The following is a 129,347-nucleotide window of genomic DNA, read 5'->3' on the forward strand; positions in this document are numbered from 1 at the left end:
GACGTTTTACAAGCCTTGTATTATTGTGTCAATGACGCCAGCTCCGTTCTGAGATTCACAGACATGATTTCCCTATGCTTCTCCCTCATGGAATGCACCACTCTGTACTACTCTGGTACTGTCAGGTGTAGAACCACTCTGTCCTAATACCAAAATGAGCTGTCATCCCCTAACTACAAATATCAAGCGTTCCCAATGCTCTTTGAGGAAAGCGTAACTTCCCCATAGTACTTGCACAGCAAGTACCAAATACATAGCTTTTACGATGATACAATGAAGGGATATCTGATACAATCATTTATGTTACCATGTAGCCGCTGACTGGAACAGGCCCAATAGCCTGGAGGAGAGGGGATTCCTGCAGAGTGTAGAGCTTGTATTAGACTCAATATAACATTTTATTATGCCTCTGTTGTTACTGACTTCCTGTTTCCTGTGAAGTTATAGCTCCTCTGTCTGTGGCCTTATGCTCAAAGCATTTCATTAATAATGATTAAAGCACAATTTATTGACAAGTAAAAAACATATTATACTAATTATTAAGGAAAAGTCATTTTTTATATTCAATCGGTGATCTAATCATAGTAGACACTATTTATTTCATTATCCTAGGCAAATCATTTGAGACACAATTTGTCCTGAAAGTGATTACATGGAATCTAGCAAATATATAAAAACATGAACTTATTTATATTTAGTTCAGTTATCCCCATACAAAAATATATTACATTGTCATAGTAATCCTTTACATACTTTGAAAAGTAACCCAGAGTATAGAATCACTATTTATATACATACTCTTGCATTTTCTGTTAATCTAAACATTATGATTTGGACAACATATTCAGCTGTTGAGAGAACTCCTCATCTTAGTTGTCAAATGCGGTTCTTGTGCGATTTGATCTAGGCTCATTCTGTCATACAAAAACACATACATTCACAAACACATCCACCGTGGTCAATATTTGCCAAACCAGTTGCACTGTCTGAGGAATCATTCCATAGCCTTCTCCATATAGCTGCATTAAATACAGCAAACACATTGGTGTCTTCTAAACAAAACCCAGTGTCTGTTGGTGTTGTTTCTGAAGTGGGGGCACAGAGAGACATTCCAACCCCTCATAGATGTACAGAGCCCCCCTGGCCAGAGGGCTCAGTTCAGTATTTTTTAGGCTGTTCTTCTGCCCAGTCCTCCTGCCCAGAACGTCCATTCTTCCCTTCCTTTCCCTTCCTCCTCTTGGGCCCCTGGAGTGTGGAGCCCTGGCCCTGGGCCTGCCTCACCTCCAGCTCTGACTTCCCATTCCCAGAGTCATTGTTCTGCCTGGAGTAGCGTTTACACTTGCAGGAGGTAACCACAGTGATCTTATAGGTCCTGGAGCTTCCGTCCTGACACTGCAGGCTGATGCGCTGGGTCCGTGTCCGGTCGATGACGCAGCGCCACTCCTGGGCCTCCCGCCGGCTCCAGAACTTCCCGGTGTACCCGGGACCTGAGCCGATCCAGTTGGGCAGCAGGTGGGAGGGAAGACACTCCCCAGCACAAACCAGCTCCTTGATCGGGTTCAGGCTGGTGCACTGACCATCTGAGATGTACTTGGTGGAACGCAGCTCTCTGCAGCCCACCTGGCTCTGTGCCTGACCCTGCTCTGTGATGGAGAGGGGAGGAGAGAGTGTTACATTCTGTCAGATACATATTGCATGGCATTATCTACATGACATTGCAAATACTTGCATTTGATTTAGTTTGGAGTTTGCACTTTTGGATTATTCCATTTGCTGCTCATAAAGATTCGTTTTGACAGGAACTGCGGCATGATCAGGGTCATCTGAATGACTGCATGAGTTGACAAGAGGTCCAACACAATTCCAAATTCTGGAACTTCCTCCCATTCAAACACAAGTCTATGATTTATATTTCATTTTCATTTATTCCCATTCATGTCTATGGAAAAGGTGCCTACATAAGGAATTAAATAATTCCAACTGTCAGGATCGGTGCGTACAATGAATCTATATGAATCGTCGAATCAATACATTTGATATGCGCATAAAAATGCAATTCACCTTTCCGCGCAGCGCTGGTCAAACGCCTTCCTCCGTTGCGTGCTCGATTCATTGATACATTACTACTCGGTGTATCCTGGACCGTACTGATCAACTGAGGGTTTAACTTTTCCGTTGCGCTGTTCTTGGCAGCTTGACAGTTACTTATAATAAGGCAGAAGAGCGCGAGCTGGAACACGCACGTGGTAAGAAGCATCCCTGCAACTCTCCGCAGGCAGATAGGCAGACAGGTAGGTAGGTAGGTAGGTAGGTAGAGAGTGATGGAATGTATGTGCCGCGGTCTAACGGAGGAATTGTGTCGTTATGAAGTTACTTGTCGTTCAGTCGCTTATATACCCGCCGCTTGTTTTGGCACGACACAGCGCGCATGTAGTGCGTACATTTTATGAATCAACTAGGCGTTTTCACGCATAGCTACGCCCACTGAAGCAAAGGGTAATGCGTTTTGTTTTGTGTACTCCTCCAATGTAGAGCCTAGTCAACACAGACAAGTAATATATATTTCTGTCAATATAGTTTGATGAATGTTGCTTTCCCTTATGGATAGGACACTGTCACTGGATAAAACTCGATCGAGACCTTTATAACGGCTTGTAATAGATAGTTCATTTTGGTTTGTTGACCAGTTAACGGTGTAAATAATTGATTCATGATTGCATTAATGTAAATTATAAGTAGACAATAAAAGAGTTTGCCAAAAAGGTTGTGGGTGCCACATGCCAGAGGCATATCCTTTGATAGTCTATTTCATAATGATTTGTAAGTTCAAGTTCATATTTTATTCAATTTCTGAACGGGTTGATTTGGTTTAGCAAGGGAGGTCAGCTGGAGACCCTGCAGTCAGACCAGGTGAGTACTTAGCTCTGGTCCAGGGCGATAGTGAGTGTTCCTAGAATGAACTCGCTAATGCCCTGGACCAGAGCTAGTGAACACTGTCGATCTCATGTTGTGTTCTCGGATCCAGTGACGTCTCCATCTCTGCAGGACAGGTGCTTCAGGTGAGCTCACCAACACGATGTATGATGCATTACCCAAATTAGAGAACAATAGAAAGGTTCCGATCTCCTCCTTCATCCCTCCATGTATCCCTTCATCCTGCCGACTCTGTGCCCCTAAGAACCAGGGTTCTCTTTCACTCCTTTCCCAGGGATCCTTGACAAAGAATTCCCCCAATGTCTCCTCAGCTATGTTCCCTCCGTTGATAGCAGTGAAAATAAATCCACTGTAAAACTCTCCAGGCTCATTCCATATTGTTAAGCAGGTAGTTTTTCTTTGGGGGGTTCGATGGAGAAACGGGGGATGTGGTGGATGGGGAAACATGATGATTGGTTGGATGGGGAAACAGGAGGATTGGGGTGGATGGGGAAACAGGATGATTGGAGTGGATGGGGAAACAGGCTATTGGGGTGGATGGGGATACAGGAAGATTGGGGTGGATGGGGAAACAGGGGGATGGAGAAACAGGGGGGATGGGGTGGATGGAGAAACAGGGGGATGGAGAAACAGGGGGATGGGGTGGATGGAGAAACAGGGGGGATGGGGTGGATGGGGAAACAGCGGGGATCAAATCAAATTTTATTTGTCACATGCACTGAATACAGTGGGGGAAAAAAGTATTTGATCCCCTGCTGATTTTGTACGTTTGCCCACTTGCAAAGAAATGATCAGTCTATAATTTTAATGGTAGGTTTATTTGAACAGTGAGAGACAGAATAACAACTAAAAAAATCCAGAAAAACGCATGTCAAAAATGTTATAAAATGATTTGCATTTTAATGAGGGAAATAAGTATTTGACCCCTCTGCAAAACAATGACTTAGTACTTGGTGGCAAAACCCTTCTTGGCAATCACAGAGGTCAGACGTTTCTTGTAGTTGGCCACCAGGTTTGCACACATCTCAGGAGGGATTTTGTCCCACTCCTCTTTGCAGATCTTCTCCAAGTCATTAAGGTTTCGAGGCTGACGTTTGGCAACTCGAACCTTCAGCTCCCTCCACAGATTTTCTATGGGATTAAGGTCTGGAGACTGGCTAGGCCACTCCAGGACCTTAATGTGCTTCTTCTTGAGCCACTCCTTTGTTGCCTTGGCCGTGTGTTTTGGGTCATTGTCATGCTGGAATACCCATCCACGACCCATTTTCAATGCCCTGGCTGAGGGAAGGAGGTTCTCACCCAAGATTTGACGGTACATGGCCCCGTCCATCGTCCCTTTGATGCGGTGAAGTTGTCCTGTCCCCTTAGCAGAAAAACACCCCCAAAGCATAATGTTTCCACCTCCATGTTTGACGGTGGAGATGGTGTTCTTGGGGTCATAGGCAGCATTCCTCCTCCTCCAAACACGGCGAGTTGAGTTGATGTCAAAGAGCTCCATTTTGGTCTCATCTGACCACAACACTTTCACCAGTTGTCCTCTGAGTCATTCAGATGTTCATTGGCAAACTTCAGATGGGCATGTATATGTATTCTTAAGCAGGGGGACCTTGCGGGCGCTGCAGGATTTCAGTCCTTCACAGCGTAGTGTGTTACCAATTGTTTTCTTGGTGACTATGGTCCCAGCTGCCTTGAGATCATTGACAAGATCCTCCCGTGTAGTTCTGGGCTGATTCCTCACCGTTCTCATGATCATTGCAACTCCACGAGGTGAGATCTTGCATGGAGCCCCAGGCTGAGGGATATTGACAGTTCTTTTGTGTTTCTTCCATTTGCAAATAATCGCACCAAATGTTGTCACCTTCTCACCAAGCTGCTTGGCGATGGTCTTGTAGCCCATTCCAGCCTTGTGTAGGTCTACAATCTTGTCCCTGACATCCTTGGAGAGCTCTTTTGTCTTGGCCATGGTGGAGAGTTTGGAATCTGATTGATTGATTGCTTCTGTGGACAGGTGTCTTTTTTAAAGGTAACAAGCTGCGGTTAGGAGCACTCCCTTTAAGAGTGTGCTCCTAATCTCAGCTCGTTATCTGTATAAAAGGCACCTGGGAGCCATAAATCTTTCTGATTGAGAGGGGGTCAAATACTTATTTCCCTCATTAAAATGCAAATCAATTTATAACATTTCTGACATGCGTTTTTCTAGATATTTTTGTTGTTATTCTGTCTCTCACTGTTCAAATAAACCTACCATTAAAATTATAGACTGATCCTTTCTTTGTCAGTGGGCAAACGTACAAAATCAGCAGGGGATCAAATACTTTTTTCCCCCACTGTACATCAAGTGTAGACCTTACCGTGAATTGCTTACTTACAAGTTGTTGTCCTGGCACCACACTGCCAGGTCTCTGACCTCCTCCCTATAGGCTGTCTCTTTATTGTTGGTGATCAGGCCTACCACTGTTGTGTTGTCAGCAAACTTAATGATGATGTTGGAGTTGTGTTTGGCCATGCAGTCGTGGGTGAACAGGGAATACAGGAGGGGACTAAGTACACACCCTTGAGGGGACCCATGGTGTTGAGGACCAGCGTGGCAGACGTGTTGTTGCCTACCCTTACCACCTGGGGGCGGCCCGTCAGGAAGTCCAGGATCCAGTTGCAGAGGGAGGTGTCCCAGGATCCTTAGCTTAGTGATGAGCTTTGTGGGCACTATGGTGTTGAACACTGAGGTGTTCCTTTTGTACAGGTGGGAAAGGGCAGTGTGATGTGCAATTGAGATTGCGTCATCTGTGGATCTGTTGGGGCGGTATGCGAATTGGAGTGGGTCTAGGGTATCTGGGAGGATGTTTAGGATGGGCAAACAGCGGGGATGGGGTGGATGGAGAAACAGGGGAGATGGGGTGGATGGAGAAACAGGGGAGATGGGGTGGATGGAGAAACAGGGGAGATGGGGTGGATGGAGAAACAGGAGAGATGGGGTGGATGGGGAAACAGGGGAGATGGGGTGGATGGAGAAACAGGGGAGATGGGGTGGATGGGGAAACAGGAGAGATGGGGTGGATGGGGAAACAGGAGGGTGGGGTGGATGGAGAAACAGGGATGGGGTGGATGGGGAAACAGCGGAGATGGGGTGGATGGGGAAACAGGAGAGATGGGGTGGATGGAGAAACAGGGGAGATGGGGTGGATGGAGAAACAGGAGAGATGGGGTGGATGGGGAAACAGGAGAGATGGGGTGGATGGGGAAACAGGGGAGATGGGGTGGATGGAGAAACAGGGATGGGGTGGATGGGGAAACAGGAGAGATGGGGTGGATGGGGAAACAGGGGAGATGGGGTGGATGGAGAAACAGGGATGGGGTGGATGGGGAAACAGGGGAGATGGGGTGGATGGGGAAACACGGGAGATGGGGTGGATGGAGAAACAGGGATGGGGTGGATGGGGAAACAGGGGAGATGGGGTGGATGGGGAAACAGGGGAGATGGGGTGGATGGAGAAACAGGGATGGGGTGGATGGGGAAACAGGAGAGATGGGGTGGATGGGGAAACAGGAGAGATGGGGTGGATGGGGAAACAGAGGGATGGGGTGGATGGGGAAACAGAGGGATGGGGTGGATGGGGAAACAGAGAGATGGGGTGGATGGGGAGACAGAGGGATGGGGTGGATGGGGAAACAGAGGGATGGGGTGGATGGAGAAACAGGGGAGATGGGGTGGATGGAGAAACAGGAGAGATGGGGTGGATGGAGAAACAGGAGAGATGGGGTGGATGGGGAAACAGAGGGATGGGGTGGATGGGGAAACAGAGGGATGGGGTGGATGGAGAAACAGGAGAGATGGGGTGGATGGGGAAACAGGAGAGATGGGGTGGATGGGGAAACAGGGGAGATGGGGTGGATGGGGAAACAGAGGGATGGGGTGGATGGGGAAACAGAGAGATGGGGTGGATGGGGAAACAGAGGGATGGGGAAACAGTGGGATGGGGTGGATGGGGAAACAGGAGAGATGGGGTGGATGGAGAAACAGGGGAGATGGGGTGGATGGAGAAACAGGAGAGATGGGGTGGATGAAGAAACAGGAGAGATGGGGTGGATGGAGAAACAGGAGAGATGGGGTGGATGGGGAAACAGGGGAGATGGGGTGGATGGGGAAACAGAGGGATGGGGTGGATGGGGAAACAGAGGGATGGGGTGGATGGGGAAACAGTAGGATGGGGAAACAGGGGAGATGGGGTGGATGTGGAAACAGGAGAGATGGGGTGGATGGAGAAACAGGGGAGATGGGGTGGATGGGGAAACAGGAGAGATGGGGTGGATGGGGAAACAGGAGAGATGGGGTGGATGGAGAAACAGGAGAGATGGGGTGGATGGGAAAACAGGGGAGATGGGGTGGATGGAGAAACAGGGATGGGGTGGATGGGGAAACAGTAGGATGGGGTGGATGTGGAAACAGGGGAGATGGGGGGGATGTGGAAACAGAGGGATGGGGTGGATGGGGAAACAGGAGAGATGGGGTGGATGGGGAAACAGGAGAGATGGGGTGGATGTGGAAACAGAGAGATGGGGGGATGTGGAAACAGGAGAGATGGGGTGGATGTGGAAACAGGAGAGATGGGGTGGATGTGGAAACAGGAGAGATGGGGGGATGTGGAAACAGGAGAGATGGGGTGGATGTGGAAACAGGAGTGATGGGGTGGATGTGGAAACAGAGGGATGGGGTGGATGGGGAAACAGAGGGATGGGGTGGATGGGGAAACAGAGGGATGGGGTGGATGGGGAAACAGTGGGATGGGGTGGATGGGGAAACAGAGGGATGGGGTGGATGTGGAAACAGAGGGATGGGGGGATGTGGAAACAGTGTTATTACATTTACATTTTTACATTTTAGTCATTTAGCAGACGCTCTTATCCAGAGCGACTTACAGTAGTGAATGCATACATTTCATTTCATACATTTTTTTTCTGTGCTGGCCCCCCGTGGGAATCGAACCCACAACCCTGGCGGTGCAAACACCATGCTCTACCAACTGAGCTACAGGGAAGACCATAGGTCTTATTACATAGGTGGTGTTAAAGACAAAGTCTGGAAAATGTGCATAGCAACCAAGAGGAGGTCGCCAACGAAAAATGGAAACAATGGAGTAATTGGGAGATGTAGCCGTATTTGTTTATCAAGGACTTTTGTCTTTATGACTGGCTGATACATGAATAACAATTCAAGGTCACTGTCTGCACTGTGAGAATGTGTCATTAGAATGAGCTCTGTTTCATGCTCACTCTCTGTAGAGAAAAAGTCTGACTGCATATTGTATAGAACCATCGCTGTAGCAAAAAGACCATCACGCTTCAGTACCCTTTGAACACTGCCAACAGAGTGCAGTAGCTCTATTACCAGTCATCATCAATGCATGGATGGTATTAAAGGGGAAAGCTGCCATCTAGTGTCCAAAGAAATATGGGCATATCCCCATAGCAACAATGGACAATGAAGGAGAATTATTAAGGCACTCTTTATTGACGTCATTGAAAATGTAAAACTGTCAACCAACACAAAAGCCAATTAGCTGTAAAGGGTTTTCCAGCATTAAAAAGTCAGATCATTATTGGATCATCATTCTACTCTGTGACATGGAATGGTATTGATACATCACTGGCAAGACATCCGTGTCAAAGGGAACATAAAAATAATGATAATATAATGTTCAAATTATAACAGGAATACACAACTTAACAATAAAGCATAAAGAAGCCCTTAATATTGTGTTTTCTACCCATGGCCATACCGAAATAATAATAATATGACATGTATTGTTCAATAAGGTGGTCCCATTGCAACATGAGAGTGGATTTTTTAAATTACTACAGTGAGGGATGAAATTGTTATTTCAAGACATTAATTAAAGAATATTCAAGGCTTACATTTTAAATAAGAGAAGGAATTTTCTCAAACGACATACAAACAAGAAAAGAACACCACAGCTAATCCAAATACAAGTCAATGGCTGCATTTACACAGGCAGCCCAATTGTGATCATTTGCCCAATTATTGGCCAAAGATCTGATCTGACTCATTAAAAGACCAGTTATTGGCAAAATATCAGAATTGGTCTGCCTGTATAAATGCAGCCAATAGGCTGTACATCATATGCACACCCTGTATACTTCAGCCTCCCCTAGCCAAATAGACCTCATTGTGTCCATAGTAACAATCCTTCCTTAGGCTCCAGTCCAGCTGCCTGTTGGGTAAAGCATTCATCCTCACTAGCCACTTTCCCTCTAATCTGGACATCATGGCCAATCAGTAGTACTGCTGATTTGTTTTAATCCTTCTCCTTTAACCAGGGACTGATTCAGACCTCAGACATCAGGTGAATGGAATCAATTCAGTTTAATATTCAATAAAACTTTATTATTAATATCACTGAACTCTGGCCAATAAGTAACATTCATCAATGAATCAATTAACTACCCAGTAGAAAAGAACACCAGCAGTCCCTCTCATTCCTGGTGGCAGGATGGTGGTCCCTCTGAGGATGTGGAGGGGCAGTGCAACTGGTCTGGTGCTGAGGGACCGGGACAACCTGATGACGCCATGCGCTCCTCTGCCTTCAAACACAGCTCTGCCAGGAAGCTGGCTGTCTCCTTCACCATGTCATTCTCCTCATCTGGACCCAGGATAAAGAGGAGAGGGGTAAAGCATGTCTGGAGCACTATAGTACACTGTAGTATAGCTGCAGTAGGTATATTGTATGTGTTTTCAACAGATAGGAGTGTGTAGTTTACCATTGAGCTCCCTCAGCCTCGGGGCATCCTTCTCCTGCAGTCCTTTACAGATCTTCTTATGGGTGAACCAGTGGAGTCGCTGACACATCAGGCCACAGTACGTCACCTGTAGTAGTAATTGGAAGCATTTATTAATCATTTTATAGGCATTCCTAATGGTGTATTCATGGACGTTATCATTAAGTGTAACCAAAGTAATAAAGAGGGAAACGATTGAGAGAAACCCTGTGCTTGTGTATCGGAGGTCGGAGGTGGTTTTCGTACCATTTTGCAGAGGGAGCATCTCTTCTCTGCCCCCCTCTCTCCACACGTAGCACAGAACTCTGCGTCTATGAAGGCCATCTTACCCGTGAGAGCCTGGGTTAGCACCGAGAATGCTGTCGGGTCGTTACCCTGGAGACAAGAGAAGCAGTGGAACATTGAACAGGAAACATTCCCATACAGAAAGGAACATCAATTGTCAATATAATCAGAATTCATTGAGCATGATCATGAACTCCTTAAAAAGGTCCAATGCAGCTATTTTTATCTCAATACCAAATCATTTCTGGGTAACAATTAAGTACCTTACTGTGATTGTTTTCAATTAAAATGATAAAAAATAAACAAAAATAGTTTCTCAAGCAATAATTTTGCTAGGATTGTTTAGGAGTGGTCTGAGTGAGGGACCTAATTGGGGGCGGCAGGTAGCTTAGTGGTTAGAGCTGACAAGGTAAAAATCTGTTGTTCTTCCCCTGAACAAAGCAGTTAATCCACTGTTCCTAGGCCGTCACTTTAAATAAGAATTTGTTCTTAACTGACTTGCCTAGTTAAACAAAGGTTAAATAAAAAAATAAAATAAAAATTGCAGGAGCCTAATGGAAGGGATTGGAAAGTATTCAGACCTCTTGACATTTCCCCAAAAGATTTACATTACAGCCTTATTCTTATCCTCAGCAATCTACACACAATACCCCATAATGACAAAGTGAAAACTGGTTTTTAGACATTTTGCAAATGTATATATTCTTTAAAACAGAAATACCATATATGCATACGTATTCAGACCCTTTGCTATGAGACACGAAATTGAGCTCAGGTGCATCCTGTTTCCATTGATCATCCTTGAGATGTTTCTACAACTGGATTGGAGTCCCCCTGTGGTAAATTCAATTGATTGGACATAATTTGGAAAGGCACACACCTGTCTATATAAGGTCCCACAGTTGACAGTGCATGTCAGAGCAAAAACCAAGCCATGAGGTCGAAGGAAATGTCCGTAGAGCTCCGAGGCAGGATTGTGTCGAGGCATAGATCTGGGGAAGGGTACCAAAACATTTCTGCAACATTGAAGGTCCCCAAGAACACATTGGCTTCCATCATTCTTAAATGAAAGAAGTTTGGAACCACCAAGACTCTTCCTAGAGCTGGCCGCCATGCCAAACTGAGCAATCGGGGGAGAGTTCCTCTGTGGAGACGGGAGAACATTCCAGAAGGACAACCAACTTTGCGGCACTCCACCAATCAGGCATTTATGGTAGAGTGGCCAGACGGCAGCCACTCCTTAGTAAAAGTCACATGACAGCCCGCTTGGAGTTTGCCTAAAGGCACCTAAAGACTCTCAGACCATGAGAAACAAGATTCTCTGGTCTGATGAAACCAAGATTGAACTCCTTGGTCTGAATGCCAAGTGTCACGTCTGGAGGAAACCTGGCACCATCCCTACGGTGAAGCATGGTGGTGGCAGAATCATGCTGGGGGATGTTTTTCAGCTCAGGGACTGGGAGACTAGTCAGGATCGAGGCAAAGATGAATGGAGCAAAGTACAGAGAGATCCTTGATGAAAACCTGCTCCAGAGCTCCCAGGACCTCAGACTGTGACAAAGGTTGACCTTCCAACAGGACAACAATCCTAAGCACACAGCCAAGACAACGCAGGAGTGGCTTCGGGACACGTCTCTCACGTCTCTCTTTTGAGTGGCACAGCCAGAACCCGGACTTACAGGTGTGCCCAGCTTGTAGCATCATACCCAAGAAGACTCGAGGCTGTAATAGCTGCCAAAGGTGCTTCAACAAAATACTGAGTAAAGGGTCTGAATACTTATGTAAATGTAATATTGCAGTTTATCATTTTTAATAAATTAGAAAAAAAGTGTGTGTGGATTGATGAGGGGAAAAAAATATTTGATCAATTTTAGAATAAGGCTGTAACCTAACAAAATGTGGAAAAAGTCAAGGGGTCTGAATACTTTCTGAAGGCACTGTATATAACGTTCAAACTAGCTGTTATTGGCAGAGGTTTGAAACTTTATTTGTTGTTGGTCTATTGAAGTAACTGTCCAGTGTTTCCAGATTTCTATGAAATATGACCTATAATTAATTTCAATATAGTGAAATAGTTTTCCTTACAAAAAATTATAATTAAGTATGTTAAAAATCAGCTTTTCTGTGTTGGAATGGTGTGGGCGTACCCGAACTACAGAATGGTGTGGCCGTATACCGGTCATTAAAAATATTCATGAAACACATAACAATTACAAGAAAATAACAGAAAAATGTATTGGATAGTTACAGGTTAGAATGCCAGCAATGCAATCAATCACTCACATCAACCACTGTCAAGAGAAACAAGATGATGCACTGGGAGTCTACACGAGTAGACCACTGATTGGCAAGCTCATTGATATATTCTCAATCAATTTTGAAACGGTCTGTTTGAGACACAAGTTTGAGGTGCAGTTTTTTAAGTGTTTTTTTTTATCCTATTCATGCTTTGGACACAAATACGAGTACAGGATTAGTCAACAACATTATTTGGGTATGAGTGAACAGAATCTGAACTTTTAAAAGTGAGATTTTCACTGGACAATTACTTTACCTTAGCGTTTTAATGTAAGCTTGCGGGATCAGGTGGCTTTGCAAGGCTAACTTTAATTTATGTCACCTGGTGATGGGTGCCAGAACTCCACCCATGCAAAACGTGCTGAAATTTCAGGCGGTCTTTTCAAACAGCTCTTACACTAAAAGGGTATTATCATAATTTTCAAGAATTCACAGTATTATTCCAACCTCATAGTGTGGAAATGTACAGTATATAAAACACCGGAAAATCACGTTTTGGACTGCACTGCCCCTTTAATATGTAAATGTGACGTTTAATAAATGTTGCGCAATCCAATCAATCTTCAATTGGTTAATTTCCAGAGAGGACTAATTAAGTGAGTCCGTAATTGAGTCCATAGGAGGAGCCTTACATTGGATAAGACCGAAGTCAAAGGAAAGTTTGAATCAATGAATGACGGGAAGCTCACTCACAATCTCCACTGGTGCAATGCTCCTGACCAGCTGCTGTAGCAGTGCGGCTTCACAGTAGGGAAACTTCCTGATGCAGTCTCTAATAAACTTCTCCTGGTACTGAGGAAAACCATCTCCATCCCTCCCCTTCAACAGGCTGAGAGAAGAGACATACAAATTAAAACAATTTAAAGACAATGACACATTTTAATTGTCTAGGGAACTGTCTATACAGTTTACATACAATATTCATGCAATATACAGCACTAAAAATAAACTATGAAACACATAACAATTAGTCCCCAATGGTTAGCCTGGGAATTTTGTGCAATAACAGAAAAATATATTGGATAGTTACAGGTTAGAATGCCAGCAATGCAATCAATCAATCACATCAACCACTGTCAACAGGAACAAGATGATGCACTGGGAGTGACACACACACACAACACACACCTCTTGATGAGCACATCTAGCTTGTCATCACGGTCCAGAAGGAAGGCCATGCATTTCTGCAGCACATAGCTAATGTAGTGCATCTTCATGGCCAGGACTTCATTCATATCCTGCTGCTTCACACACTGCTCACACAGCAGGTCCATGACATGGTAACACTTCTCTAATGCTCCCACGTCCACCAGCAGAGGGTTCTCCCTGACCAGCATCACCAGCTAAGAAAGGGGGGAGGTGTGGAGGAAAGTGTTAGAGAGAATATTAGAAAGAGAGAGACGGAGAAAGAGTTAGAAAGACACAGTGGCAGAAACCATAGATTAAGTACTGACTGGTCACTTTGCAATGCTACTGTATAAACACACGCTCCTATGACTTCATAACTGTCTCGGAAAAACACTTGGAAATAACTAAGTTGCAATCTCATCTAACCGACATATGACAGCCACAAGGTGTGTGCAGTTGGTTAGACAGCCAAAACAGTTCGGACTTTTCTTGTACATTGGTGCACAGCCCCGACCGTAACATGACTTTAAGTAAGCATTTCGTTGGACGGTGTATACCATGTATATCCTGTACATACGACTAAGAAAACTTCAAACTTTAACCATGACTTTAGTCAACAGGCTAATATAGCAGAGGTCTGAGAGTGTTACAGTGGCACCTCTCTCTGTGTCCTGCGTTCACGTCCAGACAGATAGATATATTTAGACAGATCTAAAGTGGGCAGCGGCACCACGGGCGTGTGACTGCAGCCTGCAGCGGGTGAGGGTTGATCATGCAGAGAATGGAATTCAAAAGGACACTAGGCTATCCAAGCCATAGTGGAATTACAAAATAATAGGGGGACTTGGGGGGAAGGTGGTGGCAGCTGGGTAGCCCATAACAAATCAGCCTTCCATCCTACCCTCCAACAAAATGCTAATATCAAGTGTGCCCCCATCCGCACTTTCATAATTGCCAAAGATATCAATGTGCACTAAATAGGTGATATTGTGCCATTTCAGGGAAGCAGCCTTAGACTACTGGAGAAACTGAGTAAACCAAAGCCTATTGGGTTCCAGGAAGCTATAATGGCCATCTAAAGTGTCTTAACAACACGATCAAGCCACTCCACTTCCCCAGAGTCAGATGATCTAATATATACATACCATTTGTATGTCTCTGGGGCAGTTTGAAGGAAGTTGAAGGTAGTTTCTACTAGCTGCTCCTGTAGACTTTAAGTCATTGCGCTAGTTAGCGATGGCTTCAGAAACTATCTTCAACTTCCTTCCAACTGCCCACAGAGACATACAAATGTTATCCATGAGTTCATATGACTCTGGTCTCTTTAATGCATTTTATTCTCTATTTTACATAAACACTTGCACTAAAAGCAATCTCGTAGAGTGTGCAGTGCACAGAGGTTTAAGGAGAGGGTCGTTTTTGAAAATTTAGATAGGAACCATTTAGAATTCAATGTAGAATATAATATCTCCACCTTGACAGGGTTGAGGTTGGAGGTCATGATGATCTTGTGAAGCGGTCCAGCCAGTTTGGGAGGCAGTTTTGCTTCTCGCTCCAGCCCCTGAGGCCTAGTGTAGTACTCCAGTCGCGCTCGAGAGAAGAAGTTGTTGATCACTGTCACACAGTCATGCTGGCCTGAGAGGTGGGACAATCATCATCATCAAAATTATCATCACCATCATCATCATCATCATCTTAATTTTCATAATCATCATAATAAACCCAAAAGTTTGGGACAAGGGGACTGATATCAGGGCTGTGGTTAATTTGGTTTTCAATTCAGCTTATTCAGAAAAAGTCACAAAAAAGCTGTGTATTTGCAGGAAAAGACCTGTGTGAAAGAAGTTTAAGGCGATCACTTCTTTACCCACGAAAGCAGCCATCTGAGCAGCCGTGCGACCTACTGAATTGACCAGGTCTGTCTCTGCACCCGCATCCAGCATCATGGAGGTTATGTCTGTCTTTCCTGGGATAGGGCAAGTTATGGCAAAGTGTAATTGTTTATTAAATTCTTATATAGTGCTTATGAATTAGTTATTTATGGATTATGAATGTGTTATGAAGTCCTTTTGTAGGTACCCTTCAAATAAAATATTACCAATATCAAAATATTGGCTAAATTACAGTATATGCCATATGAAAAAGGATGCCTGCCCTGGACTAACCTGAGAGTCCAGCAAACATGAGGGCTGTGTATCCATAATCATGTTCATTACAGTTGACATCTGCCCCGTGCTGTAGCAGCAGACTGCACATGTCTGCCTGGCCCTTGTATGCTGCGTGCATTAGGGGGGTCATTCCATACTGAGGAGAGACAGAAAGGATCATACTATCATTTAGGGTACTGATTCTACTGGTATTCACCTGGTAGCCTACTTGTAACAGCTTCTTTGAATGAATACTAAAGAAACAAACAAGTAAATCATTGGTTATGCCTGTTTAATTACCATAGTAAATACCTGGTACTTTTTGCACTGTAAAATAAAGTGCTATGGAAGTAAGGCAGGAAGAGACAGTTACTGTTACATGTTTATCCACACAATACTCAAACGTGACAATCATGTCAGAGCTATACTGTATTGAGTTGATAGGCCAGGCTGAGACTGAGTGCGCATATACTGTCAAGCTCTGCTGCTCCATCTGATTTTGACAGACTGGACACTCTTGTGCCACCTTTTCTTTTTTTTTTTACATCCTGCTCCCACACACACCCACACACATACACACATACATACACATACACACATATACACACCGACGTGGTCTGAAGTAGTCTGTGGGTTACATCTAGTGGCTGGAGTACTACGTCCTGCACTCAAGAGTCTCAGCCATATGTCTACATAACAATGGAAAACATATGCTGCAGGCCTTCACCCACAGAATGTTATATATATATATGTCTCCATGGCTACACCATCCCAATAACATCACTATTTACTTTGTGTCACTAACGCCCTATAGGTTTGTCAGACTATGTCAAAACTATTAGCGGTCATGCGTTGAGGATTTTTGTGAAATAGACTTTTAAGTGACATTTACGTGTTTTACTGTTCTAAACATCTCAGGGATATTGTGGCTAGTGTATGAATTGCTGTAAGCTAACTTGTACACAGATATATTGTGGAAGAGAATGACAAATCTCATCTTAGCATTGACTAATGACACAAACAACACAGGTAACTTTGCCAGAGTTTTCAACAACAAGACTCCCAAGCCCCCATCCATACAGTACCTCATCCAGACAGTTGACTCTGACGTCCTTGGACCCCAGCAGCCGTGCAACCTCCTGCACATCGCCTGGTTCACACAGAATAGAGACTTTAGATATAAAATGAAACATGCAATACCTCTTATTAACAATATATCATACAGTATCTATAAATGATCTGTGCAATCTCACTTTATCTCCCCATAGGTATACTCTACAATGAGGTTTTTGCAAGACACTGTGAATGTGAAAAACAGGTGCACTCCAGCAGTTTGGTATAAAATGATTTAATTTGTCATAATGTGTGTTGGTGATGTATGGGAAGTATTGGAATTTTTACTATAACATTATTACATCAAAAATGTAGCCTACTGATAATACATTAATGCCTGTGGAGAATTTGTTTGATCATATTTTCAGATTCAGAGTGTTTAATAGTCACATGTACAGGGTTGCAGGTGTGATTGCAGGGTACAGTAAAAGTCTTAGGCTTCGAGCTCCAACATGCAGGACTAAGTGAGAAAAAACAAATGAAAATAGCACTATATACATAAAGACAACTGTGCCAGTGATGACTAAATAAATGTCCATTGGGGTGGAGGCAGAATGTTGAGGGAGTGAAGTGGAATGACTATAACGGGAGCATGACCATTGAGTGAAATAAAAACAATAACATTTTTTTTTTTTAAGTAACATAAAAAGTAATACAACAAGTAATATTTGTGTGACAACGGAAGACAGTACTGTAACAAAATGCATTGAAAAAAGGAAAATAACAGAAAAGTGTTTACAAAGTCAGCCAAAAAAATAAATAAGAAACTTACCTGCAGCAATAACCTGTAATATTTCTCGCTCAGCTGCTGAAAGATCTCCTTTCTTGGGAGCAGCCATTCTCTCTGTTGTTAAAATTGTATTTATATTTTCTCAATTCACAAGTGTTGACGAACAATATCTTGCTGTGGATGTGTGTTTATCCCAAAATCGTTACACCATTTGGCAGGCACAGGCGTGACGACAGTAAAAGGTGATGGACTTTACCAAATGTATAATATGTAATTGAAGGGAAGTTAAACCATCATTGGACTACACCACTATGTAAAGAAAAGAGGTGACAGATTGTCCACTCACTAACTTAAAATGCATAAATGTGTTCTTATTCCTCTTTACAATTTTAATAGCTTGTAATAAATGTATTTGGAGGAGAAATATGCCATATGTTAATGTTATAGTTTGGTATATTTAATTCTGTCTGGATTCCCCCTATACTGACGTCTTTGGTTTAATCCGGCTGTATTTCAAGTGTCTGGCCACTCTAAGGCGTTTTGATAAGTGACTGTTCTTGCTTGTCGTCGTTCATCTCAACTTGTTGTAGAGTCATCCACTGCAAGGTAAGTCCCTCAAATATTTCACATTATGAAATGTAATGTTTAGGCCTAAATGTTCAACTTTATGAGTTTGGCTAGGTTTGGTGACAAGTTTAGCCCCAGTTCTCTTAAAATGTTTGTTTGGCGTAAGACATTATTTACATAAGTACATTTTTGACAAATATATATTAACATTGGCTAAAGTAACGACGTGGATAGCTGTGATTGCCATTGCCAAGCTGGTTCTGCCCACCGTGCGGTGAGTTACAGGTGCGCCGTCCTCGCATCGGTTGGCCGGTTTTGGAGATGCCAACCGCCATGGGCTACTGTACGGTGTAGCCGCTAACTATGTATCATTTAAACAAGCTTCATAAACATTATTTGAGACATGATAGTGCCCACAGTCCTCCAAAGACATAATAGCCTACTGGAGAACGAGACTGGCATATTTGGGTATATTTGGAATTCGATAGTCTAATAACACGCAGCTCTCTCTGCACGTGCACAGATTATCAATGATCCAAGAATAACGATCGAGGTGACCGCTCAGCACCCTCCCAGCACCCTCTGCCGCTGAACTCTCTGGAGGGCATTAAAGAGGCTATAGGAGAGGATCTTCATTTCAGCCAGTTTGCTACAGCAGGAAAATAATCCTGCAGCAACGGGAAATGGGAATTATTATGTGGATTATGATTAATGAACATTTATGTAGTTGATACATGTTTCTTAAAGGAAAATCAAGTCTTAAACTATATATATAACGTTAGTATTTCGAGTCACTAAAATATCACCCATAATATTTTTGGGGATAGAAATGCGATTTTGTTTTGTTGCAAAATAAAACAAATTATTATGGCTAAATACAAGGAAATTTGAAAAGACAGTTCATGAGCTCGCCTTGACTAAGGCTTCTCAAAAAGCTTTATGTCAAGAAACTTAAATGCAGTGTTGCAGTAAAATCATCTAAAGCAAATTTGGTGATAGACAAAGAAAATGAGGCATTAATGATTTCAACATTTTTTATATTTATACATCTCTTGTGATGCGGTTCTGAGCAGCACTGATGGATGTGTTGACATGACAACTGCATCATAGTTTTGAGCGACCTTTCCCGCCTTTTGTTCCATGCTGCCTGAAGACCTAGCTAGCCTGTAACTTGTTAATACCAGATACAGATAAAAGTGGAGATATAAGTACAGTATCTTTGTCATAGATGAATAGTGTAAACTTTCTATTATAATTGCTGACAACCTACAGTCAAATTATGGCACCAGTAGAGTAGCAATGTATTTAAATAAATCACACCCCTCTGGAAACACGCATTCTCCGTTATTGGTTACAAGGCTGTACATATTTAAATTAGGTAAGAGAATATCATGTTTCTATTGGTGTATTAAAATGAGAGTTAGGGTGACATCACCCCATCTCCTTAATAATTCCACCTCCTGAATACAAGTGTTTGACATGGGGTAGGGGACCAGTAACTTTATGATTAAACTTTATCAATGTAGAAGCAATAGTAATTTTTCATACTTTGGTCATCACACTTTCCTCTGGTTTCATCCAAATATCATAAAATCATGTTTTCCATGAAATGTGGACTGTTCATGGCCTTTAAATTTCAATGTGGAAATTCTACATTTTACACAAGTTTTACATTTCCTGCGTTGCAGGAAAGTTTTCCTGCAACAAGGTGATCAAATTAAGATCCTACATCTGTATTGTTGTCCACTATCATGAGCTGATGGCCAGATAGGACGCGGGCACTCATTCATGGAAGTGAAGTCTCTTTCGCTCACACAAAAAGAGGTGCGTTCTTTTATACTGTAGTCTTGAAACGTAAAACTAGTCGCATTTTGTTGTCACCCTCTCGTACAAGCACACCCTTTCTGTAATTCTTATCAGACAGACTGAGCTCCACCGAGGCTGTTGAGTCTCCTCGTCACCATTCTCTGGCCACTGTTGCCTGCTTCCAGGAATTGTATTTATTTTGGGCATTGAATGTCAGTTGGATAGACCTACAAAGCCTGTGTTTGTGCGTCCGTGCCTGTTGGTGACAGGCAGCCTGCTGGGTGTGTGTTGGTGGCGGGGGAAGGGGTCTGTGTAACATGGCACTGGTATGTGACAATGCACATGGCTTGACATGTGAAATCATAAGGGGAGTTGTTGTTGAGAATACTGGTTGTGACTGACCATATAAAGCTGTGGTTATGAAACTGGTCAGATGTTACAAGTGCAGCCTTCCACATCAAATTGGTTCTGTCATGGAGTCTATGGAGTACAGAGGAAGAGTCTCTTGTGACCGACCATTACGCTGAGATTTGGCTCTAGGTGCCTAAATGAACAGAGGAGTAATATTGTGAAAAGGGGGTTGATTTTTGTCTATTTTCTTGTGATCAGACAGTGTAATAGGCCTTTTCACAGGCAACCTGTTTGTGAAAAGGAACATTATTCAGATTGATTGTCTCATCACAGAAATGTCAGATTTTCTTCTCCTTTTCACAATTTTACCTCGGAGGTGACACGTAACTCCATCTCCTCCTTAGCAGAGGTCTGTGTGGAGGTTAACATCAGGTGAGTCCTGTTGACAACATCTTCTACACTGATAATTGCTGTGGGATCACTACCACCATCCCCCAGGGCCTTAGCCCAGCTCACTGTGCTCTCCCCGGGGGCAAAAAGACTAAAACTGTGGGCATTGTCAGGTGTTCTTTAGAGGTCTTAGAGGTACAGAGTACACAGTGTGCACAGAGCTATAGGGAGACAAGAGGCTCACTCTAACCTAACTAACCCTAACCACCAAATATGATTGCACCTGCAGCTAAAATAATGCTTTATAGATTATAATAAGCATGTATGAGCCTTTACAATGTCTTAACACTTAAACTGCCAGGCCTTCCTTCCGCCGTTATTACGCCAATGAGAAGCCATTTTGACTGCAACATTCTAACAATCTAAACATTTCATATGCTGTCAAAAAAATGGTACGTGTTTGGAAACCTCATAATTGTCTCTTTCTGATGATACAATATAGAAATCCTATTGGTTAGAGCGTTGGGCCAGTAGCCGAACGGTTGCTGGCCCGAGCTGACACGGTGAAAATCTGCCGTTCTGCCCCTGAACAAGGCAGTTAACCCACACTTCCCCGGTAGGCTGTCATTGTAAATAAGACTTTGTTCTTAACTGACTTGCCTAGTTGAATAACAAAATAAAAAAAGTGACTTTGTAAAAGGATTTGGAAAAGTCACTTTTGCACTCCAGGGGAAAAAAGCCCTCTTAAACGGCTTAATACACAAATTATGTTTGTCATATCAAAATTTTAACAACATACATGTGTTAAATAGATGTAAAAAAAAAAGTCAAGGACGGAGGGTGGCATGAATTGTCAAATGTGACCGACCGCCTTGATTTCGGTGTTATGTAGCAAAATTTGAAATTGTGTTTTTTACATTGGATAAAAGTAGAGTCTCAGGGCTACAAAATCATACATCATACACTGCATTTGAGGAACAATGGGAAAGTAATTCTGCTTTGAAAATTGGTCAACTTGTAACCTCACTTTTGAGAAAATGGCCTTTGTATGTGTTGGTGCCTACTGGAGATCCTTTGTCTACACCATCATCATTCACACCCTCTTAAGCTTCAGCCCCACCCATCATTTTAACCTCTATGGGCTAGGTGGGACGTGACCGTCCCACTCTATTCAACAGCCAGTGGAAGAGCGTGGCGCGAAATACAAAACATCAAAAATGCAATAATTTCCATTTTTCAAACATAGGACTATTTTACACCATTTTAAAGATAAGACTCTCGTTAACCTGTTATGGCTAGGGGGCAGTATTTTCACGGCCGGATAAAAAACGTACCCGATTTAATCTGATTATTACTCCTGCCCAGAAACTAGAATATGCATATAATTATTAACTTTGGATAGAAAACACTCCAAAGTTTCTAAAACTGTTTGAATGGTGTCTGTGAGTATAACAGAACTCATTTGGCAGGCCAAAACCTGAGAAGATTCCTTACAGGAAGTGCCCTGTCTGACCATTTCTTGCCCTTCTTGATTATCTCTATCCAATACAGGGCATCTCTGCTGTTACGTGACACTTCCTACGGCTCCCATGGGCTCTCAGAAGGCGGCAAAAAGCTGAATCGTGGCTTTGCAGGCTCTGGCTGGAAAAAAAGTAGCGCATTTGGATAGTGGCCGGTCACAGTACTATGAAACTCAGGCTCGTGCACGAGGGGATCCCATGCTTTTATTTTCTCTCTTTGTACGTATACACGTTTCCCGGTCGGAATATTATCGCTTTTTTACGCGAAAAATGGCATAAAACTTGATTTTAAACAGCGGTTGACATGCTTCGAAGTACGGTAATGGAATATTTAGAATTTGTTTGTCACGAAATGCGTCGTGCTCGTGACCCTTATTTACACTTCGGATAGTGTCTTGAACGCACGAACAAAACGCCGCTATTTAGATATAACAATGGATTATTTTGAACCAAACCAACATTTGTTATTGAAGTAGCAGTCCTGGGAGTGCATTCTGACGAAGAACACCAAAGGTAATCAAACTTTTCTAATAGTAAATCGGAGTTTGGTCAGGGCTAAACTTGGTGGGTGTCTAAATAGCTAGCCGTGATGGCTGGGCTATCTACTCAGAATATTGCAAAATGTGCTTTCACCGAAAAGCTATTTTAAAATCGGACACCTCGATTGCACAAAGGAGTTCTGTATCTATAATTCTTAAAATAATTGTTTTTTTGTGAATGTTTATCGTGAGTAATTTAGTAAATTCACCGGAGGTTTGCGGGGGGTATGCTAGTTCTGAACGTCACATGCTAATGTAAAAAGCTGGTTTTTGATATAAATATGAACTTGATTGAACAAAACATGCATGTATTGTATAACATAATGTCCTAAGATTTTCGAGTATATCAACCCAGACAGGAAGACCACGTCAGTGACTCAACCCACTCAAGTGACGCACCCCTCCCATGGACAGCATGGAAGAACACCAGTAAGCCAGTGACTCAGCCCCTGTAATAGGGTTAGAGGCAGAGAATCCCAGTGGAGAGAGGGGAACCGGCAAGGCAGAGACAGCAAGGGCGGTTCGTTGCTCCAGCCTTTCCGTTCACCTTCACACTCCTGGGCCAGACTATACTTAATCATAGGACCTACTGAAGAGAAGTCTTCAGTAAAGACTTAAAGGTTGAGACTGAGTCTGCGTCTCTCACATGGGTAGGCAGACCATTCCATAAAAATTGATCTCTGTAGGAGAAAGCCCTACCTCTAGCCGTTTGCTTAGAAATTCTAGGGACAATTAGGAGGCCTGCGTCTTGTGACCGTAGCGTACGTGTAGGTATGTACGGCAGGACCAAATCGGAAAGATGGGTAGGAGCAAGCCCATGTAATGCTTTGTAGGTTAGCAGTCCCTTTGTCCCCAGGCAGTCCACTCATTGACTGAGCTCCTTTTTTCTGCCCGGTTACAGGAGACGGATGAGAACTTTCTGAAGGCTTTTGACAGCCAATTTGAAGCCTTAGGAAGTGCAACGTGACCCCACAGACACTGTAGTTTCGATAGGGATTAGAAAGAACTACAATTCTCAGATCTCCCACTTCCTGGTTGAATTTTTCGCAGGTTTTTGCCTGCCATATGAGTTCTGTTATACTCAGACACCATTCAAACAGTTTTAAAAACGTCTGTGTTTTCTATCCAAATCTACTAATAATATGCATATTCTAGTTTCTGGGCCAGAGTAGTAACCAGTTTAATTTGGGTACGTTTTTCATCCGGCCGTGAAAATACTGCCCCCTATAGCGAGAGGTTAATTTAAAATGCATTTCAGGTGACTACCTCATGAAGCTGGTTGCCAAGTGAGGTAGAATGCCAAGTGTGCAAAGCTGTCATCAAGGCAAAGGATTTCTACTTTGAAGAATCTTAAATATAAAATATATTTTGATTTGTTTAACTTTTTTTGGTTACTTCATGATTGCATGTAGTAACCATGTTATTTCATAGTTTTTGTCTTCACTATTATTCTACAATGTAGAAAATAGTAAAAATAAAAACCTTTGAATGCGGTGTGTCCAAACTTTTGACTGGTGTATAGTACAGGGTTGACAGACAGGACAAGTCTCAGGCAGTCAGAGCATTAAGTGAATTCTTTCTCTACCTCCCTGGCACTGCTAAGAGGGACTCACAGCTGGTAAGCATAGAGTTTTCAACTGACATCGAAAGATTTGCTGAAGGTTTGAGATTTACTGAAGCGTAACTATTTCAATTGTTTGCTAACTATTAGTAAACTGTCACAGTACATTTTGGGCACATTAACACAGGTATAAATAATTTTACCATAGAAAATGTATTTATTAAGATCTAGCCTAGAAATTATGTTGCAGACCTTTAAATATGGTATGTTGACAGAAACCAAGACGTTCTGTCATTAAACGGAATGGTTGTTGACCATGTTGTATATGGTCTACTCATTTCCGATTTCTGTATTTGTTTTCCTCAGGACTTTTATGAATACCGGTAAGCAACAGAAGCCAGTGCTAACAGGCCAGCGGTTCAAGACCAGGAAAAGGGGTGAGTTGTGTTACATCTGTCTACGTGCGATGTCAATGCCTAATGTTCACCACGTACAATATGTTGGCAAGACAACAGACAGTGTTAAGTTGCAATACCAGATAATTGAACCTGTTTCTTAAATCAACTGACTCTTTGAGACTGTGTAAAATGTCTTGATTATCTTTTGAAGTCTCACCGACAACCAAATTGTCAATGCACACTTGTAGCTCATATTTCTCCTATTAAGATCTGCTTCTTGGTAAGGGACCAGCAAAGGGACAGCAGTGTTCTCCTCTACGTTCCTCCTCTTCTCCTGTCTTCTGTCCTCTTCTCTCTCCTCTCCACACATAAACACAGACTATAAACACTCTTCACTTCTAGGGTTCTGTTTCATCTCTCTGTTGTGGCTTGACATTCCCTCTTACACAACACCTACTGCAATCCAGCCTGGCCCCAGACTGGCTCCCAGTCATTAAGATGTTGAAGTTTCTAGAATGTCACAGCATCGTTGTGTGACCATGTCACACCTAGTCTCAGCGTGAGTGGAGCATGTCACTGTCATTGACAGCAGTGACAGGGCAGAGCTGAACTAGCCTGGTCCCAGATCTGTCTGTGGTGTCTTGGCAACTTCCAGACATGACATCACAAACAGATCTAGGACCAGGCTATAGCTGAACTTCCTCCCAGTACAGTGGGTGTTGTTATGAACATTACTCACAGAACAGAAGGACATGTACTGTTGTAGGAACATTTCGTTCATACTCCATGAGGCCCCTTGTTGATTCTCTTGATCCGTGTGTTGATAGCCAGAGAGCTTTTAATGAAGAGGACATCGTTTGGACGATGTGTTCTTTGTGAAAAACAGAGGCTTAAATCAGGGAGGCTAACCCTCCCCCAGGCCAAGTAGCAGCTCGTGTCCCATCAGGGCAGTGTCCCTTGTCTTCATCACACCTTGACTGGGGAACTGAAGACCTGTCTGTGACGCTTCCAAATGTACCACTGTAGCTATACAATATGTATTGACTTTTAGCCCGAGAGATCATTAACTAGCATGCATACGGCAGCGTTTCCCAACTGGCGGCCCGCGGGCCATTTTATTTGGACCCCAAGCTTTCTGAGCAAAAATAAATGAAGCAAGCATTTATTTTTTCTTTTTATTGTTGGACATAAGACTGTAACAACATCAGCAAATCCGCTCCAAGTTATTTACATTTTGGAAATTTGTTCCAAAGTATTCCCACGCATAATAGAGAGATCGTATTCAAATGTAAACAAGGTTTGACATGATGTAGTCAAATATTATATCTGTTTGGGCTTCTTGCGGTCAATTTTCAATCTACAAATGATTTGTAATTATGTTCTGTCCCCCGACCATCAGCTATAAAAATAAATAAAAAATTAAATCAGCCCGCGGCTGAAATCTAGTTGAGGGTCCCTGACATACGGTATATATTATGCATGGTTTACCAGACCTTATTTTCTGATGTTATCTGTGTACCTACAGTACAACACTGTCCTCCTCTGCCTTGTCCCTCCCCACCCAGATGAAAAGGAGAAGTTTGAGCCCACAGTTTTCAGAGACACAATCGTTCTGGGCCTCAATGAAGCAGGAGGAGACCTCGATGCTGTAGCTAAGTTCCTGGACGTTACCGGTTCCCGACTCGACTACCGTCGCTATGCCGACACCCTCTTCGACATCCTCATCGCAGGGAGCATGCTCGGTGAGTGGAGGAGTGTAGTGAATTTAGCAGGCAGTGCAACCGGGACTCAAACCCAGGTCCAAGGACTGTCAGTCCATCTTCTTAGCCATTAAGAGGTCTGCACCGCTTGATGTCGCTAGGTGTTATATTAAGGTAGCTACAGGTATGGTTATCTGCACGGTGTCAGCTCAGTGGTGGAACATCGTGGTCCTTTTGTATCAGTACTGTGCACGGTGTTACTGTCTCCCAGCGTCCTTCCATGAACCAGCTGATCGCAGTAACCAGGCTGTCCATTCAGGCAAGGACAAACTTACAAACAGATCACAGCTGGCTTTGTCAGATTATCAGGGTCATTTCCCATTATCAAAGACATCCGGGAGAGACTGTTCTTCAGTAGACTGCAGAAGGCAGGCACCTGCATGAATCCTACTGGGTACCATATCGCTGGATTAGAAAGGAGAACGTTTGTTAGAACATAAGGCAGGAAAGGAGAAATTGTACACTCACTGTACTAGGCTTTAGAAACGTAATTCATGTCCAAATACACACTCTCTTTCTTGCACGCACACATTCACACACGCTCATTCACTTCCTGACATGTTTAATCTGTGTAGAATTAGTTGCTGTCTGTCTCTGTCCAGCTCATACACACGTGCACACACACGCATGCAAACACACGCAGGACTCTCTGCCAGGCCTGTGTCAGTCTCTGCATGTCAATCCCCATTAGCGATAACCGGTTTACCCTGGTCCTATAGTCCTATAATAAGACCCTGGCAGGGGAGAGGCCGAGCAGCACAGAGGGAGACCAGGGATACAGATGTAGGATCTTAATTTGACTTATTTTGTAACAGCTAAATAATCCTGCAGCAACAGGATTTGACCGTTTTTTGCTTGATCGGTAATGTTGCTTGATCGGTTGTAAGGTTATTAGCTGGCCAAAAGAAGCTACAAGAAAAGTGGAACACTGTTAATATGACCATGTGTTAGTGTGAGTTTTCAATGAATGAATCATAAAGCTCATCTGCATTTCCTGCGACGTAGAAAAATTTTCAGCAACAAAGGAGTGAGCAGATTAAGATCCTACAGCTGTACCTGGTAATCCACCAAAATAAACCATCCTCTCAGGGAACCAGATTAGCCTTTAGTTTAGCATGGAGGCTCAGCTCCTGGTTCACACTTCACACACATGCACTCATGAAGGCAACGCATGCAGGAAGTTCAGACGCACACAAAACAGTTTATAGTTTGATTGTATTGTTAATCCACAACAGTCCTTAAAAATGGATTCAAAGTCAACAACGATTGTTAAAGCATTAGATACATGTTGCAGTTTGGACTCTAAGCCCTCAGATACTGTATCCTCAAACAAGAACGGATTAAAACACTGGACCAGGCTGCATCAAGACCCATCCATTTTACAACTAGATGACAGACATGTTATACATACATGTTGTTTTAGTCAGATTTATCAGACGGTCTTATCCAGAGCGATTTACAATCAGTGTATTCAACTAAACTAGGTAAAAACCACCTTACACAATCATTACAAGTAAAAGCTAGCTGTTAAGACCAGAGATGGGAAAGGCCCATGTAAACATGATTTAACCTTTAACCCTGGTGACTTGTCTGTCTCAGCTCCCGGTGGTACGCGTATTGATGAGGGGGACAAGGCAAAGGTGACAGAACATTGTGTGTTTACCACCGAGGAGAACCATGCCAACCTCCGCCGCTATGCTCAGGTTGGTACAGACACACAGACGGACGGACACACATACTCTCTGTCTCACCATTGACTTTGTCACATCCTCAAACGTTAGCCAACATTTCCTACCAAGGCCTGGGGGTGGAGGGGATTTTGGGCTTGAGACACCTGCAGTAAAGTGGTATTAGACCTGCTAATACCCACCAAACCCCTGGGAGTAACCAGTTTGTCAACGCTCCACGATGACATCCTTTTAATATAATCCTCCTTGATTAAACTCACTTACTCCTGCACCATCTGCTTGTCTGTCTTTCTTTTGCTCGCTCGCCGACCGACGTCTCGCTCGCTCTGGTATTTCACCCAGTAGATATGGGAGTTTATCAAAATTGGGCTTGTTTTGGAATTCTTTGTGGATCTGTGTAATCTGAGGGAAATATGTGTCTCTATGGTCATACATTTGGCAGGAGGTTAGGAAGTGCAGATCAGTTTCCACCTCATTTTGTGGGCAGTGTGCACATAGCCTGTCTTCTCTTGAGAGCCAGGTCTGCCTACGGTGGCCTTTCTCAATAGCAAGGCTATGCTCACGGAGTCTGTACATAGTCAATGTTTTCCTTAAGTTTGGGTCAGTCACAGTGGTCAGGTATTCTGCCACTGTGTACTCTCTGTTTAGGGCCAAGTAGCATTCTAGTTTGCTCTTTTTGTTAATTACTTGACACATTGGAAATAATCATTTTTGTTTTCTCATGATTTGGTTGGGTCTAAGGGCTCTGCCCTGCCTCTGCCTCTGTCTCTCTGTCTCTCTGTCTCTCTGTCTCTCTGTCTCTCTGTCTCTCTGTCTCTCTGTCTCTCTGTCTCTCTGTCTCTCTGTCTCTCTGTCTCTCTGTCTCTCTGTCTCTCTGTCTCTCTGTCTCTCTGCCCGCCTCTGTCTCTCTGCCCGCCTCTGTCTGTGACTGAATCTCATGTCCCTCTGTCTCTCTGTCTCTCTCTCAGCCCTCTGTCTGTGACTGAATCTCATGTCCCTCTGTCTTTTTCTCTAGGTTTTTAACAAGCTTATCAGGAGGTACAAGTACCTGCAGAATGCCTTTGAGGAGGAAATCAAAAAGGTAAACTATTCATAGGGACTTAACATGAGAGTATTTCCTAACAGATCTACTTCAGTTTTTCATTCTCCTAAGTACTTGCGGTGATGTCATATCTTAAGGTGTTTAGACATTTTGTATCCTATTGTCTTTAGTTTACATAATTGTCTTGATTGATTAATTGATTTTATCATGTGTAGCTTTTGCTGTTCCTGAAGGCATTCAGTGAATCAGAGCAAACCAAACTGGCTATGTTGACTGGTATCCTATTGGCTAATGGCACTCTGCCCCCGCCCATACTCACCAGCCTCTTCAGTGATAATGTTGTGAAGGAAGGTGAGTGTGTGTGTAGGGGGGGGGGTTGATTTCTTGAGGCATATATTTATAGCTATGGTTTTCTTCCAAGTTGTTCTCTTATTCTTGGTATCTTGCAGGTATCTCTGCGTCCTTTGCGGTGAAAATGTTCAAAGCATGGATATCTGAGAAAGATGCCAATGCAGTCACCTCAGCCCTGAGGAAGGCTAACCTGGATAAGAAACTCCTGGTAAGAAACCCTTTAGGCAGTTAGCCTAGAGCAGTCATTTCCAACCTGATGTATAAAAAAAAATCGGAGACTTTGCGAATGGTGGTCCTCAAGCATTTGACAGGGATTTGGTAGTCCCCAAAATGGAAAAGGTTGGGAACCACTGGCCTAGAGGTCAGAGAGCGTCTTTTATTGTGCTCCTATTCTATTTCAGCCACAAGAGCGAGCTGTTGAGTCAATTTTTAGGGTTGAAGGTCAATGGAAGTTGTTTGAGCCTAGACTTGTTGTTTCTCTAGGAGCTGTTTCCTGCCAGCAAGCAGAACGTGGAGCATTTCTCCAAGTACTTCAATGAGGTGGGGCTGAAGGAGCTGTCAGACTTCATGCGTGTGCAGCAGTCTCAGGGAACACGCAAGGAGCTGCAGAAAGAACTGCAGGAGCGCCTCTCTCAGGACTGCCCCATACGAGAGGTACAGTACCACATGCCAAGTCCTGCCGTTGTACTCTTGAACAAGCACCAATATAGCTGCATTGTGCCCTACCCTGTGTTTCCAACCCCTCATTGGAGTGTGTTTACCTCTGGGTTGGGTTATATAAGCAAAAATAATACATTCCGTTCTCCACAAGATAATGGACAGTAAAGAGTTATTATTCTGTGGTTCTAGATGGTGGTGTATGTGAAGGAGGAGATGAAGAGGAGTGCTCTCCAGGAGCAAGCTGTGATTGGTCTGCTGTGGAACATTCTCATGAATGCTGTGGAGTGGAACAAGAAGGAGGAGTTGGTCACAGAGCAAGCCCTCAAACACCTTAAAGTATGTTATCATAACATCAACCATTAATAACGTAAATCACTCCTATCCTAACTACTCTATAACAACATGAGAGCTGGTCACTGGAGGCTCTCAAACACCTCGAACACTAACATCAACCATGAATGAATGACTTTGTTTATGGGGTGTGTATCCTCTCCCCTCCAGCACTATGCCCCCCTGCTAGCAGCGTTCAGCACCCAGGGCCAGTCAGAGCTGGTGCTGCTACTGAGGATCCAGGAGTACTGCTATGACAATATCCACTTCATGAAGTCCTTCTCCAAGATAGTGGTGCTCTTCTACAAAGGCCAGTGTTATCTTATACAGGACACTGTTTCACACACTTTCTCTGTAGGAAAAGAAAGGAAGGGTCTCTTTCATTTGGCTTAGTAGTCAGGTTGCAGTCAATTCCATTTCAATTTAGGAAGTAAACTGAAATTTCAATATCACAGAGTGCATTTGGATTTTGTTACGTTACACCCTTATTCTGAAATGGATTTTGTTCAATCTACACAGAATACCCCATAATGACAAAGTGAACACAGGTTTTTAGAGATTTTTGCAAATGTAGAATAAAAAAAAAAAAATGTATTTACATAAGTATTCAGACCCTTTGCTATGAGACTCGAAATTGAGTTCAGGTGCATCCTGTTTCCATTAATCATCCTTGAAATGTTTCTACAACTTGATTAGAGTCCACCTGTGGTAGATTCAATTGATTGGATGTGATTTGGAAAGGCACACACCTGTCTATATAAGCAAAAACCGAGCCATGAGGTCGAAAGAATTGTCCGTAGAGCTCCGAGACATGCGTGTCGGCACAATTCTGGGGATGGGTACCAAAACATTTCTGCGGCTTTGAAGGCCCCCAAGAATACAGTGGCCTCCATTCTTTAATGGAAGAAGTTTGGAACCATCAATACTCTTCCTAGAGCTGGCCAAACTGAGCAATCGGGGGAGAAGGGCCTTGGTCAGGGAGGTGACCAAGAACCCAATGGTCACTCTGGCAGAGCTGTGGAGATGGTTGTCCTTCTGGAGGATTCCCCCATCTCTGCGGCACTCCACCAATCAGGCCTTTATGATTGAGTGGCCAGGCGGAAGCAACCCTCAAAAGGCACATGACAGCCCGCTTGGAGTTTGAAACAAGATTCTCTGGTCTGATGAAACCAACATTGAACTCTTTGGCCTGAATGCCAAGTGTCTGGAGGAAACCTGGAACCATCCCTACGGTGAAGCGTGGTGGTGGCGGCATCATGCTGTGGGGATGTTTTTCAGTGGCAGGGACTGGGAAACTAGTTAGGATCGGCAAAGTACAGAGATCCTTGATGAAAACCTGCTTCAGAGCGCTCAGGACCTCAGACTGGGGCGAAGGTTCACCTTCCAACAGGACAACGACCCTAAGCACACAGCCAAGACAATGCAGGAGGGGCTTTGGGACAAGTCTCTGAATGTCCTTGAGTGGCCCAGCCAGAGTCCGGACTTGAACCCAATCTAACATCTCTGGAGAGACCTGAAAATAGCTGTGCAGCAACGCTCCCCATCCAACCTGACAGAGCTTGAGAGGATCTGCAGAGAAGAATAGGAGAAACGCCCCAAATATAGGTGTGCCAAGATTGTAGCATCATACCCAAGAAGACTCGAGGCTGTAATGGCTACCAAAAGTGCTTCAACAAAGTACTGAGTAAAGGGTCTGAATACTTATGTAAATGTGATATTTCTTTTTTTTTATGCACTAACTTCTCCTTGTGGCGCTATGCTAATTGTTCCTGTTCTCTCCTCTCCACCCAGCTGACGTTTTGAGTGAGGAGGCCATTCTGAGGTGGTACAAAGACACTCACACCACCAAAGGGAAAGGTGTCTTTGTCGAGCAGATGAAGAAGTTTGTTGAGTGGCTGCAAAATGCAGAAGAAGGTAAATTTAGGTACATTTAAATACAGGTTAAAGGTTACATAGTTACAGGTAACCTAATCAATTACTGAATAGAAAACCATAGAAAACCAGAAAATGATTGTTGAATCAATGAAACTGGACTATTAACATTCTCTAGACTTCCTGTTGTGCTGTAATGTGCTCTTAGCTGTAATTCCTGTTTTCACCACTAAGAGGAGCTGTTTAGTTATATCTCTTGTTTATTTTCCCCTGTAGAGTCTGAGTCTGAGGGAGAGGAGGACTAGAAGACCGACCCAGCAAGGAGTTTCTCTAACTCTGTAGTCTGCTGCATCCTGTGGCCTGTATGTCAGTCAGTCCCCATGTTGCATAGTACGTGTTTCAGGTTGTCTTTAAAGCATTCATGCTACCTATTTAGAAGATTTGCTAGGCTTTATCATATTAGTGGTGTTCCTGAGCCATTCAAGATAAGGCATTGTGAGAAGTATGAGACCGTGTGCAACATGACTGCAGTAAAGATGACCTGGAACACGCCTACTCATAATGTCCGACTGACCAGGGGTCAGACTCCTCAACCTCCTGCTCCAGGCAATCAAAGCACAACCCCCAGCAATAAACCCCTGGACCCCCCGACTCAACTTCACGAGGACAGGAGACTAGATTGCCCAATCTCTGATATTTTGAATTAAAGATTGGGCCTTTAATACAGGTTGAACACATCAGTCAGAGCAGACTCCCTTCACTAACGTTGTTCAGGCATAGAGAGGAAGTCCAGACCTCAATCTGCAGTAGATTGTCATACTTGTTTTATGGATACTCAAATTTGTATGTAACTTGGCAATGCTTTTATCTTTTTATTAATAAAGTGTTTTTATATGTATTTCCTTGTTTTGTTTCTGTATTGTGTTCTTAAATCAGTAGGTTAGTAAATAAGGGTTCTGTCCATGTGTCTGATGGTTAAAACCAACTTCCTTGGCATCTAACTGATTAGTTAGGTACTCAGAGCTGAATGAGAAAGTGGGTGACTGTGAATGCTATTATTGGGAGGAGATGAGAGGTGAAGTTCACTCGGTCATTGTGTAACTTAACCTTCATGCACCTGCTTCTGCACCTGAACAGGCCAGGTGAAGGAATGCCATTGACACTATTGTGACCTCTGTCCATTCCCTATTTAGTGTACTACTTGCCATTTTAGACAACATCTAGGGAGGTAATGAGCAACAGGGACCTCCACTGTAGATGGAGAATTACATCAGTGCCATACTGCTGCATCTACTGCAGGTTCTGTTTCTCAGAGCAGTATGTTGCCTCTAATATTCACTAGAGCCATAACCTGATTTCAGAAAGTTTTTCCTTTTCAATCCAGGGACAGAGTGCACACTCTTTGGGGTTGTCAGTTAATTGGTGCATTTAGGTCAAATGAATGCCTGAACAGCTTTCACTGACAGATATTGTGTTTGTGTTCCTGCATGTGTGTTTTTCATTTGAGGATCTCTGGGTCTCCCCCTTCCCCAACCTGTGTCCTTTTCCTGTCTAGGTTTAGGTGAGCAAGGAAATCCCAGTCATGCAGGGCTTCACTGACCCACAGAGGATGCTTAATTATTCAGGAACTAGGTCTGCCTATCTCTGTAATGTGATGCTGGTCTTACATGTACTTCCTCACATGCACTTTCAATGGTAACCTCACCTAATTAACCAGCTCCAGTTCTCATAAGGATATTTAGATATAGTGTATCATGTGTCCACATCAATATGATACAATGATCTTGTAATTTTTTTGTAGGCTATTTATCTGGAACGCGTACTCAACCTGCACCTGCTGGAGCTGTCTGGCGGTCAGAACGGTCTGAAAGGCGCTACCCGCATCTCTCCGCAATTATTTGCATATCAATGACAAACGTTAGCCTTTAACCAATCAGCTTACTGTGGAAGCTCCATAGCAACCTCCATTCTAGGCATGTCATCTCGCGACTAGACTTTGTAGTGGTGAAATTCATAACCGGCTTGTTTAGGGTATTTTAATTTTGTTTTTACAAGGAATTACTTTATCTTATTATTCGTTTAGACTATTCCAAAAAATCGCCAGGATGGGCTGCGCCGGATTCACCTGCTCCAAGCATTCTCTCTGTGCGCTCAATATCCTCTATGTTGTGAGTATACGGTTCAAGAATTTACCATATGGAGCATTATTCCACTGTAACAGGTTTTGGTTGTTGGGTCGGGTAGACTGACTATATGCTGCTTTTTATGCGGTCTGTACGGGTGTGTAAGCAACATTGTTACCGTGCAGCCTGTTGTAAACAATACATTGGGTCAGACCAGGCTCTCATGCTATTAATTATTCAAACTGAACCGTTGTCTGGAATAAGATCTGCGTCTCCAGTTTGCCAAAGGCAACCTCGGCACGTCAAAATATTAGAATTTATATTCAGTATTTAGGCTACTGAATATTTACAATAGCCTATATTCTTTCCTGTTCATTTCCTGTCTCTCCTGAGTCCTGACACTTTCCAATGCAAGTGTTCATCCTGTCTTTGCTCAGCTCAAACCATTCCTGATATATCTTATCAAGTGATAGTTACTGAAAACAACATATGGGCCATAGTGTGCGTGTGTCTGTAGACTCCATAGCATTCCTGTCCAAATCCTCAACATAGGGCCTCCAATCATTTTGCAGTCTGAGAAATATAGGAGTAATGGTGGCATCAAAACAGACCACAGTGGTGACCTAGATTTAAGATGAATATTCGTTTGCCGGCAAATAAATGCTGTCATGGTGGAAAATGATGTTCCGCTTTTGACTGTCGCTTCTTCTACCTCTAAAAACATGTAGTCTGAGGTGTAGCCTGTGTGCGCTTTAATGTCCTCCTGACCAGTTGTACCATTTGCAATTACATCACTCACTTTGTTTTATTACATAAGCCTATTTGATTTGTGGTCAACTTCTCTCTCTCTCTCTCTGTCTCTGTCTCTGTCTCTCACACACTCACACACACACAGACCATGTTTGACTGTGGAGAGTTCATACTTCATATAATGACCCAAAGAGATCTATTGCTTAGGGTCTTGGCTCTCTGTCTCCGTCTGTGCCTGCCTATCTATTTTTCACTGTCTGTCCGTCCGTCCCTCCATTTCTAGATGGTGAGTCTGCTGATGATTGGCATCGCTGCGTGGGGGAAGTGGTTCGGCCTGGTGTCCAGCTTCCAGGTGGTGGGCGGAGTCATCGGAGTGGGGGTGTTCCTGTTCTTCGTGGCGTTGGTCGGCCTCATCGGAGCCGTGAAGCACCACCAGGTCCTACTCTTCTTTGTATCCCAACCTTCCACTAAGGCAGACTTGACCTGACCCTAGACCCAAGTGTATTTGGGGTCTAGGATTTGAATTATGGCTTGGGTATAGGTTTGGGGTTGGTTTTCAAGTCCAGTAGATTGAGGCCTTGGGTAGGCTCCGTGTTAAATTCAAGAGAACTGAAGTTTCAAATAAGCTTTTCAAATAGCTTCCGCAGATCGCCAAAAGGGATTGTCTGAATGAGACAGTTCTCTACACGTCGTAGTCAGCCTGCATAGATACTGCTGACCCCTGACCCCTGCTTCTGGCTTTGTCATTATTACACTATTATTATTATATTATTACATTACGTTATTACAGTATTACACAGTCATTAATCGTGTATTTCGTTCTAGAATATTCCATACTACTAATACAGAAGGATAGAGAAATAAACAGTTGGAGCCCATTGACTATGGAAAATAATTATCCTCCGCCTTCGGAAGTGTGACGAACTGGGTTCAAAACTACAAAAGCTCTGTGTTGACAATGTGTGTATTGGAGTGTTATTCCTTGACAGTGGATCCCAGTATATGATCATCCTCTTCATGGTGTTCATCGTCCAGTTCTCTGTCTCCAGCGCCTGTCTGGCCATCAACAAGGATCAGCAGGTAGGAACACAAACTGCTGTCAATCACAACCTTCGGCTAGGTGCTAGAGGAACAAAACCAACTTTTCAGACAAAACCCAGAAACCTTGTGATGAAATACTGGATGGATACAAGACAACCTGATATCATGATACAGTGTGTCTATAAGGATGTGAGCTGAATTTTGTGGTGAAATCTTAGAGCTAAAGGACCTCCTGTGTCTCTTCTCAGGATTTTCTGTGTTCTGCACTGTGGTGTGTTCCGGTTCCATGCAGTATGGACTATATTTTTTAGAAGTAAATCACTATTTTATTCAGACTGACCTCCATCCGGTTCTAGAACAGCTGACTACCTTAGAGATGTCTGGTCCTGTGCATACAGGCATTGTAATACACTCATACACACAGATATAACTGCATCTATGGTGGTCAGTGCCTGCTGTTGTACCCGTTTTAGGAACACCTGTTGGAGGTGGGATGGAACAACTCGTACAGCACCCAGAGAGATGTGGAGAAGAGTCTCAACTGCTGTGGCTTCTACCACGTAGACAACAACGGGACCTGCGATGCCGTAAGCATTACCAAGCGAACCCTCTGTTGCACTGAATCTGTCTGTTGTCTTTGACCGCTCCTTCACATGTCCCATGTTCTGTTTGTGCATGCCAAGATATATAATTACAATGAAAGAACAAGTTTTTATGCATACAGTTTCTGATGACATTAGTTGCTGTATATTCAGTGTTGTGGTTGTGAAGCAGTTTTCCTAATTAACTGGTCCGTCTGTGTGGTGTTTCTGTGTCCCTCTACAGGCCTGTTTCCCCAACCACTCCTGTTCACCGTGTGCTGAGCAGATCCAGGAGCATGCAGAAGAGGTGCTGCGCTTCGTGGGCGGGATAGGCCTCTTCTTCAGCTTCACTGAGGTGAGATTGCCCTTTATATACAGTCAGGGGAATGTTCTGCTGTATCAATCAAGCAATCAATCAATTTAACTTATATAGTGTTTTAAAATAGTGTTTTTTTCTTTACAGTAAACTAGCCTATTTTGAGGTGCAGTTCATGAAATCTAATAGGTATTGAAAATGTAGCTATATACAGTAGGTGATCTATTTGTAGGTCAGCAGTATAAAACTGGGCCCAGTAATGTTTGTTATTTTGACCTCTGAATGTTTTATTCGTCCTTTTTCAGATCCTGGGGGTGTGGCTAACGTACCGGTACAGGAACCAGAAGGACCCTCGAGCGAATCCCAGTGCCTTCCTGTAACCGTTGGCAACTGCTGGCTTTGTACCCCGCTCTTGGAGTGGCCAACTTTCCTCCTGGAGAGCTACTGGTTGTGCAGGCTTTTGCTTCAGCCCTACTCTAACTGTAACACTAACACAGCTGATTCTAAACAAATTAGCTGCTCATCGGAGCCTTGTTCAGCTGAATCAGTTGTGTTAGTTAAAGCAGGGCCGGAGTAAAAGCCTGCACACCAAGTAGCTCTCCAGGTGGAGGAGGGCTAGCCGCCTGTTTTAGAGGCTGTGTTTGTAAATAAGCGAGTGACGTGTGTGTTTTCACTAGCAGAGCAAAGCAGCAGCCCTTTGTGTGGTGTTACATGAAGTGATTGTTTATCCAGAATGTGGTGTGTGTCTGGAAAATAACTGGATCATGTTCATTAGGCACCAAACGGAAGAAAACTGACAGAGACAAGAGGAACTAGCTTCACTTGTCGAATAAGAAATGCTCCTTTACACTTTCCGTTGCAAAATGTTTTCCGTGGTGTGCCCTAATGAACACGACCCTGCTGTATATTGAAGATGCTGCACGAGCCTATTACCCTAATAGGACACCTTAAACCACTCCCGATCAGAACCATATCCTGTATACACTGAGTGTACAAAACATTAAGAACACCTTCCTAATATTGAGTTGCACCCCCTCCCCCTTTTGCCCTCAGAACAGCCTCAATTTGTCAGGGCATGGACTCTACAAGTTGTCGAAAGCGTTCCACAGGGATGCTGGCCTATGTTGACTTCAATGCTTCTCACAGATGTGTCAAGTTAGCTGGATGTCCTTTGGGTGGTGGACCATTCTTGATACACACGGGAAACTGTTGAACATCAAAAACCCAGCAGCGTTGCAGATCTTGACACAAATCAGTGCGCCTGGCACCTGCTACCATACCTGTTCAAAGGAAGGCACGTCAATCTTTTGTCTTGCAAATTCACCCTCAATGTCTCAATTGTTTCAAGACTTAAAAACCCTTCTTTACCCCCCCCCCCCCCCCTTCATCTACACTGATTGAAGTGGATTTAACAAGTGACATCAATAAAGGATCATAGCTTTCACCTGGATTCACCTGGTCAGTCTTTGTCATGGAAAGAGCAGGTGTTCTTAATGTTTTGTCCACTCCGTGTCTATCCTCTCCTATACAGCAGCTCAGGCTTTGCTTCTGGTGACAAATCTCAAGAAATTAACATTTTCAGATAACACATTTGATATTTGATACACCCTTGATGGGCAAGCGTTCAGTATGCTCAGACCTGTATTAAAGCCTGTGAACTGTGATGTTGTGACTACTGAAGGACTCCTGTATTACAGATGATAGCTGACATGATGAAGAACAGTTAGCATTATTTTGTGCGCATGACGACTGAAGATGTCATTCAATATTTGTACATTTGATTTGATACACTCAATAACTGAAGGACTGAGGGGTGCTGTTGACAAGTGTATCCTGTAACTACATAACTACAACTATTTAAGCAGCTTGTTGTTGCCTTTACTTTAAGTCATTATGTTACACAGCATTTGCATTCTTTTGTGTTCTGAATGTTTATTTCTGTGTAAACATTCCTAATTATTTGAAATCGAAAAAAACAAGGGATACTTAAAGGGATTTTATCTACTTCCTCAGACTCAAATGAATATGTGTATATACCCTTTTTATGTCTCTGTGTCCATTATGAAGGAAGTTAGAGGTTGTTTTGTGAGCCATTGCTAACTAGCATTAGCGCAACGACTAGAAGTCTTTGGGTATCTACTAGCATGCTAGCAGATACCCATAGACTTCCAGTCATTGCGCTAACGCTAGTTAGCAATTGCTCTAGCACTAGTTAGCAACTTCCTTCAAACTGCACGCAGACACATAAAAAGGGTATCCATAAATTCATCTGACTCTGGGGAAGTAGATAAAAGGCCTCATTGCCAAACTCCTAAAGTATCCCTTTAAGAGTAAATTGCTTATGCTGTTTGAATATCATCAGTATGAAATGCTTGGGAAGACTGACATGAAAGAAGAGATGCGCTTTGTCCTGCTGATAGTGTTACAAAGCCTGGCAGTCGATTGTGTGTGTGTGTGTGCGTGTGTGTACATAGGTGCGCGTACTCATGCGTGTGGGTCTGTGCATGTCTGTTGTGTGCTGTTGTATCAGTTACCTTGGCTTGTGCCTCTTGCATGTCTCCTCTACTAGTGTGTACTGCTGCTTCCACCTCACTGGTGGTTCTGTGAACTACAACATACCTGAGCCTTTGTACAAGAAATCTCAATAAAATAGAAAAGTAAAAAATATATATTTCATACACTGTTTCTGTTCTTTAGTTTTCCTTTCAACAATGAGTAACTCAATTCCCACCAATGCCCAGTCAAGTTGACCTATTAGAATTTTTTTCCTGAAAGTTCACTGGGTTTGTTGGGCTGTTTCCATAGAAACCAGTGGCATTCAATGACATTGCAAAATGTAGAGCTCAGCTCACAGCAGTAGCCTAACCCTTTCCAAGAAACTCTAAAATCTCTACAGAAGTGGAATGACAAAATAATGCTTTTATTTGCTAAATGGCATATTAGATTCCCATGAACTTATTACATTACAATATTATAGTACTACATGACATAACTAAGAATAATGTGTGGGTGTGTCATTCCCTCACTGGCCCCGTCCATTCAGGATGTGACCAGGATGTCAGCACTCACTCCCTAGTTACACAAACACGGATTCATGCACACCCACTGTAAAAAAAAAGAAAGTTCAATAGCCCTTTTAACCTGAGTCATTGTCATGAAGGGTGAAAGGACTGAATGACATTGTCCAATGAGACACAAATCATTTCATAATTGCACTATATTTAATAAAAAGACATCTCAGATGTACAGCAATACATTACAAAGACAGGTTCAGGAAAAATAACAGAATTTAAAAAATGGAATTGCGCTTTGTGAAAGTGAAGACTAGCTCTTTCCAGTGCTTAGGTTTACATGGTGACAGTATGCCACTGGCTGACTCCTAGGCTCCAGAGAACGTTCAGAGAATGTTCGGAGAACCTCTGAAGTCGCAGGCCAAAGGTCATGGGGTCACATGATGAGTCAGTGCTTACAACTCAGTCTTCAGCAGCTTCTTGGCCTTCTGCATGTTGCTCAGTACTACAGGGAGAAGGGAAAATGAAGAGTAAGTCACTCAGGAGCAGGTTGTTTCTCACAAAGGTAATATTTTCTAATCTCTGAATTAATTATAAAACAATCTGAATACACTTAGTAATACCTTACATTAATAAAAAACATATACATGTGTATAAATGCTTAAATATTTACAATCTATTAAATACAGATTTATTAAAAGTATGTAAACCGTTAGCATGCAATCAAACAGTCAAAAGGGAGATAAGATCAAGTTGTACTCACAGAGTTTGATGTCAGAAGGCTCATAGGCGTACATACGGTTGGAGTAGCGCCCTGTGATGTCAGCTCTCACTGTCATAGAGGGATCTGAGGAGAGAGCGATTAAGAGAGAGAAAGAGAGAGAGAGGGAGAGATAACTATTGATTCAAATCTGTTGCTTTTGTTTGATGCCATCATAAACAAAATAATGACATTCCTTCTCATGTAATGCTGCTGGGAAAACGTGCCATTTTCACTCACCGACAAAGATGATTCTAGGGACGTACTGGCCATCAGGGGAAAGATGCTTGTCTGTGGTTTCATACTGATAACACAGGAAAAGAAACACATATCAATAATTTGCTTGTTAATACTAAAAGTCAGGTCAACAAAAAAAAAATAACAGTGCCCTAAAATGCTAATAAAAATCTAAACATCATAAAATCTAATCGATCAAAAGATAAGTAATCTAGGTATTGATTCTGATAATGTTTTCCAAAGACTTCATTTACAACTCACCACCAGATTGAGGATGATGAAGTCTTCATCAGCCACCTTCTGGATGTCCTTGTCTTCAGCGAAGACCTTCTTCATGGCTGGATGCATGGAAGACATCATGAAAGATGTTATAAAAAGTGTTACATTGACTTAACTTAAGAGATCTCAATAATTGTTTTGTCCACTCCCATACATGGCAGCAGGATGTAACAGGTGTATTCCACCTTGGCAAACAGAGCCATGTTTGTTCTACTACGAGTTTGATAACGGCTGTTTAAACAAGTCCTGGCATCTAATACAACTGAATGATACATCACGATTTGGGAGAATACCTGGACGCAAATAATACTCATAAAAGCCAAGTGAGGGACATTGACCTGTGGTCTGTTCAGGAAGGTGCAACAGAGTGGCAGCTTATTTGCTATAGGTCAGGGGTTAGAGGTTAAAGGTCAGGGTCTTACATGCACTGTGAGGACAGTCCTCCAGGTGGAAGATGACCATCAGAGGCTTGTTCCTATGGAGACAAATTAGTTCTGGTTACAGAATAAAATAGAATAGAAATCCTTGAAATGTATTTGTTTTTTAAGTGTATTTGTCAGCCATCTAGATCTATTACATCAATGTGAAATAACACCTTATTCCCTATTTTGAACTTCATAAAAAGTAGGGTGCCATTTCATATGTAGCCATAAAAGTTTGTTCACTCACTGTGCCCTGGCCCAGTACAGAGCCTCCTCATAGGTCTGAGCCCAGATTAGTTGATCACCCCAGCCTATAGGAGACAGTCAGGAAGAACAGTGTCAGTGCAACAGTTTCAGTACAACATCAAAGAACATTCAGGTAGAGATTATCTCCGACCACACTGATCTTACAGAGCTTTGAGAATGAGGAAAAGGAGAATGTGTACTCATGAATTCATTCATTAACAACACTATACACTGTGATACGCTTTGGAAATAGTAAGGGGAGAGTGTTACCTCTGGAGAGAGTCTGAGGGATCCTCTTCCCCCTCTTGGCGATGTTCTTCTCAGGCTTAGCCAGAGATGAAGACACGGCTACGGCCACCAGGACCAACAGCACCGACAGCAGACCTCGGATCATGATTACTACCTTTCTGGAAGGAAACAGAGTTCAATAAGCATCTCAGAGTAGGTAGGAGTGCTGATCTAGGATCAGGTCCCCACTGCCCATATACGTTTAATCATTATGATCTATAAGTCAAAAGGGATCCTACATCAGCACTCCTATTCTGAATCATTGTGAATACGGGCCCAGATAACACGTCTGCCACAAAACTGCACAGATAGTCTACTTCTATTTGCATACTATTGTAACTCAACAGTATAGCTGAGGGAAAACATTCACATTTTAGTCATTTTCCAGACGCTCTTATCCAGAGCGACTTTCAGTAGTGAATGCATACATTTCATACATTTTTTCTCCGTACTGGACCCCGTGGGAATCGAACCCACAACCCTGGCGTTGCAAACACAATGCTCTACCAACTGAGCCACACGGGATAATATGAATAAGTGCCATACGGAATTACAGATAATTGCACATCTATTCAGATTTGTTCAAGTTGTTGAAGACTGAAAAAGTTCACAGAATTTCAAGGCACATTTACCAGACAAAGGATCAGATGGAGGGATAAGGGATGGTGAAGAGAGATGTGTGGTTAGAGAATAAGGCTTCCATTGTGGTGGAGGTAGAGATCTATTTCCTACCTGTTCTCTGTGGCACCTTTGTGTGTCTCCTGTGTTCTGCAGCTCCTCGTTCTGCTGTGTCCCTCCTCACTCACCTGGACCTGCTCTTATACACCGGCCCTAAGCTCTCATGCTGACCCCTCCCACCAACCCTCACCTCTCCCTCTCTCCTCCCACAGCTCTGATTGAGTGTGTGTGGACTGTAGAGGTAAGCAGCTCTGATTGAATGTGTGTGGACTGTGGAGGTAGGCAGCGTAATGGATTCTAGAACTTTCACTTTCTCTCCCTTCCATCGCTATCGGACACAGGCTTTTAAAGACATATTAAGCCTGATTAAAATGTTTGCCCTAAGTTGGATATGATAGTGTTGTCATGTACGTTTTCATGGAGTTTTACACAAAGAATGTGTAATGGAACTGTTGAATCATAATAGTTGGCTCAGATCCAAGGACAGGTCAGCATTAAATCGAGGAATTTGAATTCGGGACTACTAGTCAGTTCATGATTGGTTCAGGTCAGATCCGTGAGATTGACATCATTCTCAATAAATTAACTTTCCTAAAGTAAACAAAAATATTTAATAGGTTTGAAGGGGGAAGTGCATCCATTTTTACGTGGCCTTATTTTCACTCTTTCTGTGCTTGTAGTTGATCCCCCAAAACATTTTGTTTCGTTAGAGATAATTGTCTGTCACATTTTGTTATAACTATAATACAGTAGGAAAATATGAAAATGTGTCTAAAGCATATTAGAAAACATTCTAAAACACTCCACACCAACTCATATTACACCAGAATCCCATTCTGAATGATGTCTCTGCTCAAATTGTGAAAAAAATGTCTACTGTCCCATAAATCCATATTTGCATCTTGTTGTAAACACCATCATGCAAACATGGATTTAGGGCACAGTGGAACCTCTTATTGTGCAGAGACATCATTCAGAATGGGATTATGATGTAATATGAGTTGGTGTGGAGTGTTTTAGAATATGTTTTAGACACATTCTCTAAATGAATTGTAGTCAATGTCAAGTGATGACAGTTTAGGGCATCAAAAACAAGCACAGAAAGAGTGAATGTGTGAACTTCCCCTTTGGTGTTTGTACTTTTAGTGTAATATTGAATCAACTGTCTGTAGTGATGTAAAGGGATGCTATGGTCATTGTGCACCAACACCATGTTCTTATCACGTTTTAGGGAAGACCCAGATGCAGACAGTGTTGAAGTAATGAAAGTTTATTACTAGAACAGGGGCAGGCAAAACGACAGGTCAAGGCCAGGTCAAAAGGTACAGAATGGCAGGAAGTCTCAGGGTCAGGGCAGACAGAGGTCAATAATCCAGAGCATTGTTTAATTTTTTTATTTCACCGTAATTTAAGTGGGCCAGTTGAGAACAAGTTCTCATTTACAACTGCGACCTGGCCAAGATAAAGCAAAGCAGTGCGACAAAAACAACAACACAGAGTTACACATGGGATAAACAAATGTACAGTCAATAACACAATAGAAAAGTCTATATACAGTGTGTACAAATGTAGTAAGATTAGAGAGGTAAGGCAGTAAATAGGCCGTAGTGGCAAAATAATTACAATATAGCAATTAACACTGGAGTGATAGTGCAGATTGAGGATCTGAGGACCCATGCCAAATCTTTTCAGTCTCCTGAGGAGGAATAGGTTTTGTCGTGCCCTCTTCACGACTGTCTTGATGTGCTTGGACCATGTAAGTTTGTTGGTGATGTGGACACCAAGGGACTTGAAGCTCTCAACCTGCTCCACTGCAGCCCTGTCGATGAGAATGGGGGCGTGCTCGGTCCTCCTTTTCCTGCAGTCCACAATCATCTCCTTTGTCTTGATCACGTTGAATTGTAACTCAGTAACATATTTGAAATTGTTGTGTGATGCATTTATAGTTTTGTTCAGTATTCATTATAGCAATACTTTGTAACATAATATTCTGGAGTCAGTCTTGCTTTCTCAAACTAAGCTGTGAAATGTGCATTGTACTGCCTCTACCCAGAAGCCTGTTTACTTTTATTTTTGGGGGGTGGGGGGATTCATGCCTCTACACCATAGGAACTACAGTGATTACCCCTTACAGCTTTCATTCTCTCCTGCTAAGTTACTAAATAACTCTCCAGCTGTATTGCCTAACACCCTGAACACACAGATTAAAGTGGGTGAAGAAACAAACTGCCACATTGATTTTTTCTGTTGGTCTCATTAACCTTTTACTGCAGTGGGCTAAATCAAGGTCACACAGAGTGTATGAAATCTATTTTGTAACAGAAAAGTATACACCTCACACACATGGTTATGGGCTTAGAAAAAGAAGACGTCAGATATAGAGTTGAAATGTATTCAATTTTGAGTTTGCATCCCAATATTACACTATATATATATGTTACAGAAGACTGCAACATAAAACTGTTTGACATAGAAACTGTTTGACATAACATTACACTCATGAAGTCACTAGGTCATTTGACTACAGGAAAAGGTTACTTAAGTAATGGTTGGGTTCGTTTAAGGAACCAGGAAGTGCCTAGACAAGAGGTTATGAATTGAGAGTGGTTATACTGGTGCCCTTACTGAGCCCTCTCTCTCTCTCACTTTGTGTTCTGACAGCACAATCCCCCCTCCATCCACCCCCATGCACAGACCAAGGGTAATGTGATCAGACCAACACCAAGCACCAGGATCAATGGTGGCTTTGTTCAAGTCTCCATCCAGACAGACTGGCCTCTTCAACTACTACTACACCTCAGATTGATTTATCCACTCAGTCTTTTTAACATGGATATGATTGGTTTACTTACACACTGAGTGTACAAACATTAAGGATCCTTTCTCGAATATTGAGTTGCACCCCCCTTTTGCCCTCAGAACAGCCTCAATTTGTCAGGGCATGGACTCTACAAGGAGTCAAAAGCGTTCCACAGGGATGCTGGCCCATGTTGACTCCAATTCTTACCACAGTTGTGTCAAGTTGGCTGGATGCCCTTTGGGTGGTGGACCATTCTTGATACAAACGGGAAACTGTTGAGCGTGAAAAACCCAGCAGCGTTGCAGTTCTTGACACAAATCAGTGTACGTGTTGTTCAAACAGCTGCTACTTTGAGGGTTTTACTTGCAGCTATAGATCTGGATAAGAGCATCTGTGAAATGCAGAAGGATAGGTCTATGTCGTTTATCGCAGCAGACACACTCAGGCCGACATGAATTCTAGTGTGGACGTTGGAGCAGCGGAACGCTGAGCTGTCCTTAAACCTCGCTCTCCCTTACTTCCCTCTCAGAATGCTGAGGTGTCCTTAGCTCCTGAGGCACCGTCTATCCTTCTCGCTGTTCCTTCGTGTGTTTTCCCCAAGTCAATATTTGCAGCGGAGGGCACGGTTAAAGCCACTCCTGATCACACATTGAGTTGTCAGCCACCCGGGCCACCTGTCACTAACCTCGCCCTGGGAACACGGATCTTCCGTACGCTACCATCGTCATAGGACGTAGGAGCTTGGATTAGGATGTGTAATGTGCTTAATGACGCTTAAGAATGTTTAAAGTAAACTGAAACTTTTGTATGTTCCTTAAAAGGGCTTCTGATTATCTGAAACCTTCATTGATATCCAAATATTAAAACATTTAAATAATGACATTCATCTTCAAAAGAAACTGAGAAGAATTCCATTCAACACTGAAACACTTGTTAGATAAGAACTAGAAACAAAACCGTTAATGAACGACATCAACACATAGCAACCCAGATATTCATTTTAGGACATTTATTAAGACATGTACAAAATACTCATAATATGTATATATGTGTATGAATGCGTGTATGCATTTACAGACACATGGATACATACATTTCTAACAAAACAAAAATGGACCTCATTTTGGAGAGATTCAACTCAATCGTATCAAAATAAACACAATAAATCCAACCAAAAACGACATAATTCTAGTCCCACAAGAGACGTGAAGGCCACTGTTTTCACAGAAAACACTTTGAATTAGTTGACCCAGAGAACGATTCCATAGTTTTACCCCGTTGGACATTTAACACTGACTGAACACGCGTCACCCAACTGAAGCCAATACAGTTGTGTGTGTGTGAAGAAACACTGATAGGGGACTGTGTTTCTGTCACGGGGCATACAGGGGGACATTTGACCATCATGTCGTCACATGAAAGACCAGATACACTCGGTGGTACCTATTATAAAGCTGATGAAATATAATCAGAAGCTTCCTGAACTGAAGTTCAGAAAGGAAAACCCTCATTCACTGTTATGTACCCTTCTTGGTAAAAAGGCTCAGTCAAATCAAGCAACACTTTGCCCTGTTGTTCCTTTTCCTGTGATATGCAAACCACTAACGCCCACCAGTAGAAAACAACATGTAGCCTGCAGGCAGCGCTCGTTCAGCGCATAGGCCAATCATCTAGGGGCGGTTCTGTTAAGTGTTCTCTTCTTAATACTGTTTCTTCCATTTGTTCTGGAGGGGAAATGTTGGAGTCAGGTCTTTTTTAGAGCTAGATAGTAGTAGAAGATAGCACAAGCAGTGTGGTGGGGATGGAGGGACATTATAAATAACAGTTAGGTCCTGTCCTGTCAGTCAGGATGCCTGGTGAAAACAACTTGGATTTGGCCTCAATATTTCTTTTTAAAGTACTTCCTCACTGATAACTCTTGCCTATGGGGAACTTTGCAAATAGCATCAAACAATATTCTTATTATTTGGTCAACTTCACATTCATTGTCTTGTTTTCTGTTGAAATCCTACGGTAGAAAAAGTGGCATGTTTTTCTTGAAGCGCACTTGGCCGTAAATAGGTTTTAAAATGGTGTACTGAGCATTGTCATTTGGCCACGTCTGACTACAGTTTGAAAACTCGAGGGACCACAGTTGAACACAGTGCAACATTCATTCAGGAGAGAGGGCGGGGCTTAGACTCATTCAGGAGCTGAAGGTTGGCTACAGATCCTGTCTGTCTAAGGAACGTGGTCCAATAGGGACACCCAGGGAAGGGATGACACTACACAACTACAGAGCATAATGATGGAAGATAGGAAGGATCATTTAGCTTAAAGAAGTCTGACTCAATACTTAGTCTGACTTAATACTGGGGAGATCCTGGAGATGTTTCTATTGATTTTCTACCTTGATCATTGCTCACCTCTTAGCTCAGCGCTGATAAATCAGTATCAGATAAATATATAGGAGCTTAGTGCATAAGACAGGGCTAGCTGATAGGCTATATGGGACAGTGACAGACAGCAACCAGAATAGTCATAGTGTGTGGTTACTGTACATCCTCAACCTGAACCAACAGTGTTAAAAATGATCACAATAAAACATCTACATAAACATATGAATGATCATCTCACAGCTATAGCAGTACCTATACTTTACAAAGCCGGGGCATGAGTGTGTGTGTGTGCATTCTTGCGTACAAGCAATGTCCTCCATCCCTGATCGAGGGAGTTTGAGCGAGCAGGGCAAACAAATGGACGTAGGAAATTGAGCATTTCTTGGTGGACATCTTAGGTTGGTGTGTGGAGAGAAGAAAAGGAAGTAGTACAGACATGTCTGATTCTGCCCTGTACATTCAGTATCTTCCTCTGCTACTGGGGAGTCCTCATATCAAAGTCCCAGTCACACAGGAGAACAGTAGCAGAGCTGCTACTTCAACAGACCTGCACCTTGAGATCACCAGACCTGTGCAGAGCAACTGTTAAGGCAGCAGGACTGCCTTGTCTGTCTCTCATATCTGACTATCTATTGGCTTGTCTTTCACCATGTCTTTCTAGCCTGGTGGGTTGTCTGTCTCTCTGCACCCTTTGTCCCAGTGGTGAAACCAAGCCAGCAGCTCATTCATTCAGAGTTCTGCCACCTAGTGGTAATAACATGGTATTGTCACGTATTGGCGTCAGTGGTGTGTTAGGTGGTCTAGTGCCCGTGCTGCGGCCCGTGGTCGTTGTACTGGTTGTGGGCGGGGTGGTTGGGGGGCAGTGGAGGACCGTTGACGCCGGGGTGGTAGAAAGCACAGTTGCTCTCATAACGGCAGTTTCCTTTCATCATGAAATGGCGACACACCGGCCTTTTGGACATGTCTGGGAGGAGGAGAGATAAAAAATAACAGAGTTGGAACACAACTAGCCAGCCAACCAAACGTCTGTACTGACTGCATCAAGGCTACAAGATGGCAAACAGAAATCAACTTGGTCTTTACTTTAATTGCACTACTGTGGGGCGGAGCCCTACATGGACAATACAGGGCGCCGTTTCGGACTGGCCCTATAGGCATCTAACATAGAAACAGAATTACTAGAAGGGACATTCCCTTTCAATTCAACTCACCTCCCATGTTGTTGTGTCCTCCTCTAGGTCCTCCACGTCCCCTCCCTCTGAAGCCCACCTGTTCCCCTCCTCTCCCTCGGCCGCCGCGGTGGAAGTGTCCCCCCCGGTGTGGCCCCCCCCTCATCGAGTCGTCCCCCCAGTAGTTGCCGTTGTCTCCTCCGTGGCCCTGGGGCGGCGGGGGCCCCATCATGCGGGGGTTAGCGTTGAAGCCAGGGGGTCCGTGGTTGTGTGGGGGCGGGGGGTGGTTGTAGTGGGGTCCTCCAGGGCCCGGGGGCTTGCCTGCAGGAGGGTACCCCACTCCGTTCATGGGCATGCCCATGTTGAGGTTGTTCATGTTGGGCAGGTTGTTCATGCCTGGACCGTGGCCCAACAGGCCCTGGCTCACTGTGGAGGAAAGACATATACAAAGTTAATAATCATTCTACCACACATATCGTCATACACAGTTAAGTGTAGGAAGAAATGGAAGAATACTTGGTTTGTTGGCTTGAATAAGTGTGTGAGAACTGAAGGTGTGTGTGTGTGTGTTGTAAAGGTGTGTGTGTGTACCTCCGGGCGGGGGTCCGGTGGGGGGGCCCTGGTTCTGGGTCTGCTGTAGAGAGCCCAGCAGCTGTTTGATCTTTTCAGAGAAGTCTGGCTGCTTGATCAGGTCCTCAGTAGACTGGCCACCACTAGCTCCCTACAGGAGAGAGAGGGAGGAAGACAATAAAATAAACATCACAGATCAACTTGTTACAGGGCTTCTCCAGGCGTTCCAGAAGTTGTTTAAAACAGTTGCAGTACATAATGCATTAATCTGATCATAATGTCAAAACAGGATTAGTTCATGTTTTGACATTTTTTTAATCTCTTTCCCTTACCATGATGGAGGTGAGTAGCTCCTGTACGTTAACGGAGGGGGCAGCGGGGGCACCAGGCGTGCCCTGGGCGATGTTGCCTAGGTTACCCAGGTTGCCCAACAGGTTGTTGGCCCCCAGGTTGCCCATGAGGTTGGCGAGGACGGGGGGGAGCTTGGAGCCCTCCACCCCGCCGGGGCCCACGCCAGAGCCAGGCTGGGACGACGTGTCCATGGGCTCCATGTAGCTGTCGTCCATCATGGTGGAGTCCTGGAGAGGAGGGAGTTAGTGCACTGGACACAGAGGATGTTTGGAGCATTGTGTGTGTTCTATATATTATAGGTTACTTTTCAATCACTTTGGCGCATTTTTCAGATGCAAAAGTCTTCAAACAAAAGCCCAAACTGATAACACCTGTAATGCTTCTTATTTTATGTTCAAAACCTTTGGTTGTGCATTCATTGGAGTTAAACACATTTTTCGAACTGCTCCAAAGTGATTGACAGAAAAGGGTACATCTCACCTCGTCCAAAGGTATGAGGCGTGGAGGCATGGGTTCGTAGGCCTCAGGCTCTGGTTCATGGGGGCTGTCAGGAACACTGAGGAGGAGACAGGAGGTGAGTTTCCCCAATGTAATGCAAGGCACTTTGAGCACCTGGTAACCCACTAGGCTATAGGAATCCATACGCGCGTCTGCGTCTGTCTGTCTGCTGTCTGTCTGACCGTCTGTCTGACCGTCTGTCTGACCGTCTGTCTGACCGTCTGTCTGACCGTCTGTCTGACCGTCTGTCTGACCGTCTGTCTGTCTGACCCTCTCAGTGAATACGTACCTCTCCTTGGTAAGGAAAATCTCCTGCAGGATGCCAGTCTCACGGTCCCTCTGTGTGAGTCTCTCTGTGCTGTTGGCCCCGGCGTTGACCAGGGGGCCGGTGAGGGCCAGGGGCCTCGGGAGGCTCCAGGGTACCCGCTCCTCCATGGAGTCGTGGGACAGGCGTCTCGCCATCTCAAACGTGTGGCGGTCCATCATCATCTCGCGCTTCGCCGCTTCGCCAAAGTCCTTGACCTTGTTGACATTGACTGGAGAGGGGGATAAGAGGGAAGAGGAGGAAGGTGAGAGAGGTGGAGAAGGAGGAGAGAGTTAGCCTTGGCACCCAACATGGATGTGATCAGGAGAAAGGGATATATTTGATTTATATAATTATAAAAAAAATTATCTTGAGGATAAATGACAAAAGAATTGGGGGAAAAACATTTAACAGAACTTAGTAAAGAGTAGATCATGTATTTACTGTACAGTTAGCTAGCTACTGTATTGACAACTACCTAGTTTGACTATACAACCACAGTTTGACGTGCAATTACACACAACACCGACCAAAACAAATGAATTGAAGTTACCGTTAGTTTTTGTTCTCTCACCTCTCTCGGTCTCGTCCAGGTCGAAGTAGAAGTACTCTTTGAGCTGCTCCTCCTCGGCCCAGCGCACGCTCTTCTTCTTCTTGCCCTTTTTGGTCAGCTGACTGTCCTCTTCGCCGCGGGGCTCCGCCAGGGCGTTGGGCTTCTCGCTGCCCGTGTCCATGGCCTCGGGGTCGTCAGCAGGGACGGGTGTCCCAGGCTGCTCCAGGTCTACTGGGACCTCGTGGGGAGGGGTGGTGGAGACCGTCTGGGTCTCTGGGGACAAGGGCTTGGCACCGCCCTGAGGCGACAGGTAGGGGGGTTTACCCTCGAACGGACACGGCTGAGAGGAGGAGGAGGGAGGTAGAGAGATGGGTGAATACTCAATTCCATTTGCACAGCCTTCCATAGATTCAGGTGGTTGAGAGAGGAGTTGTCTGTCTGTCTACCTTGTTTGAGGTGGGAGAGACAGCTTTGGGGTCTCTACCTTCCTTCCCTTTCTTCTTCTTAATCTTGATGCCAGGCACGGGGGCGGAGTTTAGGGCATCCAGGAAGCCTGTACCCTCAAGGGCTGTAGAGAGAAAGGAAAGTCTCTTAGTGACATCAATAACAGTCAACATAATGTCGTGGTAGTTGAGGGGGAGATGGGTTTAAAAGTGTGTTCGATGCACAGCACACTTTTTTTCTGAGGAGTAGGGCACAAAATACATGGCATGTGAAAGAAACAGAAATGTTTGTTTATGCTCTGAAACGGTAAGCTCCCTTGTAGTTTACTGCAAGGTTTCAAGTTTGAAGAAGACCTTCCAGTTGAAACGTTGCAATAAATATAACAATATAGTGTAGGGGAACATATACAACAGTGTGTGGGTATCTACCATGGTTGAGGAGGTCAATTCCTTTTCAATTCAGTAAGTAAACTGACATTTAAATGAAAACATTTTCTCAGAGAAGTGCTGAGGACACCTGGAATGGGAATTTCACTTCCAACTCACTGGAGTGAAGAGGAATTGACCTCAACCCCGATATCTACTTGTTGAGGGGTCAGATGTAGCCTACTCTACTCGTTGAGGGGTCAGATGTAGCCTACTCTACTCGTTGAGGGGTCAGATGTAATATAGTAAATGCAGTGAATGGGTCAAAAAGATGGGTACATACTTGTTTCTGTTGAGGACTTACGTTGTGCTGGGATGATCTTCACCTTGATCTCCTTGGTCTGGTTAGGAGTGGTGTTGAGTGGTTTGTACTTCTTCTCCACAGGGGGAGCGTCCAGAGGACCAAAACTGGTGGAGAGACCAGAGAAACACGGGTTAGGTTTTCCTCCTTAGGACACAGACAGTGTTTTTATTATGAGAGTTTGAATGAGTAATAATTCCAATATATTCATTACAAATGGCAAATACATGTGCCAAAGAGCGGTTTGATCAGTACTCGAGGTTATCCCATAATGAGGCAGCACTGAGCAGTGGTGTTATTCTGTGGTTATGCCATTTCTATCCTGTTATTGCCTGGTAAGCCGTAGGACGGTGACACCCATACACAATGTGGACATGGATGCTATTGTGTAGTATACCTGGGTCTCTTGAGGACTTGGGCTGGTTTGATATTGTACTTGTCCCCCAGCTGAAGGGCCACGGGGGGCTTCTTGACCAGGACAGGGGTGGGAGCATCCATCTCCAGGCCTGGAAGACAACACACAGGACAGGGTCAGGTCATTACATGGTACTACATCTAGCACTTCAGCCACAGCAGAGCTTCATCTCCACAGTCAGAAACAGAATGACTTTTTCAGAGTTGCATATTACTGTTTTCTACTGAAGGACAATAACCTTATACACAAAATCATATTTTGTAAATGAAAAACTTTTTGGTGATAAATTGTGACGTCAAAGTGTGAGTGTAGTTTGACAAGCGTAGTGTACCTATGGAGCGGATCTTAGCATGGCTGGGAGCGTGAGCTTTGGGCTTCTCCTTCTTCCTCTCCTCCTCTGCAGCCTTCCCTCCATCAGCTGCCTTCACCTCTCGGACTGGCACTTTCCCCTCCTCCTTCTTCCGCTTCTTATCTGAGAGAAAGAGAGAGACGGGGGAGTTACGTAAACATAAAGAGATTACAGTGAAGAGGAGAGTTAGACACATGTTTACATTTTAAACATTTATCAGACGCTCTTATCCAGAGTGACATACAGTAGTGAGTGCATACATTTTTGTATTTTTTCATACTGGTCCCGCGAGGGAATCGAACCCACAACCTTGGCATTGCAGGTGCCATGCACTATCAACTGAGCCACACAGGACTAGGGTCCGAGGTCGAACGTGAATGTGAGAGAAAGAGGGGAAAAGAAGGAACAGTGGAGAGCATGAAGGGAAGGGAAGGAGGAGAGCTACCTGCAGGAGAGGTGGTGGAGACACTCTGGGAGCGGATGGTAGCCATCCAGCCATCCACCAGCCCAGCGGACAGCTTCCTCAGCTCTGAGAGGGAGACACACCATTAGTTACACATCAACCTCAGACACTGTCATTCAACAATTTACATCTACTGCACAGATACCGCCACTATGGAACTCTATTGTCTTGGCCTTGGGTTTGTGAGAAAGCGAATTACAAATAAAATGCTAAATCATTTCCCCGCAGAGGTCTATTAGTCAGCTCAGTGTATTAGAGAGGGTGGAACCACCAGGGAAAAGAAAGTTGTATAAAAAACATACCCTCAGTCTCTCCAGTCTTGCTGAGCTGCTTGACCAGTTTGGCAGTGTTGTTCTGTTTCAGGTGGTCTACAGTGAGGGGCAGTTTCTGCAGCGTCAGCAGGATGAGCTGTAACAGGGGGGTGTTGGTGCTAGTCTTGGAGTAGGTCAGCCACGTATTCAGCAGCTTGTAGCCTCCCACTCGGATAAACCTGGACAAAGAGAAGGGACAGTCACTCAAATTCTGTTTAAATTGCCAATTTTTACAACGTATTTGTCAAAGTGCTTTACCGTAACCTGGCATAGACACCCAACCAACCAAAGAACAAGATGCAGCACAGTGGCAGAGAAAGCTCCCTAGTGAAGTAACTAAACAAGCCAGCCAGACCATAAGCCAATAAGGTTGATCAATTAAGAACAAAAGATGGGAGTAGAACTTACCGGTTGAGAATGTCGTGGGACTTGGTTTGTAGTAGGATATTCAGGTACATACACCTGCTCACCATCTTGTGAGAGGCCTTCATGAGACTGTGGAGAAAAAGACCAAGAAGGAAGCTGACAATCAGAACAAAAGATAGGAGATTGACAATGCTACCATTACAGTCCACACTCGCAACTCAAAATAATGTAAAAAATTATGAAAAACACCAAACAGTAAAAAGTAAATAAGACCAAAAGCACACCATCAATTATTTAAAAAATGGCAGTGTGTTAATTACCTGAAGACTTTGGTGACTCCCTCCAGGCTGCGGAGCTCTCCATCTTTCCCCAGAAGGTTCTCTACTCCCTTCAGGACCTCTCTGGGGTCCACTGGGCCCACCGCCATCTGTGCTCTGAGCGAGGAACAGACAAACACACTTAATATACAGGAGATCGCCTTACAACTCTGGCGCTTACTAAACAGTCATCATTATCATCTCTTTCAATATGCAGCGAAAGTGATGTTTGCACTGCATGGTTCTTCCAGGCATGTCAGATTACACTTTGTTTTGGGAGAGCTCCTTGGAACAGACACCATCCGTTCTTCTCTAGATCCTGCACAAAGCAACGGCTTACAGACAATTCAACATAGGTACTAAACCACAAGACCATTCCAAACTCCTCTCTACCACACGACTGGAAACAGACCGCAGTTTCCTGCTATCCACAAAGCCGAGAGCAACACCGCAGGGGCCAACGTCAAATCACCCACATCTTCAGTCACACTGAAATCTGTCAAAACATGGGGGGTAGTGACATTCCCAGCTAACCCCTCCAAATCTACTGTTCAGCCTCAGTGCTGCTTTCGCATTCCAAATTCCATACTGCAGTGAACACCATGACTCACTGGCTGATGTATTGCCTCATACTTCAAATATTTGCATTTATTTTTCTCTTGAGGGCCGGATCTGTCAGTTGTATGGATTATCCTCATAGCGCAGGGAGAAGGGAGGATAGACGTAGCCTACTGTCTTGTCTCTGTTCTCAGGAGCTGTTGTAAGGCTTCCTCTAAGACAGCTGGGTATAGCCTAATACAAAGAATGCTTATAGGTCATGCTGCTAGTTCATTTTCTGTGTCAGTAATTCAATAGAACACTTTTGAGAGAGACAGCGGGAGGAAATAGGCAAGGAGTCAGTTCAACACAACACATTAGAAAATGACAGGTTGGGCTGTAGTTTAGAATAGGTTCATGAGGACTTCCCCCAAAGGCAGCAATATATTCAAGTAACTGCTTTATTCAACAGATTGTTAAAACATTACAAACAAGTTTCAACAAAACCTTACATTTACGATTGCCTTAACAATATGTACAATCTAGAAAAGTTCATGGTAAGTGCAAATAAAAACAGATGAGTGATTAGGCTTGAATATGACAACCAGTAGGCTGAAAAACTAGTGGAGGGGAAGGTAGTTGTTGGTCTGAGCAGCAAACTTGTAAAACACATACTGGCACTGTACTGTTCTATTCTCTGAAAAATAATCCCATTGAGGAATCTATTGATTATTTTACAGAAATGTTTTTATAGAAATGTCAAAGGCGATGGGAGCTATGGAAGCTAGGATACTTTACTGATGCTGTAATGGTAACGGAACAGGATGTTACAGCCTACGTGTTTGTTAAGTGTGGGTGAATAATACTTTGGGTAGCTTCCCCCTCCACTAATAACAGACACATACTGGTAGCTAAACACCGAGGCGCACACACACACAGACGGCCCTCAAACTGAAAGCCTACCAGTATTCAGTTTCAGGCAGGCGGTGCACTAGACTGGTGGTTGGAATGACTGACCAGCTCCTTCACTGACAGAAGTCTGCAGTCAGTTTACCAGTAGTCTCAGGTGGCTCAGGAACCCGAGGAGTACAGTTGGTTGAATAGAACACAGAAAAAGCCTATTCTATGACAAATGCACTGTACTATTAATTTCAGTTAGCTAAAAGGAACATATTTAACTTCTTGCTTGTAAGTATAAATAATGATTTTAAAGTAATATTAAAGTTACTTGTATTGGTATTTTAAGTGATTGAGCTCCCTTAAAGTTTACAGGACTAGCACGGAACCAGTATGTTAATTGCCTATGATTAACATTAGAATAAAGGGAATATTTGATCTGAAGCATTATCAATTTCCCCCCCCCCCCCACACACACACACTACATGTCTACACTGTGGTCAAAAGAAATTCACACATTTCAAAAATATATATATATATATTTTTAAATACATCATAAATTCACTAGTCATTTAAGTTAGCTATTACTATGCCTGCTGGGGTGGCAGGTAGCCTAGTGGTTAGAGCGTTGGGCCAGTAACCGAAAGGTTGCTAGATCAAATCCCAGAGCTGACAAGGTAAAGAATCTGTCGTTCTGCCCCTGAACAAGGCAGTGTTCCTAGGTCTTTATTGTAAATAAGAATTTGTTCTTAACTGACTTGCCTAGTTAAATAAAAATGTATATATTTGAAATGTATGCTTAAACTGAGCAGGACATTGGCTCTAGTAGAAGTGTGTGGTTAAAATAACAAGAGTTAGTTAACCTGTTCAATATAGGGAACACTTAACTAGTAGACCGAGATCAGTTGGGGATCCAGTGACTACAGATGGATCCTCTATGTATAAAAACGCAATATAATCTCCACTAAAATAACAAACCATCGCTGCAAATTATTACTTGAATTTTTTGCTTAGCCTTGTTCAAACTATCAATCTATGCGTAAATCATAACATTTTAGAGTAGGGGCGGGACTGAGGCTATCAACATGCTTTCCCCCCTCATTGTTCAATATATGTTAATATTTTAAAACTCATAATATGGTTCGACTATGTTCATTATCATATACTTTGAATTACTGTATCCAAGTATTACATGGATAATATCCAAGTATTTCATTTTGAAATGTCATGTGAGGAAATCAGTTGTCTTACCCGTTTAACTGTTGTAGTAGAAGTTTTATATAGTCTCAGAACTCCACAACACGGGACATAACACACAACTCCTGAAAATGTCACAACTGTTACACACGCACAAAGTCAATAGAAAGAAGTTATTGGGAAGACATGAGCTTAGTAAAAAACAAGTCAATGGAGGAATAGATGTGAAGTAAATTAATGTTCATACACACATACAATGGCTTTGGTGTATTAACTGAACTATATAGCAATGCAGTTGAAAACAGTAACACCTGTTATCATTTATCTAGAATGTAACAAATACTTCTGTCACAATAGCTCAAAGCCCTGCCTATACCAAGTGATTATTTTGTTTACATAACAATGTCCTTATCCATGGTTGACAATCACCATTAAATAAAATACTTTTGTTCTATGGGGGAAAATATAAATTGGGAAAGAACAGCCTGTAGATAATCAACTTAATTCATTTGTATATGCCTCCTTTCATTCATCGCACAATGTTCATGATGGTTATATAAGAATATCACGCAGCCGGCAGCCCTTTAAGACAAACTCTGCATCGGTCATTGCATTGCACGCCCTACCCTAGAATAAAGATCCTGTTCAATGACTAGTTCTGGTTAGGGTGACGTTAGGACGGAGGGGGGGAACTAACTACATCTAGGCCCTGCCCTCTTTTGTTAACGGCTTCGTGGCTGCCAGTCTCGAGAACATAAAGAACAATGTATGCCAGTTACATTCGCCACAACACAGTTAGCCTACTATCACATTAGCAGCGCTGGAGGATCATTTACTAGCTCAAAAGAACTAAAGGTGGCGAACCACAACGGCTACCGGCTACATCGAGACGAAACTCGTTCCGCTACTCCTATCGCTCCAGAAAAACACATTGTTGCCTCGAGTGTTCTGAAAAGACAAAACTACAACGACCACGACATTTTGATGTAGTTCCAACAAAACCAGTCTGCCTTGTACAATATTTCGAATGAGCATTTCCATCTTGCAATCTTTATCCTCAGATTGCCGTATAAATATCGGACACCTGGGGAAATTTCCTGCTTTAACGATATCGACGATACAATGTCATGCGTAGAAAACCACAAATGACCAATTTTTCCAGTGAAATCCGTCATCCTCAAACTAAGCAATCTTTATGTATAGATTGCGGTAGGTGTATATTCCAAGGAGCTCCTATCAATTTAGCAGAGGGAGAAAAACATTCCCTTAACCTACGGCAATCTTTATGAATAGATTGCTTATGCTTAAATTAAACACTTATTATACAGTTTATTTTGATCCGTCTCACACACAAAGAAACGGAGCGTTTCCACTCCGCACTTTCCTGTGTGAGCTCATAAACTAACGCGTTAGCTTTCGCTACAAGTAACTAGCTAGTCCCGTACGGAGACCAGTTAGCGGACCTAGACTAAATCTAGCTACGACTAAACGATTTCTCATTTAATGAATTTAACGTTATGTTCAGATTGGTTTGAAAATCAACACTTACTATAAATACCTCTCCTCAGCGTCTCGGGTAACTATATTATATTGTGCTTTACAGCAACAGATATCTTGTTACATCAGTTTTAAATCGTTAACCGTCATGTTTTAACGTTAACAATCTTATGGCTGGAAAAACTGGTTTTATGGGCGGGGTTGTGGCAGCTAAAAACTAGCTTTTCCTTCTGGAACAAACTGGAGGCAAAAAATAGTAATCAAATGTCCATTACTTGAAGAAAAAAATAGATTTTTGAATTAGGATGTTCAAAGTCCTCGACGGTCACTCTTCAGAGACAAAAGACCTGAAAAAGAGCACACAAAACGAAAAACACATTTAAGATACATTCACTTATTTTCTTTGTGTTCATACAAACCTGAATCTTGGAAGACGTGTCTTATGATGGATTATGGTGAAAATGAATAATTGCGCAGTATTTTTTTGTTTGTTCAAAGTAGCACTGTTTCTTTAGACGTTACTCACCTCAGAACAAATCCAGGAATGAACTAGAAAGGGAGGGACTTGGTATTTATACCCTGTGACGTTTTTGACGTCATACGCGTTTTCGAGCATGCGCTTTCTGGGGTTTTCATGGTAACAAAATGGAGTTTTTGATCACGCGCAGTTGAAGAACGACCTTCATTGTCCATCAAGGACAGAAAGAGGGCGTTGCACACGTTTTGTACATTCTCTTTTCAATTTCTTTCACGTCTCAAGTCTATTGTTGCTTATCAGTAAAAAATTGAATCACTATCAGTGATAACTCACAAAATATGTTACTTGTACTTGGTTATAATATCACATTTGGGTATAAATTCGATTGTAATATTTGTACAAAATGGCTGCGACGCACTCGAGCACGTTGCCTGCCACACCCGCGGACACTATCAAAACCTTGCCCTTAAATTTCAAATGACGAAATGAATAATGAAATAAAATTCATAAAATAGGTTCCTTGAAGTCCAAAATGAGTTTCTTTGGTCATGCACACAAATAAATAATGTGCTACTTCACCTTTCACCTGTAAACTTTCAACCCTCAGCTGTGAAAGGCAAAATGGCAGCATCCATACGAGGCGTTGGAAGGGTTTTATGCCGCGTGACCCCTTTGCTTTTACAGAATATTCGGCAGAATAAGGTACTTCACAATTCATTATTTTCTATAGTGCGTCAGGTAAGCAAACGCTAGGACTTCTGCTGCACACCTACGTTACACATTTAGATCATGAAACAGTGACCGAACTACTGTCGGTAGTTCACTAGCCAGCAGTGAACTACAGCAGCTAATTAAGTTATAGAGCTAGCTAGTTAGAAACATACCTGTGCATCATCCAATACAACACCAGTCATATGTTTCACATAACCAGTCCATGCTAAATTATTAGCAGTATTGTCTTGTGTACAGTACACTGTATTTGCATGTTTCATACTTGACTGACAGTCACAATATTTGTTTGGTTTCTATCTTCCAAAGAGTGTACCTGTCAGGCTTTGCACCCAGGCTGTGTTTCCAGGTGTGCAGTCCAGCCTCTCTCTCTGCACTGCAGCCTCACCTGAGATCCCCAGTGATGCCGCTGAGGCAGAACAGGCGCTTGCCCGCTACAAGGACAGACCATGGGACTACCTGGAGAGCGAAGGTATGGAGATTAGACCTTGAATGTCTACTCTACACACTTTTTTTAAAGGGATGGTTCTGCATACCCAGACAAAGTATGCTCAATGGAGAATCTCCATGCAAGTAGTCCAGGACTAGTGTAATTAATTTGTTAATCCATCCATAAGTGAGCATTGACTTGGTGTCCATCCACCTCTCCTATTTGTAGAGTACATAGCGCTCTATGGAACCAGTCCAGTGTGGTCTGACTACAGGAGGAACCACAAAGGCGGGATTCCTCCTCAGAAGACGCGCAAGACTTGCATTGTACGTGTAACAGAGCTGGTTCTGTGACAGTTCTCTGAGCTATTACCCAGGCTTTGGGGAGTGCACAGATGTCTTCCATGATGCTGTCTGCTCTATAACCCCATATTATTATATTCTCCACTAAACAGATGTGATTGCAACCTCACTTTGTTTCGTTTTCAGAGAGGAGACAAGATATGTGGGAACCCCTGTCCAATCTGTCGAGACTCCAATGTCATCATCCACTATCAGGTCTGGTCTCTCACTCATGGAACACACACATTGTGAGCAATGGAATATTAGATTACATTTGATTGGTTTTGTTCAGTTGACTTAACAGGCTATTCAATTTTGTTTGTAAATCAATGGCCCATTGTCTTCCTGTAGAATGTGAAGCTACTGCAACAGTTCATCAGTCCAAATACAGGCATTGTGTATGACTCCACACGGACAGGTAAGATATGTTCAATTTACCTAATGTATACAATTCTATGAATGAATCATCCATGCTGAATTCAGCAGGTGTTATCTAAACGCTTGCTGGTGTCATCAAAATAAGTTATTTGATTGACAAACACAGTCGACACTGAGGCTGCCAATGGGTGTTTCAGTGACTTTAAAACATTTCTCCATGAAGTAAACAACCTTTTGCAAGGTTTCAGGTAACTAAAGTGCCACATTTTATATTATCTCCGTCTACATTTTTATCCAGGAGTGTGTCAGAAACAGCAAAAGCAACTCAATCAGGCGATTGGCACTGCAAGAGACCATGGTAAGTTCAGCCTCTGTGACTAAGGAGCAGAATGCTAGAGCGCTACAGTAATAATGGAGAATTGCATTTTTGTGACCAGCCCAGTGCTTCAACAAGGCCACCAAAACAGAAAATGTAGTTCTCTACATGACATTGTCCATATTTTTTCCAGGGCTTCTACCCTTCCAGGTTCCTCATGTGGACTTCTCAGGAGAGGACTACTCCAACTGCCATGACGCAGTGGGCTCAACCCCTCCTCCCCCCACCATTACCTCAGGTGATCCTTGGTACCGGTGGTACCACACCATACAGCCGGACAAGACTGAAGTGGCTAAAGTCAAGAAGACCTATAAGGCATATTTGAAATAGATGAAAGACCTACCTGAAATTGATGAGGGAGTATCAGAGGAATTATGGTGAAAGTTTGAGGATTTAATTTGGTGATTCTGGACAGAGCACATTTTGTATATAAAACAAATTAGTGTCAAAATATTCAGATTGTTAGACAGTGTTTTGTTTTTGGACCTTAGACTAAAAATATGAAAGGCAATTTAGCCTTACGCTAAAACACATCACAGATTAATTCCAGGCTACAATTTATCAGCTCAGTTACAGTACATGCTACTATATGGACCATCCATGAGTAATCTGTCTAATCTCATATCCATGGTTTTGTATTTAAAGAGCAAGTGGTACAATAAAAACATGTAAGATGCAAAATCATTTATTTCATTGCCTTTTTGTCTGTAGGAAATACTTGATAATACAGGTATGTTTATTCCCAGTTAAGAGCTCTGTTTCTACATGTATGGAGCCAGTGGTAATGTATTGCCATTTCCTCTATTGTAAGTACTTCAGCATATTGCTTTCTTCCTGTCCCATCGCCCCATGAGACATGCCTATTCGTTCAGTCAAATTCTGAATTCCAAATCACCCCCTTGCCCAAGACACTTCTGGATCCTATCTTTTCAGATCTACAGGTGTGTGTATATAGGGGGGCAAGGGGGCAAGTTGTAGTTCTGAAAATGTATCTCATAGTACACCAGGGGTGCGTCTGAATAATCCAACGTGGCTTCCTTGACTTCAGCCATGATGTTTCCAAAAAAGTTCAGAATGATCGAGGAGACGAGGAAAGGAAGCCACTTTAGACTATGAAGATGCACCCCAGCATCAGTGGTGGGTTATATTGCATTACATTTCTATTTCCTCCTGGGGTCTGTTCAAAATGGCACCCTATTCCCTACATAGTGCAGTACATCTGACCAGGGCCCATAGTGTTCTGGTCAAAAGTAATGCACTATATTAGGGAATAGAGCCCTGGTTCTGCTGTAGGTAGGTCACTCCTTGACCTTGTGGACCAGGGTCTCCCCCAGTGATTCCAGGACCTCCCGTTTGTAGTCCTCAAAGTCTCCGTCTATCTGGTTGACGGACCGGTCCTCCACCACCCACAGCTGACAGGCTGTCTCAGTGATCAGCCGGGCATCGTGACTCACAATGATCACCGCTGTGATTGGACAACAGGGAAGAGGATATAACCATAAGATATGAGAAACACTGATGTCCAAAGTCTCTACCAAAGGGCACTATCGACAGCATGCAAATTATGTGTTTGATGTTGACCGGCATTTTATTTATGCCATCACTACGCTACTTTCTGATCCTACATTTTAACAAAAATAAACATCCTCATACCTCCTTTGTACTCGTTGATAGCTTCTGATAAGGCATCGATCGACTCAATGTCCAGGTTGTTAGTAGGCTCATCCAGGATGAGAACGTCAGGTTGCCGACAGGCCAGCTCAGCAAACACCACTCTGGCTTTCTGACCACCTGTATGGAGAGGAACAAAGAGAAGACATTTAGAAGAACAGATCGACACACACTGGATGGTGTGGATGCGCGCGTGCATGTTTCTAATCCTAACCTGATAGCTTGGAGATCTGGATGGTGTGTGCGTGGCTCTCCAGTCCGAAGCGGCCCAGACACTTCCTGCTGTCCTGGTAGGGCAGGTTGAAGTTCCTCTGGAGGTACTCTGTAGCTGCCTCCTCCATGTTCAGCTGGTCAGCATACTGCTGGTTGAAGAAGCCCACCTTCAACCGATGGTTCTTTCTCATCTCCCCCTTGGACTGAAAGGCCAATCAACACACATTTAGCTTGACAGTTACACCCATCAGTACACAAACAGGTGCTGTATTTGTATATATAGATCATATGTATTGTTTGAAGGGAAACATACTGGATTTAACCTGCCCGTGAGAAGTAGTAATAGGGTACTCTTCCCGACTCCATTGGGTCCAACTATACAAACTGAACAAGGGGGGCAAAAAACAAAAAAAAGAGTTAAGGTATAGTATGGAGGCTAATGACCAGAAAGTCCAACGTGTCGCAGGTATGCAAACAGAAAGGATTTCTACTTACTTCTAGTCTCCATGTCGATACCAAAGTCCACATTCTTGAAGAGGGGTTTGTGTCCCTCAAAGGCAAAGTCTACACCTGAGACAGAGAGCAGAGGGTTAAACAGGGATATACAAAAAGTGAGAGGGGAAGAGGGGGAAAAAAAGAGGGAGAACTCACTGTGCAGTCCGAGGATGGGAGGAGAGAGAGAAGGGGGGTTGGGGAAGGTGAATTTGACAGTGTACTCTTTGGGTCGTTTGAGCAACTCTGTAGCTTCCTGACTCTCCTCCTCCACTCCTCCCTTCTTCTTTCCCTTCGCTTGCTTCCTGGTCAAGGCTTCCTTAGTCTGCTTCTCCTAGAGAGCGAGACAGAAAGCAGTGGATGATGGGAGAAGTACAGAGACAGAGACGGATCCAGGTAGAACCATGTCTAAACAGAGGTAGCTGTACTGTACTCACGGCCTGTTTGGTGGACTTCCCTCCAGCCTTGAGATCTTTGAGCTTCTTCTCCTGTTTGTCGTACTGTTTCTGGAGCTCCTTCTGCTTCTGAACGTACATCTTCTTAAACGTCACTGAGAAACGGAGAGAGAGAAGCTTCAATCTATAGAACATGGATCTAACTGCAAGTGGCTCTGGATAAGAGCTCCTGCCAAATGTAAATGTGTATAGAACTAGTCATATACATTCCTTTTTTAATGTGTTGTTTGTGGGGTAGGAGAAAGAATGTACATCGCTAATAAACTCACGGTAATTCCCTCTGTAGTAGTAAAGTTTCTGGTTGTCCAAGTGAACTATGTCAGTACACACATCGTCCAGGAAACTCTGGTCGTGAGACACGATGAGGAGAGTCTTCTTCCAGCCCTGAAGGTAGCTAGGAGAGATTAACATATTAGCCACTGCAGTGGTATCATTCACAGATCCAGGGCAGAAAGAAGACCCATTGAGTAAGCAGCTGCATGTTGTGTGGCCCTGTGAAATAAATTATATTTAAGTAAAAGACTGTGTGTGGTGTGCCCTTACTTGTTGAGCCAGATGACAGCGTTGAGGTCAAGATGGTTGGTGGGCTCATCCAGCATCAGCAGGGTGGGCTCCATGAACAGAGCTCTGGTAGGAGAGAGCCACTGGAAGCTTAGAATTCATTTTCACTGTTTTTATCTACGTTACACTTTCGTTCATTTTTATTCTCTGTAAAAGTGACTTTGTAAAAATGCACTTTGAATTACGTTTGACTTGACCTGCAGAAGTAGCTGAAGAAAAAAAAAATATTGAAGAAATTCCCATATTGCTAAAACCTCAAAATCAAATCCTTTCAGATGTATAGAATTGCCCTGGGAGGGCTAAGGGGTCAACAGATATGAGCTTAATTTGACCTATATTTTAACAGCACAATCCAAGATGGCAGCAAGTCGTTTGTGACTAGTAGTTTTCAACCTACTAATAACCTATTAACTAACAATGGAACAAATCTACAATTTCCTTGTTGTGTATTGCAAACTATTTAGTTTTGCTGGTGTAAAGATCGTGGGTCTCCCTCAACCTCGGATAACTTTTTTTCCACTATTTGCACTTCTTCACTTGAAGTTTACCAAAGTAACCCTCTCTCTGGCTGGTCTGGGTTCTATCCTCAGCTTTCCCTCTGCGGAGTGTCTCATCCAAGCTGCTTCTCTTCGCTCTCCACCTGGCTGTCAGAGGCAGCTCAACAATCCCCAAGCCCTTCTCTCAATCGACCCCCACATACATACACACAGGCCCTCTCTCACCTTACCTTTCCTTGGCCTCTATTTCTTACAGCTCTCAGAAAATTACAATTTGTGGTATTGCTTTGTGCACTGACTTTACTGAACTCTGGGTGAGTACATCTGAAAATGTGCTCTCCCGCCCATTAAACATTTTGTCTGCGGGAACTCGCTCTTTCACTCGGTCCACTCGTCCAAGTGCCGATGCATTTGGGGCATGATGTGAACAGTAAGAACTTGTGTCACTACCAAAGTCTAATGTTTTTAAATGACTTTTGTACTGTCTGGAAACTCACTTGTAGAGTTAGCTTGCAGTAGGTCTCTTAAAAAAAGAGAAGCCGTGCAAAGTTATTAAACAGAGGTGCCTAGTTATTCTTCTGTTGTTGATATCAGGTAACATGCAGCCTAACCCTGGCCCTGATATGCAATGTCTCCAAACCCACTCTGATGTTAAATCTAGATCTGGTCTTGGTATTTTTCATTTAAAATGTACGCAGCCTGTTGTCAAAAATTGTTGGGGTTAGGATTTGGGCTAAATCAATAATGATGCAATTGTTTTTCCTGAAACCTGGCTCAGCAAGTCTGTTCTTGATAAGGATATTTGTATAAATGGTTACAATGTGTAATGCACTGATCAAGTTAAGGTGGGGGTGTGGCTGTATGTAAAGACTAAATTCGTTGTAAGTGTGGCAAAGTCTGAAACTATTTGGAAACAGTTGGAATTTCTTGCTTTGAATCTTGAGAATTCAAAGGGTCTCTTTATAACTGTGATTGGCTGTTATAGACCCCCCCCCCCCCCGCTCTTGGTGATGCTTTTTCTTCTCTGATGAACCTTGTCTAAACTTCTTTACAGTGTAATGATCTTGATTGGTGATCTCAACTGGTGTTGGTTAAAGCCATGTCTGATGAGTTTAAAATGTATTGTAATTCTCTGACTCTTACCCAGTTGATTAACTCACCCACTCACCCAAATCTCAAATGTCCAGATAAATCTACCCTGATTGATTAGATATTGACAAATGGTCCACATAAATATTCTGCGGTTGGTGTTTTTTGTAACGATTTAAGAGACCATTGTGCTGTTGCTGTTAGAAATACTAAAAGGTTACTAAGACAAACCCACGCTTTATTCATAAGAGACATTTCAAGAGTTTTATTGAGCAGGCTTTCTTTCATGATTTGTTTTATTTTGACTGGAGCAAGATTGAACTTATTCCTGATGTGGAAACTGGAAATTCTTTCATGATGGTTTTCTCCAAATAGTAAACAAACATGCCCCATTCCGCAGGTTCGGGGTTAAAGGGCGGGATAATGCATGGTTTTCTGAGCTGTCTTGTATTATTCACAAACCTCATCTAGCCTGTGCTAAAGCAAGGAAATCATGTTCTGATGCTGATTGGCTTCTTTTTAGGCAGCCAAGAAACAAGTGTTCTTTTCTTCTCAGGAAGTCCCAGTCTGAATATTTTATGTCTGTAACCACTGATAACCTGAATAGGGGGCAGTATTTGCACGGCCGGATAAAAAAACGTACCCGATTTAATCTGGTTACTACTCCTGCCCAGTAACTAGAATATGCATATAATTGTTTGATTTGGATAGAAAACACCCTAAAGTTTCTAAAACTGTTTGAATGGTGTCTGTGAGTATAACAGAACTCATATGGCAGTCAAAACCCTGAGACAAATCCTGACAGGAAACTGAAATCTGATGTGTGGATATCACTTCAAACATTTGCCATTGAAACACACAGGGGCTTGTGATTCATTTAGCACTTCCTATGGCTTCCACTAGATGTCCCCAGTCTTTACAAAGTGGTTTGAGTCTCCTACTATCATGGGGATGGGCCATTACCATTGTGACGTCGGCGCCCATGGGTACTCTCCCTTTTCGAAACGTTTTGAAAGACAATGCAACCGTCCCAATGGAATATTATTGAAGCCCTGGTTGAAAAAGCCCCTAAAGATTTATGTTATACAACGTTTGACATGTTTGAACGAACTTACATATATTTTTTTTGCTCATTCCTGACGACAAGTCAGACGCACACGGTACATTTTCACTAGCCTTCGGAGCGCGCTAACACTATTGGGACATAAATTATTAACTTTTTTGAACAAAACTACATTTGTTATGGACCTGGGATTCCTAGAAGTGCCTTCTGATAAAGATAAAGGTAAGGGATTATTTACAATAGTATTTTTGATGGTTGATCGTTCCAAGATGGCTCCAACATTTATAGCCTAGACTTTTTTTCTGGGCATACCACGTCGTTTATTGCAAAGTGTGATTTCCCAGTAAAGTTATTTTTAAATCTGGAAAAGAGATGGCATTCAAGACATGTTAATCTATAAGTCTTTGAATGACAATATTACATTTTAACAATGTTTTCGAATAGTAATTTTGTAAATTGTAGCACTAATTCATCGGAAGCATTTGCGGGAAAAGATTTTCTGAACGTCATGAACCGATGTAAAATGCTGTTTTTATATATAAATATGAACTTTATCCAACAAAAAATGCATGTGTTGTGTAACATGATGTCCTAGGAGTGTCATCTGATGAAGGTTGTCAAAGGTTAGTGCTGCATTTAGCTGTGTTTTGGGTATTTGTGATGCATGCTAGTTGCTTTGAAAATGGCTGTGTGATTATTTCTGGCTGGGTACTCTGCTGACATAATCTAATGTTTTGCTTTTGCTGTAAAGCCTTTTTGAAATCGGACAACGTGGTTCGATTCAGGAGAGGTGTATCTATAAAACGGTGTAAAATAGTCATATGTTTGAGAAATTGAAGTTATAGCATTTATGAGGTTTTGCATTTAGCGCGACGCGATTCCACTGGCTGTTGATTAGGGTGGGACGCAAGCGTCCCACTGGCCCAGACAGGTTAAGTCTGCCTGGTAACAGTAATGTCAATGAATTACCGTTGTGTATTGAAGGACTCTGTTGCTGTATATGACAAAACTGACATGCTGAATTGTATCAATGAGCACTTTGTATCATCTGGTAGGCTGTTTGATTCAGTATCCTCTGTCTCTGTACAACCCTGTGTGGATGAACCAGTGAGAGCTGGTCAAAGTTTGATCTTTTGCTATTCTGAGTGCAGGAGGTACATAAAGCCCTGAAAATCCTTACAATCAGAGAAAGCCTGCAGGTCCTGATCTTCTTGATCCCTGCTTTTTAAAACTGGCAGCTGACTTCATAGGTGAACCACTTACATATCTGTTCAATCTAACCCTGGAACTTAATGAAATTCCAAAGATCTGGAAATCAGCATTTGTCCTACCACTTTTAAAAGGGGGAGATCCAACTCTTAAATAATTATAGGCCAATCTCAAAGCTGTCACCCCTGGCGAAAATACTTGAAACCCTTGTTAGTGAACAGCTAAAATAGTTTTTATATACTAACTCTATTTTATCAATGTACCAAATCGGGCTTCAGGAAGAAGCATAGCACAATTACAGCAGCCATGAAGGTTTTAAATGACATCACTGAAGCCCTTGACAAAAAAAACAGCACTCTCTCTCACTTTTTATTGATCTCTAAGGCTTTAGTTACAGTTGATCATGCTATACTGAGGCAAAGAATGTCTTTCGGAGTATGCAGTTGCATGGTTTGCTAACCATCTGTCTGATAGAACTCAGTGCACTCAATTTGATGGACTCATGTCTTACATTTTCTGTCTGAAATGTGTGCCCCAAGGCTCTACTTGGTGCCCTCTTATTCACTATTTCTATAAATCATTTAAGACAAAAATTAGCAAAATGCGCCACTTCACTTTTATGCTGATGATACTGTTATTTATTGTTGTGCCTCGTCTCTCACAAAAGCTATCCAGAACCTTTTTATACTGTTCAACATACATTGTGTCAATTGAATCTTATCCTCAATACTGACAAAACTAAACTAATGGTGTTTTCTAAAACAAGAAATAGACCTCAACCTTTCACCTATTACTGCCTGTCAGGGCAATGAGATTGAGACTGTAACCGCATATAAATATCTTGGAATTTTAGTTGATGACGGTCTCTTAAATTGCATATTCAATAATATACAAAAAATGTTGGGATTTTATTTTAGGAATATGGCCTGTTTTTCTTTTGAAGCCAGAAGGAGGCTAGTATCAGCTACATTTATGCCTATACTAGACTACGGAGATATTTTATATATAAATGCTTCCGCTCAGTGGTTGAGATCAATTGACACCCTTTACCATGAAGCATCAAGATTTATTTTAAACTGCAAAACACTTACGCACCACTGCACTTTATATACCAGGGTTGGCTGGCCTTCTCTAGTCACTCGTAGGCTCAGTCACTGGTATTTACAAAGGCATTTTGGGTTTACTACTAGGGCTTTTATGTACTCTGAGCCATCGGCTTAGAACGCCTTACAAAATACTTCTCAACTGGAAAAACTTGTCCCTATTGGTGTTTTTAAATAATTGATGAATGATTGAGGCTGATTCCCTCACCTGTCAATGCTTTTAATTTGCTGTTTTATGATTTTGTTATGCTCTTGTGACATCTGTTTTTTTTACTAGATTACCTGTAGTTTTTCATGTCTGTCTAGTTGTGTAATGACTTGGTGCTGCCCATCTTGGCCAGGACGCTATTGAAAAAGAGATTTCAAATCTCAATGAGCCCTTCCTGGTTAAATAAAATAATTTGAACTTTAAGTCCATAGGGTTGCTTGATTGGTGGTTAGGTTATTAGCTGGCCAAAAGTATGTTACATGAAAAGCGCAATACTGTTAATATAACCATGTGTTAGTGTGGGTTTTCAATTAATTTATTTGAATCATGAAACTCATCTACATTTCCTGTAAATTCTCAGCAACAAAAGAGTGATCGAATTAAGATCCTACACCTGTAATTGGAATTCAGAAAAAAAAAAAACATACCTGGCTAGTGAGACTCTCATCCTCCAGCCTCCAGAGAACTTCTTGGTAGCTCTGTTCTGCATCTCTGGGGTGAAGGAGAGACCAGCCAGGATACGACGGGCTTTAGCCTCCGCTGCTGCTGCCCCGATGATCCTCAACTCCTCATAGACCTGGTTGAGACAGACACACAATATGTACACATGCAGTGGTTTAGTCGATTGACAGATATTACATTACTATCTGAATGCAGGTTAAGAGACCATGACTCTTTTTCCAGTTACCACAGTCTGAATGAAAACCTGACCCCAGCCCTGTATTCAATAGACTATCATAGCAATTAGGAAGTGAATATTTTGCCTGGCAGATCTAAGAGTATATTAGGGTTCAATGTTGATGCTTCCCCATACCTTGTCCAGTCTCTCAGCCACACTGTCTTCTCCTTTCTCCAGCAGAGCCTGCAACTGTCTCTCCTCCTCTAGGAGCTTCAAACGCCTGGTGTCTGCCTTCAACACAGCCTGGACCGCTGGGGTGTCATCCGCCATCACCTCTATGGCGATATGGAGAGCACGACAGGGTGTTAAAGGGAGAAAAGACGGTGGGGGTGAAGTGAGAGGGGAAGAGAGAAAGGAAAGGAGAAGAGGGGTAGAGAGGATAAGGGAAGGAGACAGAGAAAGGTATGATGGGGGGGGGGGGGGGGGGTTCTTTAGAGGACAGGTGACATACCTTGCTCACAGAGCAGCACGTCGATGTTAGGAGGGATACTGAGAGCTCTGTTGGCAATATGTTTCAGAAGCGTGGTCTTCCCCTTCCCGTTAGGTCCAACCAGACCGTAGCGTCTTCCTGCCACCACCAGGAGGTCTGCATTGACAAACAGCTCTTTCCCGTGAGCTGATATACTGAACCTCTCCAGCTGGAGGAAACAAAGAGCAGCACATTAAAACACTGAAACCACCACAGGTGAACTCTGATACCCAGAACTTTAGGGCTTCCCACTTGACATTCCATAAGGAATGGTTGAAGGGACTACCTCCTCATACTCACACTGTGTGCTTACAAAGAAACACAATACATAAAGTGCAATGTTTCAGTTACATAGACATTCAGCCATTTGATGAATCCCAACAACCATCCTCGTCCGTACAACCATTCTTCTTGTGGGTGATAAGACGTTACACTACATGAGCAAAAGTATGTGGACACCTGCTCGTCAAACATCTTACTCCAAAATCATGGGCATTAAGTTGGTCCCCTCCTTGCTGCTATAACAGCCTCCACTCTTCCAGGAAGGCTTTCCACTAGATGTTGGAACATTGCTGCAGAGACTTACATCCATTCAGCCACAAGAGCATTAGTAAGGTCAGGCACTGATGTTGGGTGATTAGGCCTGGCTCCCCAAGGTGTTCGATAGAGTTGAGCTCAGGGCTCTGCGCAGTCCAGTTCTTCCACATCAATCTCGACAAACTATTTCTGTATGGACCTCGCTTTGTGCACAGGAGCATTGTCATGTTGAAACAGGAAGTTCCCCAAACTGTTGCCACAAAGTTGAAAGCACAGAATCATCCAGAATGACATTGTATGCTGTATCATTAAGATTTCCCATCACTGGAACTAAGGGGCCTAGCCCGAACCATGAAAAATAGCCCCAGACCATTATTCCGCCTCCACCAAACTTTACAGTTGGCACTATGCATTGGGGCAGGTAGCTTTCTCCAAATCCAGCTTACTCCGTTGGACTGCCAGATGGTGAAGCGTGATTCATCTCTCCAGAGAACGCATTTCCACTGCTCCAGAGTCGAATGGCGGCGAGCTTTACACCACTCCAGCCGACACTTGTCATTGCGCATGGCAATCTTTGGCTTGTGTGCAGCTGTTCGGCCATTGAAATCCATTTCATGAAGCTCCCAACGCACAGGTCTTGTGCTGACGTTGGTTCCAGATGATTTTTATGCGCTACGCGCTTCAGCACTCAGCGGTCCCGTTCTGTGAGCTTGTGTGGACTACCACTTCACGGCTGAGCCATTGTTGCGGCTAAACGTTTCCAATTCACAATAACAGCACTTACAATTGACCATGACAGCTCGAGCAGGGCAGAAATTTGACGAACTGACTTGTTGGAAAGGTGGCATCCTATGACGGTGCCACGTAGAAATTCACTGAACTCTTCATTACGGGCCATTCTACTGCCAGTGTTTGTCTATGGAGATTGCATGGCTATGTGCTCGATTTTATACACCTGTCAGCAACAGGTGTGGTGGAAATAGCCAAATCCACTAATTTGAAGGGGTGTCTACATACTTGTTTGTGCCTGTGTAATATAATATAAGAGAAAGATAGAGATGTGTGTCGATTGAGTACTATTGAGTTTTTCTTCAGTAAAATAACTAACTATGTTCTATGTAGTTCTCTCAATTCTTCAGAATAAAGAAACACTAGAAGAGTTGAGAGGGTCAGGTCACCTTGATATCTGATGCGTTCTCCAGCATGGCCTGCCTGGAAGACAACTCAGCCTGGGACACGGAGAAGTCACCCTCAATGGCGTTGGCAGCACGCACACTGGCTACCTGCTTCTCATACTCAATCTAGAAACAGAGGCACAGACACACACTTCCAATTAATAAAATGCTTCTGTCTCTGGTTTGGCCCAAAGGCTCTCAAAAGGTCAATATTTGTAGTGTATATACAGTACCAGTCAAAAGTTTGGACACACCTACTCATTTGAAGGTTTGTCTTTATTTTGACTATTTTCTACATTGTAGAATAATAGTGAAGACATCAAAACTATGACATAACACATATGGAATCATGTAGTAACCAAAAAAGTATTAAACAAATCTAAGATATATTTTAGATTATTCAAAGTAACCACCCTCTGCCTTGATGACAGCTTTGCACACTCTTGGCATTCTCTCAATGAGGTAGTCACCCAGAATGCTTTTCCAGCAGTCTTGAAGGAGTTCACACACATGCTGAGCACTTGTTGGCTGCTTTTCCTTCACTCTGTGGTCCAACTCATCACAAACCATCTCAATTTGGTTGAGGTCAGGTCATCTGATACAGCACTCTTCTTCTTGGTCAAATAGCCCTTCTACATCCTGAAGGTGTGTTTTGGGTCATTGTCCTGTTGAAAAACAAATGGTCCCACTAAGCCCAAACCAGATGGGATGGTGTATCACTGCATAATGCTGTGGTAGCCATGCTGGTTAAGTAGGCCTTGAATTCTAAATAAAGTCACCAGCAAAGGACCCCCACACCATCACACCTCCTCCATGCTTCACGGTGGGAACCACACATTCGGAGATAATCCGTTCACCTACTCGGTGGCTCAAAAAGACACCGAGTTGGAACCAAAAATATCAAATTTGGACAGATTTCCACCGGTCTAATGTCCATTGCTTGTGTTTCTTGGCCCAAGCAAGTCTCTTCTTATTGGTGTCCTTTAGTAGTGGTTTCTTTGCAGCAATTTGACCATGAAGTCCTCATTCACGTAGTCTCCTCTGAACAGTTGGTGTGTCTGTTACTTGAACTCTGAAGCATTTATTGGTGCTGCAATTCGAGGTGCAGTTTTGTGCCGATTTCTGAGGCTGGTAACTGATGAACTTATCCTCTGCAGCAGCGGTAACTCTCGGTCTTCCTTTCCTGTGGCGGACCTCATGAGAGCCAGTTTCATCATAGCGTTTGATGGTTTTTGTGACTGCACTTTCAATGTTCTTGAAATTTTCCGGATTGACTGACCTTCGTGTCTTAAAGTAATGATGGACTGTCGTTTCTCTTTGCTTATTTGAGCTGTTCTTGCCATAATATGGACTTGGTCTATCAAATAGGGCTATCCTCTGTATACCACCCCTACCTTGTCACGACTGATTAGCTCAAACGCATTAAGGAAAGAAATTCCACTATTTAACTTTTAACTAGGCACACCTGTTAATTTAAATCAATTCCAGGTGACTACCTCATGAAGCTGGTTGAGAGAATGCCAAGCGTGTGCAAAGCTGTCATCAAAGCAAAGTGTGGCTACTTTGAAGAATCTAAAATATATTTTGATTTGTTTAACACTTTTTTGGTTACTACATGATTCCATGTGTGTCATTTCATAGTTTAGATGTTTTTACTATTATTCTACAATGTATAAAATAGTAAAAATAAAGAAAAACCCTGGAATGAGTAGGGGTTCTAAAACTTTGGTACTGTTACCATTTTCTTTTTCTTCTTCTTCTCCTTCTTGCTCATGTTGGCAAAGGGGTCGTCACCTTTCTCCTGCTCCTGCTCTGCTATCACGTCTTCAGCACACTGACAGTAGAGAGGGACAGAGGGAGAGACAGTGAGTTAGACGTTCTAAGGTGGCTCTACATGCCATGTATGACCCTTCCATACAGCAGACTCAGATTAGATGATAAACACACACCTTCATTGTGTCATCTTCATCGTCATCACCCTCTTCATCTTCGCTGCGCGGAGGGCGAGCAGGTTTGTTCATCCTCTGAATGGGACAAGTAACACAGCATTATGGTAATACAGAAACTACCCTGACAAGAGATAAAGTGCTACTGTGACCCATATACCCATATGCATTATATTGGCCTAGATAGTCACACAGTATAGTGCATTCAGAAAGTATTCACACCCTTTGACTTTTTCAAAATGTTGTGTTACAGCCTGAATTTAAAATGGATTAAATTGAGATTTTGGGTCACTGGCATACACATAATACCAATGTCAAATTATAAAAAAAATGTAAAGCTGAAATGTCATGAGTCAATAAGTATTTAACCCCTTTTGTTACAGCAAGCCTAAATAAGTTCAGGAGTAAAAGTTTGCTTAACAAGTCACATGATAAGTTGCATGGACTGTGTGCAACAGTGTCTAATATGATTTTTGAATGACTATCTCATCTCTGTACCCCACACATACAATTATCTCTTAGGTCCCTCAGTCGAGCAGTGAATTTCAAACACAGATTCAACCACAATGACCAGGGAGGTTTTCCAATTCCTCGCAAAGGGCACCTATTGGTAGATGAGTAAATTAAAAAAAACACATTGAATATCCCGTTGAGCATGGTGAAGATAGTAATTACTCGTCAGATGATGTATCAATACACCCAGTCACTACAAAGATACAGGCTTCCTTCCTAACCAAATTGCCAGAGAGGAAGGAAACCACTCAGGGATATCACCATGAGGCCAATGGTGACTTTAAAACAGTTAGAGTTTAATGGCTGTGACAGGAGAAAACTGAGGATGGATCAACATCGTAGTTACTCCACAATACTAACCTAATTGACAGAGTGAAAAGAAGAAGCCTGTACAGAATAAAAATATTCCAAAACATGCATCCTGCAACAGGGCACTAAAGTAATACTGCAGAAAATGTGGCAAAGCATTCACTTTTTATCCTGAATACAAAGTGTTGTATTGGATTTGCCCAAACATATTACTGAGTATCTCTCCATATTTTCAAGCATACTGGTGGCTGCATCATATTATGGGTATGCTTGTAATCGGCAAGGACTGGGGAGTTTTTCAGGATAGAAAAAGAAACTGAATGGAGCCAAGTACAGGCAAAATCCTAGAGGAAAACCTGGTTGTCTGCTTTCCACCAGACACTGGGAGACGAAATCACGTTTCGGCAGGACAATCACCTAAAACACAAGGTCAAATCCACACTGGAGTTGCTTACCAAGTTACAGTTTCAACTTAAATCTACTTGAAAATCTATGGCAAGACCTGAAAATGGTTGTCTATCAATGATCAAGAACCAACTTGACAGAGCTCGAAGAATAATGGGCAAATTGTTGCAAAATCCAGGTGTGGAACGCTCTTGGAGACTTACCCAGAAAGACTCACAGCTGTAATCACTGCAAAAAGTGCTTCTACAAAGTATTGACTCAGGGGTGTGAATACTTATGTAAGTGAGATATCTGTATTTCATTTTCAATAAATTAGCTAAAATGTCTAAAAACATGTTTCACTTTGTCATTATAGGGTAGTGTGTGCAGATGTGAGATTAAACATTTGAAATTCACACCATAATAACGAAAACATGGAATAAGTCAAGGGGTATGAATACTTTATGTAGGCACTGTATGTTGCTAACCCATTATATTTCCTATAGAATGCCATCCCTACAATCCAGAAGGAAAACTGTTTTACACAAAGTTTGTGTCGTTACCACTGGAGCTCTTCACTCACCTTGGGCTGTTCCTTCTTGCCTTTCTTTGGCTGAGGCTTCTCGTCCTCCGCTTCATCCTCCTCAGTTGCCTACAATAATAAAATAATAATAATACAGTTGAAGTTGGAAATTTACATACACCTTAGCCAAACACATTTAAACTCAGTTTCACAATTCCTGACATTTAATCCTTGTAAAAATTCCCTGTCTTAGGTCAGTTAGGATCACCACATTATTAAGAATGTGAAATGTCAGAATAATAGTAGAGAATTTTTTATTTCAGCTTTTATTTATTTCATCACATTCCCAGTGTCTCAGAAGTTTACATACACTCAATTAGTATTTGGGCGCATTGCCTTTAATTTGTTCAACTTGGGTCAAACGTTGAGGGTAGCCTTCCACAAGCTTCCCACAATAAGTTGGGTGAATTTTGGCCCATTCCTCCTGACAGGGCTAGAGTAACTGAGTCAGGTTTGTAGGCCTCCTTGCTCGCACACGCTTTTTCAATTCTGCTCACAAATTTTCTGTAGGATTGAGGTCAGGGCTTTGTGATGGCCACTCCAATACCTTGACTTTGTTGTCCTTAAGCCATTTTGCCACAACTTTGGAAGTATGCTTGGGGTCATTGTTCATTTGGAAGACCCATTTGCGACCAAGATTTAATTTCCTGACTGATGTCTTGAGATGTTGCTTCAATATATCCACATAATTTTCCTACCTCATGACGCCATCTATTTTGTGAAGTGCACCAGTCCCTCCTGCAGCAAAGCACCCCCACAACATGATGCTGCCACCCCTGTGCTTCACAGTTGGGATGGTGTTCTTCGGCTTGCAAGCGCCCCCCTTTTCCCTCCAAACATAATGATGGTCATTATGGCTAAACAGTTCTATTTTTGTTTCATCAGACCAGAGGACATTTCTCCAAAACGTACGATCTTTGTCCCCATCTGCAGTTGCAAACCGTAGTCTGGCTTTTTGAATGGCGGTTTTGGAGCAGTGGCTTCTTCCTTGCTGAGCGGCCTTTCAGGTTATGTCGATATAGGACTCATTTTACTGTGGATATAGATACTTTTGTACCCGTTTCCTCCAGCATCTTCACAAGGTTCTTCGCTGTTGTTCTGGGATTGATTTGCACAAGTACGTTCATCTCTAGGAGACAGAACGCGTCTCCTTCCTGAGCGGTATGACGACTGCGTGGTCCCATGGTATTTATACTCGCATACTATTGTTTGTACAGATGAACGTGGACTTGTGGAGGTATACAATTGTTTTTCTGAGGTCTTGGTTGATTTCCCCATGATGTCAAACAAAGAAGCACTGAGATTGAAGGTAGGCCTTGAAGTACATCCACAGGTACACCTCCAATTGACTCAAATGATGTCAATTAGCTTATCAGAAGCTTCTAAAGTCATGATATCATTTTCTGTAATTTTCCAAGGTTTTTAAAGGCACAGTCAACTTAGTGTATGTATACTTCTGACCCAATGGAATTGTGATCCAGTGAATTATAAGTTAAATAATCTGTCTGTAAACAATTGTTGGAAAAATTACTTGTCATGCACAGAGTAGATGTCCTGACCAACTTGCCAAAACTATAGTTTGTTAACAAGACATTTGTGGAGTGGTTGAAAAACTAGTTTTAAAAACTCCAACATAAGTGTATGTAAACTGTGTGTGTATATATATATATAAATACATTTAAAAAAGAGTCTCATTTAGTTCAACATAATGCTGAATCCCAAATCAATCAAGCCCTAGGATCTACTCTGTACTCCCTAGATACTCCAGTAGATCTGAAATGACTAGATAGGCTAAGCAATATAGTGAAAATTCCACGAAGCCTATCAAAAGCCTGACCTTGGGTGCTGGTTTAGCCTCTGGTTTCCTGTTCTTTTTCACAGCTGTCTTTTCATCCTCGTCTTTCTTTTCTTCCTCATCAGAGGGAGCCTGGTTTTATGTAGGAAAAAGGAGAGTGAGGCTCCATGTCTGGGAACAAGTGAGATCAGTTTTATTGTGTTGAGTATTTCAGTGGGTTAGATCTGCAGATATGAGATCTATGAGAAAGAAAAAAGTAGTGAAATAAAGTGTTGTGAAATAAAAAGGGAATAGATTGAGAGGGGAATGTGTTAGTGAACAACTTCAAATGTGCTGCTTTCCGTTATCAACCCTGTTGGATTGGGGGGGGGGGGGGGGGGGGGGGGGAGAAGAGTGTGTAGTAGGAGAATAAATCCATTCCATCACCCACCTTGGCTTTCGGTTTTGGCTTATCTTTTTTCTTGCCCTTATGCACCTTCTCAACCTCCTGTGTTAAAGTATTAAAGACGCAAAGACAAACACACAGATACACCAGTTCCTTAATATTAGAGATGTCCTTACACCAAGCACAAAGTCGTTATGAAGAAAAATGACATGCTTAATTCAACTCATTCGATTCTAAGTGCCTTGCAAGCCAACACTTCTGGCCAATGTAAATTTGTCCAACACATGTAGATGAAATGCAATGAAATGTAGGAATAGGGCTGTTACGGTGACCGTATTACCGCCACACCGGCAGTCACGAGTCATGACCGCAGTCAAATTCCACGTGACCATTTAGGCACCGTAACTAGGCTTCTCCAAAACTCTGATGCTGCTAATGGTCATTAGTAGACTACTGAACTTGCTAACTGCCAGTCATTAATGGCATTGCCCCTCTAATCACAATGACATCTCAGAAATCTCATTTGCGTTGATCTCCATCCCCAACTACAACATTTTCCATCAAGATAGAACTGCCAAAGGGGGAGGAGTTGCAATCTACTGCAGAGATTGACAGAACTTTGCAGGCTTACTTCACAGGTCTATGCCCAAACAGTTAGAGCTTCTAATTTTCAAAAATAATCTCTCCAGAAATAAATCTCTCACTGCTGCCGCCTGTTATAGACCCCCCTCAGCTCCCAGCTGTGCCCCAGACTCAACAGCCTTGGTTTCTCTAATGACTGCCTCACCTGGTTCACTAACTACTTCTCAGAGTTCAGTGTGTCAAATCGGAGGGCCTGTTGTCCGGACCTCTGCCAGTCTATGGGGGTACCACAGGGTTCAATTCTCGGGCCGACTCTTCTCTGTATATATCAACGATGTCACTCTTGCTGCGGGTGATTTCCTGATCAACCTCTACGCAGACGACACCATTCTGTATACATCTGGCCCTACTTTGGACACCGATAAACCTCTAAATTAGCTTCAATGCCATACAACACTCCTTCCGTGGCCTCCAACTGCGCTTAAATGCCAGTAAAACTAAATGCGGGTGCGGGCAACCGTTTGCTGCCCGCACCCGCCCGCCCAACTAGCATCACTACTCTGGACAGTTCTGACTTAGAATATGTGGACAACTACAAATACCTAGGTGTCTGGCTAGACTAAACTCTCCTTCCAGACACATATTAAACATCTCCAATCCAAAATAAAATCTAGAATCGGCTTCCTATTTCGCAACAAAGACTCCTTTACTCACGGCTCCAAACATACCCCCGTAAAACTAACTATTTTACCGATCCTCGACGATGTCATTTACAAAATAGCCTCCAACACTACTCAGCAAACAGGATGCAGTCTATCACAGTGCCATCCGTTTTGTCAACAAAGCCCCATATATCACCTAGCACTGCGACCTGTATGCACTAGTCGGCTGGCCCTCGCTACCTATTCGTCGCCAGACCCACTGGCTCCAGGTAATCTATAAGTCTATGCTAGGTAAAGCTCCGCCTTATCTCAGCTCACTGGTCACGATAACACCCACCCGTAGCACGCGCCCCAGCGCGTGCTACATGTGGCTCAGTTGGTAGAGCATGGTGTTTGCAATCGAACCCACAACCCCCAAGCTGTGGGTTCGATTCCCACGGGGGACCAGTACGGAGAAAAACATTTATGAAATGTATGCATTCACTACTGTAAGTCGCTCTGGATAAGAGCGTCTGCTAAATGACTAAAATGTAAATCTCACTGGTCATCCCCAAAGCCAACACCTGATTTGGCCGCCTTTCCTTCCAGTTCTCTGCTGCCAATGACTGGAACGAATTGCAAAAATCACTGAAGCTAGGGTCTTATATTTCCCTCACTAACTTTAAACATCAGCTATCTGAGCATCTAACCAAATCGCTGCAGCTGTACATAGCCCATCTGTAAACAGCCCATCCAATCTACCTACCTCATCCCCATAATTTGTATTTACTTTTCTGCTCTTTTGCACACCAGTATTTCTACTTGCACATCATCTGCACATTTATCACTCCAGTGTTAATTTGCTAAATTGTAATTACTTTGCTACTATGGCCTATTTATTGTCTTACCTCCTCACGCCATAAGCACACACTGTATATAGACTTAATTTTTTTCTAATGTGTTATAAACAAGCGTACAGTCAATTCCATGTGTAACTCTGTGTTGTTGTTTGTGTCGCACTGCTTTGCTTTATCTTGGCCAGATCGCTGATGTAAATGAGAACTTGTTCTCAACTATCCTACCTGGTTAAATAAAGGTGAAAAAAAAGAAATATATAATCGAAAAAATCAAATCAAACACTTCATGAGGGCCCATGAGCTCATGTTGCGAAACAATTCCATGGGCTATGCAATTGCGTGAGAAAACAGAGTTGATGGCCTCAATTAAAGAGGATGAGCTTCCTATAGGTTATGCCTACTATATTTCTCAATTTATTTCCCCTGCCCCTGTTCCGACAGGTGCATGATAATGGTCCATCCTATATCAAAACTAATTTCACACATTATTTAGAATATCTGAAGACAAGATTAAATAAAGAATAGTCTGATGGGTGACATTACCACTTGTCAATGATGCACTACCACTTGTCAATGATGCACTACCACTTGTCAATGATGCACTACCACTTGTCAATGATGCACTACCACTTGTCAATGATGCACTACCACTTGTCAATGATGCCTAGCATGGGCAGTAAAGCAAGAAACGACACACATTTTTTGGTGACTTTTTCTAATCATAGTCTCACACATCATGTAGCCTAGCCCATAGCCCTATATGTTTTGATAAGGTTTGTATCACAACTAAAGTGGTCAAATAACACAATGCAAATAGTCCGGGTATCCATTTGATTACCTGTTCAGGAGTCTTATGGCTTGGGGGTAAAAACTGTTGAGAAACCTTTTTGTCCTAGACTTGGCACTCCGGTACCGCTTGCCATGGGGTAGTAGAGAAAACAGTCTATGACTGGGGTCTGACAATTTTTAGGGCCTTCCTCTGACACCGCCTGGTGTAGAGGTCCTGGATGGCAGGCAGCTTAGCCCCAGTGATGTACTGGGCCGTACGCACTACCCTCTGTAGTGCCTTGTGGTCAGAGGCCGAGCAGTTGCCGTACCAGGCAGTGATGCAACCAGTCAGGATGCTCTCGATGTTACAGCTGTAGAACCTTTTGAGGATCTCAGGACCCATGCCAAATCTTTTTAGTTTCCTGAGGGGGAATAGGCTTTGTCATGCCCTCTTCACAACTGTCTTGGTGTGTTTGGACCATTCTAGTTTGTTGTTGATGTGGACACCAAGGAACTTGAAGCTCTCAACCTGCTCCACTACAGGCCCGTCGATGAGAATGGGGGCGTGCTCGGCCCTCCTTTTCCTGTAATCCATAATAAATCTCCTTAGTCTTGGTTACGTTGAGGCATAGGTTGTTATTCTGGCACCACCCAGCCAGGTCTCTGACTTCCTCCCTATAGGCTGTCTCGTCGTTGTCAGTGATCAGGCCTACCACTGTTATGTCGTCTGCAAACTTAATGATGGTGTTGGAGTCGTGCCTGGCCATGCAGTCGAGGGTGAACAGGGAGTACAGGAGGGGACTGAGCACGCACCCCTGGGGAGCTCCAGTGTTGAGGATCAGCGTGGCAGATGTGTTGCTACCTACCCTCACCACCTGGGGGCAGCCCGTCAGGAAGTCCAGGATTCAGTTGCAGAGGGAGGTGTTTAGTCCCAGGATCCTTAGCTTAGTGATGAGCTTTGAGGGTACTATGGTGTTGAACGCTGAGCTGTAGTCAATGAATAACATTCTCACATAGGTGTTCCTTTTGTCCAGGTGGGAAAGGGCAGTGTGGAGTGCAATAGAGATTGCATCATCTGTGGATCTGTTTGGGCGCAGTGCAAATTGGAGTGGGTCTAGGGTTTCTGGGATAATGGTGTTGATGTGAGCCATTACCAACCTTTCAAAGCACTTCATGGCTACAGACGTGAGTGCTACGGGTCTGTAGTCATTTAGGCAGGTTGCCTTTGTGTTCTTGGGGACAGGGACTATGGTGGTCTGCTTGAAACATGTTGGTATTACAGACTCAGACAGGGACATGTTGAAAATGTCAGTGAAGACACCTGCCAGTTGGTCAGCACATGCCCGGAGCACACGTCCTGGTAAACCGTCTGGCCCCGCAGCCTTGTGTATGTTGACCTGTTTAAAGGTATTACTCACGTCGGCTACGGAGAGCGTTATCACACAGTCGCCTGGAACAGCTGATGCTCTCATGCATGCCTCAGTGTTGCTTGCCTCGAAGCGAGCATAGAAGTGATATAGCTCATCTGGTAGGCTCGTGTCACTGGGCAGCTCGCGGCTGTGCTTCCCTTTGTAGTCTGTAATAGTTTGCAAGCCGTACCACATAAGACGAGCGTCTGAGCCGGTGTAGTATGATTCAATCTTAGCCCTGTATTGACGGTTTGCCCGTTTGATGGTTCATCGCAGGGCATAGCAGGATTTCTTGTAAGCTTCCGGGTTAGAGTCCTGCACCTTGAAAGCGGCAGCTCTACCGTTTAGCTCAGTGCGAATGTTGCCTGTAATTCATAGCTTCTGGTTGGGGTATGTACGTACAGTCACTGTGGGGACGACGTCCTCGATGCACATATTGATAAAGCCAGTGACTGATGTGGTGTACTCCTCAATGCCATCGGAAGAATCCCGGAACATGTTCCAGTCTGTGATAGCAAAACAGTCCTGTAGTTTAGCATCTGCTTCATCTGACCACTTTTTTTATAGACCGAGTCACTGGTATTTCCTGCTTTAATTTTTGCCTGTAAGCAGGAATCAGGAGGATAGAAACCCTAGACTCACCCAATACCTTTTTTGCACTATTGGTTAGAGCCTGTAAGTAAGCGTTTCACTGCAAGGTCTACACCTGTTGTATTCGGCGCACGTGACAAATAAACTTTGATTTGAACATGTGTAGCTATTATTGTGAGTGTGATAGAAAAGGAACAGTACGAAGTGGGGTGGGATGAAATGGGGTGGATGAAATAGTAAACACCAACACAAACACTTTCTTAGAGCTCCCTGGACCTCTAAAACACTAGGTTAGTATCAATAGAATCCACATTCAGATTTAGAACACGACACACAAACATAAGACCCCACGCACCTTATTCATCAGTCTCTCATCATCACCATCATCATCACTGTCTCCCTGACTGAGAGCTGCAAAGATGTTCCCACCCTGAGACAACAAATACAATTTAAAAGTGGATTATAGTGTATTCTACCCCCAAAATGTAATAGAACGGAGTGATCAAGACTGTAAAGACGGCTGATATAGTGATCAAGACTGATGCACGCACAACATGCTCACCTTATTTCCCTTGCCTTTTCCAGGGGCCGAAACTGGGATGAGAAAGAGAGCGAGCAAGAGAGAGTGAGCAAAGTTGATGAAAGGCTAGCTAGGCTATCAACACTGAACATTTCCAGCTTGAAATTTAGACATTTGTTTGACAGACTAGGCAGTCAACTTACCTTCCTCTTCCTCGTCCTCGCTGGCTTGCACTGACAGCTTCTTCAGTTTCTCCATCATATCCTCGTCATCATCATCATCGTCTCCCTCGCCACTTCTACCTTTCCGCCGGTCTTTCTTTTTCTTCTGAGACCGATAGCAAAATCGATTTAGACAGGCATTATGGTTCACATGATACTACTTGGGCTAGGTATTAGCAGGGAGGGACCACACGATACATATCACAATTATATATATATATCTCACATATACATACATGAAAAAGTAAATGCATAAATTGGTCATCACATTTGATCTGATCTTCATCTTAAGTCACAACAATTGACAAACAGTGTGCTTACATTAACAACACACAAATATTTTGATTTCTTGTCTATATTGAATACATCATTTAAACATTCACAGTGTAGGTTGGAAAAAGTATGTGAACCCCTAGGCTAATGACTCCAAAAGCTAATTGGAGTCAGGAGTCAGCTAACCTGGAGTACAATCAATAAGACAAGATTGGAGATGTTGGTTAGAGCTGCCTTGCCCTATAAAAAAAACACACCAAATTTGAGTTTGCTATTCACAAGAATCATTGCCTGATGTGAACAATGACTCGAACAAAAGAGATCTCAGAAGACCTAAGTTTAATAGTTGTTGACTTGCATAAAGCTGGAAAGGGTTACAAAAGTATCTCTAAAAGCCTTGATGTTCATCAGTCCACGGTAAGACCAATTGTCTATAAATGGAGAAAGTTCAGCACTGTTGCTACTCTCCCTAGGAATGGCCGTCCTGCAAAGATGACTGCAAGAGCACAGCGCAGAATACTCAATGAGGTTAAGAAAAATCCTAGTGTGTCTGCTGAAGTCTTGCAGAAATATCTGGAACATGCTAACATCTCTGTTGACGAGTGTACGATACATAAAACACTAAACAAGAATGGTGTTCATGGGAGGACACCACGAAAGAAGCCACTACTGTCCAAAAAAAACCTTGCTGCACGTCTGAAGTTTGCAAAAGTGCACCTGGATGTTCCACAGCGCTACTGGCAAAATATTCGGTGGACAGATGAAACTAAAGTTGAGTTGTTTGGAAGGTACACACAACACTATGTGTGGAGAAAAAAAAAGCACAGCACACCAACATCAAAACCTCATCCCAACTGTAAAGTATGGTGGATGGAGCATCATGGTTTGGGGCTGCTTTGCTGCCTTAGGGCCTGGACAACTTGCTATCATCGACGGAAAAATGAATTACCAAGTTTATCAAGACATTTTGCAGGAGAATGTAATGCTATCTGTCCGCCAATTGAAGCTCAACAGAAGTTGGGTGATGCAACAGGACAACGATCCAAAACACAGAAGTAAATCAGCAACAGAATGGCTTCAACAGAAGAAAATATGCCTTCTGGAGTGGACCAGTCAGAGTCCTGACCTCAACCCCAATTGAGATGCTGTGGAATGACCTCAAGAGAGCGGTTCACACCAAACATCCCAAGAATATTGCTGAACTGAAACAGTTTTTTAAAAGAGGAACGGTCCAAAATTCCTCCTGACCGTTGTGCAGGTCTGATCCACAACTACAGAAAACGTTTGGTTGAGGTAATTGCTGCAAAAGGGTCAAACTGTTATTAAATCCAAGGGTTCACATACTTTTTCCACCCTGCACTGTGAATGTCTACACATTATGTTCAATAAAGACATGAAAACGTATAATTTGTGAATTATTAGTTTAAGCAGACTGTGTTTGTCTATTGTTGTGACTTAGATGAAGATCTAAATTTATTACCAATTTATGCAGAAATGCAGGTATTTTCTTTCTTGCCACTGTATATATACACACACACAGCACATTCATAAAGTATTCAGACTAGAGGTCAACCATTTAATCGGAATGGCCGATTAATTAGGGCCGATTTCAAGTTTTCATAACAATAAAAAAAGAAAATATTTGTAATTTTTTTGTTATTATTATTTTTTAAATCGGCCACAATCGGTGTCCAAAAATGCCGATTGAAATTATATATATATATATATATATATATATATATATATATATATATATATATATATTTTTTTTTAAACCTTTATTTAACTAGGCAAGTCAGTTAAGAACACGTTCTTATTTTCAATGACGGCCTAGGAACGGTGGGTTAACTGCCTTGTTCAGGGGCAGAATGACAGATTTTTACCTTGTCAGCTCGGGGATTCGATCTTGCAACCTTCCGGTTACTAGTCCAACGCTCTAACCACCTGCCTTACATTGCACTCCACGAGGAGCCTGCGTGGCAGGCTGACTACCTGTTACGCAAGTGCAGCAAGAAGCCAAGGTAAATTGCTAGCTAGCATTAAACTTATCTTATAAAAACAATCAATCTTAGCATAATCACTAGTTAACTACACATGGTTGATATTACTAGTTTATCTAGCGTGTCCTGCGTTGCATATAATCGATGCGGTGCCTGTTAATTTCTCATTGAATCACAGCCTACTTCTCCAAACGGGTGATGATTTAACAAGCGCATTCGCGAAAAAAAGCACTGTCGTTGCACCAATGTGTACCTAACCATAAACATCCTTTCTTTAAAAATCAATACAAAGTATATATTTTTAAACCTGCATATTTAGTAAATATTGCCTGCTAACATGACTTTCTTTTAACTAGGGAAATTGTGTCACTTCTCTTGCGTTCTGTGCAAGCAGTCAGGGTATATGCAGCAGTTTGGGTCGCCTGGCTCGTTGCAAACTGTGTGAAGACCATTTATTCCTATCAAAGACCGTAATTAATTTGCCAGAATTGTACATAATTATGACATAACATTGAAGGTTGTACAATGTAACAGCAATATTTAGACTTAGGGATGCCACCCGTCAGATAAAATCCTGAACGTTTCCGTATTTCACTGAAAGAATAAACGTTTTGTTTTCGAAATGATCGTTTCTGGATTTGACCATATTAATTATATAAGGCTCGTATTCCTGTGTGTTATGTTATAATTAAGTCTATGATTTGATAGAGCAGTCTGACTGAGCAGGCTCGTAAGCATTCATGCTCTGACTAGGCAGCAGCAGGCTCGTAAGCATTCATTCAAACAGCACTTTCCTGCATTTGCCAGCAGCTCTTCGTTGTGCTTCAAGCATTTATGACTTCAAGCCTAACTCCCGAGATTAGGCTGGTGTAACCGATGTGAAATGGCTAGCTAGTTAGCGGGGTGCGAGCTAATAGCGTTTCAAATCGGTGACGGCACTAGCTCTGAGACCTTGAAGTAGTTGTTCCCCTTGCTCTGCAAGGGCCGCGGCATTTGTCAAGCAATGGATAATGAATCTTCGAGGGTGGCTATTTTTTATGTGTTCCTGGTTCGAGCCCAGGTAGGAGCGAGGAGAGGGACGGAAGCTATACTGTTACACTGGCAATACTAAAGTGCCTATAAGAACATCCAATAGTCAAAGGTATATGAAATACAAATGGTAGAGAGAAATAGTCCTATAATAACTACAACCTAAAACTTCTTACCTGGGAATATTGAAGACTCATATGTTCTCATGTTCTGAGCAAGGAACTTAAACGTTTGCTTTTATACATGGCACATATTGCACTTTTACTTTCTTCTCCAACACTTTGTTCTTGCATTATTTAAACCAAATTGAACATGTTTCATTATTTATTTGAGGCTAAATTGATTTTATTGATGTATTATATTAAGTTAACCTGTTGGGGCTAGGGGGCAGTATTTTCACAGCCGGATAAAAAACGTACCTGATTTAAACTGGTTACTACTCTTGCCCAGAAACGAGAATATGCATATAATTAGTAGATTTGGATAGAAAACATTAACGTTTCTAAAACTGTTTGAATGGTGTCTGAGTATAACAGAACTCATATGGCAGGCCAAAACCTGAGAAGATTCCATACAGGAAGTGCCCTGTCTGACAATTTGATGTCCTTCTGTTGCATCTATCGAAAATACAGCATCTGTGCTGTAACGTGACACTTTCTAAGGCTTCCATTGGCTCTCTAAAGCCACCAGAAAGTGGAATGGGGTGTCTGCTGTCTCTGGGCAAAGTACAGCAGCTCTGTTTGTGAGTGGTCAGCCTGGGGACAGTGAGACTGAGATGAGCGTTCACGAGACTTCTCAATTTTTTTTCTTTCAGCCTTTGAATGAATACAACGTTGCCCGGTTGGAATATTATCGCTATTTAAAGAGAAAAATAGCATAAAAATTGATTTTAAACAGCGTTTGACATGCTTCTAAGTACGGTAATGGAATATTTTGACATTTTTTGTCACGAAATGCGCTCGCGCGTTACCCTTCGGATAGTGACCTGAACGCACGAACAAAGGTATTTGGTATTTGGAGGTATTTGGATGTATTTGGATATAACTATGGATCATTTGGAACCAAAACATTTGTTGTTGAAGTAGAAGTCCTGGGATTGCATTCTGACGAAGAACAGCAAAGGTAATCCAATTTTTCTAATAGTAATTCTGACTTTAGTGAGCGCCAAACTTGGTGGGTGTCAAATTAGCTAGCCTGTGATGGCCGAGCTATGTACTCAGAATATTGCAAAATGTGCTTTCGCCGAAAAGCTATTTTAAAATCTGACATAGCGTTTGCATAAAGGAGTTCTGTAACTATAATTCTTAAAATAATTATGTATTTTGTCAACGTTTATCCTGAGTAATTTAGTAAATTCACCGGAAGTTTGCGGTGGGTATGCTAGTTCTGAACATCACATGCTAAATGTAAAAAGCTGTTTTTTTTATATAAATATGAACTTGATTGAACAAAACATGCATGTATTGTATAACATAATGTCCTAGGAGTGTCATCTGATGAAGATCAAAGGTTAGTGCTGCATTTAGCTGTGGTTTTGGTTTTTGTGACATATATGCTTGCTTTGAAAATGGCTGTGTGATTATTTTTGGCAGGGTACTCTCCTGACATAATCTAATGTTTTGCTTTCGCTGTAAAGCCTTTTTGAAATCGGACAATGTGGTTAGATTAACGAGAGTCTTGTCTTTAAAATGGTGTAAAATAGTCATATGTTTGAGAAATTGAAGTTATAGCATTTGAGGTATTTGTATTTCGCGCCACATGATTCCACTGGCTGTTGACTAGCCCATAGAAGTTAAAATAAAAGTGTTCATTCAGTATTGTTGTAATTGTCATTATTACAAATAAATATTGGCTTTTTTTTGGTCCTCCAATAATCGGTATCGGCGCTGAAAAATCATAATCAGTCAACCTCTAATTCAGACCCCTTTACTTTTTCCACATTGTGACTTAAAGCCTTATTCTGAAATGGATTAAATAAAAGTTTTCCCTCATCAATCTACACACAATACCCCATAATGACCAAGCAAAAACAGGCATTTAGAAATGTTTGCACATTTATAAAAAACAAAATCTTATTTACATAAGTATTCAGACCCTTTCCTATGAGACTTAAAATTGAGCTCAGGTCCATCCTGTTTCCATTGACCATCCTTGAGATGTTTCTACAACTTGATTGGCATCCACCTGTGGTAAATTAAATTGATTGGACATGATTTGGAAAGGCACACACCTGTCTATATAAAAGCTCCCACAGTTGACAGTGCATGTCAGAGCAAAAACTAAGGCATGGGGTCGAAGGAATTGTCCATAGAGATCCGAGACAGGATTGTGTCGAGGCACAGATCTGGGGAAGGGTACCAAAAAAATGTCTGCAGCATTGAAGGTCCCCAAGAATACAGTGGCTTCCATCATTCTTAAATGGAAGAAGTTTGGAACCACCAAGACTCTTCCTAGAGCTGGCTGCCCGGCCAAACTGAGCAATCGGGGGAGAACGGCCTTGGTCAGGGAGGTGACCAAGAACCCGATGGTCACTCTTGACAGAGCTCCAGAGTTCCTCTGTGGAGATGGGAGAAAATTCCAGAAGGACAACCATCTCTCTGCAGCACTCCACCAATCAGGGCTTTACGGTAGAGTGGCCAGCCACTCAGTAAAAGGCACGACAGCCACATGACAGCACAAAGTACAGAGAGATCCTTGATGAAAACCTGCTCCGGGGCCTCCCAAATGGTGCAGTGGTCTAAGACACTGCATCGCAGTGCTAGCTGTGCCACTAGAGATTCTGGGTTTGAGTCGAGGCTGTCACAGCCAGCCACGACCGGGAGACCCATGGGGTGGCGCACAATTGGCCCAGTGTCGTCCGGGTTAGGGGAGGGTTTGGTCGGCAGGGATGTTCTTGTCCCATCGCACACTAGCGACTCCTGTGGCGGGCCGGGCGCAGTGCATGCTTACACGTTCGCCAGGTGTACGGTGTTTCCTCCGACACATTGGTGTGGCTGGCTTACGGGTTAAGCGGCATTGTGTTAAGAAGCAGTGCGGCTTGTGTTTCGGAGGACGCACGGCTCTCGACATTTGCCTCTTCTGAGTCCATGTGGGAGTTGCCGCAATGGGACAAGACTAACAACCAATTTGATACTACGGGGGAAAAAAATATTTAAATAAAGAATTTACAAAAAAAGAACCTGCTCCATAGTGCTCAGGACCTCAGACTGGGGTGAAGGTTCACCTTTCAACAGCACAACGACCCTAAGCACACAGGCAAGACAATGCAGGAGTGGCTTTGGGACAAGTCTCTGAATGTCCTTGAGTGGCCCAGCCAGGGACCGGACTTGAACCCGATCGAACATCTCTGGAGAGACCTGAAAATAGCTGTGTAACGACCCTCCCCTTCCAACCTAACAGAGCTTGAGAGGATCTGCAGAGAAGATTGGGAAAAACTCTCCAAACACAAGTGTGCAAAGCTTGTAGCGTCATACCCAAGAAGACTCGAGGCTGTAATCACTGCCAAAGGTGCTTCAACAAAGTACTGAGTAAACAGTCTGAATACTTATGTAAATGGAATATTTCAGTTTATTTTTAATCAATTTGCAAAAATGTCTAAACCTGTTTTTGCTTTGTCATTATGGGGTATTGTGTGTAGATTGATGGGCACACACATTCCTGGGTCGATCCTCTTTTCAGTTCGCTGCAGCTCGCGACTGGAACGAGCAGCAACCAACACTCAAACTGGACAGTTTTATCTCAATCTCTTCATTCAAACACTCAATCATGGACACCCTTACTGACAGTTGTGGCTGCTTTGTATGATGTATTGTTGTCTCTACCTTCTTGACCTTTGTGCTGTTGACTTTGCCCAATAATGTTTGTACCATGTTTTGTGCTGCTACCATGTTGTGTTGCTACCATGCTATGTTGTCATGTGTTGCTGTCTTGTTGTTATTGTCTTAGGTCTCTCTTTAGGTAGTGTTGTGTCTCTCTTGTTGTGATGTGTGTTTTATCCTTTATTTATATTGCATTTCTTTTTAATCCCAGGCCCCCGTCCCCACAGGAGGCCTTTTGGTAGGCCGTCATTGTAAATAAGAATTAGTTCTTAACTGACTTGCCTAGTTAAATAAATAAAAAATAAATAGAATAGGGGGGGAACACTAATCAATTTTAGAATAAGGCTGTAACAAAATGTGGAAAAAAGTCAAGGGGTCTGAATACTTCCCGAATGCACTGTATATATCATGGTTCTCTATGCATTGTAGATTCGACACGGCAAGCTAGCTACCACTCTGGCTAGTAGTGGCTACATATAACCAACCTCCCCAAACGCTTCAAGCTCATCTACTGTCTTTCAAGAGAGCAAATTGGGTGGGAAGGGGGAAGAAAAAAAAAACAATTATGCAAAAGGTAGATTTATTCATGTCAATATATCCCAGGAGACTGTGTTATTGATACAGTATTGCAAAAAGCATTAATCCACCAGAAAATAGCCTATATGATATCTCTGTAGTAGTTAAGGAATAGAATTACCTGCTTTCCTTGAGTCTCTTTCAGCACAGGTTCATCCTCCTTCTCAGGTTTGTTATCTGTGGCCAACTCATCAAAGAACTGTGTGAGAACAATGTTGAAACATTTTATTAAAATGTTCACATTGATGATTACATTTTCTTTCCCGCCACATTCAATTAGCTCAAAATATACACAAGAGGTATAACTACTCACACTCTTCTTCCCCTTCTTATCCTTCTTTCCTTTCTTTACTGATTTTTCTGTAGAGGGGAGATAAAATGTAGGTAGAAAGATGAGCAAGTTGGTCATCAACATATGGATCCACTGAATAACAAAAGAGAGTGGCCAAATGAGCCAGAGGGGAGGCAACGCCTTTTACAAGGGGAGCGTAGGGTGGCACATTTTCAGAATGACTTTTGGCAACACAGCAGTTCTTCAAACAATGCATACTAGCTATGACCTAGCGATCTAACTAGCTAGCCTTCATGACTTGAATGATAAATTAATAACTAGCTACGACCCCGAGTTTATTACTCTTCCTCAAACGACCCGTCACTATTTTAATTGTCGAGTTGTCTCTACTTGACTTTCAGATTACAAGGAATCATTTGTCTGACACATTTACATGGCATGTTGTGTTGCTACCATGCTGTGTTGTCGTCTTAGGTCTCTCTTTATGTAGTGTTGTCTCTCTTGTCGTGATGTGTTTTGTCCTGTTTTTATTTAATTTGTTTTATTTTTAATCCCAGCCCGCAGGAGGTCTTTTGCCTTTTGGTAGGCCGTCATTGTAAATAAGACTTTGTTCTTAACTGACTTGCCTAGTTAAAATAAAAAAAATATGGCACTGCATCATTTTCATAGTATTGATAGCAAGCTGTTAACTAACGTAGCTTCCAGCTAGCTAGTTAACCATCACTAATGTCACACTATGTTGTCAAAATACTCCATATCGCATGACAGTTTCTTGTTAATCAAAGATCACTGACTAAGGCACATTAGCTAGTTAACAACGTTTTATCTTAGCTAACAGTCTATTGCAACGCCTGGAAGACTCAGTTGTAACCATTAGCTTAGTTGCTGGCAGCAATTAGATACCTGCCACCGCTGATGGTGCTACTGCTCCCTCTTCTCCTTCCCATTCTGCGTCTTCTTTCGCTTTCTTGGGCATTTTCTGCTATTTATTTATACGGATATTAACAGAAAACCAACGACTTTGTCTTAATTTTGTTACTTGAAACCGGTGGTAAGAGTGGCTGTCAGAGAAGAGCAAGTGTTTTATCACAACACATGCGGTTTGAGATTTTTCCGTTCGATGACGTAGCGACAGCACCACTGAGTTTCAGTCGCCGGTTGACGTGTGAATAACGAGTAAAGCAATATTTCACAGCGCCACTGGTAGGTTTGTCCAAGAATTGTAATCGCTTGCGAGCAAAAAGGCTTTTAATAGTGAAATAATTTGTTGCATGCATAGGATAGGTCTTACAGAATTATATATTTTCTTTATGGCTTGAAAGTTTCATTAAAAAGGTAGTCAAGAAAAAGACCTACAAAACAAATGTACAGCAGATTTCAATTTATATAAAACAGTAGTAAAATCCATATCTATATATATATATATATATATATATATATATATATATATATATATATATATATATATCTGCATCTAATGAAATGCACATTTTCCACCAATCAGCGCTACGCAGGTGTATGACGTATGGCCGTTTTTTTCTTCTAGAAACGTTCCTACGCTAGCGTGAGGCTGCTGCTGGACAAGGACATTGAGAGATGGAATGACATTTGTGTAACGCTTGATAACTTCCCATTTCGAAACATTACGTGGGATATCAAAGTAAAACACCTGACTTTGAGGATTATTGTCTTACTATCTGGTCATTGCTAAACTGACTAATCGCAGTTTCGATCCAATTCGCTTCTGACACAGCAGGTATGCATGCTACTCTTAGATAGCTAACGTTAGCGAACCCAATATGCTAATCACGGGAGTGTGTTAAAATAACAATGGTGATCTAACTACTCGCATATCAACTAACTAGGTAGTGAGCTAACGTTAGCTTGTATTTTCTAACTAGATTGAGGGGTCCCTATATTCATAAATCAATTAATGTATTTCCATACATATCAACTTCAAAGTTGAAGTATGGTTAATTTTGTTTCTGGTCGTGCCTACAAGGTTGTCACTCAAACCAACCAATTCCACAGGGTTACCAACGGTTGGAAATCAGCTCGAGCTCATGTTATTAGTCTCAAATGGGAAAGGGTACGTCATAGTATTGTATATCATTGAAACTACGAGAAGGAACTGTGCTTAGTGTATTCTGTCTCTGTAATCATTAGTGAATATCGGTTGTGTAACCTTAGGACAAGAAATCAACAAATGTTGACACGGTTAACAGTACACTGCAGAGACTGCTTACGGTATATGTATCAAGATCACGGTTCTAAAGTTGTAGAAAAAACAAAACGATATTCGCTCCTAGTTATAGGTGGTTGTCGAGTTCAAATGTAGCAAATTACAGTGGCTTATTGGAAGGGCAAGACGTCTGAGTAGCAATTATGATCTTGTGGTTTGCTGTTTACACCACTCACTGTCATATGCTACTGGCATAGCTTTTTCGCGCTCCAAAAGAGTTTAAGTAGGGTCAAAGAAAAGGAGGGCTGACATGCTTCAAATCTGTTGCTCCTACACTCACAAGACAGTGTTTGTTGTGTTACTTTCTTCATTCAGTTAGAAGTTGAATAGTCAAAAACTGAATCTGAAGTGTACATTTGAAAATGTCTTGAATCATTACCACCTCATTGAAGTTTTCTTCCATATGACAATATTGTCTCAATAGAATTTGGGGGGTTTGTTTTCACTTTCACAAATTCTGTCTGACATTTCATGGCTGCCAGATCTGTCCTTTGTCATGGTATAGGCAGCGAATGATGGTAGTATATACACTACCGGTCAAAAGTTTTAGAACACCTACTCATTCAAGGGTTTTTCTTTATTTTTACTATTTTCTACATTGTCGAATAATTGTGAAGACATCAAAACTATGAAATGGCACATATGGAATCATGTAGTAACCAAAAAAGTATATTTTATATTTGAGATTCTTCAAATAGTCACCCTTTGCCTTGATGATAGATTTGCACACTCTTGGCATTCTCAACCAGCTTCACCTGGAATGAGCTTTCCAACATGTCTTGAAGGAGTTCCCACATATGCTGGGCGCTTGTTGGCTGCGTTTCCTTCACTCTGCGGTCCGACTCATCCCAAACCATCTCACTTTGGTTGAGGTCTGGGGATTGTGGAGGCCATGTCATCTAATGCAGCATTCCATCACTTTCCTTGGTAAAATAGCCTTTACACAGCCTGGAGGTGTGTTGGGTCATTGACCTGTTGAAAAACAAATGATAGTCCTGCTATGCCCAAACCAGATGGGATGGTGTATTGCTGCAGAATGCTATGGTAGTCATGCTGGTTAAGTGTGCCTTGAATTCTAAATAAATCCCAGACAGTGTCACCAGCGAAGCACCCCCACACCATAACACTACCTCCATTCTTTATGGTGGGAACCACACATGCGGAGATCATCCGTTCACCCACACAGCATCTCAAAAAGACACAGCGGTTGGAACCAAAAATCTCCAATTTGGACTCCAGACCAAAGGACAAATTTCCACCGGTCTAATGTCCATTGCTCGTGTTTCTTGGCCCAAGCAGGACTCTTCATATTGGTGTCCTTTAGTAGTGGTTTCTGCAGCAATTCGACCGTCTCCTCTGAACAGTTGATGTTGAGATGTGTCTGTTATTTTCCATATTGACTGATGTTCATGTCTTATAGTAATGATGGACTGTCGTTTCTCTTTGCTTATTTGAGTTGTTCTTGCCATAATATGGACTTGGTCTTAGCAAATAGAGCTATCCTCTGAATACCCACCCTACCTTGCCACAACACAACTGATTGGCTCAAACACATTGAGAAGGAAACAAATTAACTTTTAAAAAGGCACACCTGTTAATTGAAATGCATTCCAGGTAACTACCTCATGAAGCTGGTTGAGAGAATGCCAAGAGTGCAAAGCTGTCATCAAAGCAAAGGGTGGCTATTTGAATAACCTCAAATATAAAATATATTGTGATTTGTTTAACACTTTTTTTGGTTACTACATGATTCCATATGTGTTATTTAAAAGTTTTGATGTCTTCACTATTATTCTACAATGTAGAAAATAATAAAAATAAAGAAAAGCCCTTGAATGAGTAGGTGTTCTAAAACTTTTGACTGGTAGTGTAGGTCATATAGGTCTTGATTTACAGCCTAGCATCCTACACATGAACTCACAACTGTTCCTTGAGTAGCCTACACATGCACGCACCAGGCCATATGATCATATGGACATATCATTGAGATGATGGTCTAAAAATGACTGTTCACCCTCAACGGCCCACCCTAACCCCTTCTCTTCATCTAGATTTTTTTTTTGGTATCGAGAGGGGACCAAGAAGATAAAGAGCTGTTCCTTCCTTGGGGTTGCTTTGGAATAATGCCCCTGGTGATTGGAGTTACACATACCCCCTGTTTGTGAATGGCTGCTTGTAGAGGCGGCATCGCCTTGTGGGTGGGGTGTGTGAGGAGCCATGGCAACAGGCAACCAGTCAAGCAACAGTGCTGGAGTCTTGCTCAGGTATTGTCTTGACAGACAGGTCTACATTCATTACATATTTAAATGAGAGCAAGGCTGGATCCAGATCTGTTACAGATCTGGGACCAGGCTATATAAGAGCACCTTATTTAAAATCTTTACTTGCCTCGTGAATATGCAGGCGCTGGATGTGCAGTGGAGTGGACAGATCCGGTCGCTCAGCAGTGCATCATGGGCCCTGGTTCCCCCCAACAGTCTGAGGTACCAGAACATCAAGCATCTGGCCCTGTCACACCCCTTCCACCATGCCAGCCAGGGCCAACCCCACAGCCAGAGTCCCCCGGACCTGGACGAGGACTGGGAAGAGACTGTCAGTCTGTGTGTGCTGGTGCAGCCTGGCCCTGGGGAGTGTGATGGCCAGCACACCCTGGTGGAGGTGCCTCTATTTGGGCAGATTAAACTAGGTGAACTCCTGGCTCCGGGAGGACTCAGTAGGCCCATGGAGTTCCTCTTCCCCTTGACCACGGTGGACGGGAGCCGAGAGGATGACATCAGTATTGGGACGACTAAGGTTCAGGTGGAAGGTTCCAAGACGATGATGAACGAGGGAGAGACAAAAACAGAAAAGAGGGAGAGAGGATCATTCCGGAGCCTGTTTGAGACAGAAGGATGTCCAGCTCCATTTATGTATGGATCTAGGTTCTACTGCTTCCACTGTCCTGGGATGGAGCCATTGCCTGGTTATGGGAACAAATCGGGCCATATGATTGGACTAGAGAAGGAGTTGTCACTGTTGCTCCACACCTCTCTGTATAGTAGCTATGCAGAGAGAAAGACAGTAGAGGGGGGTCACAGCGACAGAGAGAGGGAGGACGAGGAGAAACTGGCATTGATGTATGAAAAGCTGAGGATTGAGGTAAGAGAGGAGAAGAGGGGTTTGTTAGGGGATGGCTGTTTAATGGCATACACTGCTATTTAGTTATTAGTATTGATGATCATTTATTTGATTTGCAGCTTCCTACTTTCTTTATGAAGAGTCATGACTACACCATGTACACAAATGATATCGAGTTCGTCAACTGTATTCTAAATGCCAAGACCAGGTAAATGCTACTTTCTCTCTACTTAGCAGTTTCCTTCCTGAACTGAAATGGAATTGACCCGAACCCTGATATTTATACATATGTAACTACACACATATAAACTCCCATAGTAGGTCTATATTATAATACAGCTATACTGTCTCTATCCTCTAGGGGCAGAGTTCTGTACCAGCTGAGCCTGTCTCTGTGGAGGCTGCTGTGTCTCTGTTACTATGCTGAGGCCCGGTTAGAGGTACTGAAACTGACCAAGCACCCAGAGGACAGGACCATCAAGGCCAGGTGGAGTGTCAGAGGACTGCCCTTCCTCTCTCTGCTGCTGAGATTCTACCGCAAGGACAAAACTGACCTCTACAGGTACAGAAACCTGACTGGGATTTAACTTTACACAATGTTCAGACAGAAATGTATTGATTTGATTTGGTATTGTGTGGAACGGATAGTGTTTTTGGTCAATGTTCCTCTTCACTGTTAATTCTCTATGATCATTCATACTCTAATAAACACTGTCTTTCAACAGGTCATATGATGCGTTCTCTACCTTCTACCTTGGCCATGATGGACTCATACATTGTCACAAAGTGGAAAAAGTCAGTGGCCATGTGGTGTTCAGTCTCCTTTGTCTCTGAAATAGAAATGCCTACAAATAGCTAAGCAATACCCTCAGGTTCTGTGCCTTGCCTAAACTGATCACCTCAAACTTGCTGAGTATTGTTTTCCCGTCTTCCTCCAGGTGATGAAAGCCCAGCCACCCATCCTGCCCGGGGTGACCACTCTGTTAGCGGGAGCCCTCGTGTCCCTGGGGGTCCAGGAGCACCGGCCAGCCCTCAACCTCCTGCCCCTCCTGCTCTCCTCCCTCCGACAAGGCCGAGATTGATAGAGATGGAGGGTCTGGAGGAACGAGCATGTGTGTACCATGAGAGAAGTAACGGGGAGAGGGGAAGAGAGGGGGAAACAGGCAATCAGTGTTGTTGAGAAAAAAAATAGTTTATCCCTGTTCACCCGTACAATGCCTACTCTGAAAATAAATATAAAAAATTGTAAAAAAAAACAAAACATTTTCTCCTCCAAAACTATCCAAAACCGTTCTCTCTCTGGACTCACACAGCAATAGAATAGCAGCTACTACTTTAGTTGATATGCAATCCAGTTAATATGCAATCCAGGACTTCAGTTTATCCAGTAAGTCGAGTCGATACCTTGAGTCAGTTCCTTGTTAACGCACAAACAAACGATTGCACAGCGCTTGTGTGATGTTGAACAACCTTCTGGGCCTATACGCTCACACTACATAGCCTGCTACTCATAAGTGTCTGCTAAATGCTTCTTTTTTTTAAAAGCATTGTTTAAAAACAATTGATGCCGGATTAACATTTAAGTTAAATGGATTCATCGTTATTGAAATCAATCAATCAGTCATTTTGTGTTTAATGTGCCCTCAGCCTATGGGGCAGTTGAGTGTGCCCGGGAACTGGGCACACGTTTATCACTGGTTTCCTTTGAATACAGTTTTCACACAGCCCAAGGAACCCCGTATTGAGGCAAGGAGTCTTTATATGGAGAGACGAGACCACATTCTATATAGCCAGTTGGCCTGGCTATTATCTATGGCCTCCCACCATGATTCAATGTAGGCCTTTTTCCTAATAGACCCTATGATCTCAGTGTACCAGTGGAGTCATTGAATAGGTTGCTTTATTCCACATGGATGTTAATATGAATGCATGATGTCTGTCTGTCCCTGTACGAACTTCACAAAAATACTTCGATTTTGAAGTGTACATGTCAATCTCATAACTCTTATTTTGAAGGGCATTAAGTCTCATGTCCTCATTGTTGAGACGTAACTTTCACAAACAACCCCATCCTACCCTGGTTAAACTGCTATGGTCCGTCCTTGTTGGATGGCTAACTGGCTGTGAGGGACAGGAGAGGCAGCTGCAGACTGCCTGGCCTGCAGTAAGTGTTGGACCTGACCTCAGCTCAACCAGGGTTCATGTCCCTGACACTGAGACTAACACAGTTGCATGACATATGATTCAGGTTTCTAAAAATGTGAATTTGCCAGTTCGGTACTGACACTTTATTTTCTGATGGCTAACAAGTGGCACCTGAACAATACTCTTTATTGGAATGACTATTTACTTTTATGGTTATAAGTAGCAAAAAAATGTAATAATTGTAGGATGAGTATCTGTACGTGTCATAAGACTGCAACTCAAGCTTCCTCTATCATTGTTACAGTGTGTTTCAGACTACGTGTTCTCAAACTAGGTGACAGCATGCCACGTGTTAGATCTAGCACTACCATTAATACTAACATTTACTTGAAGGGGGCATATAACACCTGTTGAATAAATTAGTCATGAATGATACTGGAACACTTGTAAAGGTGTTACGACCCCTTTCAAGTAGTGTTACCTATGACTTCGAAAGAAAAAATCTGATCGAATTAAATCGTTCTTATCTAGTGCCGTGTTGCTACTTTAGGATTTCTCACTTATTTGCAATAACCCACATCTGGTGTGAAACCTGGCTTTGTCTGTATGTGTGAATAAAACAAATCACTGGTGTGTACCTGCTGCTGTGCTTGACTGATTCCTATATCATCCTACCAAACATTTGCACCTTAACACTGCCAGACTATTTCAATCTTATTTAAAAAGATCAGCAAGATTTACGCATTTCAGAAAGATCCGACTGGTCAGTCAGTCAATTGTTTAAAAAAAAAAAAAAAATCCTATATTTCACAAATTTAGCTCTACAGTGCAGAAGTGTGGTTGAGGAATTTCCGATAGCATTTCTATATTGACTGAATGTTTATTTCACAGCAACGTTCAAGTTAGAGAATTCAACTTTTTTTTTTACAACAGTCAGGTTCTAGAAAAAAATACAATGGCATATAATCAAGGTTTACCGTTATCATGGTCCTGATTATGGCAGTTATTGATAAACAACCATTGAGCTCCGTAGTCATACACAAAATCTCACCAATGACATGAATCACCCCTAACATCCAAACCTCTAACATCCTATTTTGAAAGTAAATAGGTAATCCTATAGCCTGGTTACACCAGGCTGAATATGACACTCACCATTGTTTTACTTGTAAACACAGTTCAGTCTAGTTTAAACAGGCAAATTCTTCATTCACCTCTAGTGAGGATACCGAGCTAAACACAACAAAACAAAAAATCCTATGGAAAGGTTGCACTACTTTATTAACTTAAGAAATAGCTGTTGCATTATCACATTCTTAATACAATGTACAATTTGTGCTCATTTACAAGTTGAAGCCTCATAAGGACAACAGGACATGCAGATGACAACCAGTTAGGAACTAGTTTGTTGGAATGAGAAAGCATTGTTTTGGCCGAAGATAGACTGACATTTTCCATTGACAGATGACAGACAGGTGGTAAAGCTCTTCTCTGGTTTTCAATGAGTGGCATTTTCCGTGGCAGCCCAATGAGAAAGCAGGGTCTAAGCAAGTCATGTCTCTTGTGTTCTTTGCCCTTGTCCATACATCAATGTTGCAGAATGGAGTCTGGGGCACGTTACATGAAGATAGAAATGACCCGAATCAAGCTGACATGATGATGAACACACCCCTGGATACATCACATGGTTGAGAGTGATTGGCTAGATGTGGTTATTGACAGGTGTGGTAACCAATCAGATTAGAAGTCATCCAGGAAGAAAACTGATTGGCTAGATGGAGTTGTTGACAAGCTTAAGGACCAATGAGATTTAAGAGTCATCTAGAGAGAAGGCCCGGTGAGTGTTGGGGAAACGCTCAGAGCTGAAGTCTTGGTCATCCCTCACTCTCTCTTTGATGTCACTCCTCACCTGAGAAACACAAGGTTAGGGCCTGTTAGTCTCACGTTGACACACTTCCAAGTCTCGTTCACCCTGCTGTTTCAGAGTGAACATGAGCTAGAAATAGAGGTTTGGGCTCTGTTTATTTACTTTTTAAACTTTTGCCCTCTTCCTTACAAATGTATGTTTGATTGGATTAGGGATGACGTTGCACCCTCTAGAAAGCAACACTGGTCGTAGTTTACCTGTTCTTGGTAGGCCTCCTGCAGCTCTGGCTCCTCTAGCTCCCCCTGGAGGCCATCTGGGCTAGTGACATGCATGACTCCTGCAGCCCGGCTCACTGCCTCAGACAGGGACAGTTGAGGGCCCTCACCCTGGTGAGTCTGGGTGAGGGGGATAACAGGTCAACACTAACCAGAGGCGTGTTCAGTCGGTATGAAATGGGAGAATTTTCTTTGAAACGGAGAAGTATTACCTCAATTTGACTAAATGAGAAATGCACATTTTTATTTGATGTTTCGCTCTCACTTGCTTTAGAGACAAGTCAGAATAACCAGGAAAGTTCAGGCATTTGCTTCAAGAATGTTCCATGGGCAGTCTTAGGCCCCCCCACCCACACACTCACCTTCCTCCTCTTGGCAGGCATCCCGTGGAGGTATGCGTCAGACAGAGGGGGCTGAGTCTTCATCTTCCTCTGAGACAGCATGTCATGTCTGATGATAGGAACCCACTCCTGATGAACACAAACAAGTTGAAGAGGTGGGCCTGTAACCGTATAGTCACACGTTCAAATACTACGTCTGGTGGGATTCTAGGCATCCTAAATGCCATCTCTTGACTTTGTGCCTTGAGCAAGGCACTTAACCCCTAAACCAGCCATTTCCAAACTCGGTCCAGGTTTCCTAAGCTGATTCAAATAACCAAAGGTTGAGGAGTTGATTATTTGAATCAGCTGTGTAGTGTTACGGGGTCCCCAGAACAGAGTTTGGGAAACGCTGCCCTAAACAGTAAAGCCTAGTCCCTTACAGGGGGCACTGCAGCTGCCCAGGGCTCCACGTCTCCTACAGACTCCTCCCTTCTTCCTGCTGCGATGGCAACGGCTCTTCCGATCTCCCCTGATGCTCTCCACGAGGGGGTGGTCACCCCAGGGGACGCTCCAACTGCTTGTCTGTCCCCTGATGAAACTATGGCCTCCCCTGCTGTGGTGGCTGGGGCCGGAGACAGACCTTCAGCCATCTAGTGATAGAGAGAGAGGAGAAGGTTAGCTGTATGAAGATAACATGTCTCAAAGCTGTGAACTTCCTTGCTGATGTCATGGAATTACCAGATCTTTTTCTAGGTGTGCCCAAGCATGCAGTGTCCTTACAAGCCTCAGATAACACCACCTGGAAAGACTAACCTATGTACCTCCATACACAATCACTCACCTCCATGTTCTGTGTGTCTGTCTGCTGTCCAGCCTGTGCCCCAGGCTCTGCTCTCCGTGTGTGGATGACATAGTGCTGGATGTGGTCCTCAGTGACTGGGTTGTGCTCCAGGATGACGTGGAGTCTCATGGTCATCATACTGCTCAGCCAGTTGACCAGGCTGGGGTTGACCTCTGCTGACATCCTCCTCTGTGGACAGAGAAAACATAGATCTATACCATCCACACCAAACAGGACTCAACCCATAACCTAAACTACCAGATACAATGGGATTCAACTGATTCATTGACTCGTTCAGCAACTAGCTTGTACAGTAAGAAAGAACAAATTAAATGTATGTACTCGCTACTGAAAGTCGCTCTGGATAAGAGCGTCTGCTAAATGACAATGTAAATGTAGTGAAACAGGAGAATATGTGGAATGGCTATGGTCCTGAGGACCGGTGGGGGAGACACTAAAGTCCATCAAATAATAGAGTACTAACGATGTGGTGATTGATGACTTGGGTGAGAGCTCCCTGTTCCCCTCGGAGACAGTAAAGGTTGAGAGCCAGACACTCAAACAGACCCTGGGTGCAGAGCAGCAGCAGGCGGGGGCCAAACGTGTGGTCTGCAGAGAGGTAGAGACACAGACATCACCAGCAACAGATGTACAGTCATGCTACTGTTAGGTACTAGAGTAGGGTTGTCAGTATTCCAGTGAGGTAACAATGCGTAGGACCTAATATAGCAAAGCTGTATTTTACCTAAGGGGTTTGCGTGTTTTACCTGTGCAGCGTAGGATGTGCGTGGCCATACGGGTGAACTGCTGTCTAAGGAAAGAGACGGTGGTTTGAATGATGTCCACTCCCTCTCTCACTGTCACTGTGGCCTGAGAGAGAGACCAGGTACAGTATTATTACAACATCAACATATTTTGACAATTTGAGAGTGAGTGAGTCTTACGATGCTCTCTGTTATGTACTCCTCCAGGACATTGATGAGGTTCTCAGATGCTGCCTGCAAAGACAAGACAGTTTGATCAAATAAAGAACACACCCTTTGAGGTGAAATGGCACAAACGTTGGTCTTAATTAAAGTTCACTGCTAATGCAGAGAATACTGTGGCAACTTCATGCCATGATTCTCAGCAAAACTGCAGGTGGCAGTAGAGCAGAGTTACTCACGTTGATATTGGCATCAGTAGGCTCTGGACCCTGCAGGTAGTGCTGGTTGAAGAAGTCAGTGAGCTGGGGCTGGATGCGGCTGAGGGGTTGGGCATTACCGTGGAGTAACAACACCATGTCCACCATGGAGAAACTCTGACCCACCAGAGACAACAGGTCCCTGAAGAACCCTGCAGGTCAAAGAAGGTGTTCAGCAAAAACGCATTTCCCTTTTTCCCAAATGGGCCATCACATCACAGGTGGCAAGGCACACCATCAGGTCAGGTGTAGATTGATAAATGTTTAGCTTTCGTACATGTACATTCTAGTCTTTTGACCAGAGACACTTACAATACGTATTCAACTTAAGTAGCTAAGACGACCACATATCCCAATCATTACAAGTAAAACCGTTGAAATAGCCACAATCGTTTCTGTATGAGTGAAAGACCAGCACAACAGTTAAGTGTTACAAGGTTCTCTTTTCAGTGACTCACCGACTGTGTCCCCAGATCCAGGTGTGAAGAGGTTGGTGGTCTGAGACAGTCTCTGGATGAACTGAGCGATGCTCTCCCCGTTCCCCTGCGGAGCCCCCATCATGGTGGAGAGGACCCCCTGGACAATACCTGTAAACAGCGCCGGGCTCAGGGAGGGGTCCCCTACACCCCCAGGGGCCACCTGAGAAGGGGGGGCAGGGGTGCCTTGGCCAGGGGGAGGCTCCAGGCCAGGTGGGGTTGTGGGTCGGGAGAACACGGGTTGGTTAGCCTAGAAATGGGAGAGGAACTATTGGGTAACACTGTAGTCATCTAGTTGTCTGGAGTTTACTTACGACTAATAATTAGCTAATTACAAAATACTTCAACTTCTGCTAATTGACTATGCAACTTATGACTACTTTAACTTCATTACAGCGTAATTACATGATTATATTACCTAAGTACTTTTCAGTCAAATGGATTATTAGAGTTCTCAAGAAGTTACCAATAGGGTTCAATAATTTCATCTCTCACCTGGATGAATTCTGACATGCCTTGGAAGAACCCTGGGACTCCAGGTACGGTCACAGTGATTTGTGGGTTAGCTCCAGAACCAGGGGCTCCTGGCCTGCCTGCTCCACCCAGCAGGGAGCCCAGGAGCTGGGCTAGGTTGGCCTCGGCAACCCCCTCAGGTGGCTGGCCCACAGAGGTGGTATTGGTGGTGGTCTGGCCAGAGGAGAGGTGGGGAGGGACAGGGTTGGAGGAGGCAGAAGAGGAGCTGGTGGATGTCTGGTCACCTGGAGGAACTGGGAAAAAGACAACTTGTGATTCGTTGTTAATTTTCACAAACCAGAAATGTGTATTTTGAAAGAAACATGGCAAATCTGTAGAAAGAATTTGATATCTGAATATACCACGCAAAATCACAGTGATTGCACTGAACGCTACAAAATAAAACCCATCATTCACTTAATACAATAATCAACCAATCACTCACCCTGGTGTCCAGGCATCTGGAGCTGTCCAACCAGACCACTGATCATCTGAGTTACGGGAGAGTGAGCCAGAGGTGTGCCCTGGAAGAAGAGATCAGTTGAATGAGCGCGTAAGAGCAGGGCTGCACACCCAGACCAAAGTCCTTCCACAGACTTCTCCATGTCTGCATCTCCTTGCCTCACCTGTAGGTTGTGTTGTCCGCCAGCAGGGGGCACTGAAGCCCTGAGGTTGATGTTGGTGACCACAGGTTGGGGGATGTGGGGGGAGAAAGAGGGGCGTGTGACCGCCACCCTGGCCCCAGGGGGCAGAGGGCTGTCAGGGTGAGGGGCAGAGGGTTCAGAGCTGGAGGTGGTCCCGGGGACACCCGCTCCTGGTCGCCCGGGGTGACCAGTCTGCTGAGAGATCTGGTGGACGATGGCCTGCATGAACTCTGGAGGAAGGTCTGGGATGTGGACCGGAGTGGCACCTTCAGATTGAGAGGGCACAGAAATATATACTTGATTAAACAGTCAGCAACATCCCAGGGACTGGTGCTTCAGAGACTGTGGTATAGGAGTCATGTAAGGCTGTCTGGTGTATATACCATAGTGAATATAATGTAGGGGTCAAAAGCACTCACCAGGCTGTCCAGTACCAATAGGGATCTGTTGTCCTTGGACCTGAGGGCTGCTGCCAGAATCTAATGTAGAGACAACCAGGGAGAAGACATTAGCTTACAACTCTGAATATACATACTGGGTATGCAAGCTATTGCTCCATTCCAGGCTTGCGCTAACAAAACTTTAAGGTTTCCTATAGGAGATCAACAATGACTACGGTCTCTCTCGGTTTGGATTGATTACCTAATGTATTGATCATTTGGTACGCATGAGAAACACAGGGCATGACAACTCGCCAAGCGCAAGAGAAAATAAAAATGTGTCCCCTCCCTCACCAGCCAGGTTCATCTGCATCATTACCACAGGCTCCATGGTCTGGTGGGTGATTCTGATCACATGCGGAGCCCCCTGGCCCCGACCCGGCTGCTGATTGGCTGAGTTGGGCTGTGGAGGGAGGGCCTGGCTCTCTGGTGGGCCAGGGGCCTGAGAAGGTTGGGCTTGGCCCTCAGCTGCCTGCCTCCCATTGGATGTCATAGTCACTGTGGTCCCCAAGTTTCCAAGGTTTCTCTGAAGACACAAGTCAAGTTAATAATGTAATGCATGTACCCAACTGGGCCTTAAATTTGCACCGGACCAACAGCTAAACACTGGTAAAAAGTACAAGGTTTAGTTAGTATTAGGCCATGATACTGAAATCAGCGAGGTATAAGTAGAAGAAACTCTCCAAACAGTGACCTACCGGGACGTGGTGGTGCATACCACCCTGCAGCAGGACCGGGGAGCTGTAGTGGGACATGGGCCGAACCACATGGAGGTGACGGGGGGGAGGAGTGGCCAGGTTACAACGCAGGTCGCTAAGGGCAACCAGGGTGTTGCCAAGGAGACGGAGAGCCTCCCCGACCAGGTTGAGAACATGCTGGTCCTCCTCTCTCTCCTGGGTCTGACGAAAAGAACAACAATGTGGTGATTGATTGGTCTGTTTGGGGCTCCATTTTCCTCGTGCAAAACAGTACTGTGACTGACCTATAAAAAAAAACTCACTATACTCTGCGGCGCAGTTTATCATGTAACTTTTCTTCTCATGGACACCATTAAAGTTACCCGCCTAATGTCAATGTCTGCGCCCACGCTGAAATCTAATTAGCATAATACAAACATCCCCATAAAAATGTCAGTTTAAACTAGAGATCAGATTTTGGCATCAGATGCATCTCAATCCACTGCATCCACCAGTGTTGCACTTCCTCATCTGCAGTGAAAGAGCTAGAGTGGTGTTTGTCAGACCATGAGATATCGCAAAAATTGGTCTTCTCACAAAATCGCCTGTAGCATCCAAACGGTTTGGTCTACAAACTCTATGGAAAGATGACGCTCTCCAGTCAACAAGCTACTTGGGACTCGTTGAGAGTCGGTACAGCCGATCTGCCAACTTCTGTCTGTAGCGTCCAAACAGTTTGGGCTACACACTAATATGAAATGTCAGTTGTTTTCTCTAGGACGCCCACAGGCCTCACCTGAAGGTCCCCCAGTACCCGTTGAAAACAAATGAATGGAAGTATATATGGAGACTTATTTTTGGCACTAAGCAGAGGCAAAGAACAAAAAAAATCCTGATCTTTCTTAGATATGTACACACATACATTGTAATATTGTTGTATGGTGGTATTATACATTTTGTATTGTAGATATGCATGTGTGAAGTGCCTTAATGTGTTTTGACCCCAGGAAGAGTAGCTGTCTTGGCAGCAGCTAATGGGGATCCCTAATAAATACAAATGACAGACACCAGAAAAAAATTAAATAAATAAACTTCCTTTCAAAAATCAAATGATCCTTGCTACGACCTTAAAACAATTCCATACAGCTTAGTAGGCCCCCCCCACCCCGCGGCTTAGACACTTGAGGATGAAAATGTAACAGGAGTTTAAGGTTGAAGTAAAAAAAAAAAGTAAAAAAAGTGATGTGTTGCAATAGCTAGTTGCTGGGAAATGGAATGGAGTTGTAGTGCTTACGTTGTTGTTGTAGTCTGCTGAAGTGGCAGCCCCCAGGATGGAGTGAGTTCTCTCTATGAAGGGACGAAGCCTCTCCTCCACCCTCCTCACCTCTGACAAAACCTCCACAAGCTCCGCTGGGCTGGGGTGGCTGGGGAGGGAGAGAGACAGTAGGCATGGAAGAGAAAGCGTTTCAATTCTACTTGATTTTCCTTTTTTTTTATGCTACGCTGTTCCCTCCTGAGCACTTACTTGGGCCCGGAGTGGGGTGGTCCCTCTGTCTGGGTGGAGGTGGGAGGCTGTGGAGTAGGAGGGGTGTCGTCCATAGGCTGTGCTGCTCCTTCAGTGACAGCTGTAGAGGAAGAGGATGAAGAGGTGGACTGAGACGTCGCCGGCTCGGCTCGAGATGGCTCATCACTGGGCTGACCCTGCAAACAAACATGCTGACCTTTTTAGACAACTCGGCACTGAAAATAGATGTGTAGCATATCATAATAATAGCATAGCAAAGTATGCGAGTTGTAACTACCTCCAGTCTGTGGAGCAGAGATTGGGTTTCTCTTAGCAAGTTCTCAGCCAATTGCAGCCTCATCCTGGGCTCGCTCTGCACTGATTGGTCAACGTTGATATGCATATCCACTGAGCCATGGCGCTAGAAACAAGATGAATCATGAACATACCTTAATAGTAATCTATATAATATGACATAAATAAAAATACTTACTCCAGTGCTGGTGCTGACTCTGGTGTTCCTTCCTGCTTCTCCCACTCCTGCCATCATCTGCTGCACTTGCATCTGCCAAGGAATTCAGTTAGTACTACAACACTTGATACAGTCAAGTCATCTAGACACTAATTCTAGAAATACATCAGGTACCCTTTAAAACTTTTGGATTCAAGAAATGTTTTAGGTGCTTGAGATTTATTCAAAGAAAAATATTTTTCTAAAATTGTATTTGTCAAATGCTTCAGGTGTAGACTAACAGTGAAATGCTACCAGGTCTTTCCCAACAATGCAGAGTAAAAATAAAATGATAGAAAAACAAGGAATAAATACAGAATGACTAAGGATAACTTAGCAATGTACACTGGGTACCAGTACTAAGTCGATGTGCAGGGGTACGAGGTAACTGAGGTAGATACGGGGGGGGGGGGGTTGGTTCCTATCATTTGATTTACACAACATGCTTAACACTTTGAAGAGGCAAAATACACTGCTAAAAAAAATAAAGGGAACACTTAAAACACAATGTAACTCCAAGTCAATCACACTTCTGTGAAATCAAACTGTCCACTTAGGAAGCAACACTGATTGACAATACATTTCACATGCTGTTGTGAAAATGGAAGAGACAACAGGTGGAAATTATAGGCAATTAGCAAGACACCCCCAATAAAGGAATGGTTCTGCAGGTGGGGACCACAGACCACTTCTCAGTTCCTATGCTTCCTGGCTGATGTTTTGGTCACTTTTGAATGCTGGCGGTGCTTTCACTCTAGTGGTAGCATGAGACGGAGTCTACAACCCACACAAGTGGCTCAGGTAGTGCAGCTCATCCAGGATGGCACATCAATGCGAGCTGTGGCAAGAAGGTTTGCTGTGTCTGTCAGCGTAGTGTCCAGAGCATGGAGGCGCTACCAGGAGACAGGCCAGTACATCAGGAGACGTGGAGGAGGCCGTAGGAGGGCAACAACCCAGCAGCAGGACCGCTACCTCCACCTTTGTGCAAGGAGGAGCAGGAGAAGCACTGCCAGAGCCCTGCAAAATGACCTCCAGCAGGCCACAAATGTGCATGTGTCTGCTCAAACGGTCAGAAACAGACTCCATGAGGGTGGTATGAGGATCCGATGTCCACAGGTGGGGGTTGTGCTTACAGCCCAACACGGTGCAGGACGTTTGGCATTTGCCAGAGAACACCAAGATTGGCAAATTAGCCACTGGCGCCCTGTGCTCTTCACAGATGAAAGCAGGTTCACACTGAGCACATGTGACAGACGTGACAGAGTCTGGAGACGCCGTGGAGAACGTTCTGCTGCCTGCAACATCCTCCAGCATGACCGGTTTGGCGGTGGGTCAGTCATGGTGTGGCGGCATTTCTATGGGGGGGCCGCATAGCCCTCCATGTGCTCGCCAGTGGTAGCCTGACTGCTATTAGGTACCGAGATGAGATCCTCAGACCCCTTGTGAGACCATATGCTGGTGCGGTTGGCCCTGGGTTCCTCCTAATGCAAGACAATGCTAGACATGTCGCTGGAGTGTGTCAGCAGTTCCTGCAAGAGGAAGGCATTGATGCTATGGACTGGCCCGCCCGTTCCCCAGACCTGAATCCAATTGAGCACATCTGGGACAACATGTCTCGCTCCATCCACCAACGCCACGTTGCACCACAGACTGTCCAGGAGTTGGCGGATGCTTTAGTCCAGGTCTGGGAAGAGATCCCTCAGGAGACCATCCGCCACCTCATCAGGAGCATGCCCAGGCGTTGTAGGGAGGTCATACAGGCACGTGGAGGCCACACACACTACTGAGCCTCATTTTGACTTGTTTTAAGGACATTACATCAAAGTTGGATCAGCCTGTAGTGTGGTTTTCAACTTTAATTTTGAGTGCGACTCCAAATCCAGACCTCCATGGGTTGATAAATTGGATTTCCATGGATTATTTGTGTGATTGTTGTCAGCACATTGAACTATGTAAAGAAAAGTATTTAATAAGATTATTTATTTCATTCAGATCTAGGATGTGTTTAAGTGTTCCCTTTATTTTTTTGAGCAGTATATTTTTTGTGAAACAAAAAAGAAATGACAAAATAAAACAGAAAGCTTGAGCGTGCATAACTATTCACCCCCCAAAAGTCAATACTTTGTAGAGCCACCTTTTGCAGCAATTACATCTGCAAGTGTCATGGAGCATGTCTCTATAAGCTTGGCACATCTAGCCACTGGGATTTTTGCCCATTGAAGGCAAAACTGCTCCAGCTCCTTCAAGTTGGATGGGTTCCACTGGTGTACAGCAATATTTAAGTCAGACCACAGACTCTCAATTGGATTGAGGTCTGGGCTTTGACTAGGCCATTCCAAGACATTTAAATGTTTCCCCTTAAACCACTCGAGTGTTGCTTTAGCAGTATGCTTAGGGTCATTGTCCTGCTGGAAGGTGAACCGCCGTCCCAGTCTCAAATCTCTGGAAGACTGAAACAGGTTTCCCCTCAAGAATATATCTGTATTTGGTGCCATTCATCATTCCTTCAATTCTGACCAGTTTCTCAGTCCCTGCTGATGAAAAACATCCCCACAGCATGATGCTGCCACCACGCTTAACTGTGGGGATGGTATTCTTGGGGTGATGAGAGGTGCTGGGTTTGCACCAGAAATAGCATTTTCCTTGGTGGCCAAAAAGCAAAGTTTGTCTCATCTGAGTACTTTCTTCCATACGTTTGGGGAGTCTCCCACATGCCTTTTGGTGAACACCAAATGTGTTTGCCTATTTTTTTTTTTAAGCAATGTATTCTAGCCACTCTTCTGTAAAGCCCAGCTCTGTGGAGTGTACGGCTTAGTGGTCCTACGGACAGATGCTGTGGAGCTTTGAAACAGCTTCAGGGTTATCTTTGGTCTCTTTGTTGCCTCTGATTAATGCCCTCCTTGCCTGGTCCATGAGTTTTGGTGGGTGGCCCTCTCTTGGCAGGTTTGTTGTGGTGCCATATTATTTCCATTTTGTAATAATGGAACGCCGTGGGCTGTTCAAAGTTTCTGATATATTTTTTTTTATATCCAAACCCTGATCTGTACTTCTCCACAACTTTGTCCCTGACCTGTTTGGAGAGCAGACTCTGGGGCCTTTCAGAACAGACACACACACACAGAGATCATGTGACAGATTGCACACTGGTGGACTTTCACCAATTATGTGACTTCTGAAGGTAATTGGTTGCACCAGATCTTGTTTAGGGGCTTCATAGCAAAGGGGGTGAATACATATGCATACACCACTTTCGTTTTTTTTTTTAGTTTATTATTTTTTTTAAGTTATTTTTTCCATTTCACCAATTGAAACTATTTTGTGTATGTCCATTACATTAAAATCCATTTAAATTACAGGTTGTAATGCAACAAAATAGGAAAAACACCAAGGAGGATGACTACTTCTGCAAGGCACTGTACATATAGGTAGGGATAAAGTGACTAAGCAACAGGATAGATAATAAACAGTAACAGCAGTGTATGTGATTAGTTAAGAGTTATTGCAAAAAGGGTCAATGTAGTTAGTGAAATAGTTAACCAAAAGCTACCCGGACTAACTACTTAGCAGTCTTATGGGTAGAAGCTTTTCAGGGTCCTGTTAATAAATACTCTATGAAACAGCTGCACAGTGCACACCAACACACAACCTTGTCTCACCTGTATCTGCTGGGGGTCCATGTTGGCAGGCAGGTTGAAGGTTCCCAGCATGACGTAGCTGCTCCCGTTGCGGTCCTGGGGGCCTCCCTGGGAGGAGGTGGTGGCGGCACCTCCCTCTGTTCCTCCTGATGACACTCCTCCTCGCCCGCCAGCAGATCGGGAGGTCTGAGGAGGAGCACGCTCCACTAGGTGGATCACTTTATCAGCTACATCTGAAAGCAAGAGAGTGAGAAGGAGTGGATGAGAGTGCAGGGAAGAATGAGTGTGGAGGGGAGAGGAGAACAGCGGGTCAGAGGATACCAGAGCAAGGTGTTCTCATTTACAACACCATCAATATACCATTACTTATTTTAAAGGCAACGTTTGTGAGATTTCCAGCAATCTCAACTGTTTTGCTGTTTTAAAACAGTGCAGAGACTATGCATGTAGTAAACTCAGCAAAAAAAGTAACGTCCCTTTTTCAGGACCCTGTCTTTGAAAAATAATTTGTAAAAATCCAAATAACTTCACAGATCATTGTAAAGGGTTTTAACACGGTTTCCCATGCTTGTTCAATGAACCATAAACAATGAATATGCACCTGTGGAACGGTCATTAAGACACTAACAGCTTACAGACGGTAGGCAATTAAGGTCACAGTTAGGGCACAAGAGGCTTTTCTACCAACTCTGAAAAACACCAAAAGAAAGATGCCCAGGGTCCCTGCTCATCTGCGTGAACGTGCATTAGGCTAGCTGCAAGAGGCATGAGGACTGCAGATGTGGCCAGATCAATAAATTGCAATGTCCGTACTGTGAGTCGCCTAAGACAGCGCTACAGGGAGACAGGACGGACAGCTGATCGTCCTCGCAGTGGCAGACCACGTGTAATAACACCTGCACAGGATCGGTACATCCGAACATCACACCTGCGGGACAGGTACAGGACGGCAACAACAACTGCCCGAGTTACACCAGGAACACAAAATCCCTCCATCAGTGCTCAGACTGTCCTCAATAGGCTGAGAGAGGCTGAGAGAGGCTGGACTGAGGGCTTGTAGGCCTGTTGTAAGGCAGGTCCTCACCGGCAACAACGTCACCTATGGGCACAAACCCACCATCGCTGGACCAGACAGGACTGGCAAAAAGTGCTCTTCACTGATGAGTCACGGTTGTCTCAACAGGGGTGATGGTCGGATTCGTGTTTATCGTCGAAGGAATGAGCGTTACACCAAGACCTGTACTCTGCAGCGGGATCGATTTGGAGGTGGAGGGTCCATCATGGTCTGGGGCGGTGTGTCACAGCATCATCGGACTGAGCTTGTTGTCATTGCAAGTAATCTCAATGCTGTGCGTTACAGGGAAGACATCCTCCTCCCTCATGTGGTACCCTTCCTGCAGGCTCATCCTGACATGACCCTCAGGCATGACAATGCCACCAGCCATACTGCTCCTTCTGTGCATGATTTCCTACAAGACAGGAATGTCAGTGTTCTGCCATGGCCAGCAAAGAGCCCGGATCTCAATCCCATTGAGCGCATCTGGGACCGGTTGGATCGGAGGGTGAGGGGTAGAGCCATTCCCCCCCAGAAATGTCCGGGAACTTGCAGGTGGCTTGGTGGAAGAGTGGGGTAACATCTCACAGCAAGAACTGGCAAATCTGGTGCAGTCCATGAGGAGATGCACCGCAGTACTTAATGCAGCTGGTGGCCACACAAGATACTGACTTTTACTTTTGACCACCCCCTTTGTTCAGGGACACATTCCATTTCTGTTAGTCACATGTCTGTGGAAATTGTTCAGTTTGTCTCAGTTGATACAAATTCATACAAAAATATTTACACATGTTAAGTTTGCTGAAAATAAAAAGAGTTGACAGTGAGAGGACGTTTCTTTTTTGCTGAGTTTATATTACTAACGGTGTCCATTGAATAGAAGAGTTGCTGGCTTTTTTACTCACTGTATTCATTCAGTGTCCTCTCGTCCTGCAACACTCTGCCCTGGTAGATTAGTCTCTGCTTGTCCGCTGGGATATTCACTGACGCAGATATGTGTTCTTTGAACTTCTTCAATGTCAACTGAAGGAGAAATAACAGGCTCAGTGCATCGCTAGTACAGGGCTGAATAAATGCATGTCCCATTCATAAGTGTACAGCATAAAGACTACAAAGAAGTAGCCTGGAATCCAAACGGATATACTCCGTTGGATTTCAGGCTAAAACAGAAGTCACAGCCTACCTCTCCCCGGACAGTGTAGCTCCTGTTCCGGGAGTCCAGGGTCTTCACTGTGACCTCTATGGTGCTTGCCGACTCCTCCATGTTTCTCTGCTAAGAGTACAGATAAAGTCAGAAAATGTACTTTATCCATAAAATGTCCAGCCATGAAGACAACTGGGGTGTATTCATTGCAGAAACCGCTTAAGAACCAAGTTGAAGCAAACAAAAACACAACGAAACGGAAAGGAGGGACCTAACGTTACCCGAATATGTCCAATAGAAACTTGGTTTGAGTTTTCAGTTTGGAGTAAACGGTTTCTGTAGCAAAACGTTTTGCAACAGAATCGGTTTAATGATTACACCCCTGATGTTTATCCCATCACCCCTCGATTGGTAGCTAAATCGTTGAGTACAATACCTGTATTCTCACTTGAATCGAGGCTGTTATTAGCTTGCTAGCCAGCTAGCTAATCTACATGTATTTAAATCAGGAAGCCAGCTGACATTTTTTATTTAACCTTTATTTAACTAGGCAAGTCAGTTAAGAACACATTCTTAATTACAATGACGGCCAAAGTCGGACGACGCTGGGCCAATTAAGCGCCGCCCTATGGGACTCCCTATTACGTCCGGATGTGATTCAGCCGTTAATCTCAATTATAATTGATTGTAATTGTCTTCGTTCAATGTCATAGCACGTAAATACACTGTTGATGAGATTGCAATGGCGTTACATGAGCAATTAGTTACTTTGTCTATCCAAATATTTACAGTTCACATTCCGTTGAATGGTTGCTAAAGTGCGACACCATGTAGTGCAAGGACCCATATGACGCACAAAATGGGAGTGTTCATTTTAAATGCCTGTTTGTTTTGGTACGAGTCTGTGTGCATAAACATATGTTCCCATGCCAATAAATCCATTTGAATTGAGAGCGCGAACACAGTACAACTGTAGACTTGAAAACAATTTGTACAAATTATCAATTTACAGTTGGAGTGTAACATAAGTGTACTTGAACATCTAATGTACTTGAATGTTCGCTCTCACTCTCTGGACCTTGGGAATTAGATTTGGAGTGGTGTTCCCTTTAATTCATCCCGCTCTTTTCCCTCATCTCAATTTGAGCTTAATCTGGTCAATTTTTAGCTGACGCCAAGATGGTGTGTGTCCATGGGCGCAATGTTAACCTATTACCTTCATGACACAACGTTCAGAACTACACCGTTGAGTACAAATCCCAAAGACATTGCTTTCACGCGTTCTCTTATTGGTGCAGATATAAGGCAGTTGGAGATAGGCCACTTGCCATAGGCGTAGAATAAGCACCATCAAATCAACTGAATATCTATTTCAGGAGCAGAGCTCCTACTAGTGGAAATAAAGAACACTGCAGTTGTGGAAATGTCATGATTTAATTCTCAACATTAAAGGCAGGGAGCACTGCATAGGTATTCATAATTTCCAATCCACTTTCTTACAAAATGAATACTCAAAAACATTCAAAGATTTATATACCACAAATGTACAACATACAAAAGGTGTCACTTCAAAGCCAAACTGCAGAGAATTCCCAAAACAAAACCAGTACAAAAAGGAAACAGATTGATCGCTTATCATAAAGTCAGAACTGATCCCAGATCAGTTTCATGATTGCCGATGCTTAAAATGGTTCATGTTAGAATTTCAGCAAGGTGAGCTGATCCTAGATCTTTGCCTAAGGGCAACTTACTTCCAGAGTGATATGAGAGAGGCAACTAAAGAAAATGAGGGAAACCTCTTATCTGAATATTTTAACTGAGGCTACGTCCCAAATGCACCCTATTCCCTATATAGTGCATTGCTTATGACCAGAGACAAATGTGCGCTATATAGAGTATAGGGTGCCATTTGAGATGGATCCCAACTCTGGTTCTCTGTTCATCCAATAAGAAAAGAGAAAACAATAAACACATGTTCACCTGAAGACCCCAGTCCTCATGTTTATGAAAAGAAAGATACTTATGCTGTTAGATGCTTCACTTAAGCTCAGACACCATTAAAATAACACATGTTTTTTTAATGGTTTAAAAAGGCAACAAGGAGCTCAATGTGAATGCGCAAGAGGCCCTGGTTTAAAAAGAAGAAGTTGAAGTTTGGTCCCGTATTCATCCATTTTAAAACCTTGTTGTGAGTTGCTATGGTCTACGAGGCAGGGAGATGCTTAGTTGAAGAATAGTTTGAGTCTGGATGTTAGCCCGTTTCAGCTCGATCCAACAAATCTCAGTCAATCTCGTTATGAAAGGCAGTGATTAAGCTGAGCTCAATTTGGTGCTTAATCACCTGATAAAACTGACCTTAAAAATAAATACAAATCTTACTGGAGTGTGCACAGTAGTCATAATAACGGACATAGATAGATTGATAAAAATGAAAGACAAATAAATACCTATACACAAGAAAAAAGTAAAACCCTTTTTACAATAAATAGCCAAAGTGTTTGATGAACTCCTGAAAACTTCAGGTGTCCAGTTCCTGTAACTCATGTTGGAAAGTTAGAAAGCATAAAGTCCTTGAAAACACTAGCAGACAAAACAAAGATGGAGTATTGGTGTGAGATGGTGTCCGGAGGAACGGATCGGCTCCACCCTCCCTCATATCCTCTCACTAACCAACTCTATCTATCTCTCCATCCCTACCTCATCCTCCTCTTCTTCTTTCCTTCAACATACCCAACCCTTCTCCACCACCATCTCTCCTTTTCACAGTCTCAATCTCCTCTATCCGTCTGATAGTTTCTTACTTCCCTCTCTATCCACCCCTCCTTATCCCGATATAAACTATCCCTCGCTCTTTCTCTCTGGTAGAACATACAGGCCACAATGACAGAGAAGCTATAGTAACTGTAGAACATAGATTTGTTTGGTAGAGGTCCAGGGCAACCCAGTCCTCCTCCTATCCCTCCTTCCTCCTTCCTCTCGGTCATAGGCAGTAGATGGATCCATTTGAGTGTCTCTCAGTCTTCTTTCCTCTTCTGTCCAGGGAGACCGCAGGTCGGCTCCTCTGTGTTGTAACGGTCCACACTGAACCCGTTGGTCAGCGGGACGGTGTGGGGGGTAGAGGGGGTTTCCCTGGAGGAGAGAAGGTACTCCTGAGCAAAGTCTGGATGCTGCACCACAAACCGACAGAAGTCATCTACAGATGGATATAGAGAGGGAAGGACAAACAGAGAGCGAGATTGTAATGGCAGGGTTGACCGTGATCCCGTTAGTTGGATTTCATTACATTTTAGTCATTTAGCAGACTTACAGTGCATTCAACTTATAAGTAGTTAGGTGACACAACCACATATCACAATCATAGTTGGTAAAACCTTTTCCTCAATAAAGCAACTATCAGCAAAGTCAGTGCTGGTGAGAAAAGACAAGTGCAAGTGTTAGCGCAAGAAAGGCAAGGGTGTTAGCGTGTGATATCACCATGTGTGATCTTCCCTGCGTCAAGTGTGTCGATCGCTGAGAACAACTCTGTAACGTCGACCTCTGCTACCCCCAACGCCGTTCTCAAAATGGACGCCAGCTCTTTTTCCACGATCGCCCTGTCCTCCTTCGCCTCGTACATCTGACCAGGGTCAGGACATAGGACAGTTATTACGCTTTAGAGCAGACAGTTATTTTATAACGCTTTATAGTAACAGGCATGGGGCTATTATAGTACCTAGTAATAGCAGTCATAGGGCTCTTATATAGTGTTTCATAGGAACTGTTATAATGCGTCATTGTCTTTCACTCACCCCAAAGGCCAGCCTGAGGGTGTCCATGGCTTTAGAGGGTTGACACGCCACAGACAGGGCTATCACATACTCCCTGACATCTATTTGCCCATCTCCATGCTTCAGAAAGAGAGAGAGGGAGCAGAAGAGAGAACAACACAGATGGATATTTATTTCTACAAATTTTGATTGCATGAATAAAAGTAGTGTGTGTGTGGGATACTTCTGGTATGTGAGTTATGTGTGGTGTGTATTAGATACCTACCTGGTTAAAAAGGCTGTGTAACTCTGTGAGCATGTCCGTCACAGGTAGGTCGAGGTACTGAGCAAAGTCCTCCAATCCCAGTCTGTATCCCCGAATGTTCCTGGCTCTGCTAGCATGCTGCTGTAAGACTGTATCTGTAATCCCTGTTCTCAACCTGCACATAGAAAACACATGGTTAAGAACTACATTTCCCACTACTGTCCAGGGGTGCGGCTAGAAACGAATGAAGTGGTATTTAAAGTTGAGGTCACAACAGGGGAATTGCATTGGGGGGGGGGGGGGGGGGGGGGGTTCGCAAAATAAAATTATATACACACACAGTATATACACACACTGAACAAAAATATAAACAACAGGAACAATTGCAAAGATTTTACTGAGTTACAGTTTATATAAGGAAATCAGTCAATTGAAATAAATGAATTAGGCCCCAATCTATGGATTTCACGACTGAGAATACAGATAGAAGCATGGATCAGAAAACCAGTCAGTATCTGATGTGACCACCATTTGCCATTTCCTTCGCATAGAGATGATCAGGCTGTTGATTGTGGCCTGAGGAATGTTGTCCCACTCCTCTTCAATGGCTGTGCGAAGTTGCTGGATATTGGCGGGAACTGGAACACACAGTTGTAAAAGTCGATCCAGAGCATCCCAAACATGCTCAATGGGTGACATGTCTGGTGAGTATGCAGGCCATGGAAGAACTTGGACATTTTCAACTTCCAGGAATTGTGTACAGATGCTTGCAACATGGGGCCGTGAATTATCACGCTGAAACATGAGGTGATAGTGGCAGATGAATGGCACGACAATGGGCCTCAGGATCTCATCATGGTATCTCTGTGCATTCAAATTGCCATCGATAAAATGCAATTGTGTTTGTTGTCCGTAGCTCATGCCTGCCCATACCATAACCCCACCATGGGGCACTCTTTTCAAAACGTTGACATCAGCAAACTGCTCGCCCACGCGACACCATACACGCTGTCTGCCATCTGCCCAGTACAGTTGGAACCGGGATTCATCCGTGAAGAGCACACGTCTCCAGCGTGCCAGTGGCCATCAAAGGTGAGCATTTGCCCACTGAAGTCAGTTACGACCGCTAAACTGCAGTCAGGTCAAGACTACAGATTATTTTATGGGACAATACACAAACGTTATTGAGAAAGACAATTAGAAAAATATAATTGTATTGAGTGAACGCATTTCTCTTAGTTTTGATAGGAGAGATGAAAATTGAATGAAGGTTATTTGTTGTTTTGAAAATCTAAAGTGACAGATTTTAAGGTTGTAAAAGATTTGGCATGGGGTTGGCAGAATTTCTGGCAGAAAACAAATGGGGTCCTCGCTTAAAAATAGATTGAAAACCACTGGTTTAATGGCTAAATCAAGTACATCTCAAATACTTTCTGAAATAGTGTACTTTCTAGTATCTTAAAGTATTCAACATACAGTGCATTCAGAAAGTATTCAGACCCCTTGACTTTTTCCACATTATGTTACAGCCTTATTATAAAATGTATTAAATGTTTTTTTTCCCCCCCTCATCAATCTACACACAATACAGTATAATGACAAAGCAAAAACAGGTTTAGACATTTTTGCAAATTTATACAAAACTGAAATATCACATTTACAAAAGTATTCAGACCCTTTACTCAGTACTTTGTTGAAGCACCTTTGGCAGCGATTACAGCCTCGAGTCTTCTTGGGTATGATGCTAGAAGCTTGGCACACTTGTATTTGGGGAGTTTCTCCAAGTCTTCTCTGCAGATCCACTCAAGCTCTGTCAGGTTGGATGGGGAGTGTCGCTGCACAGCTATTTTCAGGTTTGAAACACACTGTTGTGGCTCTGGCTGGGCCACTCAAGGACATTCAGAGACTTGTCCCGAAGCTACTCCTGCCTTGTCTTGCCTGTGTGCTTAGGGTCATTGTCCTGTTGGAAGGTGAACCTTCGCCCCAATCTGAGATCCTGAGCGCTCTGGAGCAGGTTTTCATCAAGGATCTCTCTGTACTTTGCTCCATTCATCTTTCCCTTGATCCTGTCTAGGACTCCCAGTCCCTGCCGCTGAAAAACAACCCCACAGCATGAGGTTGCCACCACTGATTGGTGGAGTATTGCAGAGAGGATTGTCCTTCTGGAAGTTTCTCCCATCTCCACAGAGGAACTCAAGAGCTCTGTCAAGAGTGACCATTGGGTTCTTGGTCACCTCCATGACCAAGGCCCTTCTCCCCCATTTGCTCAGGTTTGGCTGGGCGGCCAGCTCTAGGAAGAGTCTTGGTGGTTCCAAACTTCTTCCATTTAAGACTGATGGAGGCCACTGTGTTCTTGGGGACCTTCAATGCTGCAGAAATGTTTTGGTACCCTTCCACAGATCTGTGCCTCAACACAATCCTGTCTCAGAGCTCTATGGACAATTCCTTCGACCTCATGGCTTGGTTTTTGCTCAGACATACACTGTCAACTGTGGGACCTTATATAGACAGGTGTGTGCATTTCCAAATCATGTCCAATCAATAGAATTTACCACAGGGGGACTCCAATCAAGTTGTAGAAACATCTCAAGGATGATCAATGGAAACAGGATGTACATGAGCTCAATTTCAAGTCTCGTAGCAAAGGGTTTGAATACTTATGTAATACATTTGCAAAAATTTCTAAAAATCTGTTTTTCACTTTGTCATTATGGGATATTGTATGTAGATTGATGAGATTAAAACGTTTTTTCTTTTTTAATTCCATTTTAGAATAAGGATGTAACAAAATGTGGAAAAAGTCAAGGGGTCTGAATACTTTCCAAATGCACTGTATCCATTTGACACAGAGCTGCCTGTTTCCTTAGTGCTATTTTCCAGTATTATCAGTAAACCCAGTAGTATTTCCCAGTATTATCAGTAAGCCCAGTGGTATTTCCCAGTATTATCAGTAAGCCCAGTGGTATTTCCCAGTATTATCAGTAAGTCAGTAAGCCCAGTGGTATTTCCCAGTATTATCAGTAAGCCCAGTGGTATTTCCCAGTATTATCAGTAAGCCCAGTGGTATTTCCCAGTATTATCAGTAAGCCCAGTGGTATTTCCCAGTATTATCAGTAAACCCAGTAGTATTTCAGTAATATTTCTCAGTAAGCCCAGTAGTATTTCTCAGTATTATCAGTAAGCCCAGTAGTATTTCCCAGTATTATCAGTAAACCCAGTAGTATTTCAGTAATATTTCTCAGTAAGCCCAGTAGTATTTCCCAGTATTATCAGTAAGCCCAGTAGTATTTCCCAGTATTATCAGTAAACCCAGCGGTATTTCCCAGTATTATCAGTAAACCCAGTGGTATTTCCCAGTTCGACAAGTAAACTCACTAGTATTAGTCTTAGTATTTCCCAGTAAACCCACTACTATTAGTCTTAGTATTTCCCAGTATTATTTTCCCAGTATGACATCCTTAAAAATGTCAGACAACGTGGTACAGGAGATCGCTCATACCCTACCTACGCATTCAGACACTTAAACGAAAATCGATTGTAAGACATTAGAATAAACATTTATAGAATTTTGAAATACTCTTTTATTCAACGTCAATCTTTTGTTATAAACAGCAAAACAAGTCAGTGTTCTTAAACTGTTAAGGACGTGTAACAATACTGAAAGACCGATAGTAAACTCACCCGAGCCTTCGCGCTAGTCTATTGAACTGCAGTAGGCTGCTGTTGCTAGGGACACGCAACGGGCCCTTTGCTAGGCTCAGCTGGCAGTCATCAAATGACAGGTCTGTGATGGGCAGCTCCAGGGCCCTATCAGAGCACAGAGAGAGCAGTCAGGCCCCGCCCCTGACATGTCAGATATACTGTATATGTGGCGGGCATTTCGAGAAGCACAAGAAACACAGATTGAGTTTACATCTATGTAAAAGCTTGATGTAAGGCCACACACACACAGTACTAACTTGGCCATGATGTGTCTGACATTGTTGGCAAACAGAGCAGGGTTGTTCTTCTCTTCTTCTGAAGGAGTGTACAGAGGTAGGTACTGGAGGGAGAAAAAAAGTGATATCACCCGTCCATCTTCCGTTTCTTTATTTCTTCACATTCTTTTGTCAATGTCTGTAAGCAGAAAGATGCCCCACTGTCTAATACACCGCCGTCAAATAACCCCTTACCTCAATCTCTATGGGGTTGTGAAACTGGCACAGTGTCAGCCACAGTATCTCAAACCTGAGTAGCGAGAGTAATCAGTTCATTCAGAAAGGGAAAAGGAGTTAGAGGGAAAGACAGACGTGGGGGGGGGGTTGAGATGAAAGAACAGAAAGAGAGGGAAGTTGTGCAGGGGGATATTGTGAAGATTAATGACAGGCCTGAAAACACAACATCCTCCTCTAATCTAAAACATATTGCTAGACCTCTCCACAAAAAACAGCCAGGGGGCGATAGAGGGAGAAGAGTAATAGAGAGGAGAGAGAGAAAAGCCAGAGAGAGAGAGCAAAATACATTAAAAAAAAAAAACGAGGAAGAGATACTCACGCTCCAGGGCCTTGCCATGTCCATGTGATGGTATCCTGTCAGAAGAGGAAGAAGAAATGGGTTACACACAGCAGGACTGGGGCCTACAGAGGCTGCACCTCCTCTGAACAGGGATCAAATCGTACATGATTGTCCGTTTTTTCCAAAAGGTCAACTCAAGTCAACTATTTTCGGACGAGTTGCATCCGTCAAAAGACGGACCATTCGTGATTTTTGTGTCAGACAATCATCTCCGTTGTCATTCATCCAACAACCGATGACTCCCATTTAAAAGCATTGGATCCATTCGAAACACTGACACAAAATCCCAGTGTGTTCATGGGTTACACACAGCAGGACTGAGGCCTACACAGGGGCTTCCTCTCCCCTCTCCTTTGTCTGCACTGGTCTGAAAACACTGGACAGCTGAAAGCAACATGGAGGATCGTCTATTTGAGACTTGCTTTAACTTTCAGTTATTTTGTGCTATTGCAGGTAAAGGAAAGGAGGAGATGAGGAGAGCAAGCCACTGTAGACTATTGAGATGCAGGAAAGGAGGCGAGGAAAGGAAGCCACTAGACAATTGAGATGCAGCCGGAGAGTCTCTCTCTACTGCACATGGCTTTCTAGTTCAAGTTAGAGCAGGTAGTCACAGGTTTATAATTAATGAGGGCATGCAGGGGCAGTGGAGAGAAGGACATGAAACCTGAGGGAGGGAGAGAGCACAAAGACAGCAAGAGAGAGGGGGGGGATTAACTATCACTCCACACGAGCATGAAGCCACTACACGGACACGGACTCACGCCGTGAGAAGAGAGAAACCGTCAACGGGTATGTAAAGGAAAGCAGTGAAGGGAAGTAGGAAGGGAGAGAGGAGGGAGGAGAGGAGGGAGGAAAGACAGAAAGGAGAGGTTAGTTGTGCGTTCACCATTTTGTTGGGGTAACGCAGGACAACTGGTTGAACTGGAACTGCTGGAATGAAGGCCCCTGAGGCGAGAGAAAGAGAGAGAAAGGTTACTGAATGAGTGCGAGTGTGTGTCTGTAGATTCTTTAAGAGGCATATTCACACTAGGCTTTAGCGGTATACCCTATAACGGTGTATTTGTAAATAGCCACGGGATGTTTTTTTAATACCGTCAATACCGAAAAAGTATTATTATTTTTTATTAATACATTTGAATATTTGTTGCTACTTTAAGTAAACACCTGCAGTCAACTTGTGTAATTCGTTAGGAGATGAAGCAGATCGTACTTTTCTTTTCACTGGTCACATTATTATTTTGATAATGAAGCTTACAAGCAAACAACGAGAGACAGGAGCCTTGTGAGTCACGTGCCAGGTGAATGTTTGCCAGCTAGACCTCTTATAACTATTAAGTTAACTAAATGATTTTCAGTTCTGCATTTGGTTTGCTAATTTAGGAGCTAGATAGTTATCTAGCTAAGTGGTTAGCTTCATGCAAAATTAAGCTTCTCTTGGTAACATCAGATAATCCCCCTTCCTGGATCAAGAGCCTTGCTGTCTAGTATTTGTTTTATGCGTGCAGCAAACTGAGTAGCATTTCTGAGTTACTTGCATGACTTTATGAGCTGGGATGTCTGTCCTGCAAATAGTTTGTCAGAGACTGTATAAAATGTTTGCAATATGCTAGTTAGCATTTAGCTTGCATTCACAATGGGATTTCACATGTACTTGTTAGCATTGCTAACCTTTGCATTACAGAGGCTCAGTGGGGTTGGAAAATAGTGCCCCTTGTGTTCATACAAGGTCAGTATGAAGGTATGACAATCTGGATACTGCCCAAGCCGAATTCATACTCGGTGGATGACTGACATTCTGTGTGTGTACGATGACTGACAACACTCCCCCCGGGGACACACAACATCACCAGCCTGTGATAATGAATACAGTAGTACAGCCTGGTCATCAGACTGCTGAAGGCTACCCTGACCTCTGGCTGCAATGGAACAATTACCACTAGGATACTGTAGGAGTTGAGACTCTGGATGATACAGCTGAAGTAGGAAGTTTACATACACTTAGGTCCTTAAAACTCGTTTTTCAACCACTCCTCAAATTTCTTGTTAACAAACTATAGTTTTGGCAAGTCGGTTAGGACATATACTTTGTGCATGACACAAGTCATTTTTCCAACAATTGTTTACAGACAGATTATTTCACTTATAATTCACTGTATCACAATTCCAGCGGGTCAGAAGTTTACATAAACTAAGTTGACTGTGCCTTTAAACAGCTTGGAAAATTCCAGAAAATTATGTCATGGCTTTAAAAGCTTCTGATAGGCTAATTGACATCATTTGAGTCAATTGGAGGTGTACCCGTGGATGTATTTCAAGGCCTACCTTCAAACTCAGTGCCTCTTTGCTTGACATCATGGGAAAATCTAAAGACCACAGAAAAGAAATTGTAGACCTCCACAAGTCTGGTTCATCCTTGGGAGAAATTTCCAAATGCCTGAAGGTACCACGTTCATCTGAACAAACAATAGTATGCAAGTATAAACACCATGGGACCACGCAACCGTCATACCGCTCAGGAAGGAGACACGTTCTGTCTCCTAGAGATGAACTTTGCTGCGAAAAGTGCAAATCAATCCTAGAACAACAGCAAAGGACCTTGTGAAGATGCTGGAGGAAACAGGTACAAAAGTATCTATATCCACAGTAAAACGAGTCCTATATTGACATAACCTGAAAGGCCGCTCAGCAAGGAAGAAGCCACTGCTCCAAAACCGCCATAAAAAAGTCAGAATACGGTTTGCAACTGCACATGGGGACAAAGATCATACTTTTTGGAGAAATGTCCTCTGGTCTGATGAAACAAAAATAGTACTGTTTGGCCATAATGACCATCGTTTTGTTTGGAGGAAAAAGGGGGAGGCTTGCAAGCCGAAGAACACCATCCCAACCGTGAAGCACGGGGGTGGCAGCATCATGTTGTGGGGGTGCTTTGCTGCAGGAGGGACTGGTGCACTTCACAAAATAGATGGCATCATGAGGTAGGAAAATTATGTGGATATATTGAATCAACATCTCAAGACATCAGTCAGGAAATTAAATATTGGTCGCAAATGGGTCTTGCAAATGGACAATGACCCCAAGCATACTTCCAAAGTTGTGGCAAAATGGCTTAAGGACAACAAAGTCAAGGTATTGGAGTGGCCATCACAAAGCCCTGACCTCAATCCCATAGAAAATTTGTGGGCAGAACTGAAAAAGCGTGTGCGAGCAAGGAGGCCTACACACCTGACTCAGTTACACCAGCTCTGTCAGGAGGAATGGGCCAAAATTCACCCAACTTATTATGGGAAGCTTGTGGAAGGCTTCCCGAAACGTTTGACCCAAGTTAAACAATTTAAAGGCAATGCTACAAAATACTAATTGAATGTATGTAAACTTCTGACCCACTGGGAATGTGATAAAAGAAATAAAAGCTGAAATAAATCCTTCGCTCTACTATTATTCTGACATTTCACATTCTTAAAATAAAGTGGTGATCCTAACTGACCTAAAACAGGGAATTTTTACTAGGATTAAAATGTCAGGAATTGTGAAAAACTGAGTTTAAATGTATTTGGCTGAGGTGTATGTAAACTTCCGACTTCAACTGTATATATAAATGAGATTGAGAGAGAGAGATATGAAGGAGACATATGAAGGTCTGTGTAAGAGTGACTACTTAGAGAACCATTTTAGTACAGCGGAGAGGAAGAGATGAGAGAGGGAAGAAGAGAGTCAGTGAGAGGACTAAACAAGAGGAGATGCATTGGCCAGAGACACCAACAACTAAGAGGGACAAAACTACACATACAATTCACATACCGCCTCAACAGATCCATAGATGACGCAATCGCTTTTGCATTCCACACTGCCCTTTCCCACCTGGACAAAAGGAACACTTACGTGAGAATACTGTTCATTGACTGCAGCTCAGCATTCAACAACATAGTGCCCTCTAATTATTTATTTATTTTACCAGGTAAGTTGACTGAGAACACATTCTCATTTACAGCAACGACCTGGGGAAAAGTTACAGGGGAAAGGAGGGGGATGAAGGAGCCAATTGTAAACTGGGGATTATTAGGTGACTGTGATGGTATGAGGGCCAGATTGGGAATTTAGCCAGGACACTGGGGTTAACACCCCTACAAGTAAGTGCATCACTAAGCTAAGGACCCTGGGAATAAACACCTCCCTCTGCAATTGGATACTGGATGTACTGGATCCACCCCCAGGTGGTGAGAGTAGGCAACAGCACATCCGCCACGCTGACCTTCAACACGGGGCCCCTCAGGGGTGCGTGCTTAGCCCCCCTCCTGTACTTCCTGTTCACTCACGACTACGTGGCGGCACACGACTCCAACACCATCATTAAGTTCGCTGACGACACAACGGTGGTAGGCCTGATCACCGACGACGAGACAGCCTACAGGGAGGAAGTCAGACCTGGCAGTGTGGTGCCAGGACAACTACCTCTCCCTCAACGTCAGCAAGACAAAGGAGCTGATCGTGGACTACAGGAAACGAAGGGCCGATCACGCCCCCATTCACGTCGACAGGCTGTAGTGGAGATGTTTGAGAGCTTCAAGTTTCTTGGTGTCCACATCACTAACACAGTCGTGAAGAGGGCACGACAACGCCTCTTCCCCCTCAGGAGACTGAAAAGATTTGGCATGGGTCCTCAGATCCTAAAAAAAGTTCTACAGCTGCACCATTGAAAGCATCTTGACTGGCTGCATCACAGCCTTGTACGGCAACTGCTTGGCCTCTGACCGCAAGCCACTAGTGCGTACGGCCCAGTACACCACTGGGGCCGAGCTCCCTGCCATCCAGGACCTCTACACCAGGTGGTGTCAGAGGAAGGCCCTAAAAATTGTCAAAGACTCCAGCCACCCAAATCACAGTCTGTTCTCTGCTACCGCACAGCAAACGGTACCAGAGCGCCAAATCTGGGACCAAAAGGCTTCTGAACAGCTTCTACCCCAAAGCCATAAGACTGATGTGTTATTTAAAATGACTTTCTGCTCCTCACTCCATACCTACATGTACATAGTACTTCAATCAAATTCCCCAACTATCTGATACCCCAGTCCACTGACTTGGTACCGGTACTCCTTGTATATAGCTTCGTTATTGTTATTTTATTGAGTTACTATTTGATTTTATCCATTTGCAAATGTTCTTACTTTTTAACTGCATTATTGGGGAAAGAGCTCGTAAGTAAGTATTTAACGGTGAAGTATACACTTGATGTGTTCACCGCATGTGACAAATACAATTTGATTTGAAAGACGGGAACAGGGTTGGATAAACAGGGATTTAAAGCTGGGATTTGGGGAAATGGTCAATTAAATGCATCTAACTATTCACCTTTTTCATAAGCCAAAATATAAGAATGTTACTCCATTGTTTACAAACAACAAGAATTTAA

General features: G+C 43.2%; 11 protein-coding genes and 1 long non-coding RNA gene across 26 annotated transcripts in view; 5 read left to right on the plus strand and 7 right to left on the minus strand.

The window, feature by feature from the left end:
- The window catches only part of LOC106588689 (sclerostin domain-containing protein 1), a 3,956-nt gene extending 1,552 nt beyond the window's left edge, over positions 1 to 2,404 (minus strand). Inside the window, exons 1-2 of the mRNA XM_014177933.3 lie at positions 2,062 to 2,404; positions 1 to 1,643 (exon numbers count right to left, since the gene is read on the minus strand). The exon at positions 1 to 1,643 is cut by the window's left edge and continues 1,552 nt beyond it. Of these exons, the coding sequence (XP_014033408.1) occupies positions 1,159 to 1,643; positions 2,062 to 2,257 (681 nt within the window). The 5' untranslated portion in view covers positions 2,258 to 2,404 and the 3' untranslated portion in view covers positions 1 to 1,158. The remainder of the gene's footprint in view (positions 1,644 to 2,061) is intronic.
- Positions 2,405 to 9,312: 6,908 nt separating this feature from the next.
- Positions 9,313 to 15,383, minus strand: LOC106588710 (ankyrin repeat and MYND domain-containing protein 2). Its single transcript, XM_014177987.3, has 7 exons — positions 15,305 to 15,383; positions 14,912 to 15,072; positions 13,438 to 13,652; positions 13,003 to 13,138; positions 9,973 to 10,101; positions 9,709 to 9,814; positions 9,313 to 9,590 (listed from the first exon to the last, which is right to left on the minus strand). Exons 1-7 carry the CDS (start codon positions 15,381 to 15,383, stop codon positions 9,424 to 9,426), a joined length of 993 nt encoding a protein of 330 aa, XP_014033462.2. The 3' UTR covers positions 9,313 to 9,423.
- A 2,555-nt stretch (positions 15,384 to 17,938) lies between these two features.
- Positions 17,939 to 33,160, plus strand: LOC106588711 (eIF5-mimic protein 1). Of its 2 annotated transcripts, XM_014177988.1 has the most exons (12): positions 17,939 to 18,033; positions 24,528 to 24,598; positions 26,125 to 26,301; positions 27,919 to 28,022; positions 29,023 to 29,088; positions 29,265 to 29,400; positions 29,499 to 29,608; positions 29,884 to 30,054; positions 30,250 to 30,396; positions 30,562 to 30,700; positions 32,182 to 32,304; positions 32,539 to 33,160. In XM_014177988.1, the coding sequence occupies exons 2-12, from the start codon at positions 24,535 to 24,537 to the stop codon at positions 32,565 to 32,567; spliced, it is 1,266 nt and encodes a 421-aa protein (XP_014033463.1). In that variant the 5' UTR covers positions 17,939 to 18,033; positions 24,528 to 24,534; the 3' UTR covers positions 32,568 to 33,160. The 2 variants fall into 2 exon arrangements, with proteins under 2 accessions (XP_014033463.1, XP_045565753.1); XM_045709797.2 differs by lacking the exon at positions 27,919 to 28,022 and having other exon boundaries at positions 17,965 to 18,033.
- A 1,004-nt stretch (positions 33,161 to 34,164) lies between these two features.
- tspan13b (tetraspanin 13b) lies at positions 34,165 to 39,749 on the plus strand. The gene is made up of 6 exons (XM_014177986.3): positions 34,165 to 34,430; positions 35,419 to 35,586; positions 36,135 to 36,215; positions 36,650 to 36,763; positions 37,002 to 37,112; positions 37,379 to 39,749. Exons 1-6 carry the CDS (start codon positions 34,368 to 34,370, stop codon positions 37,451 to 37,453), a joined length of 612 nt encoding a protein of 203 aa, XP_014033461.1. The 5' UTR covers positions 34,165 to 34,367; the 3' UTR covers positions 37,454 to 39,749.
- A 523-nt stretch (positions 39,750 to 40,272) lies between these two features.
- On the minus strand, positions 40,273 to 43,157 carry agr2 (anterior gradient 2). Of its 2 annotated transcripts, none has more exon segments than NM_001123597.1 (8): positions 40,273 to 40,589; positions 40,848 to 40,931; positions 41,085 to 41,148; positions 41,343 to 41,419; positions 41,783 to 41,835; positions 42,030 to 42,093; positions 42,299 to 42,435; positions 43,049 to 43,108. In NM_001123597.1, coding segments are annotated over 7 exon segments (516 nt in total). In that variant the 5' UTR covers positions 42,423 to 42,435; positions 43,049 to 43,108; the 3' UTR covers positions 40,273 to 40,539.
- Positions 43,158 to 46,788: 3,631 nt separating this feature from the next.
- LOC106588707 (serine/threonine-protein phosphatase 1 regulatory subunit 10) lies at positions 46,789 to 59,664 on the minus strand. 6 transcript variants are annotated; one of them, XM_082970126.1, is made up of 16 exons: positions 57,694 to 59,664; positions 55,012 to 55,125; positions 54,734 to 54,820; positions 54,317 to 54,504; positions 53,997 to 54,080; positions 53,534 to 53,674; positions 53,185 to 53,293; positions 52,770 to 52,894; positions 52,064 to 52,185; positions 51,618 to 51,957; positions 51,050 to 51,296; positions 50,743 to 50,818; positions 50,244 to 50,489; positions 49,933 to 50,062; positions 49,384 to 49,767; positions 46,789 to 49,136 (listed from the first exon to the last, which is right to left on the minus strand). In XM_082970126.1, exons 2-16 carry the CDS (start codon positions 55,116 to 55,118, stop codon positions 48,973 to 48,975), a joined length of 2,550 nt encoding a protein of 849 aa, XP_082826252.1. In that variant the 5' UTR covers positions 55,119 to 55,125; positions 57,694 to 59,664; the 3' UTR covers positions 46,789 to 48,972. The 6 variants fall into 6 exon arrangements, with proteins under 6 accessions (XP_082826252.1, XP_082826251.1, XP_082826254.1 ...); XM_082970125.1 differs by having other exon boundaries at positions 56,509 to 59,664; XM_082970128.1 differs by having other exon boundaries at positions 52,791 to 52,894; positions 59,189 to 59,663.
- A 401-nt stretch (positions 59,665 to 60,065) lies between these two features.
- On the plus strand, positions 60,066 to 62,552 carry mrps18b (mitochondrial ribosomal protein S18B). The gene is made up of 7 exons (XM_014177985.3): positions 60,066 to 60,316; positions 60,653 to 60,815; positions 61,002 to 61,099; positions 61,262 to 61,330; positions 61,466 to 61,532; positions 61,791 to 61,850; positions 62,002 to 62,552. Exons 1-7 carry the CDS (start codon positions 60,236 to 60,238, stop codon positions 62,196 to 62,198), a joined length of 735 nt encoding a protein of 244 aa, XP_014033460.1. The 5' UTR covers positions 60,066 to 60,235; the 3' UTR covers positions 62,199 to 62,552.
- abcf1 (ATP-binding cassette, sub-family F (GCN20), member 1) lies at positions 62,538 to 93,936 on the minus strand. Of its 2 annotated transcripts, NM_001173611.1 has the most exon segments (24): positions 62,538 to 63,333; positions 63,522 to 63,659; positions 63,754 to 63,955; positions 64,066 to 64,136; positions 64,248 to 64,322; positions 64,404 to 64,578; positions 64,682 to 64,794; positions 64,969 to 65,093; positions 65,243 to 65,326; positions 70,858 to 71,006; positions 71,244 to 71,383; positions 71,560 to 71,746; positions 73,293 to 73,415; positions 75,028 to 75,123; positions 75,239 to 75,313; positions 77,025 to 77,093; positions 78,862 to 78,951; positions 79,250 to 79,306; positions 84,408 to 84,482; positions 84,615 to 84,646; positions 84,776 to 84,899; positions 92,611 to 92,688; positions 92,803 to 92,849; positions 93,685 to 93,890. In NM_001173611.1, coding segments are annotated over 24 exon segments (2,565 nt in total). In that variant the 5' UTR covers positions 93,758 to 93,890; the 3' UTR covers positions 62,538 to 63,166.
- A 401-nt stretch (positions 93,937 to 94,337) lies between these two features.
- Positions 94,338 to 100,922, plus strand: cssa27h6orf136 (chromosome ssa27 C6orf136 homolog). 2 transcript variants are annotated; one of them, XM_014177977.3, is made up of 7 exons: positions 94,338 to 94,441; positions 97,075 to 97,287; positions 97,427 to 98,161; positions 98,260 to 98,348; positions 98,502 to 98,702; positions 98,866 to 98,935; positions 99,079 to 100,922. In XM_014177977.3, exons 2-7 carry the CDS (start codon positions 97,189 to 97,191, stop codon positions 99,220 to 99,222), a joined length of 1,338 nt encoding a protein of 445 aa, XP_014033452.1. In that variant the 5' UTR covers positions 94,338 to 94,441; positions 97,075 to 97,188; the 3' UTR covers positions 99,223 to 100,922. The 2 variants fall into 2 exon arrangements, with proteins under 2 accessions (XP_014033452.1, XP_014033451.1); XM_014177976.3 differs by having other exon boundaries at positions 94,344 to 94,537.
- Positions 100,923 to 101,547: 625 nt separating this feature from the next.
- Positions 101,548 to 116,204, minus strand: LOC106588704 (large proline-rich protein BAG6). Of its 6 annotated transcripts, none has more exons than XM_014177973.3 (24): positions 116,141 to 116,204; positions 115,412 to 115,501; positions 115,134 to 115,251; positions 113,196 to 113,407; positions 109,522 to 109,593; positions 109,327 to 109,449; positions 109,050 to 109,225; positions 108,819 to 108,948; positions 107,546 to 107,746; positions 107,142 to 107,373; positions 106,827 to 106,886; positions 106,390 to 106,673; positions 106,209 to 106,287; positions 105,746 to 106,017; positions 105,233 to 105,500; positions 104,757 to 104,926; positions 104,536 to 104,589; positions 104,359 to 104,461; positions 104,076 to 104,200; positions 103,592 to 103,780; positions 103,191 to 103,400; positions 102,790 to 102,897; positions 102,410 to 102,547; positions 101,548 to 102,194 (listed from the first exon to the last, which is right to left on the minus strand). In XM_014177973.3, exons 2-24 carry the CDS (start codon positions 115,490 to 115,492, stop codon positions 102,096 to 102,098), a joined length of 3,504 nt encoding a protein of 1,167 aa, XP_014033448.3. In that variant the 5' UTR covers positions 115,493 to 115,501; positions 116,141 to 116,204; the 3' UTR covers positions 101,548 to 102,095. The 6 variants fall into 6 exon arrangements, with proteins under 6 accessions (XP_014033448.3, XP_014033446.3, XP_014033445.3 ...); XM_014177971.3 differs by having other exon boundaries at positions 115,412 to 115,498; positions 115,809 to 116,204; XM_014177970.3 differs by having other exon boundaries at positions 115,809 to 116,204.
- Positions 116,205 to 124,589: 8,385 nt separating this feature from the next.
- Positions 124,590 to 129,347, plus strand: part of LOC123730929 (uncharacterized) — a 14,516-nt gene continuing 9,758 nt past the window's right edge. The window contains exon 1 of the long non-coding RNA XR_006762369.2: positions 124,590 to 124,726. This is a non-coding gene — a long non-coding RNA (uncharacterized LOC123730929). The remainder of the gene's footprint in view (positions 124,727 to 129,347) is intronic.
- pcat1 (1-acylglycerophosphocholine O-acyltransferase 1) overlaps positions 124,590 to 129,347 on the minus strand; it is a 13,475-nt gene continuing 8,717 nt past the window's right edge. The window contains 1 exon segment of the mRNA NM_001165266.1: positions 124,590 to 124,728. Coding sequence (NP_001158738.1) covers positions 124,720 to 124,728 — 9 coding nt within the window. The 3' untranslated portion in view covers positions 124,590 to 124,719.

This window comes from Salmo salar, chromosome 27 (assembly GCF_965601325.2).
Source record: "Salmo salar chromosome 27, fSalSal1, whole genome shotgun sequence".
Classification (NCBI taxonomy): domain Eukaryota; kingdom Metazoa; phylum Chordata; class Actinopteri; order Salmoniformes; family Salmonidae; genus Salmo; species Salmo salar.

Coding starts and splice junctions, on each gene's coding strand:
- LOC106588710 (XM_014177987.3), bottom strand. CDS start 15,383: ATGATGCTGGATGCGGGTGCAGAGACAGACCTGGTCAATTCAGTAGGT. Junction 15,073..15,304: donor TCAGATGGCTGCTTTCGTGG/GTAAAGAAGTGA, acceptor CCCACCTCTCAG/GCCAGCATGACTGTGTGACA. Junction 13,139..13,437: donor CTAGATGTGCTCATCAAGAG/GTGTGTGTTGTG, acceptor CTCTTCTCTCAG/CCTGTTGAAGGGGAGGGATG.
- LOC106588711 (XM_014177988.1), top strand. CDS start 24,535: ATGAATACCGGTAAGCAACAGAAGCCAGTGCTAACAGGCCAGCGGTTC. Junction 26,302..27,918: donor CATCGCAGGGAGCATGCTCG/GTGAGTGGAGGA, acceptor TGTCTGTCTCAG/CTCCCGGTGGTACGCGTATT. Junction 29,609..29,883: donor ACCTGGATAAGAAACTCCTG/GTAAGAAACCCT, acceptor TTGTTTCTCTAG/GAGCTGTTTCCTGCCAGCAA.
- tspan13b (XM_014177986.3), top strand. CDS start 34,368: ATGGGCTGCGCCGGATTCACCTGCTCCAAGCATTCTCTCTGTGCGCTC. Junction 34,431..35,418: donor CGCTCAATATCCTCTATGTT/GTGAGTATACGG, acceptor CTCCATTTCTAG/ATGGTGAGTCTGCTGATGAT. Junction 36,764..37,001: donor ACAACGGGACCTGCGATGCC/GTAAGCATTACC, acceptor GTCCCTCTACAG/GCCTGTTTCCCCAACCACTC.
- agr2 (XM_014177931.3), bottom strand. CDS start 42,422: ATGATCCGAGGTCTGCTGTCGGTGCTGTTGGTCCTGGTGGCCGTAGCC. Junction 41,420..41,782: donor GGACTGTCCTCACAGTGCAT/GTAAGACCCTGA, acceptor CCATGCATCCAG/CCATGAAGAAGGTCTTCGCT. Junction 40,932..41,084: donor CCCTAGAATCATCTTTGTCG/GTGAGTGAAAAT, acceptor CTCTCTCCTCAG/ATCCCTCTATGACAGTGAGA.
- LOC106588707 (XM_082970126.1), bottom strand. CDS start 55,118: ATGGCGGTGGGCCCAGTGGACCCCAGAGAGGTCCTGAAGGGAGTAGAG. Junction 53,294..53,533: donor TGCTAAGATCCGCTCCATAG/GTACACTACGCT, acceptor GTTGTCTTCCAG/GCCTGGAGATGGATGCTCCC. Junction 51,958..52,063: donor TCTCTCCCACCTCAAACAAG/GTAGACAGACAG, acceptor TCCTCCTCTCAG/CCGTGTCCGTTCGAGGGTAA.
- mrps18b (XM_014177985.3), top strand. CDS start 60,236: ATGGCAGCATCCATACGAGGCGTTGGAAGGGTTTTATGCCGCGTGACC. Junction 61,533..61,790: donor GTATGACTCCACACGGACAG/GTAAGATATGTT, acceptor ATTTTTATCCAG/GAGTGTGTCAGAAACAGCAA. Junction 61,851..62,001: donor TGGCACTGCAAGAGACCATG/GTAAGTTCAGCC, acceptor TATTTTTTCCAG/GGCTTCTACCCTTCCAGGTT.
- abcf1 (XM_014177932.3), bottom strand. CDS start 93,757: ATGCCCAAGAAAGCGAAAGAAGACGCAGAATGGGAAGGAGAAGAGGGA. Junction 71,747..73,292: donor AGAACGCATCAGATATCAAG/GTGACCTGACCC, acceptor TGTTTCCTCCAG/CTGGAGAGGTTCAGTATATC. Junction 71,007..71,243: donor TGGCTGAGAGACTGGACAAG/GTATGGGGAAGC, acceptor TGTCTCAACCAG/GTCTATGAGGAGTTGAGGAT.
- cssa27h6orf136 (XM_014177977.3), top strand. CDS start 97,189: ATGGCTGCTTGTAGAGGCGGCATCGCCTTGTGGGTGGGGTGTGTGAGG. Junction 98,162..98,259: donor ATGAAAAGCTGAGGATTGAG/GTAAGAGAGGAG, acceptor TTTGATTTGCAG/CTTCCTACTTTCTTTATGAA. Junction 98,349..98,501: donor ATTCTAAATGCCAAGACCAG/GTAAATGCTACT, acceptor TCTATCCTCTAG/GGGCAGAGTTCTGTACCAGC.
- LOC106588704 (XM_014177973.3), bottom strand. CDS start 115,492: ATGGAGGAGTCGGCAAGCACCATAGAGGTCACAGTGAAGACCCTGGAC. Junction 106,674..106,826: donor TATTGGTACTGGACAGCCTG/GTGAGTGCTTTT, acceptor CTCAATCTGAAG/GTGCCACTCCGGTCCACATC. Junction 102,548..102,789: donor TGCCTGCCAAGAGGAGGAAG/GTGAGTGTGTGG, acceptor CCCCTCACCCAG/ACTCACCAGGGTGAGGGCCC.